Here is a 144,179-nt window from a genome sequence, read left to right as displayed (position 1 = left end):
CACCTTCCAGGAGTCAGCAATAATCCAACACATATTTTAAGCAGATGATCTATCTTCAGCCACAAATGGTCACTGTGGTGGTCCATCACAGATCTGATATTCCAATGAAGGGCATTTGTTTTCCCCGAAGGACACTAAGAAACATCCAGCATTTTGTTTCAGGGGAAGCACGAGCCCAGTCTCGCTACAAGATGCCTTTTTCATACTGTGGATCCCCAGACTCATGCACACCCTCGCACTGATTCCCCTGTTTCCCAGAATAACATACAAGTCTAGGCAGGACAAAGCCAAGATAATCTTTATGGCTAGAACAGGTTGGAAAATTTTAATTGAAATATTTAGCAGAGATATATTGGTTTTCACAGAACTTTCATTTGGAAGGTTTGGGGGAATTGTGGGGAGAAAAAGATGTACTAGAGTTAGGTGGTAAGGATACTGGCCTGGGCTATGGGAGACCCAAGTTAAAAACCCCAGGTTCAAATCCCTGCTCTGCTTGATTTAGAGTGATCTGGGATGAAACACTGTGCTCTGAATCAGGCAGAGCTGTCACTTCAGCCTATGGCTCCAAGTACCCCAAGCCAATAGTTTTGTTTTTGTTCCAGTGTGGAATGAAAATAAATTTAGAAACCTGAAAATTTCTGTGAAACAGAATTGTCATCCTCTGGTCAATTTTGTTAATAGATCTGTATTATCAGAGACAATTCTGGCTGTTGGACCTTCTCCAGATGTCCATAAAGCTTCCTGTTTCCCTTTTCCAGACTGTCCAGACATAAAATCAAAAAACTGAGATCAGATACTTCATTCAGACCTAAGTCACTATATCTGAAAGCCTGAATATTGGCTATTTGAGTGCTACCAGCAAAGACTGCTCACATCAGATGTGAGAAATTCTCCTATAATGCAGGATGCTTTCCACAAGGAAGATTTATTCCTCCAAGTGCAAAAAGATTTTCAATATGGGCGAATCCAATGCAGTCGACCCAGTGGAGATCCTGAAATAATCCCTACATTTAATACAGTCTGGACTGTCATTCAATTCCATCAAATTTCATCTGGCATTTATTTCATGAGCATGTCACCCCCCTCTCCAATCCTGCTCAATTTTTCACATCCTAGGCTATATTGATTTCTGAAGGGTGCTTCATGCTTACCTACCAGTTAAGGAACCCTGTGTGGGTTCTAACCATTGTCCTGGTGAACCTCATGGAGTTCTGATTCAAGCCTCTTGCAGCGTTCTGCTTACACCACCTTACTTTTAATACAGTTTTAGTTGCCATTGCATCGGCCAGGAGGCTTAGCAAGCTTCAAGCTTGTATGGCTGATCCCTCTTACACAACATTTCACAGGGACAAGAGTTTATTCCTAAGAAGATTTTGGAATTCCACTTAAATTGGTCTATTAGCTGTGTTGGTTCCCGCCCCAAAACCTCATTCTGCACATGGAGAGGCTTTCAAAGTGTCAAACCTCCAAGAATACCTGAACGGATCACACAGCACATTCGGCTTTGCTGCCAGATGGCTGATGCACCACTTCCCCAAAATGAGAAAGCTCACTTCACAAGAGTGCAAGCTGTGTCTTCTGTCTGTTTCAATAACGTTTCTATTTTAAAGCTATGCCAGGCAACCATACTGGAGTACACCAGTGACTTTCATTAAACACGATGCTTGTAGTCTAGCTGCGAGGTGAGATGCTAGCTTCAGGACAGTGGTATTGCAATCACTGTTCAATTAAGACAATCAGGACCGCTCAGTCCCACCTTCCAGATAGAACACTGATTGTCTATCACCTAGAGTGTGGCTCCCACAACCTGCCCTGCATTCCCACCTCCCAGAGTCCTTTACATCTGGGGTTCAGCATTAGCAAGGGAACTGGAGGGCAGTTGCGGCTGTCCTGCCTTTAGACCCACAGAGCAGAGGCACAAGGACAAGCTCTGCATTGGTGTGTTCCCAAAGGACACGGCTAGTCACAATATTCTGAGCTCCTGCATGAGGCATATGTACACTTGGAGCGGGGTCCACATGGATCTCAAAGAACCACAGTGACTAGAAGGTACATAATGGTTTTTTTTTTCAGAAAAACACCAAATATTGCAAGATTGACAATAAAAGCCACAAGAGTTAGCAACACTGAATAAGTGAAATCCCTGAACAAATATGCAGGAACTGTCAGGATCTATGGATAAAAAACACTAAGCAAGTGCTAAGTATTATTATTTATACAACACACTAAGTGCTTCATGATATGCTCAGACACTACATTGATGAGGGCAGTACAGAACCTATGTAGAATAGCATAAGAATGTATCTGGGTAGAATAAGTACCTCCTCACAATAAATAAATAAAACAAAAGAACAGATATACAGGCAAAGGAAAGCGGGAAGCGATACCACGTAGTTTGGATTGTTTAGCTTGGCACATTTCTTGTTGATTCCATGGTTTTTGTTTTATTATTTATTAATATTTTTAAAATATAGTGGTAATGTTGTGGCCCTTGAGATATTTAAAATAAACACTAGAGCCAGCTCAGATCTCCCACTGGGCTTGAGGACAGCCTTGATGTTATTTTACACCATAACTTGGTTGCTGTTTTCAGCTCCCTGTATTCCATTTGTAATTATTTTGACATTTCAATTATGTGTTTGAGGTGCAGGAGAGCCTGAAGACCTTTTTCTACACACTAGCGTTATTAGAGGTTTTTAAACAAAGCAACAGCAGCTGAGCCTCTGGACCATTATGTCAGCTGAGGGGCTGGCCCAACATTCTTCGAAACTTTGTGCCAGGTTAGAAGGGTGAAAAAAACCCAAACAGTTACTTTCTAAAGAGAAGCCATAAATTCCAGTCAAAGGTCCAAACATAATAATGTCTGCAAGAGCAGCCTGGAACTGATCACATAGGAGAGAGAGTAATTTTTGTGTTTTCTGGTTTCAGAAAAATAAATCTCTTGATCCATCCAGAGAACAGATCCAGGACAAGGTTGCACTGATTATATACTGGCTGGCTAGTTTAAAAATATGCAGTGTTGTAGTAAACATGTAGTTTCCCAGACCTGAAGAACAGCTCTGTGTAAACTCGAAAGCTTGTCTCTCTCACCAACAGAAATTGGTTCAGTAAAAGATATGACCTCACCCACCCTGTCTCTCTAGTTTTAAAATGTCATTGCAGCCAGAGGAGAACAAAAATTGACACCAGCAGCTCTCAGAAACAATAACAAAAGAAAGTCTTATCATGAGCGGGTGTGTGTGTGGACCATTTAGTGTTTTCTCCAACAGCCAAAGCCCCAGCAAGTTAATTTGTTACTTACAAATTTGAATTGAAGGGCCCACCTGCATACAACCTGCTCTTTTATAACTTCTGATAGGGGATGAAAGGTAAATGTGAGTCATTGTCATTGTCTTTGTGGCCATAAGATACAAGAAAGGGTGCTTTAATGAACCATTGATTCCAAGGCAAAGGCAAGTGAGATCAACCAGCTGAGACATGCATTAGCGGCTTAACTTTGCCGGCTCTGGAGAGCCTTATTACAAGAGGAATCCTTTGGTATTTTAGAAAAACATATTTTTCAATATTAGTTCGATGTAAGTGTTTGTGTGTGTTTTTCTGGTGTGAAAATCAGTTCATAATAAAGGGCAGGAAAATGTAGTGAGAAAAGGTGATGGCTAAACCTTTCCTCTCCTATTTTTATTGCCTTCTCTACCCCTACCACCCGCCTTCATTTTAATGTTTAGTTGTATCAGGGTGTGCTGGCTCTTTAAAGGACGTGCCTAGGTCTAGCAAGTGTGTTACTAATTATTCAGTCCAGAACATCCCCTGCTTAGGCTGACATCAGTAGCAGGAGAGTGATGGGCCTGTGGCCTACCCTTAGTAGTATTTATTCTCCCAATTCTTTAGGCTTTTTGGATTGTCCACTGTTTTCTGGAAGCAGCAGAGTTTTTAATAGTGATTCATGTGTCACTTTGAATTCTTGCTTTTTATAAGGAAACACATTTAAATGGAAACTTCAAACAGCTGCTGATTTAGGTGGTTTAATTTTAATTAAAAAGTGAATGCAGAAGCACTGAAGTGTGAGAAGATTGGAGAAGTTTCCAGAGCAAGAGGAGAAGAGTTAGAAAATCTGAAAATGAATGAAAAAGCCCTGTTGGATTTAGGCTCCAAGAAGATACAAGAACATGCAATATCTGTGCTACACATTAAAATGCTTGAGGGAAAAAATAAATCAAACTGAGTTGGAAATGAGACTTTTCATTAGTAATTTTATTTCACTATTTCTAGTGGTGGTAGACAGCTAGTCACATCTACGTCATGTACTTCACTATTTCTACTTATATATGAATACTTATGTCTATCACATTGTGACGGGGTAGAACTCACCATTCTGGCGCCTCCTGCCAGTTGTCATAGGAAGTAGCGCTTCTCTCCAGTGCGCCCTCTTCTTGTGGTACCTCGCCACCATCACTTCTGCTCTGGGACCCACGTCACTCCCAGGATCACGGCGTCCTCTTCAGTGACACAACACCGTGGCTGTGCCCCACTCTGTGCTCCCCCTATTCCAGGGGAATGTCACAGTCCCTTAGTCCAGGCACTTCCCCAGTGGTGAGAGGGAATGGGGGTGGGGGGACCCAGGATCGCTCACTACTCAGGGTCCCAGCCCAGGGACCCTGTAAGATGGCTGCTGCTTGCGGCGCCCCCTCCAACTCCCCGGTAGATTTCCCTGGGCCACTTCCCCATGGTCCCAGCACCCTCTTTGCCCTTACCTCCGGGCCTCAACCTGCAGATCCCTGCAGCCTGCAAGGTGCTACCTTTAGCTCCCTGGGTCTCTGCCTGCAGCTCTGTCCAGGGTGCTTGCTACCTTCTGCCTGAAAGACAGCCAGTCTACCTCCCTCCTCAAGCTCCAGGGACAAAGAGTCCTGTGGCACCTTATAGACTAACAGACGTACTGGAGCATGAGCTTTCATGGCTGAATACCCACTTCGTCGGATGCATCTGTCGAAGTGGGTATTCACCCATGGAAACTTATGCTCCAATACGTCTGTTAGTTTACAAGGTGCCACAGGACTTTTTGCCGCTTTTACAGATCCAGACGAACACGGCTACCCCTCTGATATTAAGCTCCAGGGTGTGACAAACTCTGCTGCTCTGCAGCTCTTCTTACATGGGCCAGCCCAGCCCTGACTGGCTGCTCCTCACAGCCCCTCTCTGGCTGCCTCCTGTGCAGCCTCCCAAGGTCTCTATTAACCTCTTAGAGCCCAATCTGGGGCAGGCGCCCCATCACACACATATCTAATGGGGAAGCTAATATGCAGACATTACTTCCCCCAAAAGACAGTCAAGATCCATGCCTTTCCACAGTGACTGAACACAATCATCATCATCAATTGTTTAAACCAACCATAGGCAAGAATCAGATAATCAAGTCTACAGGAATAAATAACTATTAAGGCATAATTTACCAATCTATTCTGGAACGTGCAGATGAAGATGTACCATCAACATAAATACTGGCCCTGTTACAATCTCACTGCTAGAGCTGGATGGGAAACAGGTTTCCCATCCCATGAGTATTAGAGGTTTTGAAACTTTTTCTTGTCCCAAATTGGGCCAAGACGACAAACTTTCAAAAAATGTCACCAACTAATAATTCAAAACAAAAAAAAATTCAGATTAGGTCAATTAAAACATTTTATTTTGATAATTGCAAAATGTTTCATTTTGATTTTGACCATTTTTTTAACCTTTTTAAATGTAAGTGAACTAAAATTTCTAAATATATTGTTATTTAAATTAGGAGATTTGTCAAAATTGCAACAGTTCTGTTTTTGACAAATCATGATTTTTATTTTTATTTTTTTTGGTAAAAAATAGTTTGGTTAGAAAATTCCTGACCAGTGCTACTCACTGCCTAAATTATTTTATAACAACTTTTATAGCACCCAAAAAAATCGGTTTAGTTTCCCTGGAGAGAAAACAGTTTAGTCTTTCCCTACCACCTTTCTCTTGCCACTAGAAATTAAAACAAAAACAAACAAAAAACTCACCTTTTTTCTGTGGTAAAAATACTGAGCACTTTTGTAAAACTTTATACCTTTGAAGCACTGTACAACGGTACATAAGCAGATTTAAAAATACCATAACTGGATGGTCTCTGAATGGTGAGTAAACCAGATCCCTTTGATTTTTAAGATTGTACTGCAGCTCAAGATTCTTATGAGGTTTTATACTGTACTGCTTATAAAGGGTTACTGGAGTGTTATAGTTTATCTAACAATCTGCCAAAGGAAGTTGATCTTTCTGGAAATAAGTTAGACTCTGTATCATAGGGTATGAGTTCACGTTCATGAATTGAAGCTTACCTTTAACTCAGTTATTGGTGTGTAAAGGAAAGTAATCTCTTCCCCCCCCACTCCCCATTTTATAGTTAATTTTCAGGGTAAGAAGTAAATTTTCATCGTAGAACTGTATTCTGGAAAACAGTGTCCCTGAAAAGGATTTAAGGGTAATGGGAGATGACCAACTAAACACATGCTCCCAGTGTGATACTTTGGAGAAGGGGACTAGCACAATCCTGGGATATATCAACAGGGGAATACTGAACAGAAGTAAAGAGGTATACATGACACTGGAGACCCACTATTAAAATACTATGTCCAGTTCAGATGGTCACATTTTTAAAAGGATGTTGAAAACAGGAGATGGTTCTGTGAAGAGTTACAAGAATAATTCAAGTTGTGACAAACTCCTTACAATGGGAGATTGAAGGAGCTCAACTGGGTTATGAAACAACTGGATCATGGTTTAGAAGTAACTACACAGAGAGAAGATATCTGATACTAGAGAGAGGTCCTTAATCTGGCAGACAAGGGCTTAACAAGATCATATGGCTGGAAGATGATGATAGAAAAATTCAAGCTTAAACTAAGGGACACATTTTTAGCAGTGGGAGTTAGTTACTATTGTAACAGGTTGCCAAGTGCCATGAGTTAAAATCCAAGTGTAGACAAGGGAAATTGTGGTTTTAACATGTTAAACTGGCTGAGAAAAGCCCTGGGCTTTTATAGATAGATACAAACTCTACTTAACTGTTGTCCAATTAATTATTACTGTTCTTTGTTTATATTACAGGAATCCCCAGAGGTATCAGCCAGGAGCAGGGCCCCATTGTTCTGTACAAACATAAAGTAAAATTCCCAGACAAGCAAAAGTATACAAATTGTGATTTAACACCACGGGATCATAGCCAAAGTAAAGTAGTCAGAGGCTAAGAAGCTTCTCATATCACTGAATGAATTATTTATACTGGTATTTAGTCATGCTAATCATGCAAGTCTAAAAAGTCAGACAGAATTGTGATCCAAGAATGCATTAATGCCCGCTGGCGCAAGGGTTAACCAAAGAATGTCATGTGAGGTCTTAAATGAAAGCCAAAGGTCACACTGGTCATTAATAGCATCGTGACAGCTACGTACAGATGCTATGTAAGGAGTTATGTATATATACCAAAAAATACATGTTAAAGTCTGTGTCCAGGCAGAGTGAAAAACAAGTTTTCTTCTAGACAAGAGGCAAGAAATGTAGATCTCATTGTCAGGATGTAACTCAACGGAGTCCCCTTGACATATAAAATCAGAAGCTAGCAAGGAGATATGAAGTCAACAGGGAAACAGCACACAGGAACAAGTCATGGGTGGTTGTCCTGGCTGTGTGCAAAAGTAAATGAAGAAAGTAAATGGGCAATGTATTTACATTCATGAAAATGGGATCTCAACCAGCCTTGGTTGAAGGCACTGCAGAAACCTTTGGGTGAGATAAGTTTCTTTAGACAAGAGAGGAACTTGTTTGTTAAGTTTAATCGATAGAAAAAATGTTCTGATTTTTGTTTTAGATGTAACCGTTTGTTTCCATTATCCTTATTCACTATTTCCTGTATCTTTAGTCTTTGATAATAAACTTATTTTTGTTCTCTCTATAAATATGTCTAAGTACTGTGATATTAAGCAAAGTGCTAACCCTGAATTAGATCATACAGGTTGGTACGTTCACTGTACCCTTGGGAACAGCAGACCTGATCATTCTGCGAGTAGCCAGTGACAGGGGCTGGATACCACAGTGGAAAGCTTCAACGGGACTCAAGTGCACCTGCTGTTAACCTGGAAGGCAAAGTAAGGGCTGGCATTGCCCAGAGGACAGGATTTGAGCAGCCAACAGGCTGGTGGTGGCAGGGAGCTGACACACAGCCAAGAACAAGCAAGACTCCTTCACAGTGGTGGCAGGGGTAACAAGGTGACTCTCCGTCCTTGGTACTCCAGGAACCATCACACAAGTGTCATTGAGTTGTTTCAAGTTTTCATTCATTTGCAGTGCTGTGTGTTCTAGTTTAGCAACTATTTAGGTCACTCAAACCACTATGCCAGCAGTTCTCAAACATTGGGTTGGGACCCCAAAGTGGGTCACAACCCCCTTTGAATGGGGTTGCCAGGGCTGGCTTAGACTTGCTGTGGCCTGGGGCTGAAGTGCAAGCCTGATTGCCTAGGGCCGAAGCCAAAACCAAAGCCTGAGAGCTTCAGTCCTGGGTGGTGGGGCTCAGGTTGCAGGCCCCCTGCCTGGGGCTGAAGCCCTCCTGCCCAAAGCTGTGGGGCTCAGGCTTTGGTCCCGCCACCCGGGGCAGTGGGGCTCGGGCTTTGGCCCCCCCCAACCCGGGGCAGTGGGCCTCGGGCAGGCTTAGGCTTTGGTCCCCCCTCCAGGGGTCATGAAGTAATTTTTGTTGTCAGAAGGGGTTCACGGTGCAATGAAGTTTGAGAAGCCCTGCACTATACCATTTTAGAATGCTGATATCCCGCTATCTCTGCTCATCTGGAGTAGGAGCATTTTGTCCACCAGTCTGACTGTCACTGTACATTTCACTGTGTGATGCATCTGTATACAATAACAATCTCCTAAAATAAATATAAACGTGCTGGGCTCTTTAGGTTTGTTAGTTTTCCCTATTTAGCCTACAAAACTCAGACACACTGTTAACCCACTAAATGGGAAAGCTCCTTTCCTCTCTGACAGTTACAGCCAGTGGTCAGTTAAAGTAGTCAGATCCCAGCAGCCAGCTTCCACGAGAGCCTAGGCAGGGCAACTTATGTCATAGCCAATTAGGAAATGCCAAAGAGGTGAGCATTCCACCTTGCTCTAAATGTGGAAATACACTTGGACTCAGCACAGGGTGACCAGATAGCAAGTGTGAAAAATCGGGATGGGGGTAGGGTGTGTGTGGGGGTAATAGGAGCCCATATAAAAAAAAAAAGCCCCAAATATCAGGACTGTCCCTATAAAATTGCGACATCTGGTCACCCTAACTCAGCATGATCTCAAGCTGTAGTGAGTTCCATAGCTGTGGTCCCTCCACCAAAAATGCCCTATAAGCTTTGAAGATCATCCTCACGGTCTCTTGACTATTACGGTGCAACGAATCCATTTACATTCCTACCACATTACTGTATGGTCTAGCACCCCATACACCAGTCCCAATAAACTACCTGTGATAGGAACATTGATTTGAGGGCAGGAAAGATGGATGTAGCATATTGTTCTTCCGGTTTTCATCTTCCTTATTGCTGCCATCTGCTCTCTAGTTGTCTCAGAAGAACAATAGGTGGCGTCTTCTAAAGCTGTTGCTGATGCTCTGATTTTATCAATTGAATAGCACAGGATAACATGGATCAGAAAAGGAGGAGAATGCATGTGGTGCTTAGCTTCTGGCCATGCCTAGGCTGGAAGCCTGCAGTGCATATTTCTTTCCAATTCAGGGCACTTCTTTTGGAACACTGAGTCACAAACAGAAAATAGCAAAATGGTCTCATAGATCAGTTGCTAAAAATATTGTGAAGGGTTTAGTTACAAAAACACTCTGGCCTGCTGGTTTATAAGATGAGATTCCTAGTTTCTGCCAGTTGTGAAATTAATTTTCCCTTCGTTAAGTCAGTGGTGGTGACATAGTTTGTATTCAGTCCTGTATCGCTTATTGTCAATCTATGAGAAAAACTGTAATAAAAGAAAATAAATCTTTGTTAGAAGTGTGTGTAATTGAAGTATGCAGGAATTCAACACATTTAACATGGGCAATTTATCTGACAGTACATACCCAGCACCCCAAGTGGTGAAGCACAGCAGAATCTATTCAGAAACATAGAAGTAAGAGGTAAAAAGGACCCAGCTCCATTAATATCTACTGCTGCATTGGCAGAACACTGATCAAGTTTGGTAACAAGTGATCTCTGTGAAAGGGTAACAGGAGTATAATACTTCTGGAGTGGAATCCTAATGCTACCTTGCATGCTTGATTTACTTTTACCTCTGTCAGGGCTTAGCTGAAGGATTCTGTCTATTCAGGGCAGGGACTGTCTCTTCCCATGTGTTTGTACATCCCCTACCATAACCTGCTCAGTAGTTACATGTCCTGAACACCTTCTCCCTGCCTATCCAGCATCGTATGCTACTTTCTACCCAGCCAGGATGTCCCTACCTTTATCTGACATCCTCATGAGCCACCAGAACAAGGATACAGGAGGGAGTGTGTGGGGGATGCAAGGTGGGTAGATGGGTGAAGATTTGACCCACAGTGAAGATAATAGCTGGTGAAGTTCAAGATAGACAGCACTGTAGCGACTGAGGGTGCAGTGGGTTCTGAAGGTGTTAATAGGCACCCAATGGGTGAGAGGAAAATAAAAGGCCTAAATCGGTAGTGATTATTATTCAGAAGGTCTATCTCAGCTTGCTCTTCCACTTGGCTTCATATAATGTATTAGCACAATCTGGGTGCAGAAGGAGTATTGAGCCTGGAACTCGGTCACAAACAACCAAGAGGTCACTGGACCGGATTCTCATTTACACTAAGAGCTCTTTACCCCACTCCGACAGCATAAGGGACCATACTGTGTGTGCGTGCGCGTTATTGCAGTGTTGCCAACACTCATGATTTTGTCATGCATCTCATGATAATTATTGTTTTCCTTAAAGCCCCAGCTCCTGGAGTCAAGTGGAGGTGTGATGATTTCAGCCTTCATTCTTAAAGAAAAAGTAAGTCTCTCTCCCTTGTGGCTGTGGAGAAAGCTTCAAAACGTGACGCCAGCACACCTTAGATGCTCAAAAAGCAGAAGGCAAATAAAAACAACTCCAAACTCTATTAATTACTTTTACATAATCTCATGATTTTAAAGCCAATCATGATTTTGGGTGAGCCTGACGCATGATTTTTGAACATTTGGGGTTGGCAACACTGATTATATTTACATCCAGTTTAAGGCCCTATAAACATTGCCAGAGCATTGTAAAGACTGCTCAGTGGAAATGAGAAGTAGACTCACAGTAGCCATCGTCTACCTTCCTCCTGCTTTCCCTCACCAACTATACATTTGATTCATTCAGATGAGGGATCCCCAGGCTCTTAGGACCTGGGCAAACCAATGAGGCCTCCTCATTACTATGGCACTGCATAGATTCTTGCTGCCATCTTCCCTCTGACTGAACAGTCACAAACTAGGGCAGAAAAGGACGTTAGGCCAGAGCAGCAGTCCTCCCTATAGACCATTCTTGCTGGAGTTGTCCACTGCAGCTTTACATTTCCTAGCTGCCAGGTAGCTTCCAGCACCCTCTAGGAGATTATGCCACAGTCGAATGGCTCTCGCTCCCAGGTACTCAGCCTAAACATATTCCTTGTCTTAAATGGGGAATTGGGAAGAGGCTGGGATATGGACTGCAGTCCTCCTTGCTCCAAGCTGAATGCAGAGGGTGGCTGTCCATGTCAATAAAGTTCAGACTTTTTTTATTGACAAGTGTTACCAAAGTAAAATAAATAGCAGGACATGGCTCCATACAGAATGTGTGCCCCAGTTTCTGCTGAGCACATTTTGTATGGGGCCAGGTAGCCCGCATTATTCTTTAGGAGGATACCAAATAGCCACTCTCTGACACAGAACAGGCTGTTTTTTTGGTAGGTCTGTGGCCAACACAACTTGGTCAGGGGGTAGGGGAGAGCAAATAACAAACTACCTGGATGGATGGGGAGGTTAAGGGATGGGGTTAAGGATACGCAAACAGAAGCAGCCCAACTGTAACAGTACACCTGATGGGGGGAAAAGGGGCTCCATGAAAAAGGTTTTCACAACCTGTCACATGTTGGCCCTGTTTCATTCTCAGACACCACTCTGTTGCGTGTGGGCCTAACTGCTGGATTCCCACGTGCTTCTAGGCCTGGGTCTGGGATAGGTAGTGACAGGTCACTGTTGCTAGCACCGGGTGTCTCAAGCACCCTCACACGTGCAGTGAGTGTGTGGAGCTAGCGTGGGCAGTTGCACACAACCAGGGAGTGCTGCTAGGTGTGCTCATCAAGGCAATCAGGAAAAGGCATTTCAAAAATATGCAGGGTGTTTTAAGGCAGAGGAGATGGCTTCCAGTGTCTGTGCACCTGGGCTGTGGAGTTCACAATTGTGGCCAGAGAAATCACAGTTGTAGGGAATGAGGCATTGTGGGACAGCTGCTGAAGGGATGTTAGGGTCAACATAGATCATGCAGTGTCTACACTCACACTGCATCAATCTCAGTAGGTCAGCATAGTTCAATGGCATTTGGGGAGGTGGTTTTATTGCCTCACCATAATGGTGTGCATACTTTGGTGGGAGACAAATTTGAGCGTAGCCACATGTACAAATAAATCAACACAGGCTGACTTACATCACTCTAACTTTGTAGCGTGGTCCAAAGCCTTAGATTATTCAAAAAGAAAAGGAGTACTAGGGGCACCTTAGAGACTAACCAATTTATTTGAGCATAAGCATATGCATCCGATGAAGTGAGCTGTAGCTCACGAAAGCTTATGCTCAAATAAATTGGTTAGTCTCTAAGGTGCCACTAGTACTCCCTTTCTTTTTGCAAAGACAGACTAACACGGCTGCTACTCTGAAACCTTAGATTATTCAGGGACTTGAAAGATGGCTGCTTGGAATATATTCTGCTTTTCAAGTGCGTTATTGGGGTGATGACGTAATGCTATCAATTTTTTCCTTTAAGTTTTCCCACAGTTTCTGTTTATGAAATGGATGTCTCAACTTTGCTATGGTCAGTTTTGGTTTACACTGTTCAGCATTGTTTTGCTGAGGGGTATCAACATGTAAACTGAAAATGGCTCTGATCATCCTGTAGTCAGTCCAACAGTTTGCTCCTCACATTACTCTCTTTGTCGTATAATGATATAGTCAATCAGGTGGCAAAGCGACGATGTTGGGTTCATCCATGAAGTTTTGTATTTGTTGGCTTGCCTGTAGAGTGTGTTAGTAATAATGAGCTCATGTTCATCACATTTGCTGATTAGAAGACCAGTGTTGGATCATATTAAAGAAGTTCTGTATTAAAATCACAAATGAGTTTGATTCCCCAGAGTTTAAATTCCAGGGTATTACTAATTAAGAGGTCTCTTGGGTTTTGGTACTGTTTCTCTCCCTCTATGTGTGAAACTTGCACGCTGCTAATTGTGTTAGTACATTCTAAGACAGAGTCTGTTCTCAAAGCAATTCACAGAGAGAGAGACTCAAAGCAATACTCTAACAACAGAAACAGCACCCAGAGACTCCCTGCCCTTTTGTTGTATTAACAATTGTGATTAAAATAGAGATAGAGGATGTATGTGGATGGATGCTTGGTGTGGATAATAACTGAATGATCAGGGAGGTGCCAGCCTAAGAATCCAGTGTCCATCAGCTGAAGAAGGCGTCAAGTGGAAATAACCAGAGGACCCCCCGGAGGGCAGACTGGAATCCACCCAACAGCCTCAAGGATGGGAGAACCAAAGAACAAGATAACATCTTGGAGCCGTCAGGAATGTGCTATCTGCTGATTGATTCAGCAACAGCATGATGAAGCAATTCCCATAGACTGGCATAGGAAGAAATTCCTATAAAAATAGACTCTAAAAAGTGAGAACTTTGGGGGTCTGATTCTGCAAACCAACTTCCAGGAGCATCAGATGAGCATCTGACAAGGCCCTGCTCCCTCCTCATGTCCAGGCCACCTGGCCAGTGACTTGGCATGAGCAACTCTAAGGCTGGTAACTATGATAACAACCTTGCAGAACCTGTGTGTGTGGGTATGTGTATGTGTGTGTTTGTATGAATGAATGTGAGAATAAATATGAGATTGAATGGAATGTTATAGCTATAACTAACTGCTTACTATGATTCTTTCTGTATTCACAATAAATGTGGTATTTTGCCTTTTTCCCTTTAATAAGATCCTGCTGGTTTTTATTTTATTGGTACAACACCAGTGCTGTTCACTTTTCTGACTTCATTGTTCTTTCTCACACCACTCCAAGCCTCACTGTCTTTTCCAACTCCGGCATTCCAGGCCAGGCCGACACTAGGCGCTTACATTGATATACCTGTGTCTCTCAGGGCTGAGAAAAATCTACAGCTCTGCGAGACGTATGTATACCTACCTAACCCCAGTGTAGACTGTGCTAGGTCAACAGAAGAATTCTTCAGTCAACCCAGCTACTGCCTGAGAGAGAGTGATTACCTAGGCTGATGGGAGAAGCCCTCCCATTGGCATACGTAGTGTCTACACTGAAGTGCTACGGCAGTGCCACCATAGTGTTTTAACTGTAAACATACCCAAAGTCTCCCAGAAGCATGAGTTTGTCTTCATTGGATGGTGTAGCCAAGGATAAAATATATTAGGTATATTTAGAATATAGAGATGAAATATAAGTATTAATTCATGGTGTAACAAGGCCTACAGGCTTGTAAAATATTTAACTTAGCCAAATTAGTCCTATGAGCTTAGAAGAAGTTAGCTGTATTACAAAGATAAGTAAGTTAATAAACCTGCTAAGCTTGTGTCTATGTTTGTGATATGCTGATGTTTTGAAAATAGCTGCTGAGTTTGCATAATAATGTCTGCAAAAGATCAGCAGACACCAGAAGATGACAGTTGGTAGCTGGGGTGAAACGTCAGAGACTTCCTGTTACTATGTTGATTAGGTGACAAAGATGAATGAGTATAAGGGGAACTAACAAATTGGCCTATGAAAAATAGAGCACTCCAAAAGTAGTGGGGTATGGAAGTTCAGTTAAAGAAAAGGGGTTAAAACTTTCATAAATATGTACGAAGCCCAGGGGCTGTCAGCGTAACACATTACAAAAGCTGTATCCCAAACTGCATGCCTGTGTGGGAGGGCAGGGAGAGACGCCAGGATAGATAGATAATTTGATAGTCTGTGTGTGTATTGGTTGGCTGGCTAATAAAAGTAATGATTCTAGAAAGAGCACCACATAGCCCCTGTTGTGCACCATGGGGTTCCCCTTCTATTGATAAACTTCTCTACTGTAGTCAAGTTGGGGGGCTGAACTATCACAGATTAACATAGGTGTAAACCCTCACCATGGGGTGGGTAACTGGTTAAAGTAACCCCTAACTATAGATAAGGCTACAATGTAGATTTCATTATGTCATCCAAATCAGAACAAAACAGTTCTTTTATTTCTTCTGTACTGTTCATGGTTGGTGCATAAGTCCGGATGAGAGTCTCAAAGTGTGAATTTCCAAGGGGAAGTCTTATAATCATTAGGTGTTCATTTTTGCCCACAGGTAAGTCCTTCAGTGATTTTAGGAAACTGTTTTAATGGCAAACCAATGCCATAAATTCTGTCTTCCTCGGCTGATTTCCTTTTCCAAAAGTAGGTGTTCCTTTACAGAGCCTTCATTTGCAAGTCTGGTTTTACTGAGGGCAGCTATATCAATGCTGTATCTAGCACAGGCCCTTGCAGTTAACTATGTATATTTTTCAGGTTGATGGGTTGCTCTGTCCGTTAGGATCCATATGTTCCATGACCCAACATGAGGGCTTTTGCTTTTTTAGAGAATGACCTCTGTGTGGATGATCCACTAGTTGCAGTGAACTGGCCCGATTAAATGTGGGAGGCAACGTTTAGGGCACTTTCTCTAACCACTTCCCTTACTTGGGTGAGCAGTGCTGGTCTGAACAAGGGCTGCTCAGTCACCTGGGGGTTGCCAAACATCCTTGCTGGCCAGGATTCAAGTCTGAGCAATCGGAGTCCCAGGGCCCCTGCCTGGAGGTTTATGACTATGACCCCCGGTATTCAGCTATACTTGTCACTTCAGCACTTGCCTATTGCCACAGAACTGTCTGTCTTAGTGATGCCTGAATGCCAGTAAGCAAGGTGGTGGGTTTTTTTTTTGTTTTTTTGGTTTTTTTTAAGTGAGGCAACCATTGTGCAGGGGCACTCTTACTCTCTTGGCTGCTGAAGTTGAAGACCAGTGGCATGAAAGGTCACGGGGCCTGGGAACATCATTAGATGCAGTGGATAACCATGGACATTTTTTAAACATAGCATTGACAAAGGATGTTGCAACACAACATGACATTCACACCCCCAATTGAAGATTATAATACAAAGTAGAGCCCCTGAAACATAATGGAGTTCACAAATGTTTACATAGCCCTACTGCAAATGCAAAGAAAGACAAGATTCTGAGCGTGGATTGGCAGCATATTGAGTTGTGCAATATTTTAAATGAGACATTTTATAAGATTCCCTCCTCCAACTCCCAAAATTCAGTGCCAATCACGCTGCAACAACATCTGCCATTCAAAGCACTAAAAGATGATGGCAAGATCAGACGGTCAACATCATCCAGTGTTTTCTTGATTTAAAGAAAGATTTCTAAAATCTTTGTGAGGGCAAATCAAACTTGGCTGCGAGGAGATCATAAGGACTTTAGGATATTGTAAGAGGCTAGTGACCAAAGGAAAAGTCAGGTACAAGAAAATACCAGATTCCAGCAGAGGTGTTGATAATCTTAGGTCAATACACACCTTGACCTTGACCAGGGCCGGCTCCAGCTTTTTTGCCACCCCAAGTGGCGAAGGGAAAAAAAAACAAAAACAAAAAACCGATTGAGCTGCCGCTGAAGAGGGAGAGAGGGAATGGAGCACTTGTCCCCGAACTGCAGCCGAAGACCCGGACGTACCACCCCAATAACACATGGAGTGCTACCACTTTCTATTGGCCGCCCCAGGCACCCGCTTCCTTTGCGGGTGCCTGGAGCCGGCCCTGACCTTGACAGGCTTTCCTCTACTGCAGTCATACAGAATGCTCCGCATCACCACGATTATCTTTTAACAGAAGCATTGTGATTATGGGCAATGGAAGCAGAATAACAGCATTACAAACTGTGCAGTCACCTTCTGTATTCATTGGAAAATAGATTTCCATTGGCTTACTGCAGGGTGTTGTCTTAACCTGTTTGTAATCAGGAACCCATTGTAACAAAGGAAAACTCCTGGAATTAATGCCAGTACGTGAGATAATTAAATATTGTGACGGGGCAAGGCCAGATGGCTATAGAAAAGTAGTGGGAGATAGATATATTAGCTCCAGGCTAAACAAATCCCTGGTACCAGGTTAAGTGAAATGGCAGCTGCTCCAGGTCAGTTAAGACATTTGGGGCCAATTAAGAACTTTCCAGAAGGCAGGGAGAATGTTAGGTTGATTGGGACACCTGAAGCCAATCAGGGGCTGGCTGAAACTAGTCAAAAGCCTCCCAGTTAGGCAGGTGGGTGTGCATGTCAGGAGCTGTGGGAGGAAGTTGCGCTGTTGGAGAGACTGAGTAGTACACACCATATCAGGCACAAGGAAGGAGGCCCTGAGGTAAGGGTGAAGTGGAGCTTGAGGAAATGAGGGCTGCTGTGGGGGAAGTAGCCTAGGGAACTGTACATGTCATGTTTCTAAAAGGTCAGCTACCATAGCTGATACTATTAGGGTCCCTGGTCTGGAGCCTAAATAGAGTGTGGGCCTGGGCTTCCCCCCCCGCATCTTTGGCCCCTGATTAATCACTGAGACTGGGAGACAGAGCCTGTGCAAGGAAGGATAACTTCTCCTCACCTCCCCCGCTGGCTTATGATGAAAATGGCTCAGTAGACTAACCCTTGTCTCTAGAGAGAGAGAAGAGTTACGTGGAGGGTTACAGTGAGCCTCTGAGGCTAGTGAAATCCACCAGAAAACGCGGGACCCACAGAGGCAAGGACAGAGCTTTGTCACAATATTTACTGTAAAGAATGGGTCAAAAGCTGAATACGCATAACTTGTCTTAAGATACAACTTTCACAATTGTAGTCTCCATCACTGTGAATAGAGTTGGTATCATTGTGGGCTCAATGAGCACCAAATGAAGACAAGGCAAGTTTTAACATTGGCTTCAGTGAGAACAGCTATTTAACATACAGTGCCCAGCAGACATTTTAATACTTTCTCTCTTCACAGAAGGCCCAATCCTGCAGCCTTTACGTATTTACTCACACAAGCATCCCTCAGTCTAATGGGATTGTGTGTCTGTGTAAGGTTTGCAGGATCAGGCTCAGATCTTGTAACTTGGGAAGTGCCCACTTAGGAAACGAATGCAGGAGTCTTCAGGGAAGTTTTGTCATATACTAGAATGGCTGTAAATTTAACATTGTTTTAAAAGTTATTTTACACAGAGGATGAATGAGTTTATATAAAGACAGCAAACTCCTCTTGGTATCTCCAGCCTCTCACACTCACCTGCCCCTTAGCAGGGCAAGGGGTCAGCTCTCTCTTTCATTTTAACTTATTTAAATATTTGCTTTTGTCTGCAGAAGAAAAGACTGTAGAATCTTATACATATATGTGCAACTTTCCTCTTTGCCCTGTGGAGAATTATTACTGCCATAAAGACAGATGATTGTCCTGAAGTAACATTGTTCAGAAGGCTAATCAGTGAGAGAGGTTAACTAATTCAGGGGCAACTAAAATATTTGGGAAGAATGGTATTATTGATGCAGTTTAGCACTGTGTGGTTTTTTTTTTTGTTTTTTTTTTTTTAAACAAATGAGTACCCACAGAGGGCTTGAAAAAAATGGGTCAAGTTTAGATCAGGGTGCGTTAACCAGTTAACACCTTTTTTCTAGTGTGGGAACATTAAAACACCTTTGACATCAGTTGAGCAGGTCCAAACATATTCTAGGGGAAAGTTTAGGGTGGACTTCAACCAGCTCAATTGAGGTAAAAGGCATAGGAATACATCCAATGTTAGGGAAAAGGCCCCGACTAGTTCAAGGTTAGTTAAACACCCTGACCTCCTCTCAGCCCTCTTTTCTAGCGTAGAGGCACATGTACTCACAAGGTTTTTCAGACCAGCAATTTAACCTCCTGGAAAATTTGGAAATTAACAATTTTTCTGACACATTTTACACTAAGCAACAATATCTTATGCTTAAACTAAGGTGGCATCTTCTGCAGACTGGAGAACTTCCCCGTTGGAGAAAAGAACACTTCAGCACTATTCTTTCCAAGGGGCAAACCTAGAAAACTGTAACCTGGAATTCCCTGACACACACACATCCTTGTTTAAGGAAAATACTTGCTTCTTAAAAGAAAATTTAATGTTGGTGGGGGGGGAGGAGGGAGAGAAAATGAAAATGTGAGAGACTGATATTCTTCATCAGCAAGAGAGATGGTGTTAGCAGCAGCAGAAGTTTCCTCACATCACCCAGCCGAAATGGTTTATCCATGTTCTGGAAGGACCACCTCCAGATATGACAGTAGCTTATTTTCCAAGTTTTGCTAACTGTGGTATGAGTTTGCATGAACACTCATCCATGATGAAATGGACCAAGACCACATCCCCTTTCATACAGGCAACCAAACAGCTGGCCCATGAAAACTTCTAATAATTACCTTAACATTCTAGATTTAAATTGGTGACCCACTAGGTGAAAATTTTCATATTTCATCAGTCCATCCTCTGAGACATCAAATCCCTCCCATAATCTTTCCTCTTGTATTACTCAAGTGCCACCAGTTGTGGAAGACTGAAAATATTTTCATAGCTTGTCAAATATCTGGCAAAATCCAATTTTTAACTTTGCTAACTATTAAAAGCACCATGCCCATAGCAACTTCTTTTAGCATACACTCTGCTTCACAATTAAAATCCCGGTAATAGTCCAAACACTTGGGATTTTAAAAACATACTCCAGTGCTAATAAGCCTTGTGGGTGTTCATTTCTGGGGCACTGGTGCACACAAAGATGCTTCTGTTACTGGGACAGCAACTCCTGAAAAAGGACTTCATTTTCTTGCTCTAAATTTAAAAATTGCTTTCATTGTTTGTTTAGCATTCTTACCTGCTAATTTAACAGAAGAGCTTTTCCACCTGAGGTATCCATATAGGGGCCAATTGCTCAAGTGCTATAAAATGTGTTGTATACATTTCACTAGGGTGCACCAAACTACAGCAACAAGTCTTCAAGGAGGGCATCCACTACGTTTCACTGAGGCTGCTCTCACTTACAGCAAAGGGTCAGGCAGGACCTAGGGAATGTTTGCTTTCTCCATTCCACGTTTGACCCGAGCACAGGAACAGAGTAACTTCAGATTTAATGGGCCAAAACCAATGATACTTAAGGGAATGCAATTAATTACACATTAGTAAATGGGTGTGAATAAATTAGAATAAATACATCTCTCCCACACAAATTGTAGGGGCTAGAAAGTGCAAATTACACCCACTCATACATTTCTCAGTTTGACCCAAAGAGAGACCAGCAACAGATCCAATTCTTCTTTTAGGGGCAAGGGGGATGGGGAAGGGAGGATAACATTAAAATACTTCTGGAGGAGAGAGAGGAGATGCTGCTTTCCCCACTGATCAGAGACTGGATTCATAAACTCCACACTCCAGACAAATGGGAGACCAGCACTTTTGACACTATGATCTGAGACAATAAAAAGTATATTTAAAAACCAGCTATTGAATATTTAAATGAAAGATCAACACTGTAGATTAAATCTAACAAGCCCTTCTGCTCAAAAGAAGCCTCCCTAACTGCATTCCTAGTTATTTTAAGCTGCTCAGGACTCATATGCTACACCACCCAGGGTGCCCTTCAACAGAAGACTGTCGCAGATTGAAATACTCTTCCCTTACAAATAAGGCAGAGAAAAGCATATATTATAAAAAGAACAGACAGTGTCTGAGAACCTCAGACACCAGGGCTGATGGTCCATTAAAAAACTACTAACAGAGGTTAACGGTGCTATCAGTAAGGGAAGAAAAACTGACTGAACAGAATGCTTAGAGCCCACAACTGCTATTACAGTAAATCTGATTCATATTCCTTTGTAAGGAGGAATGAGGCTAAAGAGGTCATGAGTTTGTCATTATGTGCCTTGGGAGACAGTGGAGATGGATAACTAAGTGCAAAGTCTCCCTCATAGGGATTCTATCCATTCTCTGTGCAAGGCCATGGTCTTTCAGGAGACAATCTTCAGGCAGGAGAGTTGGGTCTATAGGACTCTGTGGTGGTTCTTCAGGACTGAAGAATGCATTGTACCTACCTGGAGATGAAACCTTCACAACTTGAATACAGCTTTTCTAGCCCCCAAGAAACGTCACAGGGAAACCAAGAGTAGCCCACACACGCTAACTGGAGCAACAGTTACAGTGTAACGGAGTCAGCAACCCTTCCCCCCCCCCCCAGCAGGCAGTTCACCCTGAATAAGTTTAAATAAACAAGAGGCAAAAAACTGAAAATAGGAAGGGAAGGGGGGGAAGCTGGTTAAATAACCCCATTGCAATGACACTAATATAAAACCCCACAATCCACACACATCTCTCTGACCCCCAAACACCTCCATGGAATGGAGCCTCCTTGCACAGAGAATAATTCCAATACCTATTTGTTAGCTAGCATTACAATGGACTCAATTCTGAGTCTAAAAATGCTAACAGACTTGTAAACGGTAGAGCCTGTTGCTACAGATGTGGGACTCAAGCAAGGGGACATGAAACAGGAATAGGGTGGAGATCTTTCAGGAAATATGTGCTAAGAAGGCCATACAGCTTTAGACAGTCATAAGCTGTTACCCAGATCCACTTATTTCCTTCTTCTTGGCTAAAGTGACAAGCCAGGTGCTTCCCAGAGGTAAAAGGTCACGCAGGTTCTTATGTTCTGATCTCCCCTTTTGGGTATCACAGGTGGTCTCTGGCCTGGTGTTTTCCTCAAAGTCTTCCCAGGCAACAGAGGCTCTTTGTTTGCTTTTGTTAACAGCACAGCCTGGGGCTTGCAATGGATAAGCTGAGAACAGCAGCTGAGCCATCTCATTTCCGCAGGAGCTTCCACAGCTGCCTTCGCATCAGCCTTGCTCCTCTTGAAAAAAATACACCCGGCTTGACTCATACCCTGAAGAGGTGAGCTCTTGTTGCTATAGCACTGAAGCCACAAAGTGCTCCAATTTGAAGGCTTTGGTGGTCTAAGTTTTGGTTCTTAACTCACTGTTGCATCTGTACATACATTTACATGAGCCTTTCTGGTTCTGGAGGACTCAAACACGGGCTAGAAACAAACCAGCCAACCACCTCCATTCTTAAACTGTGCATTCATTATGCTCTTTATAGCTTCACTTTAAAATTGGTTTAATGCCCCTATATTTCAATTGACCCACTCCCTTATTACCTCATCCCAAAAAAGGTAGGGTATAAATCAGAAATAGACCATTTATACCCCAGGCATGTATGACACTATTATTCTTAACCATTAATATAGTATGTAATGGACACTGACAAATAGGCAAGGTTCCTACCTTAAGCAGCTCAATCCAGGTAGTATTTTATGTCAGAGCTGGGGGACAGGGGAAGCAGGGAAAAAGCACATCTATTTTTAGGGCTATTTTAGGTTGGAAGTTTTCCGAGAGCCTCCTTCATACAGATACAAGCTCTCCTGCTGGTAATAGCTCACCTTACCTGATTACTCTCGTTACAGTGTGTACGGAAACACCCATTGTTTCATGTTCTCTATGTATATAACATCTCCCCACTGTATTTTCCACTGCATGCATGTGATGAAGTGAGCTGTAGCTCACGAAAATTTATGCTCAAATAAATTTGTTAGTCTCTAAGGTGCCACAAGTCCTCCTTTTCTTTTTGTGGATACAGACTAACACGGCTGCTACTCTGAAACTTGTCTATGAAAACACAAAGAACACTTTACATACCTGAGAACAAGTAATAACTTAACTCACAAAAAGTGGGACTATGATGGAATAAGAAGCCTGGAGCATTGTAATGGGATGGTTTAACTAACTTACCAAGACAGTCGGCTGTACAGTCAGCTGTGTGGTCCTAGCTACAGTATATAGTACATATACTCTTGAGAAACCATGCTCAGAAGACTGAAATGTCTAATCATAAGCAGCCTGTTATTGTAGGCCAGAGAAGTCACTAAGATCAGGGCTGCCCTGTTTCAAAATTCTGTACAGCCTCATTGAGAGAGCTTGTATTTTGTATTGACAGGGCATGCTCATCAGTTCTTTAAGCTTCTGCAGCTAGTGCACAGGGGATTTCAAAGTGAAATTTTCTTTCATTGTTATGCTTAACTCATTTAATTTTTGGGTCTGGCAATAAGCATTTTGCCCCATAAGCGTTTACATTACATCTTTAATGGGGCTGGTTAATGGGCTTCTGAACAAGTTTTCAGCAGCTTTATCCTGAAACTGTCAAGTCTGAGGACATTCACTTGACTTAGAATTGTGTGAAATATAAAGGGCGATAAGCCCTTGGGGTTTTCATACCTAAGTGTTCTGGCGACTGTATATCAAGATCATAGAAGAGTGGTCCACCTTCAAGTACATATAAAACCTGTAAGTGGAATAAGGTGTTAGAGTAGGGATTTGCTCAAGTCCTGTAACAAACATGGGATACGTGTAACCTGCTCCACCTCCTTCCAGAATGTGTTTTAAGTCTAAATAAATAAACGTAAACCAGTGATACTCAGACTTCAGTGGTTCACGAGCCAAATTAGTAATAAACATTACCCAAAAGAGCCAGAGTACTGCAAATTCATGGTTTCATATATATATATACTCTCTCTCTCTCTATATATATATATATATTATATATATATTATATATATATTATATATATATATACACATACAATTCTCACAGCAAAATGACTGACCAAGTATTTTATCAATTACAATTGGTTAACATAGTAAAAGCATCCTGATTGGTTAATAATTAAAATCACAGTGTTTTAATATTGTGTGCTGCAAAGAGCTGAAGGAGACGCATTGAAGAGCCATTTGTGGCTTGTTAGCCTCAGTTTGAGTATCACTTATGTAAACTGTTCACTTTGTATGGTTATCCTATATAGAAGATCATGGCACTTCAATTTCACTCTGTCCAAACTGCTGGCAATGGGTGCATTGGAAGAACTCTGACGTCCAACAGCACAGGTTTAAAACAAAGTCAAATGGATATTAGTGTTTCACTACCAGAACTAAACTTTATTTCCATTTTATTACATATTTGTATTTGATGTTGAGTACATTTAACACAAGATTTAAGTGAAGAATATTTACTCTCCACTAAACGAGTTAAGGAGGAATGTAAAACTAGAAAAAACAGTTTAAACTTTACGTTTTGAATTTTGGCAAATAAAACAAATACTTTTCTATTTTCTCCTCAGATCTTCTAAGATAGATCTTGTTACAAAAAGATTTAGCATCAGTTTCATAGCCATGCATCTCAGGAAAAAAAGAAGTCCTATAAAATCAATTTCTTATGCGAAGTACTAAATAAATTATTTAGAGTATTAACACAAAACGTCCAACTCCGATTTTTAAATACAAGCACTGTACTATAATTAAATGGGGATACTTAAAATGTCTCAATAGCTACAAATCTAATTATTTAAAGCAAACCCAAACATGCTGTTTGCTTCAGTATGGAAGAATTATGATATTGTAAGGTTCAAGCACTGTAGTAGGTTATATTTCACATCACTATCAACCCTTTGGTGTCCGACATGTCAAACTGCCAAACGCGTGGTGGCAAGAGTTGAGGATTGACTAGCACCAGGTGGTTAAAGTACTAACATTATTTTAAAATGAAAGACACGACTTTCTGAAAGTGACATGCACAGCTTAGGAAATAAACTGAAATCTAGATATAATATCAAACCGTCACTTGTGTACTTCATGGTAGACAAAAAGAAAACAGTGCTTTCATAGCATATCCCCAGCTCTTAATTACAAAAATATCAGTTATGGGTAGTCAATAGTTATCAAAATCTTTATTGGTACAGGATGAAAACAGTTATATTTTTTTTTTTAAACCATACATCATAAAATTCTCTAATACGTATCATATGGAGGAGTGAAAGTCTCTATTCTATTGAACTGTTACTAATCCTATCTCTGGAGTTAAAGTCTTTACTGACCAAATATGAACAATATGGGTAACAGCAATAGAATGCAGATCCAGGGTGTGAAAAGGTCAGTGTTTATCATCTTACTAAAACTCTACATCACTGAAGTGTATAATCACATACAGTAAGAGTGAAAACATTTTTTTAAACAAATAAAACAAACTATTGCAACTGGGCTTAAGTGTTTTAACTTCAAATCCCGGAAACATCCTAGAAATATGACAAGTTCTTTGTGGCCCTTTTTGGTGTGACAATAAGAACAATAAAGTATGGCTTTTTAACCTTCCTTCAAATAAAACTATATTTTGTATTATCTCAATTGGTCTAAATTGTTTGATCTCTTCTAAACCATTTGTCCTGTAACATCGCTTGCTAATACATTAGAGCCAGAACCAAATGCAACACCTGTTCAATGATCAGTGACTTAGTTGCTCTTTAGCATGGATAACGTTACAGAAACCATTGCTTTTCTAAAAAAGGAGAGATTCATTTTCTCATAAGAGCCACTCTACAGTAGAGTCAAACATCTGAAAACTTGCTATGGTTTGTCTAAAAATCATTGACAGTTTTGTTCTCCAGCAGGTGTTCAAACAAGCATATGCAGAGAGTGAATAAAATCAAGCGCAGTGGACTAAAAAGTACCTTTCATATCTTTTGTTTTCATAATTATCCCTCTGTATCATGTCCCCCCTGGGGGGTTCATGTAAAAGGAGTTTGTCTAGCGTAATATTTTATTAAAGTTGTTTAACAAAAAATAGTTAAACATATTTATACAATTTAACATCCAGTCTGCTAAAAGGTAAATTAATGAAAAAAATACAAAAAGTAAAAAAAGTGCACTACCCAGTCCAGTATTTCACTTTAAAGTCATGTCACTTACAATATATGAAAAATAAACCCAGAAGTATAATTACTTTAAAATACACCGCTTCCATATTTATCAGTATTTTACACGTATATTCTGTAGTGGAAGAGGATATCTCTTAAAAACTTTACTCTTAAAATATTGAGGTGCATATGCCAAGTGGACTATACTTGACAAGAGACAAGTTGCAGTAGAGAATTCTTTCAAATTTGGCATTCCATTTACATACCATACACTGCTAGCAAGGCCTATACGTTTATAGTACCTAAAGATTCCAGCAAGAACAGTAATTTTCTTTAATGTAGAATGACTACTACAGATAACTACAAGGAACAGTGAGGTCAGCAATTCTATGGGTCTTAAGTACATACAAGTCCTGATTTAACCTTCAAATGGTACAATGTCACAAGAAACTTTAAGGCCATTCTTATTTGCTGATTAATGGACAAAAGGCAATGATTTTTCCTCCAAAATATTTTCTTGAAAGTCTGTGCTCATAAAAATCATGAAAAGTTGGAAAGACTTAATTATTGAAACTTTAAATATATTTTACACAATCTTGTTTGTACAAAAATACAAGTTAAATATAAACAAAGTAATCATGATAATTTCATGTAAATCCATTTTGTGATATTCTGTTCCATATAAAAATGTTTCTCTGCTCTGTCTCATTTGTGAAAAGATCAATACCAGATTGAATCACTACTGGCAAAGGGCCCTAAAAAGCACACTTCAGCATTAAACAGACTTTACATTGTAAGAACCATTTCCTAATTTCCTCTTTTCTAAAGACTGGTGCCAAAAAGGAAAGAAAAAAGGCAGTATGTCCATAAACCAACAAATAATTTGGCTATAATGCATCATAACACACAAACACAGAGATCTGTACAACAAACTCGTTAGCTATGCAGTACATACTCATTACACAGAGAGACATGGAATTAAACTTAATGAGGTGCCACTTCTAGTTCACTGTCCCTCAGGCTGGCATTTTTCCTTACTTCGTCAAACGAGTAAGACTTCATTACCTTTCCGTTCTTGAAGACCGTATGAAGGAGATCCTGTAACAGACACCACTTTGTTTCAGTGAACGTGAAATAAGATCTCTTTCAAGAAGAGGTGCTGAACACACATGTATACTAGTTACACTGTCAGATATAAACTTTTATATGATCCTGCAAAACACTTATGCACTGCTCAACTTTACATATGAGTAGCCCTGTAGACATCAGTGGGACTTACTGATACGTAAAAATGAGCACCCACATAAAGTGTTTGTGAGATTGGGGCCTTAGTTGCTAAGAGACTAGCTTTTGTGTTTCTATTTGCAACTCTAACATTCTTAAAATCTTATAAATATTTTAGCCATATTATGCATGTGTAGTGTTTATAGTACAAAGAATTAGTATACACAATCTCAAAATAAATTAAGACATCAACCTCTTGTGCCAGGCCACTGCTGAAAGCACAAACTAAGAGTGGGGAAGATATTTCATACACTCTGCTAGAGCTATTAATAGGAAAGGTGAAGCTCACTTGACCAACACCTGACGAAAATTCTGATATTAGAACTAAGAGTGCGATCCAACATTCACTTCCCTCAGTGCATAGAAGGACCAACACACTTTTCCCCTCTGGAATAGCTACTGGAAAAGCTGTTTGTAGCACCTGGCAGAAATCTCCTTTGCATATATCCTTGTATTAAACAGATCACCACCAAAGAGACAAGCTGTGAGTTAGAAGTGTAACAAAAGCCAACTCTGTATAGTGTTAATGTGGACAAGTGTAGCTGCCATCACACAGACCTGCAATTTTAGTCAACCAGGCCTGGGGAGCAGTGAGTATTTTGTATTCCGCTTCCATTTAGTGACATTAATGAATAAGCCACTTCAACGCAGTAGGCAGCAAATCTTTCTTCCTTACCCGTTGTACTTGCTAGAGATGGAGGACCATATTTTGCCTGATTTTGAACAGACTCAAAGCTTTGCGGGTCCTGAATTGTGTTGTGATAAGGCCTACCTCCTATGATTGAAAGCTAGATACCTCCAGGATGGACAAGCGTGTTACTCAAAGCGTTACCAAAATATACCACCTCCTACAAAAGTGCCATGCAAATGCCTTTTCTCACTTTCTGGTGGCACTGTAAATAAGAAGAGGGCAGCATTATCTCCCATAAACGTAAAACTTGTTTATCTTAAGGATTGGCTAAACAAGAAGTAGGACTGAGCGAACTTGTAGGCTCTGAAGTTTTACATGGTTTTGTTTTTGAGTGCAGTTATAACCAAAAAAAAAAAGTCTGCATTTGTAAGTTGCACTTTCACAACAAAAAGATTGCACTACAGTACTTGTATGAGGTGAATTGAAAAATACTATCATTTGTCAAAAAATATACACTTTGATTTCAATTACAACACAGAATATATAGGAAAATGTAGAAAAACATCCAAAATATTTAATAATTTTCAATTGGTATTCTATTAACATTGCTATTAATTGCGATTAATTTTTAATCAATTTTTTTTAGTTAATTGCATGAGTTAACTGAGATTATTCGACAGCCCTAGCAATTATAGATCTGTTTGAGAAATCTAAAGGCAAAAGTGATATATATTTACTAGAAGCCAATAAATACCTAGAGTGGCAGAAATTGCCCGCAATACAACAATATTCAAACTTCTGCGTAGGTTTCCAAATATTGCTACTGCCTATTGTTTTGCTTTATTGATAAAGACTCTTGTTGTCTGTGCCTTCCTTGCTTGTGAACAGGCAAGTCTATATGACTGCACCTTTCTCTTCTTCTTCAATATACATCAGGTGGCTTCTATGACCAACTGTTCTGCAGTGAAGAGGTGTTATATAGCTGCCTCTGCCCTCACTTGTATGTTAGTTTAACCTGGAGAACAAAGATTCTAAAAATCTGTGCATAAATACTACTTAGGAAATTTCCTGTATACAGCCACTTCTTTACCTGGAGACAGTTAGTTGATCCAAAAAGACCAAAGGATTGCATGACTTCTCCAATCTCTCCCTGACACTCTCCCCAAAAACTGCCCTGCCATTGTACTGTCCTGCCATATGCGGCTGACAATTCACACATTTGATCCCTTTATAAGGGCCCCTACTATTTGCACACAACTGCCTGTAAGGGGTTTCTTTAGAACACGCTAGTAACTGTTGTGATCACCTGCACCAAGCGTAACACGTCTGGTAACTCATGTCTTAACTGCTTCCTCAAAGAAGTAGGGTTAACATTCAGAAGAAAGTGGCTACTGGGCGAAGTGGCTGCAAAAGATAGGAATGGTCACTCCCCCTCCAAGAAAAAGTCCTTTCCTCAGTAAGAAATCAAAATCCAGTAATCTGATGTTTCTTTGCCAATCAAGCACTGTGGCTATTCAGAAAGCCTGGGCAACAGCTGACAGCATACACATTTCTCACCACCTCGCTCTTCAATTTAAAAGACTGCAACCAAATGTTTCCTCTTCCTGTCTTAGCATGCATATCACAGCCCCTGCATACATCCCTTCTATACCAAATTCAAGAGCCCATTTTAAATGTCAAGCCAATGCAGAGCTCTCAGTAGTTGTTTTGTCCTGCATTCAACTCATATCCTATCACCCACTTTTGACTTTGTATCTCCCCTCTTTGCTGAGCTCTACATTTGAAATTGCTTCTCTTGGCCTATGCAGTAAGTCACCTCCTTCCTCTCCTTCAAATCTACTGAGCCTGGCACTACTGATCAACTACAGCTTGCCTGTTCTCACTCTTGCACCCAAATGTTTAGTGTCTATCTGAACATGACTCAGCATTCCAAAAGGCAGTGAACTTTTAAATCCTCACCAGGTATTATGAATACATGCCATGCAATGAAATGGCTAGAAGCCAGGAGGGCTGGATTTACTCTCCAATTTGCCTCAGATTTAGCTCAACACTTTGGGGCAAGTCATTTAATTTCTGCTTTTTTCCATCTGAAAAGTGGAGAAATATCAACTGGCAGAAGCACTGCAAGGCTAGTTTGTAAATCCTTGTCTGGAAGTCTCTAATGGTGGCATTTTCTTAAGTGCTCACAACTGGCCTAACTCTCTTCCCTTTGAAGTTAAAGGAAGTTTTATCTCAGATCTCAACATGAACAGAATTAGGCCTACGCCAATTGCTTTTAAAAATTCCACACAAAACCACAATTTGCATAATCATCCAAAATGTAATATTTAACCTGTAGCAAGTTAGGCAGTTATCAGATGTCACTTGATATCTGGCCAATTTCCTTGGTTATTTTGGGGCTACTAGGTGTGTGATGTGGCTGTATGAGGCCTTCCAATGTACCCCACTTCTCCCTACAGCTGGATCTTGCCTCCTCCCCTCAAATTAGATAAGAAGCAGGAAGGGTAAAGCATATACTGGGGTGCTGAAGTAGAAAGATAAGAAAGAGTGGGCAGGTGTAAGTCAGTGCAGGTGTACAACACCCTACTGGGGATGGGATCATTTTGAAAACGGGAAGATGAGAAGAGTCCTTCTGTTGAGAGAGGTTGAAAACATCCTGCCCGAGCCCCTTTTGCCTCCAAAATATCTAGTAGGAGTGTGCTAATGCTCAGTGATTCAGATCAATTCACTGAGGAGGCCTGCAGTCATCCTAATGGTAACACTGGTCACTGACGTCCCAGGTACATCTTGGAGAACACACTGGATTTATATTGTAAAGGGGGCGGGGGGAAATTGGTGAAATAAGATGCATTTACTGAGATATTCTGTGGCCTCCAGAGTACAGTGTCAAGGGATTAATCGAAGTTTATGGCACAATTAAAGTCTTGAGTTTAAATTTTTAGATGACTTTAATGCAGTTTTGAAGGCTATGCTCAGCGATACAGTATATAATGCCACACAGCAGATATGGCATCGTAGACTGAATGGAGCTAAAAAGGGCTTGAGAACAGGACAAGAACAGCAGCTTGGCTTTTATGAACATACCAGAAAGCCTTAATTTTTTAAAAAGGAAATTAATGAGGACATGTTCTCTAGAGGGTTCTTTTTTAAATGGATTTTTAAAAATCCAGTTTCTGGTAGACTCCAGCTGACAAAAGCCATTTAAATATTGAGGGAGTATTACAGAGGTTGCACTGTAAGAGCATTCTACATTTCATCAACAGACTGTTCAGATCTGGAAAAAGGAAGGCAATTTTCCCCATTCCTTTCCTATAATCCCAACTGAAAATACTAGAGAGTAAAACTAAGTGATATCTACAGTGCAGGTTATACTGATTTTGCTATAGATGGAGCTTCTGGGATTATTTGGTAGAGGTTATTGGTTGAATATGAAGAAGACTGAAAACAAATCTCAAAATCAAGCTTAACTATCTAAGCTACTTTCTCTCAGTTTGGGTTAGCATTGGGAACAAAGTCATCTACTTCTGAGGAAGTCATAAGTCAGAATACATACATGACCATATTCTTCAAGATCCCCCTTGCCTTCCTCTAATGTAACAAAATCTCCATTGGGTGTCCTATGTAAAGAGAGTCGACCTTTCTTTGACCTTTTGTTAGGGTCTGCTACTGGATCCTTAAAGACATTCACCTGGAAATCACAGTGAGAAGAAGTTAGTATAAGAGGAGATATTCAAATGAGTGCTCATGCACATCATGCAGATGGTGCCAATATGTGATTGAAATGTGAAGCAATACAAATATAGTAAAACCTCAAAGATGTGAAAACCAGAATTACGGACTGACTGGTCAACCAGACACCATGTGAAACTGGAAGTAACCAACCAGGCGGAAGCAAAAGAAAATACTGTAGTGTGTCTGTATTGCATGTTAAAGGTGGGCACATGTGGGCTCCCTGTCCCCACCACCATGTGCGAGGCACCCACTTACAGCTAGGAGTTGAAGATGCTGTGATTCACAGGCAAAGCTGCGAGCCCCCACTGCCAGCCAAAGCAGGAGCAGCACTGGGGTCTGCACTGCTTTCCTATAAGCCCTGGGTGTTGTTTTCACTTCCCCTCCATTGGCCAATCGGGAGGGGGACAAGCTTTCCCAGAAAGAAGCTGCCTGCAAGAAAGCTGCGTAGCTGCATCTGGAACCTGGCCCGGAGTGTGAACTGCTGGAGCCAGAGCTGCGTTCGGAGTTACGAACCTTTCAGAGTTATGGACAATCTCCATTCCCGAGATGTCCATAACTCGGGGTTTCCACTGTAGTTTATATGTGATAAAATGAGTGAAAAAATTAGAGGTCATACCCCAAGGCCATTGGTCACCACATAACTGCATTTGAAGGAACAATTCAAGAGATCCCTAGTTAATTTCTGCAGCAAAGCGCCACCAGATCCAAAGGAAACATTTTCAATACTCCATTTATTCTTCTTCATTCCCTCCACAATCTGATAAGAAAAAGAAACAGTGATAAAGGAATGTACTTTAAGAGCTGGGTTGATAAATGTCATTTTTCATAATATTTTATTGCACATTTTGAGAAGATGCTCTTTTACAGACAATTAAGCCAGCTAGCATTCATATATCAAGAAGATATATGTAAAATATTGTCAATACCTGGCATGCTGTTCAAATTTTTAATACTTTAGTCTGAGATCATTATAAAATGTTACTGCTGGAGAACTGTTATCTGCACTGTAACATGCAACATAAAACACCACCCCCTCCCTTCCCAAGACAAGAATAGTACAGTAATGCAACACCCAGCCATAGAGCCCTAAAGCATATTATTTCTTTGCTCAAATTAATCCTTCATGGTGGCATTCAAGAGCCTTCTGATGGTTGTCAAAATTGTGGGCCAACTCTAGATTCCAAAGAAGCTCAAGTTATAGGATGTGTTCTGAAACAAAGTGATCATTTCACCCACCAACACCAAGAGAGGGGCTTTGCTTGCCTCTACCCGGAACTGCAATAGAGCAATTCTTCCTAAGGATATGCAGCCTAGAATTAGTTGTATTAGAGATTTCTAGGATGGTATTCACGTGGTAGAGCATTTGGTTTACCCTCTTCTTCAACCAAAGTTCTCGAGCGATTCTTGTTTGGCATATTCAGCTGTTTTGCCATCTTTTCTGAGAGTTATCAGAAAAAAAGTTAAATGCAATCCCATCAGACAATTTAAAAACTTACCATAAATATGTCTTCTCATAACACAAGAATCCTCTAGTCTAGAGTCATGATTGCTGTATTAGCCCTACCCACAATGGCCAGAGAAGCTGATTGGTCAAAGTTCTGTTTTCCTGAACTGCTCCCCTATATGAGCTTGGAAAGCATGTCACAACCCAGGTCAAGAAACTTTCAGTGTTTGGAACCACCTATAAACATACTACTAACCAGAGTCTGAAAGTCCCAGATGAGAGGATTCTTCTGTTATGAAGGGACAGTTTACACTTAAATTACACTACATTAAAATTATTTTACTCTCTCACACAGACAATCCCTAGCCTGTAGTCATGACTGATGAGAAGTGACAACCAGGCCATCCAGAGAAAGAGAAGGGGAAGAGCGAAATGAAAAAAGAGACTGGGGGAGAATATGCGGTGTTCTTGTAGCCATGTTGGTCCCAGGATATTAGAGACACAAGGCAGGTGAGTTAATAGCTTTTATTGGACCAATTTTTGTTGGTGAGACAAGCTTTCCAGCTTACACTGAGCTCTTCTTTAGGTTTGGGAAACATGCTCCAAGTGTCATAGCTAATTACCAGGTGGAACAGGTTGTTTAGCATTAATTAACACATACAGTATTTCAATGGGCCATTCAAGGTGAAGTGGCCAGTTAACACCCCTCCAGTCACAGGGGGAGAAATGAAGGAGGGAAGTAACTGGGGGTGGGGGGGGAGGGTGTTTAGTGGGTTATAGAGTGTTGAATGGTCCTTGAAATGTGTGTGTTAACAACTTATGCTCAACAACTTTGTATTTAAGGGTGACACTTTGAGCATGTTTCCCAGACCTGAAGAAGAGCTCAGTGTAAGCTTGTCTCTCACCAACAGATTTTGGTCCAATAAAAAGGTATTACCTTAGCCACTTTGTCTCTCTAATTAGGGGAGAATGGCTAACTAAAAGATCTAGCAGTCCAAAGCAGCAAGATCTTCAGCAGCCTTTCCAGGATATTTAACATGCCAAACTTTCCCCTTGCATGATTTGTTCAGGGCCTTAACCTATGACAGGGAAGCTTGAAGGTAGTGACACTGAACATGACTGTTTGCAGAGTTGCAGAGGCTCCTTTAAAACGAGAGGGTCTAGCAGGATGAAGGGTCATTACACAAAGTAAAAATTATTTCCCCATGCTATTCCCCCCCCCCACACACACACTGTTATTCACACCTTCTTGTCAACTGTTTGAAATGGGCCATCCTGATTATCACTACAAAAGTTAGCCCACCTTAATTGATTAGTCTTGTTATAGTTAGTATGGCAACACCCATTTTTTCATGTTCTGTGTGTATATATCTTCCTACTGTATTTTCCACTGAATGCATCCGACGAAGGTGGTTTTAGCCCACGAAAGCTTATGCCCAAATAAATTTGTTAGTCTCTAAGGTGCCACAAGTACTCCTCGCTTTTTTTGCTGATACAGACTAACACGGCTACCACTCTGAAACCTACAAAAAAGGGACACCCTGTCCACGGGATAACATTCAGACTATGGTAGACTTTGCCAGCCAGTCTCAGGCCTGGTCTACACTACAAAGTTAGGTCGATGCAAGGCAGAGTACTTTGACCTAGCTGTGCATGCGTCCTCTCTTAAATTGGGCTACTGCCGACACAACTGCCCTGTTACACCAACTTAATACCCCCACCTCCCCGAGAGGCCCAGAGCCAAGGGTGATGTACTTAGGTTGACGCAGTGCGAGGGTAGACACTGCGTTACTTACATCAACCATTACTTGCCTCCAGCTGCTGGAACAGGCGGGAAGAACTGGGCCTCCTGGGCCTGCGGGGAGAGGAGGCAGTGCAGGCGCAGCTGAACCAGTCATAGAAACGTGGACATCTCTGAGTAGACTGCTCTAGGGAGCGGGAGAAGGGCTACAGCAAGGAGCAGCAGCGCCACATGAGAGCCAAGGAGCCATAGCATGCATACCAGAAGGCCAACAACTGATCTGGTGCCGAGCTGCAGACCTACCACTTTCACAAGGAGTTGCATTATATCCTCCACGGAGACCCCCCCCCCCACCAGCACTGTGGCTGCCTCAGAGGAGTCCCAGTCAGAGGCCCCTGCTGTGAACTGCAAGGAGGCAGAGGTAGAAGAGGAAGAGTATGGGGGACAGGAGATTGGGAGGATCCAGGTGCACAGCAAGCCAGGATCTGTTTTTGACTCCACCGCAGTCCAGCCAGTCCCACCAGTTGAGCACAGGCAAGCCCAATGCAGGGGAAGGAACTTTGAGCAAACGTGTAGTTTGATTTTAAAATTACAGGAATGCTTCCCCCCCTCCAAAGTAGCAGAACACATCTTTTGACATCTCATTAAATTTACTCATGCTAGAAGAGAGAGTGGTACAACCAAGAAAGGAAGAGTTGCTATCTGCTTTTCATTCTCCTCTAGATTTAGGCAGGGTGGTCCATGCGGAGCAGTATATGCACAGGGATGTCCCATAAATCCTCCGGAAAGATCTCAGTGAAACTTTCATGGAGGTACTCTGCAATCCTCTGACAAATGTTTCTAGTGAGGGCTGCCTTATTTCTTCCATTGCGGTAGGACATTTTCCCACAGCACCCAGCAATAAATTCAGCTGGCACAAGCTAGCAGGATATGGGCCTGGGCAGCATCAGGTCACCAGCAGCAGCTGCACGGTCTCTGCCTCCGTTACCCTCAGGACTGAGGTATCAGCTAAAATCACCACTGCCTGTGGAAAACAGTGCCAGTATTCAGTGTCATTGCCCTATACTACCAGAATCATGCAACCGAGCTATTACTACCTCATTTCCCCTTCCCCGGTGGGCCATACTCACCCTGGCTGGTGCCGAGCAAAAGCACAAACAATCGCAAGCAGAAGTGAGAATGGAGTGCTTACAACTTTTTGGGAGTAAAGGGAGTGTTCAGCATTTTAAGTTTTGCTTTCCCTAATGAACACACTAACAATAGTACCTTTTTGTTTTATCTACAGCTGCTGCCATTGTGGCCTTCAGGTTCTCCCCCTCCACACCTGCAGAATGCCTGAGTCAGACAAGCAGGAGAAAGAAGAGGTCTCAGGGTGACACATTCCAGGAGATCCTGCAAGCCAGGGGGGAACTGAACACTGAGCTCAGGGCCTGGAGGATCACCATTGCCGATAGCCTGGGGAAGGATGGAGTAGAGAGGAGAAAGATGCAGGAAAAGGAGAGGGACATGCAACAGGACATACTGGGACTTCTCAGGAAACAAAGATGCTGCAGACTCTAGTGGACCAGCGGGTTCAACAATTCTATGCTCGCCTCCCTCTGCAGCCCATGGCAAACTCAATATTGAGACCTCCCTATACCCCACTCAACATTTCACATGGTATCACAGCTCGCTAAAGTACTCCTACCACTCCACCCTGGGACACTGAAGACAATCAGATATACATCATCTGTGGCTTTCACAGATCCGTGTGTGTAGCTGAAACGGACATGAATGTCCTTCCTCTTCATACGTTCTGTTCTCTTAATTACTTAAGTTTTAAATGTTTAATTGCCTGTTTGTTTTTTTCACAGATTTTGGTCAGAATTAAATTCTGTTTTTTGTAACATAATTCAATTTATCATTAGGGCTACGATTTTTCCATGGAGATGGCGGAGGTCACAGAATCTGTAACTTCCAGAGACCTCTGACTTCAGCCCACAGCAACTGGGAGTTGCAGGGTCCCCCTGCCTCTCCCGGATGACAGCAACTGTGGTGGGGCCCCCCACAGCTCCCGGCCACTGTGGGGACCTTGGAGCTCTGAGCCCCCAGAGGCAGCGCTTCCAGCAGACCCCCTGCTGTGGGCGGTGTGGGGACCCTGCAGCTGAGCTCCCCATTTTGTCATGGATATTTTTAGTAAAAGTCGCAGACAGGTCACAGTCTTCTGTGAATTTTTCTTTATTGCTCGTGACCTGTCTGTGACTTTTACTAAAAATATCCATGACAAACTCTTAGCCTTATTTGTCGTTTTTAGTTCACAACATACACTGGCTGGTGCTGAGAAGTTCTGAAAGCGACCAGTTACCTGTTACTGCGCAGTGTCTCAACTCAAAAAGATCATTCACAAGCAATATTAATAAGTGCATTGACAATGCACTGTTCCTACATATAAAGCTGTTGCCACACAATTCATACCAGTCTGCAAACAGGAGGGCCAGCTAGAGCACAGTACACCAACACACTGCTCTGGTTCAGTATTAAAATGCTATTTCAATGCCCCCCTTAGCTGTATAGCTCTGCACTGAGCTCCTCTAATAGCCCTCATACCTGGCTGTTCAAATTCAGCAGACAGCCACTCCACCTGCTGCTTGGTGAAAACTTTTTCCCCTTTGCTTCACAGATATTACACAGCAGGCAGCTAACCATTGGGATATTTTTCTCACCAAGGTCCAATCGTCTGAGTAACCACCACCAGCAACTCTTCAAATGACCAAAGACACATTCAACTGTTATTCTACACCTGCTGAGCTGGTAACCAAAGTGTTTCGTGGTGCTGTTGAGTTGTCTCGCTTCATGAGCCATGGGAGCAAAAGGAAGGCTGAGTTCCCAAGGATCATTACTGGCATTTCAACATTGCCAATGGTAATCTGTGTTCTTAAAGATGTGAGCATCATGCACCCTCCTTGACCAGCCCATAATGATATTGGTAAAGCATCCTCAGTGATCCACCAGTGCTTGCATTACCATAGAAAAGTAGCCCTTTCTTTGACATACTCTGTGGCAAGGTGGTCTGAAGCCAAAATAGGGACCTGCATGCCATCTACCCGACTGTAGTTCTGGATCCCCACGGCTGCAAATCCATTACTACGTCCTGCATATTGCAGAGAGTCAGAGTCCTGCACAGCAGGAGGCACTTGAGGGTCCTGCACATTTCTGTGACAGTAGCCCCCATGGTGGATTTCCTGACTCCAAATTGATTACTGACTGACTGGTAGCAACCTGGCACTGCAAGTTTCCACAGTGCAATTGCCACTCACTCCTCCACTGTCCCTGCAGCTCTCATTTTGGTGTTCCTGTACTGGAGGGCTAAGGCAAGCTTACGTGTAGCTCACGAAAGCTCATGCTCAAATAAACTGGTTAGTCTCTAAGGTGCCACAAGTACTCCTTTTCTTTTTGCGAATACAGACTAACACGGCTGTTACTCTGAGATCCAGGTACGTGGCCTTGCGCTTCTAAAAGTTCTAAAGCCATAGCTCATCGTCCCAATCTGCATGATGAGGAGATCCCACCAGTCACTGCTTGTTTCTCTTGCCCAGAACCAGTGCTCCAGCATCTGCAGCTGCTCCATGACCACCACCAACCACCTTGAATTGTTTCGCACTGGTCCCACAGCAATATGCTCTCCAAGGAATCGTCATGTTCCCTGTGTTTCTTCTTGTAACTCTGCAAATACTGCAGGATGATGTCCCCCATGCTTGCAACATTCATGACAACAGTGCAGAGCTGTACAGGCTCCATGTTTCTATCAGAGATGGCCAAAACCAAGGATGCCCATGAGGGTTTGTGGGATTTTGAAAAGACGGTGCAAAAATTATGGGACAGATGAAATTATGGGATGAGAATAATGCATTATGGGAAGTTGACCCATGTTCCTAGTCACCCCTGCCCAACTTGTTTCGGCTTCATCATGCATTGCCAAAATTCCCAAAAGACAGTGCACTGGAAGATGGGATACCTACCCATGATACACCACATTCTGCATCGATACAAGGGCTCCTGGTGAGTATGCACACCACTGACACAAGGAGCCATCTACGCATGTGCATAAGCAACGTACTAACTGTGGCAGCTGTATGCTGACTTAACTTGAGTCAACGTAAGTAGGTAGTATAGACATGGCCTCAATTTACAAGTGGACCATCCACATAGAGGAGCACTAAAGTTCTAGACTTACCCTTACAGGATATGGTTTAAAGCCTAAAGCCATGACAGGGAAGCCAACAGGTAGTGGTATAGGAAAAGGCAACACACACAGCACAGCGGCTGAGACATAACGTCTCAAGGTCATGCTCCAGACTTCCTCCCACCAGGTCTTTAGGGGCAACATCTCCCTCTAACACACACCTCTTTAGAGAATTTCCCCTGCCTCAGTTCCAGCATATACAGATTCCTCAACCTGACAAGGAGACAGGAACGTCAGACCTCCCTGTAGTACTTCCTTTTAATGGAATCTTCTTGAGGCATCCTGAAAATTTCTCTTCTAAATCTCTAAAAATCGTATTGGTTTTAACAATGAACTTCACTCCTCTGGTGCCAATGACTAGGGGACTCTGATTTGGACACTACTTCCTAGAGAGGAGCATGAGCAGGAAGGGACTCTCCTTCCTTGGAGGATTAGAGGCTTTCCTAGAAGCCATTTGCAGAAGGGGAACCAGAGGACGGCAAATGACTCAGAGTTGTTAATTAGGTCTGAATGAGGGAGATTCTCCAAGAGCCTCTGGAATAACTGAAGGAGATAAGGAAGGGGTAGGAAGAAGAACTGTTTGTGCAGACTCCTTTCAAGCACAACCTCCAAAAAATTGTTAGAAGATGGCCATGAGCAACATCTCATTCAGGAACATGAAGCTGCTTGGGAGGACCAGTCATTCTGGGGGGACACTCCCAGGTTAACAGGCATTACCAGTGCAGAGTGTGGCATAACTGGGCTCTGTTTGACTGGTGTAGTAGAGTGGGGCAAGAAATCACAACTACAGGGTTGGTCCCCTTCAGCCAGCATCCAGCCACATGCTTCACCCCGTTCTGTCCATGGCATCCCTGGACAGTTGGCCGCCTTATGCTGTGGACACATTCTCGATTACCTCAGCTGATGAGCAAACACATTTGGATGAAAAGTTGGCTTCAGCCCATCCACACTCCCATCATGAGGGATCTTCATTAGTCAGAATGATCTGGGGTGGGGGGGAGGGAGGGGAGGAATAGTATGACCCTGGCTAACGCTATGGCAAAAAGTTCTGATTCTACCACTGACCCTTCTGCTGAGATCCACATTTGGTGCTTCCAGAGGAGGAGCAGAAGGAGAAGCAAATAGAAGAGGAAGGAATTACACCAAAAACCTCAAAGGTCTGCAGCCTTTCCTCAGAACAACGCCACACAGAAGAGTTTCTCATTGTGGTGAAGGCAGCAAGACAGAGGGCACGTTGTACTTTTCAGCTCATACAGAGGGAGCAATTCAGGTGTCTAGATTTTGACCAGCTAACCCAGGGGTTCTCAAAACTTCATTCTAACATGACCCGCTTCTGACAATAAAAAATTACTACCTGGCCCCCGGGGGGGGTGGGGGGAAGGAACAACACACGGACACCAAAGCCTGAGCTCCCCCAAGCCCTGCCACCCTGGGTGGGGAAACCCAAAGTCCAAGCCCCAGGCAAGGGGCCAAAGCCAAAGCTCAAGGGCTTCAGCCCCAGTTGCAGGGCCTGAACCTGAGCCCCATCACCCAGAGTTGAAGGCTTTGGCTCCAAGTAGTGGGGCTTGGGCTTTGGCTTCAGCACTGGGCCCCAGCAAGGCTAATGGAAGCCCTGGCAACCCCATTAAAATGGGGTCGCAACCCACTTTGGGTCCTGACTCTCTGAGAGCTGCTGAGCTAACCATTTCCATTGTAGGCATTGTTAGTCTATCAGTCATGATCCCAAACTAGAGGATTCTCTAGTATGAGAATTTAAATATGTCTGGAAATCGAATGCTCAAAAGATAATCTCTTGAAGATCTAGTATATTTTGCAGTTAGCAGATTGGAATGACTTAAAAGTGAAAACATCAAAATAAGAAGTCAAACAGAAGGTTCCTTACCTGTGCTACCAGTACCCCCTATTAAAACAAAGAATTTTAAAAATCCAGTTTACATTCTTCCTGCTGTTTTTGTTCGCTTCAACTAGTTTGGACAGTGAACTAGACTGATCAGTTAATTTCTCATTCTAGGTTTTCATAGCATGCCCATCACCACAGTACTGTACCTGGTACATGACACTGTAGTTACATTTGAGATTCCAACACTGATGTGGAATGTTTAAAGTTAAAACAAACTTTCAAGAAGTTTAAAAGAAAAGAAAAGTAATCACTATGAATATGTATATACAGATAAAATCCTGTAAAACTATTTAAAAATGTTTTATTCTACATGAAACCTACAGTGCTATATGTAAAATAATTGAAAGTGCCTCTTTAAAGCAATCCCAGCATTGATATCCTATACATCAGCATGGGAGATGCGGTGTTATTTAAAACAGGAGTAAGAATGCCTTTGCAGTTTAAATAAGTATAAACTTGGTTCTCTTATACCAAGCGTTATGACTGTTTTTATTCTCGCAGGTAATGCTATGCTGCTAAAAGGCTTGGGGGAGGAGGGGAGAATTAATATATATATTTTTATATCCTACATTTTTGGGATCTGAATAGGAAAGTAATTTAAATACAGACTTATCCCTTGTGTCCATTTCCTCTCACATTAGGTATCAGTTTTTCCCTGTCCTATTTACACCTTGCAGAACAGCACTGAATCTCCATATCCTGAAGAACAAGGTTCCACCTCCTTTCCCGCATAAATATATATTTTAAAAGACTAGTTATGATTTTGTGATAGACTAGTATGACACTAATTGTTGCCTCCTAGAATTTTGTCAGGTTAAGGAAAAAAAGTCTTACCAGAAGCTCACTGGCTTTCTTCTGGAAAGACTGAATTTAGTGGGCCAAATTCATCACTGGTGTAGCACCATCAGAGTTCAGTGGAGTCAAACCAGCAATGAATATGGCCCAATATATTCTAACTCACAACTGAATTCTGTTTAACAGTTGTTAAATGTAGTTTATGGTCTCCAAGAACAGATGCTGGAAAAGTTTAACAATCAATCAGACATAATTATGTATTAAAGAGAAGAACACGCCTAGGGGAATTCTGCGCCACTGCGCATGCACAGAATTCATGTCCCCCCCAGATTTTTTTGCTTCCCCACCGAAAAATAGCTTTCTGATAGGAAAGCAAAGGGAAGCCACAAGAGCAGTCATGCGACCCTCCCCAGCAGTATGTTTTGGGTGTCCAGGGCAGCCAGTACAGAGGTAAATCACTGTGGGGTAAGGGGTGGGACTGGGGAAGACCCGGCTGGTGGCTCCTATCCTGCGCCGGGTTCGGCCGCTAGCCCTGGCTGGGGAGAATGGGACTTCCTCTTCCCCTGCACAGGATCCAGAGCCAGGTCAGACCCATCCCCAGATTTCTCCAAAGGCTGCAGGAAGTTCTGCAAACGCCTCACCCATCATTCCTTAGCTGCAGAGGGAGGGATCACTGTATTGGGAGATGCTCCCCCATCCGCCCAACCCCCATGCATCCAGACCCCCCCAGATCCCCCACCGAGCCCCACTCCCCCTGCATCTGGACCACCCCAACAAGCCACCCACACCCAGATCCCCACTCTACTAAGCCCCAACCAGCTGCACCTGGATCCCCACACCCCATAGAGCCTCCCTCCCCCACATCTGGACCCCTCACTGAACCCCCACACCTAAACCCCCTTCTGAGCCCCAACCACCTTCGCCTGGACCCCCTTGCAGAATCCCATTACCATTGCACCCAGAACTCCCCAACAAGCCCATGTGCATCCAGATTACCCCACACAGAACCCTCTCAACCCACACCTGGATCCCCCCACACTAAGCCGCTCCATACTTGGATCCTGCTGGGCTGAGCCTGCCTTCCTACACCTGATGCACTTGGCACACAAGGGCAGGGCCCTGGGGTGTTTCTGGGACAGGCTCGGTCCTTGCGCTGTGTCAGGGTTAAGTGCAGCCTCACTGCTGAGCCATGTCCCTGGTTGAGAGCTGCAGAGTGATATCCTACCTCTGTGCACCAGTGGCCTGTATTCCCCAATGCGACGCTGGAGCGTCCACATGTATTTGACAAATAAAACCTGCAGAATTTTGAAATACTGTGTGCAGAATTTCTATTTTTTTGGCGCAGAAAGCCATCAGGAGTAGAATATCCAGATTCAGTTATTTCATGCTTGCTGTTATCACAGTTGTGCATGATACAGCAAGACTATTCTCGTCAAATCACTGTTTCTGTCAAACAAACCAAGAAAATCAGATTTGCTTTTCAGGGTTGTCATAGCATGAATTTGTTAGCTGTTTTCCATTACAAGGCAATCTTCCCACCAATGACTCTGTTACTTAATATCCCAACTAGCATGCTCTCTGAGGATTTGTCAGTGACATGTAAATACCTTTGTAGCTTTGTTGTTTGGGCTCATGTTCGTGGATCTCAGATTATACATGGTTTATCAAACTGAACAGATGCATGACTCCCACCAGTGTGCCACTGCTTTACTGCCACTTCTGTGGTCTAGTTTCTCTAGTCCTTAATTCAAAAGAATGCAAAGCTGCTCAGACCTGGTGAACTGGAGTTCCTGTGGGTTCTTTCCAATATCTAAGAGGTTTCACTGAACTGAGTATTTCCTAATTTATTTTGCAGCACTGCAGCAGTATTTACTCAGGTGAAAACGATGAATGCCCTATGCAATGCTGCTATTCATTTTCAAAGCAAAAGGCATTAATCTTGTGATGGCCTGACTCTTAATATCAAGTAACTGATGAAGTGCAGAAATAAGATTAACCAATCCTGTTCTGCACTTCCTTTCATCAGATACTTGCAAGTTTGTCACTAGAGTTTCCAGGAGGTAATAAAAACTTCGGCTTCTATTTCGCTGAAATTGTACTTTTTAATTTTAACAGTAAGAAATGATGTGCCCATCTCTCAGACTATCAGGCACCAGCAGTTTAATGTGGTATAATTTTGCATAAAACATGGATTGTTCAATTATTCTTATTGGCTGGGATTTTAAAGATGCCACCCCCACCACATTTAATACTAACAATGGTTTGTAGACACTTTTGCATTTGCTTTCAAAAGTATCTCCTTCAAAAAGCACAAGTACACCTTGAAAGTTTGAATGCAGACATTTAAATTTACAACCTAACAATCCAAACTAGTTAATTACTACTGTTGTCACAGCACAAGTCATGACTGGCACACTAGACACAAATAAAAGGATAGATCTTTGCTCTGAGTTTAATCCTAATTAGTTTCAACATGGGAGGGATAAAGGAAACAATGAGGCGACGGAGGAGAATAAAAATTACAACCATGAGATTAGAAAATGTATTTTAGGTTATGCTTTTTTTAAAAAATTCCTTGTGGTTTTAATAAAATTAATTTATGCGTTCGGGTTTGTAAGCAGTGCCCAGAATGAAAGCTAGGAATGGGTCAGTAAAGAACCATTAACATCTGACTAATTGTAATAGACTCCAGATTAAAGGAGGACACTGCCAATTTCACCTGATATATTAAGAAACTTCATACCTCTTGCAGCGTGTTGATATCCACACCATCTCCCTGAATAACTCTGATATAAGGGGGCAACACCTTGTAGCCTTTTGCATTTTCTACAACAGGGAACTTCTTTCCTAAGATCTCCAAAACCTGTAGAAAACAAAATGGAAGCAATTCTGTTTCTACATCTCTCACTCTAGCAAAGTTAAACACCAAATCCATTAAACTTAATAGAATTAATTTTTGTTAGCATTTTGAGTACATGGCTCAGAGCAAAGCCATGCTGTACTTTAAATACTCCAGTCATTGTGCAGAGGGTGGTTTAGAAGAAAATGGCTTAGGAGACAATAGGGTCTGTATAGTCACATGACTAAAGAGAACTAATCACACCCAATCCCCACTTCTTGCTGCATAACCACAAACTGGCAGCTAGACTCTCCTTAGTAGGTCGACCCAGCATATTATTTTCTCTCTCTCTCTCTTTTTTTTTTTTTTTTTAAAACATTTCTTTACTTTACACAATGCAAACAGTGGATGTGCCCTTCACGTTGCTCAGCTCTGTTAGCACCATACGCCTCATGGAGTAAGGATTGCTGTCCGAGGTCTCAGTTTAAACTAGCAATACTCAAAATTTAGATCCTGATCCACACTGACTTTTTCATGGTTCTGAGAAAGAGAAAGTAAGCAAAGTTCCTATGGTGATCTAGCACTTGCCCTAGAAAAAAAAGTACCCAGACAGGTTAAATCTGTATTTGTCCTAGTAGACAGCCAACATATAATAGCACTGAGAGTTACTCTAATGGAATGGTATTGTTAGCTTTTATGATATGATTTTTACATTCAAGAGTGTGTGTTCTAAATAGCTTTACACTTCTTGTGTGGCATAATGCGACGACCTGGAAAACCGCATGGTGACTTGCCTGCCTGGGGAAAAAGTTACACATCTCTCGAGGCATCTAGATAGACTTATGTGTAGCACTGGGGAGGAGCCAGTGGTCATGGTATGACATAGGGAAGGATAGGAGAGAGGTCCTGGAGGACGAATTTAGGCTGCTAGGTAAGAGATTGAAGTCCAGGACCTCCCTGGTAGCGTTCTCTGAAGTGCTTCCGGTTCCACGTGTAGGGCCAGTTAGACAGGCAGAACTTCAGGGTCTAAATGCATGAATGAGACGATGGCGTAGGGAGGAGGGAACTGGGAAAACTTTTGGGAAAGGGGGAGCCTATACAGGAAGGATAGCTAAACCAGATTGGAACCAGACTGCTGACACTTAAAATTAAGAAGGTCGTAGAGCAGTTTCTGAACTAAGGGCTGGGGAAAAGCCGACAGGTGCAGAGGAGCATGTGGTTCGGACAGAGATATCCTTTAGGGGAGGATCTATTAATGGAGATTCGTTATGTCCTAGTAAGGAGGAGAGGATGGAAGAAGAAAAAATACAGGTAGGATCTGATGAGAAACAGTTAAATGAAAAAAAAGTACCATTCAATCACATCATGTAATGGCAGACAGCTAAAAAGTGACAAGTTTTTAAAGTGCTTATATACAAATGCTAGAGTCTAAATAATAAGATGGGTGAACTATAGTGCCGTGTATTAAATGAAGGTATTGATATAACAGGCATCACAGAAACTTGGTGGAATGAGGATAATCAATGGGACACAGTAATACCAGGGTACGAAATATGTCAGAAGGACAGAACAGGTCATGCTGGTGGGGGAGTGGCACTAAATGTGAAAGAAAGCGTAGAATCAAATGAAGTAAAAATCTTAAATGAACCAAACCGTACCATAGAATCTCTATGGATAGTAATTCCATGCTCTAATAATAAGAGCATAGCAGTAGGGATATATTACTGACCACCTGACCAGGATGGCTATAGTGACTGAAATGCTCAGGGAGATGAGAGAGGCTATTAAAATTAAAAACTCAACAATAATGGGGGATTTCAACTATCCCCATATTGATTGGGTACATGTCACCTCAGGACGGGAGATAGTTTGACACTTTAAATGACTGATTCTTGGAGCAGCTAGTCCTGTAATCCACAAGAGGAGAGGCAATTCTTGATTTAGTCCTAAGTGGAGCAAAGTATCTGGTCCAAGAAGTGAATATAGCTGGACCCCTTGGTAATAGGGACCATAATATAATTAAATTTAACATCCCTGTCGTGGGGAAAACACCACAGCATCCAACATTGTAGCATTTAATTTCAGAAAGGGGAACTACACAAAAAAATGAGGTTAGTTAAACAGAAACTACAAGGTACAGCACCAAAAGTAAAATCCCTGCAAGCAGCATGAAAACTTTTTAAAAGACACCATAAGAGAGGTTCAACTTAAATGTACACCCCAAATTAAAAACATAGTAAGAGAAACAAAAAAGTGCCACTGTGGCTAAGCAACGAAGTAAAAGAAGCAGTGAGGTAAAAAGGCATCCTTTAAAAAGTGGAAGTTAAATCCTAGTGACGAAAATAAAAAGGAGCATAAACTCTGGCAAATGAAGTGTAAAAATATAATTAGGAAGGCCAAAAACGAATGTGAAGAACAGCTAGCTAAAAGACAAAGCAACAGCAAAAAATTTAAGCACATCAGAAGCAGAAAGCCTGCTAAACAACTAGTGGGGCTACTGGATGACTGAGATGCTAAAGGAGCACTCAAGGATGATAAGGCCATTGCTGAGAAACTAAATGAGCTCTTTGCATCGGTCTTCATAGCTGAGGATATGAGCGGGATTCCCAAATCTGAGACCTTCTTTTTAGGTGACAAATCTGAGGAACAGTCCCAGATTGAGGTGTCATTAGAGGAGGTTTTGGAACAAACTGATAAAACTAAACAGTAATAAGTCACCAGGACCAGATGGTATCACCCAAGAGTTCTGAAGGAACTCAAATGTGAAATTGAAGAACTGTAGTCTGTAACCTATCATTTAAATCAGCTTCTGTACCAAATGACTGGAGGATAGCTAATGTGATGCCAATTTTTATACAGGGCTCCAGAGGTGATCCAGGCAATTACAGATTCTGGTAACCCTGACTTCACTACCAGGCAAACTGATTGAAACTATAGTCAAGAACAAAATTGACAGACACATAGATGAACATAATTTGTTGGGGAAGAGTCAACATGGTTTTTGTAAAGGGAAAGCATGCCTCACCAATCTGCTAGAATTCTTTCAGGGGTCAACAAGCATGTGGAGAGGGGGATTCAGTGGATATAGTGTATTTAGATTTTCAGAACACCATTAACAAGGTCCCTCACCAAAGGGTCTTAAGCAAAGTAAGCGGTCATGGGATAAGAGGGAAGGTCCTCTCATGGATTGGTAACTGGTTAAAAGGTAGGAAACAAAGGGTAGGAATAAACGGACAGTTTTCAGATTAGAGAGAGGTAAATAGCGATGTCCCCCAGGGGTCGATACTGGGACCAGTCCTATTCAACATATTAATTAATGATCTGAAAAAAGGGGTAAACAGTGAGGTGACAAAATTTGCAGATGATACAAAACTACTCAAGATAATTAAGTTCCAGGGGCAGACTTCGAAGAGCTACAAAATGCTCTCAAAACTGGGTGACCGGGCAACAAAATGGCAAATGAAATTCAATGTTGATAAATGCAAAGTAATACACATTGGAAAACATTATCCCAATTATACATATAAAATGATGGGGATTAAATTAGCTGTTACCACTCAAGAAACATCTTGGAGTCATTGTGGATAGTTCTTTGAAAACATCCACTCAATGTAAAGCAGCAGTCAAAAAAGCTAACACAATGTTGGGAATCATTAGGAAAGGGACAGATAATTAGACAGAAAATATCATATTGCCTCTATATAAATCTATGGTATGCCCACATTTTGAATACTGCGTGCGGATGTGACTGCCCGAATCTCAAAAAAAAGAAAAAAGATGAATTGGAAAAGGTTTAGGAAAGGGCAAACAAACATGATTAGGAGATGAAACAGCTTCCGTATGAGGAGAGACTAATAAGACTGGAACTTTTCAGCTTGGAAAAGAGACTACTAAGGGGGGGGGGGGATATGATTGAGGTCTATAAAATCATGACTGGCATGGAGAAAGTAAATAAGGAAGTGTTATTTACTCCTTCTCATAACACAAGAACTAGGGGTCACCAAATGAAATTAATAGGCAGCAAGTTTAAAAACAAACAAAAAGGTAGTATTTCTTCACACAATGCCCAGTCAACCTGTGGAACTCAATGCCAGAAGATGTTGTGAAGGCCATAACAGGGTTCAAAAAAAGAACTAGATAAATTCATGAAGGATAGGTCCATCAATGGCTATTAGCCAGGATGAGCAGGGATGGTGTCCCTAGCTTCTGTTTGCCAGAAGCTGGGAATGAAAGACAGGGAATGAATCATTTGATGATTACCTGTTCTGTTCATTCCCTCTGGGGCACCTGGCATTGGCCACTGTCGGAAGACAGGATACTGGGCTAGGTGGACCTTTGGTCTGACCCAGCATGGCATTCTTATTCTACAGTTCTGTATGATGAAGTGGTTCTTTGGTTGTTCAAGAGCAAGTGTCTCTGGTTTAAATGCAAGTCTGACAGGGTTTGGAGCTTTTCTTGTACGTGCAGCACGTGTAATTTATTGCTTCAATGTTAAGTGACTCTGGATTTTCAGGCTTTTCTTAAGTGGTGAGAAATGTCACTTTAGCTTGGCATTTGATTAATGTTTAGTCAGCCTCCTATTTCACTCCTTATTGGAAAGTGCTGAGACAATAATATATGTTGTATTATCCCCGAATCTTTCTGCATCACAACTGAGAATTTCATTACATACACTGACTAATCTTGCAGAGTTCTAAAAGGGACCCAAAAATGGCTTTAAGAACTATAATCAGTTGAGTAACTGGCTTGGTAAAAACCAAGCTATTTGGAATGTGGAACAGAGTTTCCTCAGATAAGGTTAACTAGGGACATTTTTTGATTTATCACACATGAAATACCCTAGTGCAGCAATAGTTTTAGATCATCAGTAATAAAATTTCCCAAATGTGTTAGACAGCCATTTCAAAATTCTACATACGAAGCATTATTTTAAAAGTATTACCTTTAACACTGTGTCAAGAGGATTTCCAGAATCTGGTCTAATAATCAGTGGTGCCTTTGGACTTCTGGATACAATTAAATGCCTTAAGTCCTCACCCCATATTTTCTCACACGCATTGTAGATGTCATAGCTGTCACTGACCACAGATACAGGCACTGAAGAAAATTGTGTCACTATGTGTTCAAAAGCATCTTTCTCATGGTCTTTCCCCCAAGCGGTTATGGTACTGGAAAATCAGTTGAAGATCTGCATTAGACTGAAGTTCATGAGTCAGCCAAATCACATATTTTGTATTTTTCTGTACGTAAAAGGTACCCTATAACTAAAGCCAACTATAATGCAAACTGACGCAGTCCTTGAAATATCTTCAAGTAGTTTATATGAACTATAAAAGAGGCTGAATCAATGTATTGCTGCTAATAGTTTTAGAAGGAAATCTCTCAAAAATGTTCTGCCTTGGCATCTTACTATCTTCTCAGGCAGTGACCCAACAAACTTCACCCATCCCCTTCAATCTGAGGTCTATCGTACTTTGTAGAGGGCTCCTGTCTGCATTTCCCAACTTGGAGACCAAGCCTAACTGGTGGCTGGTTAATCACTCTGTAGATTAAAGTAGGGTAGAATAAATAAAATCTCCCTCTACTTGGCTGCAAGCAAGCTGATTTCCCAAAACTGGGTACAGGATATGATGGAAGAGATCCCTCTTGCTGGCGGTGGTGCTTGAGGTTCTATGTCCCGTCCCCCCTTTTGCAGATAGTGGTGGAGTGAGTGAAGGAAGAGCCCTTGTGGAGGCAGCAGAGTGGGGAGCAGGCATCCATAAAACTATGGAACGAGGTTGAATAGGGAGCAGCACTCTGGCCTGTGTGTGTGGTGGTGGGGGGAAGAGGGGAAAAAGAGGAGGAGTAAGGAGAGAGTCCTCTAATCCTGGGGAGTGAATGAGATAGTAAGTACTTTGCTAGCAGGGGGGCGTGCACCTGGCTTCCTCTCAGGACCAGCTCCTTCAACCTCCAACCTGACAGATTCGCAGTTCAGCAGCAGCTCAGCTCCATCTCCTCCTCCTGCAGGAGCACCCTAGCTGGGGGGTGTGGGTGGGTGTAATGCATGCCAGGGTGAAGGGATTTACCTATAAATGCGGGGTTGTTTTTCTTAAAAATGCTGATACAGGATGGGAATCTTATTTTTTACCTGTGCAGTTTTGTAAAACTCCGCAGCATCAAGGCCTTAAATACTTCTAACACTAAACCAGGTACAGAACTACTTACATCAGTAGTCCTATTGACTACAATGAAGCTACTCGTGCTTGAAGTTAAGCAATGTGCTTATATGTTTGCAGCACTTGGCACTAAAATTATATATCAGTAAAAACTTCTCTTGGTAGCACAAAATCTGTCACTTCAGAACAAAACTGCTTTAGTGTTAGCAATGCATCACTATGTCGGCCCTGATTGTGCAGTTACAAATGAATTGAGATGATTCATGATAGTTAAATTAAGCAGATGTGTAAGTATTTGCAGGATCAGGGTGTTAGATTTTCCACAGCATTAACAAAATCATTGTTAACTTGCATACAAACAGGCCAAAATTTTCAAAAATAAAAGCCTATGGTTAAAGCTCCTTGACCCATATTTAGATCCTTTAAGGGTCAGGATTTTCAAAAGCAATCAAGTGACCTAGGAGCAATAATCCTATTGACTTCAAACTGTGAAACTAATGTAGGAGTATAGCCAGGTCAAAGCATTTCTGCTTTCACGACTTTTGGAAGCTCAATATTTAGAAGATGGTGTTGACTACAAAGACAGCACGAGCTATTTGTTTTGTAAATTTGTGTTTCTGTTATCATATAAAGGATGTTAATGAGGCCTTGGACTTGCCTTTTTCAGCAACAGATGAGCACGTTAATTGTGAAATTTCACAATAGAAAAGAGCATGTAAAATCTGAAATTCTACTAACAATTAGGAAGCTAAAACAAGTATGAAACATCCCATTTAGTGATTTAAAGACTATAACATGGTACGAACTAGCACCACAAACAGTCCTGATTAAAATTTAAAATAGATTTTTTTAAAAAACTAAAAGCATTTATCCACTCTGGTGGCTCTCTCCCCCCACAGGCACCCTCAGCAATGTTGGCAAATAGATGCAAAAAGGAAGTTCCTTTTCCAAGAGGAGCTGTGGCAATAATGGGAACATGCACGGCAAGGTGCCAGCTACAAGCACAGCGCTGACAGCACTCCAATCCCGGAGAATTGGGAACAATTTGAGAAGTGGCTTGCATGAGCCTCTCACACTCATTAGTGGCTTGGAGACAATGGCTGCAATATGCATGTACCAAACAATCTCAACTGGGACTAAAACTGTTCACTTTAATGTCACCATGCCACTGAACTGCACAGAACATTTATTACAGCTGTTCAGCATATTTTCTTAAGTTACGCTTTAAATTTACAGTTATTTCTGCCAAGCCTAAAAAAAAGGTCAAAAGCACTGGGCAACCTGTTGAACTTCCACTAACTTATACAATAGTTCTCTAGATTTCCAATTAGTCATTAAATCCCATACTTAGATTGCTCCAGAAACACTGACCTGGACAGACATTTACTGCTCAGAGATGACCACTATACGAAGTAAATCCAGTGTTCAAATTGGAATCATGTACCCCAGTTTACCAGATTAGAATATTTATTAAACTAAACACTAGACTTTTATCCACTAAGAATAATAAGGAGTGGTGCAAAGCTTTTATCCATTTAAGAAGGTAGACTGGATAGCACAAGGTAATGAGATTCAGAGACTTTCATCTCTATCAAAATCCAGTACAGGTCAGGAGTGGCTGAAAGTTACCAGCTAACGACTGTGATACAATGTTTGAAATGAATGAGTGTCAATCTCATAGGAGTGTTCAGAATATAACAACCACTGTCACAATTCTCATCCTTCTTGGCAGGGTCAGTAGAGATCAAGGATTGATCACACAGATAGGACTAATTCTTCAGCCAGGGTCCTGACATGATGGGAAGCTTATTATACCATAACTACCTCTTCTTGGGAAAGAAGTCTTGAGTTGGGAGTGCTGACACTGGCAACTTTCATGACTTCTCATGTATTTTTAAATACCTGTACTAAAGAATTGGGCCCCAGTATCAAATTGTTGCCCATTAAGAATACAAATGTTCAAGATGTTTTAGCTATGACTTTACAACTTGACTCAAATAACCCCCCAAGTTAGTCTCATTTTGAACCTAAATAAGTTTCTTAAAAAACAGATCAGTACATTAGCTGGCAAGCTTCATCATGCATCAGCTGGCAAGGTTCACTTCTGCCTTAACAGCTGGACTAGCATCTACTCATACAGTGTGCCACACAAAAAGACTGAAGAGGTTTTATCTGCCTCGTTATGTGGAGTGAAGCAAGCATTTCCACATGCAAAGAAAGGACATGGAAAAATAGTTGTGTTAACACTAGAAATAACGAAATTCAGCAAAGGTTTCAAACAACTGGGGGTGGGGGGGATTTTACCTGTGTTCAGCAGCTGGAATAGAATATCCTGGAACAGGGTCTTTCGTTCCATAGTACTTTTTAATTAAAGCAATTCCTGCTACTGTGTCAGTTCCTTTAAAGTTTACCAAGTGAGCAGATGCTCCTATTCCTGCTGTCTGAGAAAAAGAGACATGACTTTAAAGTACAGTGCCAAATCATGAAGCCTAATCATCAAGTATTGTACAGGGTTAGTTCTGTTACAGCAAAGCTCTTGTTTAATTCTAGTTTCTCCTGTATTTAGTTTAAACACAGTCTCATACTATCCAGAAGATAATTTCCATAAAGAGAAAAGTTCTCCAGGTCTTGATATTTCTTTAATTTTGTACCTGAAGGTACAAAGAGAAGGAAAGAGTTCTCAATAAAGTACTCCCAACTCACACTGCTCCAATAATCCAGACTTTCATAACATTACAAGACACCAAAGTGTCAGAAATAGTCAAAAGATATTTGTGCCAAAATGCTATAAATTCCTGGCTGTACTATATTTCTTTAAATAGAATTAAACTTCAAGCTATTGGGCAAATTAGTGTTACCTCTTGTGAAGAAACTCCTCTGTAGCCAAAGTCATGCAGTTTGTACTCCAGTCCTTCTAAGCTGCCAGATGTCTCTAGCAAATACTTTGCCAAAATTTTCTTCTGCTCCCTGGAATTTGTGGCTACTGTGATTGGATACCATGACTGAACAAGAATAGTCTACAACAACAAAAAAACCCATTGTTATCAGGTGCACATAAATGAAATATGTTTGATCAAGACTCAAAAATCCCCACTTGGCAATGAGCCATGCACAACTGAGGCTACTGGCAATAAACCAAGGGGAAATCTATATGGGCAGTGCAAAGACTTAGCAAAATTAGGTACGGCAAATGGTGTCAACATATGCACAAGTAACTTATTGGGAAGTACCATCACATCACTCCCCAATTCTACTGTCTGTTAACTTACAACTACACTCGTCCAAGAGGTGTTCCTCATTTTTAGAAGTGATGCAAGAAATATTGGCTGTGTCCAAAATAGTTTGCCTAAGAGTCATATTTAATTTAATAACTCCTTTTTATTGTGAGGTGGGCCAAGCAGCTACTCACTGCAGGAGTCAAACTTCCTGAGCTGCAGACCAATGCACACAAAAGTCAATTCCCACAACATGTCTGAGTACTGTTGTGAATTTCCCCTATTTATTAAATAAGCTTATTACACAACACTTCTGCAGCAGGCTTCAAGAAAGAGACAGATCTTTTGAAAGCAGAAACCAGCTGGTTCCAGAGATCTCACCCTAAACCCAAGTAGAATGATTGTGAACCCATTCTTCATTTTTAATGAAAGCTTCATTTTTGAAGACTGACCTCAATCCAGTTGGTGAGCCAATAGCACTCTGGATCCGTGTTTTCTACTGTGAATAGTACATTTCCTCTGGGAATGACTGAGCCTTCAGGAACAGCCTTTACTTCTATCGGAAGATGCCCTTCATACTTCTGTAAGAGAAATTAATAGCAGCATTAGATAGTAGGAACAGCTGAGCCAGCCCTGCTTCCATTGACTTCAGTGGAGCGAAGTCAGGCTTTATATTTGCTAAAAAGAAAGCCTTTACAGTGAAAAACTAAATATTTTAAAAAAAAAAACACACAAACCACCCACTCAAATATGCCAAAACCTATACATTTAAAAAGGCACCAATTCCACAAAATGAATAACCATGGTTCACCAAAGGATATTTAACAAGGTTATTCTTTGAACACACTCATTTAAGGAGACCCTGCTGTTTAAAAAAAAAAAAGAACAAAAAAAAAGGTTTGATCCACAGAAATGTTTATGTAACAGATCTTTGCCGTTCAGTTTTCTGTGGTGTTTTACCTTGACGGTTGCGCCATCTGGCATCTATTTTTTTAAATGGTCTCATTATGTTTTGGTGCTGACATTTGTTTTAAGAGAACTAATATCTTTAAATGGGATTCAGTGTACATCCTTTCTAAAAAGTTTTATCTACTCTATCCACTGACCATGGAATCCAGCCTCCCAAATTTTTGTTCTTTCAATTTCAAAAAACAATTGTCAACATTAACATTCATGTTCGAAATATTCAACACTCTGGAATATGAGATGTAGCAGCCTGTTTGCAATGAATAAATTATGAGACAGCAACTGTAAAATAACTATTATAAGCTACTGAAATAGCACGACGAACTAAACTGATAAGTAGCAGCTTGCGTAGACCCAAAGGAACGTGCCTTAGGAGTTTTTCCATAAAGTGTACAAAAAGTGTTAAAATGAACATATGTACCAAAATGGTGCTACTTTAGAAAAATGGTGCAGTTTTATAGCTAGTATCAAAACATATTCGCCAGCGATATCCCAATGCATGTCAAAACGCTGCTTCAACAGCTCCAGTTGTCAAAGATTAATCAGTATAACTTTTTTTAAATTAAAACACTTCCATTCAGAATTTCAGAAGCACTTTCTCATGGAGATGCATCCAAGAAATCCAAGTATTTCCAAGAAATCACTAGAGTTTCATCTCAGTCCTTTCCTGTTTAAGAGTCTTATCACATTTATATACTGCAAGGAACCAGTTAACCAGACTGACCAAAGATGGCCATGCCTATTAAAACCTCCCAAGACAGAAGCCTAGTAAAGACTGTCTGACAATAAGGCTTTAAATTATTTATTGGTGAGATAATGGTGTTAAAAAGGGACAACCTAAAGAGGAAAAAAGAAACCAAGTGATTAAACAGTAAAATAAGTCTGGTTCTCTTCAGGAGAAGTAATATGCAAAAATCTTAGTAATGTACTCAAAGGATCTATGAACAGAAGTAGACACACACACACACACACCCATACCCATACCCCTTTAGCTTTCTTGAGTTAATGGTAGAATAGAGAAAAATAGTTTGATTCATCTGGTCACTAGTGTTACACTTTGTGAAAGTGGAGAATTTCCATTCTTATTGTCCATTTTGGTTGCTAAAGGACAACCAGACACGCCAATATGTTCATATCCACATGCCATCAATTACCTCAGTCATGATCACTAATGCAATATGCAATGCTTTCGAAGAAATAGTTTAGTCTATCATAAAAATTGGAAATGCAGCAAGCTTCAGGGAGTGGAAAGACCGGAACAAATCTGCCCACACTTAAAGGGGAAATGCCCTCATTTCTTTGAAAAAAAATTATACGCTACGAAAGTAACGTTTTCGAATATAGTTATTTTGGAGATTTTGTCTCAGAAAAATTTCTAACTGTTCTCTATATCTCATAACAAAAAACTTATTTGAAGTAGCACTACAAAATTTAGACACATTTTAGATATAAAATTTTAGATATAAAATTTATATTTTCATATACCAATTAAAATGTATTTTCTCCATTTACTATTTACTCATGCAAAAAGTTGCAGTGCTTTCTGCATTAGAAGAAAAGCTACTATGATTAGAGAAAGTGATTTAAATGACATAACCAGACACTAAATATTGTATTACATATTGAAATTTGCTAACAAGCCCCAACTCATACTAGCAGGTGACAGCAGCAATAAATCCCTACTACCCAGAAAGCCATATTTGGCATTTGTAAGGATGAAAACTACTTTGCTTCATGCATTTACAATTATTTGATTATTCTGTGACAGCTGCTAGTCCTTGCAGACTACAGCAGTGATCCTAAAGATGGAAGTAACTAATCCCTGATTCACAAATCCTACCTAGAATTACCTTGAATTAAAATATACCTCAAGAATATTTTTTACCTCAAGAATATAGCTCCATCCCTTTTCATTGAAGACATCATCTTGAAAATGCTCCCTATACACCTCTTTGGCTTCCTGGATTTTCTCTTTGGTTATCACTTTGCCTGCAATGAAAAATAGTTTAAAAGTAAGTTCAGACAATGCGATAATTTTTTAACGCCAAGCATTATTAAGCAACTCTTGATGAATAAATAAAAGATGAGGCTTTCATTATCAAAGTCTCCTCCCAGACATGAAAAAGTTACTTTGTGTCCAAAGAGCTTTCGGAGGGCAAATATGTAATAGCGAATGCTATGCTTACAAGCATCATTTTTGGCTTTAAAGTTGTATTGTAAGAGAGACAGGATGGCTAAGAAAATTGGTATTGGAATAGAAGACCTTTCACTTATAGATCAGTCGTTCAAATTCAGCTCAGGTTGGTAATAATTTGAGGACATTATCAACTGATGGCTGGTCAGCATCTACATGAAATGATTTGATGCCCTCAACACTGTTCCCAGAGAAGGAGTCACAACACTCAAAGCACGCAAAGTCTAAATTAGCGTGGATAAGAAGCTACGTTCCTCCACACTGATGATCCCTTCAAAACAGGATTGAGGCACCTTAGCAGGACACTCTGAGGAAGCTTGCAATGCTATTGCCTCGGTCATACTCTTTTTGTGGCTAAATAGGGGACTTCAATCTACAGGACTACTAACCTGGCACATTCCATAAATGCTAAAATGAATTAAGTTTAATATTGTCCTGTAATCCTTTAGATCTCTATAGAAGCTGTTATAGTAATGTCAACTAGACTGACAGCCCACCCCAGAATGAGATTTTGGAGACTAAGTATACTGATCATGCTGTGATTATTTTGGGACAGTTTTCCTAATTCAAGGAGGTAAAAAAAGAGAAAGTTCAGGTCCTACGCTTTTCACAGTGTAGGATATGGGATTGCCACCAAATGATTTTTTTACTGGAGTGCCAACATTTGGCAAGAACTGAGATTGGCATTGGTGGAGTCTTGGTTAGGATTTGCACACAGTCTGAGACCAATGATGTAGGAAAAGTATTTTTTGGTATAACCGGAAACGAAATGAGAGGAAGAAGCACAACACATGGTATTTACTTGAAGTGCAAAAAACAAATAATTGTACCTCCAAAATGAGTTTATAATGCAATGTGAAGTTTTAAGATGTACACTTTTAAATGGGCTGGGGGAAAAATGCACACTTAGCTACCACACTCAATTAAAATTGTTATAGATCATTACTAGATTTAAAGGAAAATACACTTAAACACAAGTTACTAATACATGCATATAACTGATTAGCAAATACAGATTGTACATTTTTCAAGTTTTGAACATAAAACTTATTTTCCTCCAAATCTTAATTGACTCTCAAAGAGAGTGGTGTTGCTACCTTTTTTAATGATTCCAAGTAACTTATCTTTGGTTCTGATCTTTAAGTTTTGATGTTTCAGATGACCATTTATCTAAAACATTGTAACAGCTCCACAGATAAAAATACTTGTTATTCTTTTTTGTAGTTTTTAGTTTGCTGAATATCTCATTGATTGATACCTAACAAAAATAGAAGGCACTGAATGTAGAAGACCATTTTACGAAAGATGACATCTCATTTTTGAGAGTCATGAGAATAAAATGAGACTTCAAATTTAAAAAACAAACACTGAGCTAAAATAATCCAAAAACTGCTTCAACTATCAGAATTCAAGAAGTTTGGAGAAAAACATGGAGATTTATGTTTTTGCTGAAATTATGAGACAAATACCTTTTAAGTACTTATTTAGAATGTACTGCAACCCGTAAAAAACTGTTTCCTCATATTTCACCTTCTTTAATCTGGAGTTCTCAGTCTTCTTTTCACGACATTCAAAGTAGGAATAAACTTTGCTTGTATTAGGTGGATATTGCTTATAATGTGTAACCTACATTAAGAAAAACCTCAGTAAGAGCTCAAAATGTATATCACTACAGAACAGACAACAAGAGATCACAAATAAACAAGACTTGTTAGAGTTTTCAGCAGAGTTCCATCTCTACATGTGACTTTGGAATGACCCCAACGCTTTCAGGCTAGAAATGAGGAACATTCTCTCATTTCCCCACTACATCCATACTAGTAGCTGGGAGGATGATTGTGGGATCTCTCTATCGGTTTACCCCTCCCTCGGATTTCTGATTGCTCAACCCAATTTCTCCTATTTTACTCCTTCCCCCATCTGTTTTACAATCTGTCTGTCTAGTAAATAGCTTTAGTGCCCACCTCTGCTTCTACTCATACAGTAGGTTTCCCTATATCAGCAGAGTGAAACTGACCTGGGTTTTGAATAGCAGCAATGAAAAGTGACAAGACTGGTCAGTTTTCGTTCTGCTGTGCCTTTGCAAACCTGGTAGCAGCAGTGGAACGGAAGATGTTTGCCTGTTGAGAAGTTAGCACTGCTTCGGTTTATGCTCAATTCACATTTGCAGGTTATCATAGTCATAAGGCTAGAAACAGTTCTTTAAGCAGTTCAGATTCTGAAGAAGCTGATGGCACTTACCCAAAAAAGCTTCCCATCTATCCTGGGTGAACAGAGGAGTAGATTTTTCTAGCTCTGATTATGTCCATGCCAGCTCTCTAGCCACAGTTATTGCTGCTAGTTGTGTTAAATAAGTGGGTTGATTTTCTTCTTCAATGGAAGAGTTGTATTTTCCCACTGGAATTACTAAAGGGATTTTGCTCAAACTTTTCATAAAAGCTTATCTTCCACTCCAACAGTGAATGTTTAGTGAGAGCTGAGCATGTGAACACAAAAGGTTATAAACGTACCTAGCAGTCGATCAGATACTGATGGGAACTATCTTAGCATGTACATTATACAGATCTATTATACTCCAAGTGTAACTACATCTTCCTTTCCCATAGACGGGCCATTTTAGCCTTTAACTTGCAAAGCTGGTATTCCTCTTAAAGTGTTAAAATTACACATACAACCCACAGCTGCATGTGAGATAAGAAGGGTATATGATGGTGTAAATTGGAAAGTTTGGGCTGGTTTACAAATTCTACCATCTAAATGTCATAAGAAGTCAGCTAATTTTCACAATTTTTTGCTCTGTCAGAATATATACGTATACACCATACACTAATATACACCTACACGTTTTACAGCAGAAAAAAAATATATAAGAAAGGAGAGGTGTCATCACCGCTCAGGACAGAAAATTGGAGGAAAAGTGCAAGATGTGTTTGGATATCTCTTTGAAGACTGAGATATTTCTAGGTTTGAACAAGGTATTAAAAATAATTTTTCCCTGCTACTACTTCCAAATTAAGAGGATTTTAAGACACTGAAGTGATAATTCCTAAGTATTTTTCTGTTTTGTTATTTTTTTTATAAAAGTGTTTCCCATCTTATTTTACAATAAGTATCTGACACTTTCAAGATTAAATATTTAATTTTTCCCTTACCTGTATTACTAAAACTGTAGATTAAAAGATTTTAAAAATCCTATTTTCCTTTTCATCACTTATGCTGTTCTATTTTTTGCATTTCACTTAGCTTGGACAGTGAACTAGACTAGCCAGTTTCACTTTCTGGTTTTCATATACCAGCACAATGCTGTTGTGTTTGGGTATCCAATGCTGTAAGGGAATGTTTAATAAATCATAAAGGGCGTAAAAAATGAAAGTTTTTATTCATCTTTGGCCATGGAAAATTCAAACCCCAAGTTTTAAGCATGGACAGTGTGGCAGAGTATTTTTAAGTGTCTGGATTTACTTCAAATAATGAAAGTACTGCAGAACCAATACAGCTAAAGGATCATAAACTGGCTCAAACATCAAACACAATTGCTCCAAATGCAAAATGTGTATTATCTGAGATGTCAGAACAAGAAACAACTAGATTTTTAGATTCAGCCAAGGAAAATGATATGTTTTAATCTGGGAAGTCAGAAAATTCTATATAGAATTTAAAGACATTGCCACTTTTACCGAGCAATTCTTCCAGCATAATTATATCTGTATGGAAGAAAAAGTGCTACAATTGGACGGATTTGATAAAATTAAGGTATATTGAACACTTACTTCCACTTAATGTTTATATACAAGTATGTTTGATCACTAAAATTATATTACTTGATCTTTAAGAAAAGAGGATGCATGGAACCAACAACAGGTTTGGGCTATTACAAGATATTGGATGTTTGATATTCTGTGCCAGATAGTTTCACACTGAAGTGAACTGGACTAATCATGTGATTAACTTTCTAGTGTGTGTAAATTTGCAGGATTAGATCCTTCATTAGGCATTTTTCTAGTTTTGTTGATTTACATCACCGTAATGTGACGGTTATTAAGTTTGTCTGCATACTAAAATTTAGTATTTGCATCTACTATTTTAACTATAGTTATTCTGGGCTCTGATCCAGTACCTACTGGTACCTAGATTTTGTACAGCAACCTGAAAAATCCCAAGCTGCTTCTATATCTACACTACACTTTCGTCTGTAAAACTTTTGTTGCTCCAGGGTGTGAAAAAAAACAAACACCCAGACTGACAAAAGTTTTACCGATGACAAGCGCCGGTATGGACAGCGCTTTGTCAATAGGAGACGCTCTCCCGCCGACAACGCTACTCCCCCTCATTGGGGATGGTTTTCTTTTGTCGGCAGGAGAGCTCTCTTTGGATGAGAGAGAGTGGCTACAACATGTGCCTTACAGCGGTAAGGCTTTAGCAGCACAGCTGTGCCACTGTAAGCTGCGCAGTATATACACAGCCTTAGTGAGAACAGGGTCATAATGATTCGGCAACACTACTTCCTGCTCCATCTACAGAAAGTGTTCTTTGGAGGTTTCCCAAAGAAATACTAAACTGGCACAATGCTGCTTAGCTTGAAATATGCAATGTGATCACAGTATAAGGTGCGAGAAGTGTAAACTACAGTTTGCAGGCTGAAGTCAGACAGGATTACTAATAACCAGATTAGTTCTTTATTCAAAAATATCAATCAAATTTAATAGATTTTTCCCTCTCAAGTTTCTTTGGGAAAAATATTCCCTTACCTGAAGATATATACCAAACTGCTTCCCAAAGAAAACCTTTTCATTTAGTTTTAAAACCTTGGAGAGTTACAGTCAGAGAAATGCTGTGTAATATAATAGTCAATTACATTACCTCATATTTAAAAAGTCATTGACAGATTTCAAGTTCAAGATAAGAATTTTAGCCTTAGAAATGTAATTGATCACTGGGTACTGAGAAATAATTTAAATGGATTGAACAAGGTATATATGTCTTTCTAATTTTAAGACACATTATTCTTCAATAAAAACAGGAGTACATGTGGCACCTTAGAGGCTAACAAATTTATTTGAGCATTAAGCTTTCATGGGCTACAGCCCACTCCATCGGATCCACAGAATGGAACATATAGTAAGAAGATATTTATACATACAGGGAACATGAAAAGGTGGAAGTACCCATACCAGCTCTAAAAGGCTAATTAATTAAGAGGAGCTATTATCAGCAGGGGAAAAAAAAAGCCCTTTGAAGTAATAATCAAGATGGCCCATTTCGGACAGTTGACACGAAGGTGTGAGGATACTTAACATGGGGAAATAGATTCAATTAGTGTATAAATATCTTCTTACTAGATGTTCCATTCTATGCATCTGATGAAGTGGGCTATAGCCCAAGAAAGCTTATGCTCAAATAAATTTGTTCGTCTCTAAGGTGCCACAAGTACGCCTCTTCTTTTTGTGGATACAGACGAACACAGCTGCTACTCTGAAACCTGTCAGTATACTTAAGTAATCTTTGCATTATATTTGTAGCACAACTTACTCAATGTATGCTCCCTCCCACATATTAAAACTCACGTTGTTCATTGTTCTCACTTGCTTTGTCTTATTTGAAGATTGAAAGATCTTCAGAGTATAGAATGTGTCCTTGTAAGGCGCCTAGCACACTTCACTGTTCAGAAAAATGGAAAGTATAGAACTGCATAGCCTTGAAGTGCTAACTGTTTATTACAGTCAAACTATATTAACATGTTAGAAGCTAAGCAGAGGGAAAGGCTGGTCTTGTGGTTAAGATGTGGAACTGGATCTCAGGAGATCTGGTTCAGTTTTAAGCTCTGCCTGTGTGAAATTGGGCAAATCTCTAAATCATTTTGTTCCTCATCTGTAAAATGAGGACATTAGTACTTCCTTTATCGCACCCTTTCAGCCTCATATATTCCACGGTGAGCTTCTTGGGATAGGGACTGTATCCTACTAAGGGCTTGTCTACACGACAGCCTTATCGCTAAAAGTCAGCGTGTGTAAACACTCTGTCGGCACTTTTGCTGACAAAATACTTCCAGCTTTGCGAATGGTCTTAGCTTTGTCAGCAGGAGAGCGCTCCTGCCAGCAAAGCCGCGTTCATGCTGCCACTTGTGATGGCAAAACTTGTGTCTTTTGCGGGGGGGAGGAGGGGCTTTTTCTAAGTACCCATGAAAGATAAAAGTTTTGTCGACAACTTCACAGTGTAGACATACCCTAAGTGTCTGTACAATACCCAACATAACAGAGCCTCAATCTCGTTAGGACCTGTAGACTTTACCATGATACAAGTATATACAAACCACCATTGTGACAATCAGCAAGCATGATACAGGGGTTGTGTTTAGTAGAAAAAACAGCTTTGAGAAGGACAAAACATTAGTGAATAAACACACTGCAGAAAGGATACAGACAACAAAGAAAGCGATAAAAATCAGCATCATAAGGCACTTATGACTATAAAAATGTCAAAAGAATGTTACAATCACTTTTTTCCATGTCCAGGTAGACAAGAGAAAATGCAAGACACTGAAAAAAACCTACAATCAGAACAACTGAGTGAGATGTGAAGAACATCTCACCTGAGTTTCCATGTGCTACAGACCAGTTTAGGAAAAAATTACTGTTGACTATTCTGTCTTCCAGGAGTAACTTGATACATTTTGACAGGTTTCAGAGTAACAGCCGTGTTAGTCTGTATTCGCAAAAAGAAAAGGAGTACTTGTGGCACCTTAGAGACTAACCAATTTATTTGAGCATAAGCTTTCGTGAGCTACAGCTCACTGCAAATGGTAGAGACTTTGCAGGTGACTGATTAGGGATGAAGATGTGTTGATACAAAGGGACAGAGCACTCAAATTTAAAATGACCTAAGACAACAGACTTTTGATAACAAAAGTAACTATGCAGTTCAATAGAAAAACGCAAGGTAATGAGGGCAAGGACCTTCAAAAGAAAAATATATCTCAATGATCTCACACTATTAAATCAGACTGGTGGTGTGTGACGGGGTGTACCAGCCCATACTAGATGAGAAAAGGTTAACCCCCTATTGTAGGTAGAGGTAGACACGCCGCCTCACCACTGCTGGGCATGCTCCAACTGGAGCCTCAGTATAAAAGGGAGCAGCCTAGCTCAGTCTCCCCTGATCACTGAAGGAGTTTGCACATTGCAGGCTCCTTCTCGGGTGCTGCTGGAGCCCCAGATGTCAAACAAACAAACAGATCCAGGAGCATGCCCAGCTGCCCACAGAAGCCCAAGAGTAGACAGAACCATTGGGAGCTTCGCCGGCCGATGATCCCAGAGACCCAGGAGACCTGTGGATAGCAGTGCTGGAAAATAGGGTTGGAAGTAGCCATGGGGAACTAGATATTGGTCCAGTGGTTAAACTGGGACAAAGGCAGCATGTTTTGGACGGATCCCTGATGACCAAGCGAAGAATCAGTTTGCCGCTATCAGGGCCATGGGTGGAACAGGGAGGGCCCAGGTCCCCCTACCCTGGCCACCACCCACTCCTGCGTGGCGGCCCATTTCCCCCTCAACCCCACAGAGGGCTGCCATATTAGCCCTGGCCAATAGGCTCCGCAGAGGTGGGCTGCCATAGTGACGCCAGCCACTAGGCCATGCAGCCCTGAGGCTTAGGGTGGTCATTAGGACTCAGCCGCAGGGCTACAAAACCCTTCCTTGCCTACCCTAAGGGTATACCCACCCTGTGACATGGTGATAGTTTAGATTTTGTCTGCATGCCACTTGAGCAAAGACTGATGCAATACCCAATTTAACTAAACTAGATTGTTAAATTGAAGCTCAAATTGTGGGCAAACCAGCTCCGAGAAGCAGCTAAATACAACTTTGAGATGAAATACACAGACAGATGTTCACCATAAATCAAAGCGAACGATACTGAAGTAAATACTACAGTCACACAGACTAAGGACTAGTCTACACCTGAAGTGCTAAATTGGTGCAGCTGCGCTGCTGTAATGTGTCTAGTGAGCTCTCCTGTCAACATAATAAATCCACCTCCGCAAAAGGCAATAGTACGTCGGCAGGAGAAACTCTCCCATCAACATAGTACTGTCCACACCAGCGCTTAGGTCTGTGTAACTTATGTTGCTCAGGGGCTGACTTATTCAGACCTGAGTGACATAAGTTATAGCGAAGTAAGTGGTAGTGTAGACCTGGCCTTAGAAAGAAAGCAATGTTTTCTTTGAAAAAGAAAAAACCCCAAAAAACTAATGCTATCTACCCGCTAATGCTACTCTAGCATCATCTAGAGGAACCCAACAGACTTTAAGCCTGTTAATGAAACTGCTTTCAAAACTATATAGCCCATCCACTTTAACCATTCCAGAATTGTTTTAACACATCCTCAAGAGGAGAGACACCCAGGCAGAACTAGATTCAGGATCATTCCTGGTGCCTAGCAAGGTTCAAACATGTTAACAGAAGGTGAGTCAGATGATAAAAATGGTTGCCTCTGTGTACACTAAAGATATATCTGGTCAGCAGAAATTTGTTTACAATGGAACTCCCAAAAGTTCAACTAAACTCGCATCAGACCCTGTTGTAGTTAATTGAAAATTTCTCCAGCACCAACAAGGCCTATGAATTTGACGTCTGGCATAAGCTAGCACGATAGGTACCTTATTTCAATGGATGCTAGAATATACCGTCTTACTGATGTGACCAGTTTCAACAGCAGTTGGGGCAGGGAGGAGGAGAAGAAAGCGTAGCCACATTTGGCAGGATTTTCAGCTATAGACCTAGCCAGTTTGAAACAATGTTTAAAAATGATTTGGCTAACAATCACTTTCTCTGGGAACACAAGAGGTCAGTTTGGTTTGGCCTAACAGCTTTATCGAAAGTTTTAGAACAGGATTTTTTTTTTTAACCTTAATTATAACGTTGTAAATTGGTTTGCTAAACAATTAGGCCTGAGTCCAGTAGCCAGGGAGATTAATTATCCTTATAGTTAGAAAGTTTTTCCTAGCATCTAACCAAAATCTCCTATGCTGCAGATTAAGGTAATTATTTCTTGTCCTGCCTTCAGTGGACATGAAGACCAACTGATCACCACCCTCTTTATAACACTTAACATATCTGAAGATTTATCAGATCCCTCCTTCATAGTCTTTTCTCAAGACTAATGACGACTAGCTTTTTAAGCCTTTCCTCATAAGTCACATTTGCTAAACCTCCTATCATTTTTGTTGCTCTCCTCTGGACATCTTTCTTAAAGTGGCACCCAGAAATGGATAGTATTCCAGATGAGGCCTCACCAGCACCAAGAAGAGGATGACAATTACATTCTGCATCTAACATGATGTTCCTGTTAATGTACCCCAGATTACTAAAGCCATTTTCACAATTGTAACTGTTGACTCATTCAATTTGTGATCCATTATAACCTCCATATCCTTTCCAGCAGTACCCACCTAGCCAGTGTTTCCTCATTTTGTACTTGAGGATTTGATTTTTCCATCCTAAGTATAGCACTTTGCACTTGTTTTTACTGAATTATGTCTTGTTGATTTCTGACCAATTCTCCAATTTGTCAAGGTCCTTTTGAATTGTAATCTTACTCTTCAAAGTGCTAGCAATCTCTCCCAGCTTGGTGTAGCCACATATTTCATAAGCATAGTCTCCATTCCATTAACTATGTCACTAATGTAAATTTTGACTGGTACCAGACCCCACTAGATACATCCTCCCAGTTTGACAGTAAGCCATTGATAACTACTTACAGTGTTTCAACCAGTTTATTTCCCTAGTTGGTTTATGACATCATGTGGAACTGTGTCAAAAGCCTTACTAAAATCAAGGAACCACATCCACAGCTTCCCCCCATCCACTAACCCTCTTAAAGACAGAAATTAGGTTGACTTGGCATGATTTATTGACTATTCCCTATGATCCTCTAGATGCTTATAAATGCATAGTTTAATAAATTTGTTCCATTATCTTTTCAGCTATTGAAATTAAGTTGACTGAAATTAGGCTGACTGGAATCTATGATATTTTAGAGTGCAATCAGTGAGGCTGTGTCACCCCAGCCCTGCAGCCTGGGGTCTGTTTACCTTACCATGAGGCTTTTTAACATATGTATCTTCATTCACCTCTCCTGATACCTCAAAAGATCGTTCCTAAGAATTTTGTATTTTTTCCACAGGGCTTAAGACTAACACCAAATCTCCTATTTCAAAAGAGCATTTACATGTAAGTTAATCATACCACACCTTTCGTTTGGCCTGTCACTGAGGTTTGTTTGAACAATACCCACCATGTCTTAACTCTTTTCTGAATCTTTGTACATATTCTAGTACTGCTCTTCTTTTGCCTCAGTGTCCAATTCCCAGGAGTCTGAAATCTAAAGGTCCTCTAACATTCCTTCCATGAAGATCAAATGGGGGAGAACCTCGTTGATTTTTGGGGTACCTCTCTGTAAGAGAATAGCAAATAATGCAACAATTCGTCCCAGTCTTGAACTCTCTTCTTTGCCTACATTCCCAGCACAGATTGAAGAGTTCCATTGAATCTCTTCACAAGACCATTTGCCTCTGGATGATATGGGGATGCCTTCAGTTGTTTCACCCCACATAACTTCCATAGCTCACTGAATAGCCGAGACATGAAATAGGACTCACGGTCAGATAAAATCCCTTTAAGGAAACCCACTCTGCTAAAAATAGTAAACCGGACTTGAGTCACAGAATCAGCTTCTATGTTAGTCAGAGCAACTGCTTCAGGATATCTAGTGACAAAGTCCACTACCAACAGGATATAGTTCTTTCCCTTTTGGATAGGCACAGGACCCACAAGGTCCACTGATACCCTATAAAATGCCTCTTCTTTTACAGGCCAGCAGCATATGGGAACTTTCTGTTGTCTGAAAGGTCCTTCCCTTTTTTTGTCATAATTCACAAGACCTGCAATAATTCTTCATTCTGTATCCCTGGCCAGTAGAGAGAAAAAAAAAATTTTAAACCTCTCAGAGATTCTCTTGCCCCCAAATGATTGGCAAAAGGAAAAATCACAGGCTAGAAACATTAATTCCCCACAGTCCTGGCCAGGCACAATTACTTGCTTGTAGTGTTTTCAAGGGGTTTTCTCCCATAGGAGCTTCCCTGTTGTGTCTCCCTTCTTCAAAAAAACCTTTCCTATTTCCCCCTTTCTGGGGCTCTCTAGGAGACATCCTCTTATGCTCTCTGGAGTGGGGTCTCCCCTTTGTTCATCTTCAAAATGCTGGCAACTGACAACTGGGACAGCTTCTTCTGTAACACAGGTCAATTTCTTTCCCCCATAGGGCATACTACTTTTCTCCGCCATGCAGGAGCAGGTCTCAACCCCTCCCGCATCTGGGAATATGTTGACTTTTTTTTCCCTTCTTCTGTGACAGTGGACTAGGAAGCACCTTCATCTCCTCGCAGCAGTTTCTGGGACTTTACCATTTTCCTCTGGAATCGAAGCACAATATTCCCTTTTCCTACAAGTTACAACATTAAAAGCAAAGGAGTACTTGTGGCATCTTAAAGACTAACAAATTTATTAGAGCAAAGTTTTCGAAAGCTTATGTTCTAATAAATTTGTTAGTCTCCAAGGTGCCACAAGTACTCCTGTTCTTTTTACAGATACAGACTAACACGGCTAGTACTCTGAAACCTAACATTAAAAGCCTTAGTCATATGCAAAATCATTCCCACAAGTATTTCCACAGGCATACTATTCAGCATACCCACAGTGAAGTCATCCTTTAAACCTTCCCATTCCAAATGAACCTTAGCCAAAGGCACAGGAATTTTAGGTTTCCCTCAGAAGCTCTACCTTCTGTCCAGGTAACATGTCAGTCTTTTGGACCACACTCTCCCTGACTAGAGAGATCTGTGCACCAGAGTATCTCCACCCTATGCATTTTTTACCATTAATTGGCGACTTCAATAAATTCCATATCTACCTTCATAGGGTCAAACCTCACAAAAACTACAGAGGACCTACAGATACCTCTTAAGGACCTGTGTTCTCCCAACCACCCTTCTCCTTCCCAGAGGTAAAATGAGGTTCCCCCTTTACACCAGGTTTGCATCCCTCCTTCTTTGTCTTGCACTCATTACATATTTTGGCTCACACAAAAGGAATCTGTCAGAATGGCCACTCCTGTACAAAATATAAAGACTCATCCCATAATACTAGGGCTGTCAATTAATCGGTTAACTCACGTGATTAACTAAAAAAATTGCAGTCTTAATCACACTGTTAACAATAGAATACCAACTGAAATTTATTAAATATTTTGGATGTTTTTCTACATTTTCATATATATTGTATTGTGTTGTAACTGAAACCAAAGTGTGTATTTTTGATGAATATTTGCACTGTAAAATTGAGACAAAATTCAGCTCATACAAGTACTGTAGCGCAGTCGCTTTGTCGTGAAAGTGCAACTTACAAATGTAGAATTTTTTTGGTTACAGTACTGCACTAAAAAAAAATGTAAAAAACTTTAGAGCCTACAAGTCCACTCAGTCCTACTTCTTGTTCAGCCAATCGCTAAGACAAACAACTTTGTTTACATTACATTATTTACAGGAGATAATGCTGCCCTCTTCTTATTTACAGTGTCACCAGAAAATGAGAACAGGCATTTACATGATACATTGGTAGCCAGCATTGTAAGGTATTGACATGCCAGATATGCTAAACATTTGTATGCCCTTTCATGCTTTGGCCACCATTCCAGAGGACAAGTTTCCATCTGATGAGGTTTTTTTGTTTTTATTATTTTATTATGTTTTTGTTAAATTTGTGACTGAACTCCTTGGGGGAGAACTGTATGCCCCCTGCTGTTTTACCAGCATTCTGCCATATATTTCATGTTCACAGCAGTCTTGGATGTTGATCCAGCACATGTTCGTTTTAAGAATATTTTCAATGCAGATTTCTCAAAACACAAAGAAAGTACCAATGTGAGATTTCTAAAGATAGCTATAGCACTCCACCCAAGGCCTAAGAATCTGAAATGCATTCCAAAATCTGAGAGGGATGAGGTGTAGAGCATGCTTTCAGAAGACTTAAAAGAGCAATGCTCCAACGCAGAAACTACAGAACCTGAACTACCAAAAAATCAACCTTCTGCTGGTGGCATCTGATTCAGATAATGAAAATGAACATGCATCGGCCCGTACTGCTTTGGACTGTTATTGTGCAGAACCCATCATCAGCATGGACACACGTCTCCTGGCACAGTGGCTGAAGCATGAAGGGACATATGAATCTTTAGCGCAGCTGGCATGTAAATATCTTGCAATGCCAGCTAAAACAGTGCTGTGTGAACACCCGTTCTCACTTTCCGGTGACCCTGCAAACAAGAAGCGGGCAGCATTATTGCCTGCAAAAGTAAACAAACTTGTTTGTCTGAGCAATTGGCTGAACAAGAAGGAGGACTGAGTGGACTTGCAGACTCTAAAAATCTTACTTTGTTTTATTTTTAATGCCGTTTTTTGTACATAATTCTACATTTGTAAGTTCAACTTTCATGATAAAGAGATTGCACTACAGTACTTGTATTAGGAGAATTAAAAATACTATTTCTTTTGTTTTATTACAGTGCAAATATTTATTTTTGATGAGTACTGTACACTTTGTATTCTGTGTTCTAATTGAAAACGTAGAAAACATCAAAATATTTAAATAAATGGTATTCTATTATTAAAGAGTGCTATTAATTTTTTTAATCACTTGACAGCCCTACATATTACATTTTCTGACCTCCTCAGTACATATCCTTCAGAAATGTTCTTGCACAAAGAGCTCAAACAATTGGTCATATTCCTCAGCCCTCTTCCCCTTTTTACCCATTTTCTCATTAGGTCAAATATTTTATAGGCATGTTCACAATGACTCATACCTAAATTTCAACCTATACACTTCAGGGGCGATTTGAATCTTTGCAAAAGAGCTTGTAAAAAGTCAGGATATTTCAAAGCTCCATCAATTGGCATTTCTTTTAATACATTTAAAGCTTCACCAGAGTGTTTTGCAATCAGTGTGTGGACTTTCTTGTCCTCTGGAACATTATGAACCTCACATAGCCTTTCAAAAGTAGTAAGGTATTCTTCAATCCAGTGCAATTCCTTGTATGCAGGGCACAACTTGTCCCAGCTGAGCGTTCCTTGGATGAAAGGAGTGATTGGAGACAGTGGGATCTGTCCATGCCTTGCCATCATGTCCAGATTATACCATCTCTCCCTCTTCTTTAGCTTTGTTGATGGGCTTCATGGCTTGTGGGTCAGTCGGTCCGTCCGTCCGTCCCCCAGTTTGATTTATTTTGTACATCTGTTTTATGTTGATAGGCAGCTGCTTCTAGCTCCTCTCTCTGAGGGTGTGCTTCTTCCTGTTGCTGCCCTTCTGCCTCCCTCTCCTTAGCGCTCATCTCTGCTTGCCACTTTTGATGCTCACGCGCTTTGTCTCTGTTCCTTTTCATTCTCTTCCCATTCACATTGGATTTGGAAGGTTTCCTGCTGCAGTTTCTCTCCCCCTCCCTCCCCTTCTCTCCAACCACATGCATTCTAGGCTTCCTTGTTAGCTGGGGGATCTGTTTCCTTCCAATGCTGTAGACCCTGCAGCCTCAGATAAGTCCTGGTAAACTGCCTGCCCTCTGTTGGCTTTGTTATAATACATGAAGAGGTTTTCTCAATTCCTGTCTTTTTTCCACCATGGAATATGCAGTGATTAGCGCACAATTCTTCTGTTTTTTGTTGTTTTGGGGCATGTGTTTCTTTACTTATCTGGCCCCTGCTTCTGTTCTCCATCTCTCACCCCAAATAAGCAAACAGAAAACTGTAACCTTTCTTGGACTGTTCCTGAGCCATCATACTTGAGACTCACCTAAAACTAATACCAGTGCTTACACCACTATGACATTTTAGGGTGCAATCCAGACCACTGTGGGAGTATTGTAAGACACCCAAAGTTGCAGGGTGTCTTACAATACCTTGCTGCTGTAACTCCTACCTGGGCCACTCATAAGCAGCCTGCCAGCATGAAGGTCACACCCTGAGTGTCTGCATATGGCCACAACTCTGGTTTAGCAACTCTTATTCCTGGTGGAATTCTGTGCCTAAAAATTCTGCAACAAAATTAAAAATTCTGTGCACTATTTAAAAATACTGCATATTTTGTAAAAACAACAATATAATCATACCAGTTTCAATTCTTTTTGGTCATTTCAAAATACCTGTCAGCAAGTATGTCTGCAACAAGACAGACGACAAAGAAGATTCAGGAAATCTTTTTTGACAAATAGATTCCTTATTAGGCATATTAATACAGAACTCGGAGTAATAATTCCCCCCACCCCTCAGAAGCAGTGCAAAGGCTTGGGGGAGTCAGGGGTAACGGAGGAGCTGAGGGAAAGGGAAGTAAATTGCTGGGAAGGAGCCTGGGTGTGAACTTTGGAGGGCTGTTGGGTGTGGGTGGGACAAGTATGGAACAGGGTTTGGTTGTGGTTTCTTTTTTTGGGGGGGGGGGGATTGTTCGGGAACTTCCCCCATGCAGACCCTGGCTGACCCCTAGCCTCTCCCATTCAGTCTGGCACATCTGCCCCATCCATGTGTCTGTGCCCTCACCCAGCCACTGCCCTGTCCCTATGTAGCTCTGCCCCACTTCCTCCTGTGTCTGTGTCCCCTCCCAGCCATTCCCCGGTCCCTAGGTCTCCCTGTACTCCCTCCCCTTGCCCCCATGTGTCTGTGCCCTCACCTAGACACTGCCCTGTTGCTGTGTAACTCTGCCCCACCTCCCCATGTGTCTCTGCATCTCCCTCCCACTGTGCCTCCACTCCAATTCAGCCCCTGCCCCAGTCTGTCCTCCCCCACTAGCCCTTATGAGCCCATGTGACACCCCCCCCAGAACCTCACAGTCTATCTCCTGACCTGGCCTGACAAGCGCTGCGAAGGAAGCTCTCTTCCCCTTGCTGGCAGGGAGCTGCAACTTTGCTCTATTGCCACAGCACCCTCTGGTGGGCAAAAGGCAGAACTGCAGCAACATTTGGCAGACGCTTTTTTTTGTGCAAAAAATTAGAAGTATGTGGAGCTCATTAAATATGCGTGTGCACAGTGATGCAGAATTCCCCCAGTAGTAAATGCTGAACCCAGCAGCTTGTCAGCAAAACCAGTCTCAGTCTCCCATTAGCTTTAATTACTTGCAGGGCGACGCCAACACATTCCCAGTCCTGAATTCCCGCCCTCCCCCAAAAGTGTATTCTGGACAAAGTGTATTCTAGCCCTCTCCTGGACTGTTCAGATATTTCAGGTCTGTTGTCCTTGTAAGGGAAAAATATACAACTTGCCACCTTAAATAGAGTTACCCACACAAGTCACAACATTTAATTAAATTTAATTAAAGAACAAAAAAAGTTTAACTACAAAGAGAGAAGTAATAAGGTATTAAGTCACAAATGGTTACAAGATAGCTAAAACAATTTCCTTGCTAGCATGGCTGGTGCCTATGATGTTTGTAGTGTAATTTATAGATTGCGGTTTGTATCACACTGAGCTTTGTCAACAGTGAAAGGGATATAATCCTCTCAAACTTGTCTAAAAATTGACTTAATACCACTACTCGGAACAAACTGGTCAAACATTATCAAGGGGAAAGGTTTACAGAGGCAGTTTCTTCAGATGTCTTCTTGAACCAGCAAATTCTAGAACACACAGAGGAGGCTCTTCTCTACTTTGTCTTGAGTAACAGCTCTTGAATTAGCCCTTGTACAACTCTAAAATTACAATAGATCCTGTCTACACTAGAAATATCATGTAGAATTCTCCCCACTGTTACCAATACTATTTCAGCACCAAAGTAAACATTGGGAGGCCCTGTATGAAAAAGCTGTCGCCATTTTGAGCACTGTATTATCTAACCCTGCAGGTTAACAGATCTAATCAACAAGGCATTTTAAAATGATGAGGCCTGTCTACACTAGGTCTCCTAACCATGATTTAGCAATGTTAGCAACAGCGGGAAATCTTTGCAAAATGACCCGTGTGCAGTGGAAATATAAGTAACAGTAATAACTAGGGAAAGAGTGTGTGCCAAAAACAAGCAGTTAGATTCAGCATGGAGGCTACTTAAGCTGCTGAACACAGATTCATAGATTCTAAGGCCAGAAAGGACCATTATGGTCAACTAGTCTGTATATCGCAGGCTACAGAACTTCCCCAAAATAATTCTTAGAAAATAAATCCTATCTTGATTTAAAAATTGTCAGTGATAGAAAATCCACCACAACCCTTGGCAGGCCCGCCATCAGCAATTTCGGGCCCCAGGGCAGAACAGTCAATGGCCCCCCCTAAAAATGGATGGCTGAGGTTTATGACTACTTTTTATCCTATTGATAACACATTAGAACCCATTATGCGTAAGTCATGGTGTTGCTTGCTCTAGTTAACCTTCCCTTTCCCCCCTGCCAGTTACAGCACCAGTGTTAAACAAATTGTGAGCCTAACTATAAGATGTAGAATTTGTTGTTTTGAATTATACATTTATATTAAATACATACATTATGGAATGAAATTTATATAAAAAAACATTTAAAGAAGCACAAAGTAAGAAAAACCTAAAGTATCAAGTAGGCTAATTAAACGCCTAATTGTGATTCATGTGTAATCTAAAGACAAGGAAAAAACTGATATACAAGATGTAACTGAACAGGACCAAAGTTAAAATATACAATACTTGTGCTGCGGGACATCAACACCTAGAGCAATGAGGAGACAGCAAGCATGGTGTGCCAAATCTACCCAGAGATCTTAGAGGCGGCGATCTGAGGCAAAGGCCGAGGGAAAACCTGCACCTCGTTCCCTGGCTGAGCTGCAGAGGTGGTCCATCATCCTGGGTTCATGATAGCAGCTCGTGAGCCAGTGCTAGCGGCAGTGAAGGGGAAACTAGCCCCGGCTGCCTCTTGGTAAACTTAGGACAGCTGGATTGGGTGGCTGAACTTGCTGGCTTGTGCTTGGTCAGGAGCTGCAGCCCTGGGGGAGAAAATCTGGTACCGCAGAGGGACCTTGTTCCTCTTCAACATCTCCCTGTCATCAGCCCTGCAGCCTGAGAGCCAGCACAGCAGGCACAGCGGCTCCCAAGCAGCCAGAGGGGGCAGCAAGCTCCGCAGTTCCCAGGTTGCTGTTGCTGATGCTCTGCCAGGCAAGCAGGGTGCAGCAGCGTTCTGGCAAACTGTTACTGTCACAATGAGGGATGGCGCTCTGTACAGAGCAGCAGGAAACTGGGTTTTTTTTTAATTTTTAAAAGTATCTAGCCCATCCTGGGCCCTTTTAAATCACCAGGCCCCTGGGCAATTAACCCCTTTGTGCCATCCCCCCACCTCCGGGCGGCAGGCCCGGCCCTTGGTGAATTGTTCCAATGGTTAATAACTCATCGTTAAATGGAAACAGGAAGTTAAGGGGGAAAAAGCCAATAAGGTTAAGTGACAAGGTTTTAAGAAGTTATTTGAGCCAAACAGGAATCCTTCAGAAAAGGGGATCCAATTCTTGTGAAGTCAATAGACAACAGCATCAAACTACAACAGGTAACACAGGTGCTGGAACTACGGGTGCGGGGGGGGAGGAGGAGGTGCTGTAGCACCCCATGGCTTGAAAAGGTTTCCATTATTTATGGGGTTTACAGTTTGGTTCAATGGCTCTAAACACACCCGCTATAAAAACTGTTCCAGCACCTCTGGCAGATAGAGTGTAAGATGAAAATTAGGAAGCCTAATAGGGTTTACAGAGTTTGAAGATCAAGTAGCCAAGGACACAGAAGTAAACAGAAATCTCCAAGTACATAAGAAAACAGGTAGCCTGAAAAAGAGTCAGCAGGACTGGTAGACTAACAGCATAAAGTGTACAGTTAAGGAAGATTGAGGATAAGGACATTGCATAGACACTAAGTAAAGATGCCGGAAGTAGATCTGAGCTAATAATGGATTTTATCATTCAGGGACCAAATGGAAAAATCCAGAAAAAAATCTGGCTTGGATTCTGGATTCTAAACAAAACCAATTTTTTTCCTTAAATGTTTTGTTTAGATGAAAAACTTAAGATTTCAAACAAGACATTTTCAGGTTCTCCCTCTCTCTCATTTTTAATTGGTCAATTTTGAACTAAAACATCATTTAGAAAAGAAACATTTTGACTGAAGTTTTCCCTCCAGCTTTTTTGTTGGGTGAAACTATTTGTCAAATTTGACACATAGTTTTGGTGCATCAAAAATAAATAATTGTGTGAAAAAAATCTATTTCTTGAGAAAATTTCACCCAGCTCTAGTTGGGAGACACCTAACTCTTTCTATATAATGAAGACGAGATACTGGCAGAAATTGAGGTGTAAAAAAGGTGCTAGAACAAAGTAACACATTAAAAGCCAAGTCACCAGAACCACCATTCCAAAAGGACTTAAAAATGATGTGGCTAAACTGCTAAAGAAAAATATTCAGAGAGAAATCCTGGCCACACTGAAGTCAGTAAGAATTTTATCACTGATTTCAACAGAGCCCGGACTTCTCGCTCAATTTCCCAATCAAAACCTTTTACTACACTGGAGGACAAGTGAGGCAAATGTGAATCTTTAATTCCCAGGATCACTCCTCATGTTTTTTTGTTTATTGTTTGAGATCAGGCTTTTCTGAGTAGTTACAGTTAATTTAGTGAGTTTTACTTCAGTATCATGTAAATTGGTTGGAATAATCATTAAGAATTAAATTTTAGTATTTAATGTGATGATAGGGACAAACCAAGCTTCTGTAACAATGATTTTTTTCTTCTCTTTCAATGGATTAGAATTCTTTTAAAAATTGTCAAAATAATGGCTAAATAAAAGAACAGATAATTTTTTTTGAAATTCCAGATAAGCTTTCACAGTGATTCTCACAAGAGGCTATTAAGGAAACTAGAGTAGCCATCGGGTGGGAAGTTATACACCATCATGAATCAGAAACTGGTTAAGAGATTAAAAACAATAGGAATAAATGGCTGATCTTTATTATGGTAAAGAAATTAACATATGGGTCCCTCACTGGCCTGGTCTAAACTACAAAGGGAGACCAACAGATCTGCTCCCGAGCCGCAGGCCTACTGCTTTTACAAGAGCTAAATGCCATAGTTGACAGACTCCACCAACGCTCTGCAGAGCACTATGGATACCTTGGAGGAGCCAGAGCCAAAAGACCCCTTCTGTGAACAGCAAAGAGGAGAAAGATGGGGCACATGCAACTGGTGGGGTCCACCTATGCTACGAGCTAGGACCATTTGAGACTCCACTGCACTCTAATCAGTCCCACCGGCTGAGCTTGATGCAGGGGAAGGAATCTTGGGTAAGCGTGAGAATCTGTTTTTCATTACTATATTTAAATGTACAGATGCTACCCCGCCCAACTTAGCAGGACACAGGTATCGATTTTTCATGATTTTATTTGTACGAGAAGAGGTCGTAAAACAAATAGGTAGAGTTAGCATCCGCTATTCATACCCTTGTTGGGCGAGACTGGACTGGGGGGTTGGGGGATGGGACAGGACTTGCAGAACAACTTATGTGCATATTGAGGTACCTTGTATCTGCCTGAGAGATCTCAATGAAACTTTCACAGAAAGTCCTCTCCCAGTTTCTAGGAATGGCAGCCTTATTTCTTCCTCCATGATAGGGCACTTTTCCATGCCAGTCTGTGCTGACTTCAGCAGGCACCACTGCAGTAAACAAGCTAGCAGCATACAGGCCCAGGTGGCTCCAGAACACCAGCAGCAGCTATGCATTTTCTGCCTGTGATACCCTTGGGAGCAAGAGATCAGAAAAATTACCAATGCACGTGGAAAACAGTGCCAGTACTCCGTGACATGTCCATGTACTCAACCCAATGGAAACAGGCAGAAATTGTACTGCTTCATGTGACTGAACAATTCCTTCCTCAGCCATACTGAGACTGGGCATGGGACTGGACCGGGACATGGGACTGGACAGCAGTGCAGTGTTGAGGTGCTCCAAAGCGGAAATCTCATAAGCATGTCTTATTTAAAATTTTAGGGGAGCAAGGGAAGGAGTTCTGACCCTTAACTTTTGCTTTCTGTTGTTACTATAAATGATAACTCTGTTTTATCTGTAGCTGCTCCTGTTGCTGCTTTGAACACTTGACCATGATAAGGAAGAGAACGAACAGGACTCAGGAGGATATGTTTACCGAGACCTTGCAAGTCAGCGTTACACCAAATCACGAACAGAGGGAGCTAGATGGTGAATATTTCAGACAATATGGAGAAGGAAAAAGCGTACAGGAGAAAGGCCCAAGAGTCACAGCAGGAAACAGAGAGGGAGCTGTACCAGGACATAATGGGGCTTATCCAGCAGCAAACACAAATGCTACAGACTCTCCCTGTAAAAGCCCTGGCTGGGATGATTTAATTGGGGATTGGTCCTGCTTTGAGCAGGGGGTTGGACTAGATGACCTCCTGAGGTCCCTTCCAACCCTGATATTCTATGATTCTCGTTGACCTACAAGTTCAACAAACACAGGTTCCCCTCCTGTTGCAGTCAATGGAGAAATCCATTTCAACAGCTTCCTACACCCCTCAAAATTCCACGTGCCATGATGGGCCACATCTCTATACTTCCCATTTCACACCGAGGTTAGTAAGGACACCACAGCTTCAGATGAACCAACAGTGGCTTTCACAGATCAGTGTATGGTAGCCAAAGTGGGGTAAAATAGACAAATGTTCTTTCCCCTTGTTAAGTTCTGTTCCATTAATTTTTTTCAGAGGTTTTTATTGTATTTTTCAGTTTTGGTATGAACAAATTTTTTTTGGAAGTTAATGTGTTATTTCAGGAGATGTGTTGTAGAATGCCTAGCACTACTCAAAACACCCACAACTTGTTTATTGTACAGGGTGACAGCACTCATAGGATCAGTGACAAACACTGTAATAATTGTAAGTGTACACCAAGTACTACACAATCCCTTACAGACCCTGAAACTTCAGGGCCAGGTAGAGCACCAACACACCACATTACTGTGGTTGACTGTTAAAGTGCTCTTTCAATGCATTCCTCAGCCACACAGCTCCGCCTTGAGCTCTTCTAATAGCCCTTGTGTCTGGCTGTTCAAATTCAGATGACTGCCACTTCTCTCTCCATCACAGCAGCCATTTTCCCCCATTGTTTCACAGATATTATGCAGGACACAACAAGCTAAAGCCATTGGGATATTTTTCCCCACTGAGATCCAATCCTGTAAGTAAACACTGCCACCAGCATCTCTTCAATCTACCAAAAGCACATTCAACTGTCATTCTACACCTGCTGAGCTGGTAGCTGAATTTCTCCTTGGTGCTGTCAGCAGGACAGTGGGGTGGGAGGAGGTATTGTTTCATATTCTCTGTGTATATATAAAGTCTGCTGCAGTTTCCACGATATGCATCTGAGGAAGTGAGCTGTAGCTCACGAAAGCTTATGCTCTAATAAATTGGTTAGTCTCTAAGGTGCCACAAGTACTCCTTTTCTTTTTGCGAATACAGACTAACACAGCTGTTACTCTGAAAGGTGGCCAGTGTACAGCTTCATTAGCTAGGGGAGCAAGGGGTATGCAGGATTCCCCAGCATCATTATTGGCATTTCGACCTCACCAGTGGTAATCCACTGCTGGTGGGGGGGGGGGGGGGGGGAGAAGAGAGTACCTGCTTCAGCTTTCTGAGCAATCCTGTGTTCTTAAAGATGCATGTCATGCACCTTCACTGACAACCCATAACGTTACTGGCGAAGAGTCCCTAGTGATCCACCAACATTTTTATAATCACAGAAAACTAGCCTCTTCCGTTGATGTACTATGTGGCAAAATAAGCTGGGGCCAAAATAGGAATACGCATGCCATCTATCCCCCGCTGCAGTCCAGGAACTCCACTACTGCAAAGCTATCTACTACATCCTGCTTGTTACCAAGTCACAGGCCTACAAAGCAGATGACAACTAATAGCTCTGCATGACAACAGCCCCCATTGTGGATTTTCCATGACTGCCCACTGACTGGCAGCAAGCCGGCACTGCAAGCTTCCACAATACGATCACCATTCGTTTCTCAACTGTCAGCGAAACTCTCATTCTGGCGTCTGAGCTGGCGGGCTGGTGTGAGCTCAGCACACAGATGCAGGAATGTGGCCTTTTGCATCTGAAAGTTTGGCACCTACTATAATGTAGGTTTGGGACAATGAGTAATGTGATCCAACCAATCAGTGCTTGTTTCTTAGACCCAAAAGCATCACTCCACCATCTTCTGCTGCTCAATGAATGCCACCAAAAGCCTTGAATTGGTTTTCACGATGTGTCCCACAGGAAATGGTCCTCCACAAAATTATCATGTCCCCCAATGCTGTTCTTCCTAAGGCTCTACACATACTGAAGGAGTGTGCGTCCTGTGTTTCCAACACTTATGACCACAGTGCATATATCTACATGGGCTCCATGCTTCTGTCAGAGATAGCAGATACTGAAAAATGCTGCAGGGTGTGTGGGATTTTAAAGATGAAAAAATATGGGATATGGATGGCATTATGGGGATTTGATCCCCTTGCTCCCAATCACGATTTGTTCTGCTGCTCCCTCCATTGTCAAAATGTCCCAAAAGCCAATGACCCAAAGAAGGTGATTGGTACACTAGGATACCTACTCACGCTGTATCACACTGTGCATTGACACAAGCAATCCTGGTGAGCATGTGCAGCACTGACACAAGAAGCCAAGTATGCACACGCATGAGTGATACACTAACTGCAGTGGCTTTATGCCAACATACTTTATGTTTGTCTAAGTTTGTAGTGTATACATGGCCATAGTTGTGTACAAGAATTAGTAGTGTTAATATATTAACAATCTGGAAAAGGAGATAAGCAGCAAGGTAGAAAAATTTACTGATGACAAAAGTTATTTTGAATAATTAAGAACAGATAAGACAAACTTCAGATGGTCTAACAAAGCCAGGTGAGCAGGCAACAATGCCTAGCAGTGCAATTCACTGTTACCAAATGCAAGGCAATACACCTTTGAAGTAACATGTTAAACTAGGGGTCTCCATTCCATGTCCTCATCCTACCCCCACCTCTATGCTAGGGGTTCTGACACACCCATGTCAGGAGTTCGGTCTTCCCCCATTAATCTGCCCACTAAGGAGTTCCCAGAGTGCAACCTGGACGTAGGACTGCTGAGCTAACTGTCCCACCAACCTGGGGGGTCTCCCTCTCACACTGTGATGCTGTTGGCAAGCTACAAATCACTGGCAGGTACTGCCCTTACACAGACATCCACAGGCAGGGACACATCCAACTGAGTTACATGAATGCTTCTCCCAGCCACTAATGAACAATGGAGAGGCTCCGGCCAATTCCCCCCATCTCCCCAGCCTTGCACCCTAGTATACCGTCTTGCCCTGGTTAGAAGCCTGGCCAGTGTAAGTTCATTACCCAGTCCACCCCCACCTCGATGTGACGAGGACACGCACTAGCCTTTGTAAACTGACCTGAGATTTCCCAAGCACTTTAATCAAAACACGTTAGTTTAGGTAAAATATAAAACAGATTTATTAACTACAGAAAAATAGACTTTAAGTGATTATAGGTAGTAAGCATAACGGTCAAAGTAGGTTACCTAAAAAATAAAACTAAATTTGCAGTCTGAGTTCTATAAATTAAACAGGATTTGAATCAATCAGTATCTCACCCTGATAGATGGTGCAAACAGACTACAGATCTTCAAGGCACAGACTGGAACTGCCTTCCAGCCCAGGACCACCCTCCCAGTTCAAAATCTTTGTCCTTCAGACATGTTTCCAGGCGTTGAGTTGTGAGGGGAGTGAGAGCAAGTCATGAGGTCACTTCCCCTTCTTTTACAGTTTCTTCCAACTTGCTGAAAAAATCTTTTGATATGAGGTGAGTCAAGCTGTCTCTATTGTATACATGCTCTAAGATGGTTGTTGGGAGAGTGGATTCCCTTCAATGGGCCATCAGTGGGTCTTGCTACTCCACTTTTGTACCTGAAAGGCTAGTTGTGGGTGTTCCCAGCCTCACAACATATTTCAGTAACACACAACAAAATTTCATAACTTCACATACAAAGACAGTACATACAACCCAACAGGAGGATATTAGTGTTCAACAGATCAAGACTTTTAAAATAATACCTCACAAGGCATACTTTGTATGAAACATATCAATTATATGACAGTGGTGAATATGCAGGTTCCAGAGTGCCACACAAGGGTTCTGTGGGCCCCCCAACAATAGTCCCTGATATATTACAATTACGGTCACACAGAGCCTCTGCCACGGTGAGCATGGGGAAAACAAAGGGGCACAGAGCCCCAGGCACAGATTAGAGGGAGCTGCAGGGAGTCCTTGAAATAAAAAGGGGAAGGAGGGAGGCACAGAGAGTTTGTGAGGTAGAATGGAGGAATGGACACACACCAGCGGCTCCATACATTGTGGTCAGCCTAGAGAAAGCAACAGGGTATGTGACCCTCTAGTTAAAAACTGCTAGCATTTTAAATCAGAAGAACTTTTCCCTTTTTCAGCTATGTTGTTTCCTAGTAAAACCATAGCAATGTATCTTCACCTTTAAGATATTACAAAATGCTTTAGCACATCCATGAGAACACTAGCTAACTAAAAAGTTTAGTTTTCAGAAACTGCTTTTGGCTTTCCCAGATATGAATTTGTTTATTCAGTTTGTCAAATTAAGATTTCTTCCCTACACCAAAGATTCGTTTAGAGATGTTTAAAAAATAATACCACCTTAATAACTATTGAAAGCTTTATTTAACAATGATAAACCAAGGACTAAAAGGGCATATTTTCACTCTGCAAGACACATATGCCCCAACATTAACTAAACATCTCATTTAGTGAAATAGCAATTACTGACAGGAACCAAACGTGATACCTTATACAAAAATAAATAAATAAATAAAAATAAAACCCACTTTCCTATAAGCCTGCATGTGCTACCTTCTTGATCTTGGTCCCTGTACACAGTGCATGTCTCCACAGTTCATCTAACAGGTTGCCCAATACTGAGAATGACGCAGGCAGAGCTGGACTATACACTAGACTAACTGCAAGAAGGCAAAACACATATAGGTGTGCAAGGAAACAATTTGTAAAAGTAAAATTTAATTTATTTCTGATAATTGTTTTTAGTGTCATACAGTGTAAAGTGTTATAAAAATATTTACCTTAGTATTGGTCCAGAAAAAGGACAGTATAACTTAGTTTCCTGCTTCAAAAAACTAGAAGCACTTGCTGCATAATTCTGGGGGGTCCAATTTATAATGCTAAATTGACCTTGCAACTCAGCACTGCAGAAAACTGTGCCTAGCCTGCAGCAAAGCTCTGAAATCCATCCATCAAATATTAACTCTTATCTAGAAAAAGAATGCCAAAACAAGCTTTTTAATACCCTGCCACCCCTAGTTTTTGATAGATTGGCCCAGTGACCCAACAGGACTTTCTTGCCATACTGTATGAGATAGGGAGATGTTTTTCGAGGAAATGGTGACAACATGCTGATTGTTCACATGGTATTCCTTAACCAAAAGATCAGAGTCCAGTTCACAGTACTTATTTTTAAAGTCCTACATGGGCAGAGGGCCAGCTACTAAGTCCCTCTCCCTCCCTCCCCAACCCCTTCACATTACATTCGGCAATGACACTAAAGCTAATGAAACTCAGATTCAAATTCATGGGTGGGTAGAGCGGAGGGCTGTCAGGAGTAGCAGCCGTGTTAGTCTGTATCTGCAAAAACAACAGGAGTACTTGTGGAGGGCTGATAGTTGCCAAGTCTGCTCTCCACTAGAAAGGAGTTCAGTAACAGTCTTGCCCCACTTAGGACAGATTATAAATTCTGTTCATGCTGGATTTTGCTAAATAATCATGTGTCACTGACAATGGTTGCTTGGAAGTCATCCACTGGGACTGGAACACTAAGTAAGCAGCTTAAACCAGAGGTGGCTTCTTCCTCAGAGGCTGAATTATGCATCTGTTTTTATAAGGTGTCCATACGGTAAAGGACGTTATATATGTGTGCAACAGCTCTTACAGGATTTTTTATTATTAGAGATAGGCATATAACGAGAAGTAAAACTTACATCACATTAAAAAAAAAGTAGAGGTTTCCAATTGTATCTAGCATACACTGAAGGAAACTAACCGTAGCATTAACTCAGTTTAAAGCTGGTAGTTTGGACAATCTTAAGGAGTATCAGGCCTACTCTAGCCTTTTCTGAGAGTTTGCAGTGGAATCCCTAGGCAGTCGGCAGCGTTTTAAACGCAGCAGCAGTTAAACACTGGCAAACTGATCTATTATACTGGCACTCCTACTATTGCTACCACCAGTGGAGCTACACTAGTGGAAATCTAAGAAAAAACATTTAGTATAGATTGAGTTTAAGAACATGCAGCACAATTTACATCCATACCACGAAGATTCTGAACAGTATTTTAAATTTATTACAGAGCAGTATTTGAGACCTGCTGGTGGTTAACCTTAAACATGGTTCCAACTTGGAAGGTTCACTTACACTTAGGATGTCCAGACAGCAAGTATGAAAAATTGGGACAGGGTGTGAGGGGTAATAGGCACCTATATAAGAAAAAGCTCCGAATATTGGGACTGTCCCTATAAAATCGGGACATCTGGACACCCTACTTACACCCCCTCCTCTCCCCAAAAGAGCCATGGTAAATTCATTGACATAGTTCCTAAAAGGGTAATGTACATGGGTTAAACCAGTTTTGAAAGCAGTTTCACTAAGGACTGGTCTACATTATAAAATTAGGTAGGTTTAACTACATCCATCAAAGATGAGAAAAATCCATACCCGAGTGGAGTAATTAAACCGACCTAAGTCCCCATGTAGACAGCACTCGGTTGACTGAAGAATTCTCCCGTCGACCTGACTACCGCCTCTCGGGGAAGTGGATTACCTATGCTGACGAAAGAACCCCTTCTGTTGGTGTAGATGTCTATACTGAAGCACTCCAGCAGCACTTTAAGGGTAGACCAGCCCTAACCCCTGACTGACTTGGTTAAACTGATCTAATTTTCTAGTGGAGACCAGGCCTAAACATAGTTTAACCATTAAAAATACTTTTTTTCTTCACTACCCTAGAATGAGACCCTTCCCTCCAGATCCTAAGCAATACATTTCTCAAACAACTTCTACAGTGAGACTGAACAAAGCTTTAGAAAAAATAATATGGTAAGTATATTATAAATTACAAACATATTAGCAAGAATAGTAAAATTTAAGGGCACTGTTAAACTAACTTACACTCCCAATTTGGATTTGGGAGGGAAAATACACAAAGGTTGGAATATTCAAAGCCAATTAGGGGATTTAGTCATAACTCCGATTCATTTCCGTGGAAGGTGAGCAGCTAAGGAGCGGATCTGGAAGTTTTACCTGGAGGATCTGACACCCAATATTAGCATTGATTGTTCCCTTTACAGCACTGTGAAGTCACAACTAAAACGAAACAAACGTGACGCCAACCAGCACAGCTTCACTGTCCAAAGTTGAGTGGGGGGGTGGGGGGGCGGGGGAGCCCTCATTGAGGAACGCTAGACATGGAACATATTAACAGCTTCTTAAAAACAACTGAAAGAAACAGGGACAAGGGGTTTTCAACAACATTCACTTTACAATTTTCTCAACACAACCCGCCCCACCCTTCTTTGGGATCCCTCAAAACACCATCGTTATAGGTGGCAAGAGGATTTTTTTTAAGAGCAAGGCGAGCCAGGCAGCAGCATCTCCCCTTTGCTGCCACACCACCCGGGGAGTCGCTCTCCAAACGCGAGGTTTTTTCTCAGTACGCCCCAAGTGAGACTCTGCCGCTGAGCGCTTGGCAACTGCCCGTGCGCAGCCAGCGGGCCCCGCGGTACCACTGACCCTCTCGGGCCTCAGGCCCCCACAAACCTGCCGCGGGCGCCGCCAACGCCCGCCAGCGCTGAGCGTCCCCCGGCGCCGGTTTCACTTTCCAGCTCGCTTCCACTCTCCGGTTCCCGGCAGCCCCCCCCCCCCGCTTAAAGAGGTCACCACCCCCGCACCCGGGATACCCTGCCAGGCCCGGCCCGGCCCGGCGCAGCCCCCAGCCCGCTCGCCCAGCCCCTCCACCGGGCACCCCGCTCTCATGCCACCGGGACCACAGGGCAGCCTCCCAGCCCTCCCTGCAGCTCGGGGGAGCCCCGGGGGAAACCCAACCCCCTCCACTGGGTATCCCGGCCTCATGCCACCAGCGGGACCCTCCGCCAGCCTCCCCCCGGGGCAGCTCCCCTCCAGTCCCGGCCCCGTGCCGCTCTGCGGCCCCTGCCCAGCCCGACAGGCAGCGGCCGCAGGTCCCGCCAGTGCCGTGCGCGGCGCCCCCCGTGCCCCGCTAGCCCCTGGCCGGGCGTCGTCGGGAGCCCGGTGCCCTGGCGCGCCATGCGCCGGCCGAGCCCACGCACGCAGAGGTGACCCCGGCCCGGCCCGCCGCCCCCCTACCTTGTAGGAGTCGGTGGCGAGCAGGATGTTGAACTCTGCGCCTGCCGCTGCACGTTCCATCTTGCCGAGCACGAGCCGCCGCCGCCGCGAGCAGGGACAATCACCAACGGGCTGTACCGCCGCCGCCGCCGCCGCCTCCCCTCGCTGCCAAGAGCCTCCCTGAGGGGTGGAGCTACTGCTCCACCTCCCCCCATTAGATTTCGACCTGCGACGGGAGGAGGCGGGGCTATGACGTCACGCAGAGGAGGGCGGGGCCTGCGCGTCCACGCATTCTCGAAGTGAGCGGGGCGGAGTCAGCACTTCACGTTCTCTGTCGTAGGACTCGATCGCCCGGCTGCAGGAAGGAGGCGGAGCCGAGGCGGTGACGCCACAAGGGTAGCCGCTCTACTCTCTCTTTCTATTGGCTGGAGTCGGTCCCCTGAGCTGGGCGGCCGGAGAGGGAAAGATGCTCAGTCAGGAGAGCCGGTGACCTAGCGGGGAGAGGAGAAGGAGTGTTTGCGCATGCGCGCTGGCGCAGAGCTCGCTGCTTTCGATTCTCCGGAGCTGCGGTGGGTGCGGGGAAGTGGCTCAGGCCTGGCCCTGGCCGGTTTCTGCTAAGCCCGCCCCGCCCTTGGCTGCGGGGCCGCGGAAGCCCCGTGCGCTGGGCCGCTCCGGGGTTCCCGCCCACGGCGGGAGGCCGGCCCCGAGGACAGCTGTTTCGCAGCGGAGGAGTGTCCGGAGCAGGGGTGGGTCCGGATCGTCTGTGGGGCCAGCGCGGCCGAGAGCCCCGCTCTGTAGAGCAGCAGCACCAGCTCCCCTCAGCGCTGCTGGGAGCCCCGCGGTAGCTGCCGGGCTGGCTGGGGCTTGCCGAAGGGGAGCAGGGCGCGCAGGCCGGCCCGGAATCCCGTCTGAACCCCGCATGAAGAGGGCTCAGGGCTGCCGCAGAAGTTACTGGTCCTTTACGACGGCCTGCAGGAGAAAGTTGTTTGGAGACACTTCGGCTCATCCCTCGTCAAGAACGCCACGGCTCCTGCACCGCCGCGGGACAGAGCCTACGTGCCCCGGCCCGCCCCCCAGCTACGCCTGGGACACTGCTCCTACTCCGGAGCGGTCCCTGCAGGGTGGTCTCTCTTCCCCAGGGGAGGCAGCTGCTGCCACATCTCTCCTGAGCGGTGGGGCTGAGTTCTGCACACACAAGCCTAGCACGACCAACTCCTCTGCGCCCCCCTCGCTGGTTTACCTCCTGAGGGGCAAATGCTCTGTAGAGCTCCTTCGTCATGGCAGCCAGGCCAAATTTGCGTGATTGGCCTGCCTGGCATGTGGCGTTCAGAGTTAGCCCAGCTGCCCCTTCTCCAGGAGATAAATCAGGAGCTTTTGGGATGTAAACAGGAGCCTCTTTGACAGAGTGGGAGATGGTCAGTACAGACACCACAGCCAGCACACACACACTAACCCCAAGCTTCACTCTGAAGTCTGGAAAGTCTGAGTCAGTGTGAAGCAATAGGAACACCTACAGGCATGGGTGAGAGGTCGTTTTGTATTGAATATCACCAGATTCAATCTTCACTGGTATTCACTGTCTACTGTTTAGCTTTTAATTTTTTTTTCCACACACACAACTGTACAAATTACGTCTGTTACTCCTGTGGGAATTCTGTGCCACTGTGTAATGCAGAATTTTGCAGAAATTAATGTGGGTTCAGAATTTACTTTCCCCTACAGAAATGGGCTGCAGTGGTGCTAGTTACCACTAGGGGCCACTGGACCCAGCAGAGCCCAGTTTGCACATAAGACACTGCTGGGGGGAGTGGAAGGGAGCTAGAGCAGGGGTGGGCAAACTTTTTGGCCCCTGGGCCACATCATAGTGTGAAACTGTATGGAGGGCCGGGTAGGGAAGACTGTGCCCCCCAAACAGCCTGGCCCCCACCCCCTATCTGCCCCCACCCACTTCCTGCCCCCTGACTGCCCCCCTCAGAACCCCCAACCCATCTAACCCCCCTGTCCCCGACTGCCTCCCCACCCCTATCCACCCCCTGACAGGCCCCCCGGGACCCTACCCCCATCTAACCCACCCTGTTCCCCGACCACCCCCAGAACCTCTGCCCCATCCGACCGCTCCCTGTCCCCTGACTGCCCCTGGAACCCCCTACCCTGCTGCTGCCCCCTTACCATGCCGCTCAGAGCAGCAGGAGCTTGCAGCCCTGCTACCCACGTGGCAGCATCACTGCAGGGAAGAGGGAACAGCAGGGGAGGGGCCGGGGACTAGCCTCCCCAGCTAGGAGCTCAGGGGCCAGGCAGGACGTTCCTGCGGGCCAGATGTGGGCCATAGATTGCCCAGCTCTGAGCTAGAGGGTACCTGGCAGCTGCAGTTCCCAACATGCCCTGAGGGAAGGAGAAGGTGCGGTGCAGGAAACTCTGCAAGCCTGGGACCAAGCATCAGGCTGTTTCTCCCTCTGGATCTCTGAGGGAGGAGGGGGCGGGTGGCTGGGCAAGGGGGAGGGAGGCTCTGTGGCTGGGCTGGGGGGGGTGCAGGTGTCTGGCCCCCAGCTGGGATCTGGGGGTGGGGAAAGGGGGCAGAAAAACAGGAACTGGGTTGTCATAGGAGTTTCTTTAACTCTCTACTCCTGGAGGAATTTTTGTGTGTGTCTGTATTGTTACAGACATACTTGCTGACAGGTATTTTGAAATAAATTACAAAAATAATTGAAACTGTTGTGATTATGTATTGTTATTTTGACAAAATTTGCAGATTTTTTTTTTTTTTTTTTGGTGCAGAATGCCCCCAGGAGTAATCTGTGTGAGAGCATGGGCTTTTAGCCACTAGCTTTTAATATGCAGGAGGCAATGGCCTCCACTTGGGAAGATTCCTCCTCTGCCTTGAACATTAAAATACTAAATGTTACTCTGTTCTGTATAGGTTTCCAGTTATATAGGCTTGTCACTCTCAATCCTAGGATGGCTTTAGTCAGTGTAAAGAGGGAGAAACAGCTACAAGCATAGTAGGGAGCCTTTTTTCACTAAAATATCACCACGTTCAGTCACTGTGATTCAGACTATTATTGTCGAATTTTTGGGATCTCTGCCATTTTGACTTTACAAATTACACCCTTACAATGAAACTGTTGTATGCATATTAGTGTAGAGTATGAGGGAGATTACACAGATGGTAGAACTTGGCTGAACTGCTACATCTATACAACAACACAGGCTTTCAGGTACTAGTTATTGAATAATACACAAGAACAAAATCCTCCAGAAATACCACCAGCCAAAGCTGACAGTGCTCATCAGAGTACCTGTGGGCCAGCATGCCCAGGGACTATCCAGCAAGGCTGTAGGGGAAAATGGTGATCCTTCACCATTGCAGCTGAGTACATAAAGTAAAGTTATAGCCCCACCAATTCATGGTATATAGGCAAATCCTCACACATGGGAGAACAAATCCTCCATTGAAACAAATGTGAACCAGTGCAAAGATATAGTGTGCACCATACATAGTATGACTCTGCTCCAGTGAGTGGGGCGGGGGACAATATGCCTGGAATTAGGTGACAGGTGTAGCAATGTTTGCAGGGAGTGCTGTGTGGGGATGTGGTGCACCATGTATACAGAACGACTAATTTTGCTTCAGTTCACCAGTGCAAGTTTCAAGTATGCAGTTCTCTAGTGTACACAATGAATCATGCTGGTCAAAATACCGTTTTGTGGAACCATATGCACCTTGAAGCAGGAGACAGATATGGCTGTGAGAAGTCCTTTTTGATCCCTGGGGTAAACTGCAACTGAGAAATCCTTGATTTCATTTACACAAACATAAGTTAGGGTAAACCATAGGATGTGCAGAAAGGAGTCCATCATTTAACTATTGACCAGCCTACCAATGAATAGTACAGGAAAAAACGGTTACTCTCTATATAAACAAGTGATAAAAAAAACAAGCCTTTTCATAAAACAAGGACCTTGTATGAACTAATACCTGGTATAAGTGTTCACCGTCCAATATACGTATCTAAAAGAAAGTTTCACAAATGGTTACTGCTTAAGAAAATGAGCCATAGCAGCTGGAATCTTGGTTTCCACACTTTACTAATACTATTAAATATGTGAAAAGACTGAGTAAATTACACAAAGTAATCAACTGAGGTAATCAATACATAGATCCTTTTTCTTGTAACATCATGAATTAAATATTTAGGGCCTAATCCTATAGAACTCATGCAAGTACAGTAGTCCTGTTAATTCCGTAATCACACAATAGGCCTGATTAGCTGAGCATACAACAGCCATTCTTGGCAGTACGTTAAAGGATCTAGTGAACAAATCTGCTATACTTTCTTGGAAGCAAGCTCTGTAGCCAGTTCATATCTTGCAGAAAAGCCTGACCTACTTGTAGCAATCCTGCAACCTATTGTATACAAGGTATCCATGACACCTCCTATACTAGGGAATCCTTTGTCTTCTCACGAAATGGTTTCATATAACTTGATTATTCTTCGTGAGTGTCAATGTTTTGCTTCTGTTTAGAATTAATGAGTGAAAGACATTACTAAACTTAGGGCCTGATTGTCCTCTTGCTTAAATTGGTGTAAATCAGGAATAACTGCACTGAAGTCAATAAAGGTACACTGGAGTAAGTGAGAGAAGGTATGTTACATATGGCAGTATCTAGTGATAGGACAGCATAATACAGCTTAGCATTCCATAACAGGAGGAAGCTCTTTGACAGAGTGGTAGCAGCTGGATAGGGTTAAAATAAATTGTAGAGCAGAGATTCCTACACATTTCTTTTTTTTTTTAGGCAGTATATGTGCCACTTAGCAAACAGAACACCTGGCAGCAGCAGTTATGAGAACCAACCAAACTCAAGTGGCTGCTGCCATTTGAGGATCAAGGAGCTGAATGTAGGATTAATTTGCCATGACCTCTGACATCCTCCTCCCCTGTGACTGACATTGAAGTTTCCCACCCGCTTTCCTCCAGTCCATATCACTGTTGATAAAGTCACCTTTCTCGCTGCCTTGAATGCTTTCACTGGCTCGCCCTCTTCCACAACATGAAGTTCAATGATCTTGCCCTTATTTTCAAGCCAGTACTGCATAACTCTGCCGCCTTCCTAGTGTTCCCTCTTAATTTTTCCCACCTATGTGTGGAAGAAATTTTGTTATGTGCACCAATATGGAGGTGATGTGTGGTGGGGCCAAAGGTTTTGGAGTGTGGAGGGGCTGGGGGTGCAGGTTCTGGGGTGGGGCAAGGGGTGAGGGGTTTGGGGTGCAGGAGGGTACTCAGGGGCTACAGCGGGGAGAGAGGACTCCCCCCAGCTCTCTCCCCACAGCAGCACCTGGGCTGGGAGGGAGAGGCACCCCTCCCCCAGCCCAAGCAGGTCCAGGCCAGAGGAGGACCGCGCATGGGGCCGGCCCAGACTGCACTGCAGCGGAGTTGGGACCGGGGTAGGGGCATCCGCGGCTGCAGCAGTTTGGGGCCGGGCTAGGTGAGGACCAGGGGAGGGGCGTCCTGGCCACGGCAGGTCCCCGGGCGGGTTCTCTGAGCGCCTGCATGGCACTAAATAGGCTGCTGCGTGGCCGTGCAGCTTACAGGGAACCTAGCTTCCTGCTTATCTGTCCTTGTTGTGCCTCCCCCACCCACCCACTCTGCTCCTCCAACAATGCCAGTTTCCAAATACCATTTGCCTACTTTTCCAGTGAACTTTTCTGCACCTTCTGCCCATCACCCCCAAGCATGGAATGGCTTTCCTGAGCTGGTCTGGACTGTAACCTCAACCCCCTTCTGAAGATCTACTTCTACTGTGATGCATTCAGTAACTATAACAGTATAGTTGTAGGGTAAATTGGGATAATTTTTACTTGATATATCATCATTTTAAAGTAGTATGTCCTTCAAACTTTGTATTATCAGGATGGGGCCCAATCACTGTCTGGCTTGTTTGCAGTTCTTCTTTCCCCTGTCCTGCTCCTCTATTTTCTTTTAGAATGCCAGCTCTTTGAGGCAGGGTCTGTATCTGTTTTTGTGTTTGGAAAATGCACATTATAGTGCAGCCATTATCAGAAACAAGAGTTACTAATAGTTAAATGACTGAATGATGAAAAATCCTTTGCCTGAAACCACAGTTGCAGAAAATTTGCAAACTAGCTATTTAATTAGTGAAGACGGGGGAGCAGAAATCCTTCAGTGTCCAGTTTTTTAAAAAGTCATGACATTTCTCTGTATAAGGCTCTGCTGATGTATTTTCAAGCTTTCAGTAGTATGATTAATGCTGATTTGTTCACACAAGATCTTTAATCCTCAGCATCTTTCCCCCTCTTAGCTCTTCAGTCGTATCTGACAACATGTCAGAGCTTGAATAATGGCTTAATTTAGTTTAGGTGAAAGAATCAAACTGTATCAGTAATGAAATATTGGAATGTTAGCATACTGTGGAGCGTTAATAGAAAATGGGACCAGGGTAAATGAAATTATGCTAAATTACAGTTTGCTGGGGAAAAGGACAAAAGGCAAAGATTAAACAGTGGCAAAGATTAAATACTAGTCACTGGTGCAGAAGTAACTGGAGGGAGCATGTTTACAAGGGGGAAGAGGGGTGAATCCAGGAACACAGAACTCTACTCAGGTATAGAAATGCACTCAGATAGTCTATTATTACCTGTCATTGCCTCCATTGTGGGTATAAGTAGACTTCAGTCTACACTACAAACTGGAATCAGGATTGTAACTTGGTTAGGGGACAACTATGATGTAATCAAGTTGCATCTGTAGCACAGACAAGGCCTGAATCTCTGTCTAAAGTAGGCAGGGAACCAAGTTAAGGTTTATTTATTTATAGTCAGTTTAAACATGATTGCAGATACATTATTTCTAACATTATTTGGCATGGTCAGGGCTGGTCAGTGATCATCTTTTAGCATTTTACTCTTGCAAGTAAGAGATTTTAAAATTTGTTCATTATAGGTATCTTTAACTCTCTCTCTCTCTGACAGTAATGAATGGATTCAAATTAGGCTAGGAACCACCTTGCTTTCCAGGGACTTCTGCTAACAAGTGATTTTCTATTTAGCAGAAGTGTCCTATCAGCATTTTGCATGTAGAATTTAACAATTTACTGTAGAAAGTGAATCCCACAAAAATATTTTCAGTCTAATGCCTTGTGAGCTGTCCAGGGACAGTCAAACTAAGATAGACAATGAAACCATCTCTCCACTATACAGGTCACTAATCCAGATATATCAGAGCTCCAAACTTACTTTACATAGTCACAGGAATGACATTGCAGGAGCACAGGAAACTCATCTGAGTGAAATTTCAGCACAGACCATGCAGAATTTAAGTTTCATCTGGAAAGTTTCACATTGTTCTGGTTGTACGTCTGTCTACGGACAAACAGATACAACTGTCAGCCTGAAACAATCACTCAGATGTGTCCTGCCCTGTTCATCTCTGTGTTGACTCTGAAGCCTATTGTTAAGTCAATATTAATGCTGATCATCAAGTGTATGCGAGTTCAATTATCCCCATCCCAGTGGGTGCTGTGGGGTCTATTTTACTAGTGGGCCAGCACCTAAACCTCCAGTCAAGGCCTCCTGGCTGTTTCTTCCCCTCTTGAGGTCCCAAGTGAAACAACAAGACAGCTCACAGTCAGTAAACAAGGTTATAAAAAGGCCTAAAGGAAAAGAAAAAGCTGTAGGCAGCTCCCTCCAACATCTAGGCCTCTCTTACTTCAGAGGACCCTGCGTTCACTGGGTCTCTAGTGCAAGTCTCAGTCTTTTCCCCCTTTTTAGCCCAGGGGATACACACCCTCCTTCTATGATGGCAGAGACTTCTCTGGTTGTCAGCCCCCTCTTTGTGCTGGAGAAGCTCAAACAGCCTGTTCCCTTCGCAGGGTTTCCCCCCTCTGAGTGGAGTTCTCTCCTTTAATGACCTCCAGTCTTTGCATGATTTGCAGGTGTGGAGGCGCAGAGCCTCTCCAACCCAAAGCAGCCCCCTGACTCCTTCCATGCTAGTGCAGGGTTTATAGAGCCCATTACATGGTATCCTCCTAAGTACTGTCCATACTACACCCGTATGTGACACCAAAAGGGGATGTGCAGATTCGCATTAGATTATGTCAGCCTCCATAATACGATTATCCCTCTATTTTGTGTGCTTTGATCAGCAGTGAAATAGTTAGTGATGCTATAATTTAAATGATCATTATTAGACCTCAGAGTCAATACCTTGTGGAAATAAATAGGAACCATACATCCCTGGTATGAGCTGTGTGCAGACCCAAGCAGATATTGTTACATTGGTATACAATATTTCAGGCAGAAGTTTCCCTTTGGAACCACAAAGGGTAGAGACAATTATTCTACTTATGTAAAGAAAACTTATATTTTTGAGCACAAGATGGCAGCCACTAAGAAAAAGTGTCATTCCAAATTAACCTCTGTATACTCCATAGGACAGGGCCCACAACTGCTCAAGGTTTCCTGTACTCCCCAAATTTCAAAACTCGCCTGCCCTGCACCATCCTACAGCACCTGTTCTAGCCCCATTTCAATGCTGCAGTGGCCTTCCTTGTGGTAGGACAGCTAGATGAGTCTCTGGAGCTCATCAATTCTGCTGCAGGGTATGTAAGGACTATGGGATGTACTTATTATTTTAGGACCTCAGTATTACCTAAATGTACATTTTGGTGAACTTGAGAACTAGGGGCCCAGATTCTCAACAGTACTTAAAGGGTGCTCTGCTCAGTATTGCAAAACCTTTCCTCATGGCAGCCTGCTGCCAAGGCTCTCTATACAATGCATGGGAAGAATTAGGTGCTGGAGGAAGGGATCCATGGAAGTCAGCAAGTTGGGTCGGGAGAGGCCTAAGCTAGCCAGGCATGAAATGCTGAAAGGGGAAGTGGGGAGGAGAGGGGCTTTGGCTCCTAAGTGGCTGACTTGCTGTGCCTGGCTAATGGGCCATCTCCCTTGGCTTGGGATCCTCAGCCACAAACCCTCTCCTAGAGTTAAGTGACTGACCTGGCTTAGGTGCTTAGGTAGCCCAACCCTAGCAGTTGAAAACACCTCACTCTCCTGCTCATGCTCCATTCCTCTCTCAAGCTCACCCCACATTTCTCTGTGCCCTTGTTATCTTTTGTGCAGAGGCTGTGCTGTCTCCACCCCAATATCAGTGGTCTGCATCCAGTTCTTCTGCTGTAGGGTCTGACCGGTCTCAAGAGTGCTCAGAGCATGCCTACAGGATCAGGCCCCGCTGGCAAGATTGGCATCCCCCTGCCTAATTTGAGAATCCTGCTTTGGAGCCCCTGGGACTTTGGCTTGAGCTAGGGCTCTGAGCTGCTCATTAGCTGAGAGGTGGCAAATAGGAACTAGGCAGCTTTGTGAATGCCAACCTGCAGAAACATAGGCAATTCAGAGGACCTATAGGGTTAGCTGGCCACATGCATAGTGGTGGTTTTGAAAATGTCAGTGGTGCCTCAATGGTGGCTTTAAGTGCCTAAAGAGACAGATAAATGCCTTTGGGGATTTGGGTCTACATTCTCATCAACTAAGGTACTTCTGAGGTATTCATGAGCATGACCTCCTCAGTCAGACTTCCTGCTGAACAGCATCCCAAACACTTGCATGAACTCAGCGAGAAGGAGGAGATCATCTTACATGGAAATGAACAAGAAATCCCTGACATGTCATTTTAAGTCATCTTCAATGAACAAAGGAGTGTTGTTTTTTTAATTGAACAGTGTGCTCTCTCGTTTAGTTCCTCTAAAAGTAATGTGTAGATGGCTGTTTAAACCATAACTCAAAAAGTTGTTTAAAAGTGATGTTATGTCAGTTGTAAAAAGAAACTGAATACACTATATAATGAAGATGAAACATCAAGACCTAGTTCATACAATAGCCAGGGAAAGGCCAAGCCCAGCACAAGATTTTATTTCTAAAAGACTAGATACCAGATACTAATGGTATTGTTAAAATATATGCAGTTAATAATTGAGATATTTCAGTTTATATTTTACCAACATATAGTGTCATGTTTGCTTGTCCACTGAGCCTTCTGCTCTATACATCATTCAGTATTACTTTCAATATCCCTGGCTATCTATTTATGTTGTGTATGTAGGATCCAAACCAGCAGGAATCAGATTTCATTACTGCTAGCCCATGGATATTCAGCAGGGCTCCAGAGCTCTAGAGCCTGAGCCATCATCAGAACTCACTTAGACTGTCTACCTCCTAGGGACAGTGTCTGAAAGCCAGCCTCTGTCTTTAGATGTAAATGTATATATTCATGCCAGACTGTGGATTTGTTAATCTTCTGGACACACTACAAAACTGTCCTTTCTTCACTGGCTTTTTATGTTAGGGGGCTTATTCCTTCACCCACTTACTTCCCTGGTCCTTCTCACATGAACAGAGAGCAACAATACCCGAAGTCCAAAGGTGCAAACAATTCGATGTTTATTGGGGTGAACTTCCAGCAAGCATGATTCCAGTTTCCTTCCTTAGTATCCTCCTTCCCAGCTCTGACACCACAAAGCCTTACACCTGTGTCCCTGTTCCCATTCCTGCCCTTAGCCAAACATGATTCCAACTTCCTTACTCCCATTCCCTGTTCCCATTTCCCCCTTTAGCAAAACATGATTCCAATTTTCTTACCCCCATTCCCTGTTCCCATCTCACACACCCACATGCCCACCCACACCCACACCCCCACCCCAGTCACTTCCTCATTGACTACAGATTATATAGTAAAACTTGAGTTCTGCTTAGCTATACCTTAACCAATCATTTTCCTGAAATTTAACTAACCAATCCTAACATATTGTAACATGATTATGTAACCAATTATATCCCACCACCTTAATTAGTTTACAGCCAGCAAAATTAATTATACAGCAGACAGGAACAATCACAGAACCAGACAGAGATTATACAGACAAACAGCAGCAAAGTGGGAACTATAATGACAAAACAATACAGAAGTGAGGATTTCACATCCCAGCTATTGATAAGTGAGTTCTTGCCAGACAGGATGCTATCAAACTAAGTTTCCTTTTACATTTTCTAGGCACTTCCCTTTCTCTGGAGGTGATAGGAATACAATCCTGTCCTGATAGTGCCTAACAGCCCAATAGCACCTTATTTCAATGTGACTAGTTTGGAATGTGAGGATGTGACCGTTCGCTTCCCAGCTTATGGCTGCCTCTGCTGCTTAGCCAAAGGCCTTAGCCTAAGAACAGGGCCTCAGACTGTCACAGTAAGAGAAGGCCCTTACACCAGCAGACAGTGATTTTGATTCTTTCTTTTATACCTCTATCACTAGCCAAGTGATAAGAATACACCTAAATTCTTAGAGTACAGGCCTTTGCAGACAGGCCTGAATATCTATATCCTAACACTCCACCCCTTTTTTTTCTTTTGGGATCCTCCTGCCCAGGTATCCCTGGAAAAGCATAGGACATATGGCGACACATTTCCTGATAGGGCCAGGCATCAAGGTGGAAGGTGTGGATATTCCATTTGTCCCACTGCCCCTTGTGTAGTATCGTGCCCTGCACCTTCTCTCATACGGGCATACCACACCTATTCCAATTAGTGTTCCAGACTTCCCATTAGAGTGGGCCTGAGAAGGTTGGGTCCGGGTTGTCTAGTACACTGCAGGGTTTGGAGGGCTTATTACATTCCTAATAGGTTATCTCCCTATGCAACGTAACACAAGTACAGTTAACAATACAAAATCCACAGCAACACTGAGTCCTGACCACTGCAGTATGGTCCAACATCCGAGACACCCCCAAAATACTGCCTCTCCTCCTTCGATGGGGTCACGATCTTGTGTCCAGTTGCTGGCAGTTGCAACAAGCTGCTCCTTCAAGTTTTGTATGCTTTTGTCCATATCACAAGTCCATTGAATGTTCACAGAGAAATGGGATATTGTCCAAACCAGCTTGACCACTTGGTATGGAATCAGGCAGTAAGCCCTGGCTTATTCACAGCAATAAGATTCACAGATCCATTTGTGCACCAAAGTCCATATAGCAGCATGTAGATGGGTGTAGTTTGGTTATGGGCTGGTGTAATTGTGCCCCCAGTAATATGTACATTCCCAGCAAAACACCTTATACACAGTACACCCAATTGTCCACCCCTTGCATAGGCCATTGATCCCGCTCCTCTATAGTCATAGGAGAGGGGCACATCCAAACATCTTCTATTAATTTACACTATTTTACACACACCCCATTAACTCCCAGTGAGCTCCTCCCCTTTTCATTATTTCCGTAGGGCTTGTGGGGGCCACCTTAGTTGCCATTCCATTTCCAGGTACCATGGTAGCTATTACACAGGTGCTGGCCTCCTAGTTGAGAATTTGCATTCCCATACACATCTTCCCCCCCAAGGCCAGCCTTTGGAAGCCATCCCCCACCCACATCATGAGGTTTTCTGTTCATTAAAACACAACAATGCTAGCAACAAGACAAACACCACAGACAAACAACACAAAACATAGATCCATCGTATTCTGGGTTATTTTTCCACTGGCGCCAGCTTGTTTGTAGAGTATCTGAAAAACAAAAGAAACAATTTCCACCCCCCTGGTGGGGACAGATTATTGCTTAATAATAATACCACTTTCTTTTACAAATGTCCTTGCTACTTGCAGGAAAAAACAGAAGAATTACCTCCAGACTGTCCTTATTTTGTTCTATAGTCAGGCTAGTGAATTACCTCACTCACTGGTCATTTATGAAATTCATGAGATGGTGTACCTCAGTTTCCCCTCTTGTACAACAGACCAAGTTTGCAATAGTTTCTCTGCTGTACCAAGCTTTAAGTTTATTCTCAGGTAATAGCTGAGACACAGCTTCAGATTTTAGCACTGTACACACACACACACACACACACACACACACCCCTTAAGGTTAACCTGTCCCCCTTATTTTCAGGCTTGACTTGTTTTTTTCACCTCCCTTTCCTGAAGGGCCATAATCGGAGTCTTCTAGTAGCTTGTTTGCTGACCAGATGTATTCAGTTATTTGCAGCTCCTTTGTGCCCATCAGCTAGGTAATTTGCATTTACACACAGAGGCTTACTAGCTTGCTTTTGGATCCAAAGCTGTTAGCAGCTCAGACACTGTCTTAAAAGGGAAGCATTTTACTTCCACCAGAGTTCTGATCACTTTCCACTTTCATCTCCTGCTCCAAAACACAGCGATCTGAAAAAGAAAGCACAACCTATTGTGGCTCCTTTTGGAGCCCTATTAGGATTTTAATGAAGTACCATGTTTTATTTGCATTTCTTTTACTCCTTTTCCAATATACACTGCACATGTCCTGGGAAAATGCAAATTCCTTCCATATAGTTTAACCTCCATAACATCATATTAGCAAAATTAATTTTACACAAGGTATAACTGCCTCCCCCATGCCTACAGAGTTTTCATGCAGAACCCACCAAAGCAACAATCTGATCCCCCAGAGCCATCTGAAGGCTCAGTGTTCCCATCATTCCTCCCCTTTTCCTTTTCTTTTACCTGTGCGCACACACACAAAATTCTGTTTTGCCTAACATCCCTTGCACTGTGATTACTCTTTTTTACACAACTGTACCCCGATTACACTTCCATCTTGTACAACTAGACACAACTAGGGGCAGCCAAGTTAAGTTCCAAAAGAAACCTCTTCCATCCTTTAGTGATTTTGATTACATTACCCAATAGTCAAATAATTTTGCTCAGATTCTCTCTCTGCCTGCTGCCTGCAGCAGTCCCTATAGACCATTTCTGTGGGAAAAGGGCCCATTTTCCCTCAGAATAGCTATAAAGGCTTCTGTGGACAGAAGCATAATGGTGATAGTAGCCACTCTACCTGACCCCCTTGGATAATTTAATTACCAAGCTTCCATCCAATGTGACTGCACAGAGTTGCACATACAGTTACATGTATATAACTGGGTTTTATCATTAAACAAAAACTTCCTTCTTGACATCTCACATAAGTATCCAAAGTACCCTCCATTAAAACTTCAGAAAAACAAAAGAGTGTGGAAAGGCAGGTTGCACTTTGAAACTTTTATTTTATTTTATTTTTTTCCTCCACTCCCCCAGGACCAAGTCTCAGATCCAGTCTCTAAAGGTGGTCTGTTAACTCTGCTTTTGACCTTAAACCCTTTTGTGCCAAATCATCTTTCACTACCCCTAACTAATTTACAACCCTTCAGCAGCCCTTGCTGAAGCAGCACCAAACTTGAAAGATTTCTGGCAGCTTCCCATAATGCTGCCCTTACTTCAAACCTCTCAAGCAGACTGAAGTGCCTCTTTTCCCTGGGAGGCATTCAGTCCCCATGGGCAGGGACCTTCTTCCCCTACCCATATACCAAGGAGGGTGGGCTCCTCAGCCACCCCCCATACCTCTGGGTCCCCTAACACTTCCTCCATTTCCTTTTTAATCTTATCCCAGGTTGACCCCTGTACCTGGTATGGGCCCTGGTCCTCCCTTATCCATTTATCCAAAAAATCCTTTACCCTGGCTTGCCAGAACCCGCAACTACCATCACGAGAGTTCGCGATACCCCCTCCAAGCAGCTGCGCGGACTGTTGGGGAGGGGGACTTACAGGCTGCCACTCACCTATCCAATGCGATGCATCCGAGTCACCGGCACCAAGATGTTAGGGGGCTTATTCCTTCACCCACTTACTTCCCTGGTCCTTCTCACATGAACAGAGAGCAACAATACCCGAAGTCCAAAGGTGCAAACAATTCGATGTTTATTGGGGTGAACTTCCAGCAAGCATGATTCCAGTTTCCTTCCTTAGTATCCTCCTTCCCAGCTCTGACACCACAAAGCCTTACACCTGTGTCCCTGTTCCCATTCCTGCCCTTAGCCAAACATGATTCCAACTTCCTTACTCCCATTCCCTGTTCCCATTTCCCCCTTTAGCAAAACATGATTCCAATTTTCTTACCCCCATTCCCTGTTCCCATCTCACACACCCACATGCCCACCCACACCCCCACCCCCACCCCAGTCACTTCCTCATTGACTACAGATTATATAGTAAAACTTGAGTTCTGCTTAGCTATACCTTAACCAATCATTTTCCTGAAATTTAACTAACCAATCCTAACATATTGTAACATGATTATGTAACCAATTATATCCCACCACCTTAATTAGTTTACAGCCAGCAAAATTAATTATACAGCAGACAGGAACAATCACAGAACCAGACAGAGATTATACAGACAAACAGCAGCAAAGTGGGAACTATAATGACAAAACAATACAGAAGTGAGGATTTCACATCCCAGCTATTGATAAGTGAGTTCTTGCCAGACAGGATGCTATCAAACTAAGTTTCCTTTTACATTTTCTAGGCACTTCCCTTTCTCTGGAGGTGATAGGAATACAATCCTGTCCTGATAGTGCCTAACAGCCCAATAGCACCTTATTTCAATGTGACTAGTTTGGAATGTGAGGATGTGACCGTTCGCTTCCCAGCTTATGGCTGCCTCTGCTGCTTAGCCAAAGGCCTTAGCCTAAGAACAGGGCCTCAGACTGTCACAGTAAGAGAAGGCCCTTACACCAGCAGACAGTGATTTTGATTCTTTCTTTTATACCTCTATCACTAGCCAAGTGATAAGAATACACCTAAATTCTTAGAGTACAGGCCTTTGCAGACAGGCCTGAATATCTACAGAGCTCTAGAGCCTGAGCCATCATCAGAACTCACTTTGACTGTCTACCTCCTAGGGACAGTGTCTGAAAGCCAGCCTCTGTCTTTAGATGTAAATATATATATTCATGCCAGACTGTGGATTTGTTAATCTTCTGGACACACTACAAAACTGTCCTTTCTTCACTGGCTTTTTAGAACAGAACAGGAGGAGGGTGGAAATGGGGGGTTGGTTGGTGAGTTTCGATATAATGGCTTTGCACCACACTACATCAACATATATTCCCTAATATGTGTCTTGCATACAAACCCTGTTTGGGGCATCTAGATTGTACCATAATACAATAATTAATAATAATGAGGTAGAAGATGTGATCATCTGCAGCCAATATGAGCCTTTGTTTGCCTCACCTGCACTTTGCCCCCTAATCCATCTCCCATCAGCAATTAAAATTCCCAAGTTTATAAACAGCTTCACACAGCTGGCATTTTCTCTTTGAAATAAAGCAGAAATATTTGTCTCTTTCCTTGCCTCAAATGAACCCCTCCACCCCCCAAAATTAAAAATACACCAGCCTGAGGCTCAGCATAGGCAACATATAGTAGGACTCATGGTAAGTCAGAGGCACTTTCCAGTGAAAGCTAGGCAATTTGTCATGTTCTCTTCAATGAAACTCCTCCAAAGCAAACATAAATTTCACTAGCAGGCTGGGGACTGCTAGACAATCATCAGATTTCTGACGGAAACTTTGTTTTAACATCCTGGTAATATGGAAGGCGTTCATTATTTTGTGATGGATCAGACCTATAACATCCACCAATGTTACCCAGGAAAAGGTTTTAAAGGAAAAATAAAACACTACATCAGCATATTGAAAAAACAGTACATGGCCTTGACTCTCAGCATTTTGCTTGTACCTGCCAATTTTCTGAGTTGCAGTCTCATAGTTTATGAAATCAGCAGAGCCCCTCAGATGAACCGCAGCCTTGAACTGTATTTACTCTGCAGCTATGGTAGCCAAAAGTGCTGGAGCATGTTATGTCCTGCAAGGTCCTGAGTCTCTCCACATACATGCTCAGCAGCCGGAGCTACTATTGACTTCAGGATGCTTAGTACCTTGCAGGATTGTACCTCACAAAGGCAAAGTCTGAACTATTTCATCTGTTTTCTCAGGAACAGTACTGAGGTGAAGTATTTAGAACAGATTGTATTCGGGTTAGCTGTTATTGGGCTGTAACATTTCTCTCCATGTAAGTTTAAAGAAATGTCTGATTTTCAATTGTGCCAGATTTAAAAGTGAGCCAAGAGGTGTATCAGACAATGCTCACATTGAAGATTATGAAATTTTTTCCACTACCTTCACAGGAAGCAGGATAAGACTTTACATGGGGTTGCCAACCCTCCAGGACTGTTCCGGAGTCTCTAGGAATAAAGATTATGTCGTGATGAAACCTCCATGAATATGTCCAACCAAAACTGGCAACCTTAGCTTTATGTGTAGTGCTGCATCATGCCCATTGCCATGTAGTAAAATCATAACCTGCAAAGCCAAACTCCTTTAGTCACTCAGCAAGCGGCCTTTGTAACAGTGTGACAAGAGCTACAATCCTTCACAGGGATTGAGGGTGGTACTGCAGAGTCATCCTGTTTTCAGTTGCTAGAACTCTGACTAGGGACTCAGAAATGGGTGGGTTATGTTAAACCCCCACCGGATATGAGAGGATTCGTAGGCCCTCTCTAGAGGGGTGGAAAATAGGGCCCAGCAGGGAGAGGAGACTAGCAACACAGCAAACTCAGGAGGAGATTCAGGCCAAGGTTATGTTTTGTTGTTATCGACATTCATAATAAAGGTAAAGAGGATGCGTTTTGGATGCTAACGTAGGCCCTGATCCAGCAAACATTTACTCATATGCTTAAACTTAACCATGGGAGGAGTCCTGTTAACTTCAGAGGGGCTACTAACATGATTAAAGTTAAGCATACATGTAAATTATTGCAGAATGGGGACCTAGCATGTGTATGCTCTTTTGGAAAGTGGGATGGCTAGGCCAAACTTGAGCAGTGCAGAGCTGCATGAATATGGGGCAGTGTAACAGATCGAGCACTCACTGCCATGGTGCCTCCTGCTGGTCTTCTGGGAATTAGCTCTTTTCAGCCTCAGAGCACCCTTTGCTGGCCAGTTTCTCACCTGCCTCAGGCCCCCATGTCCCTCCTGGACCTGGTGCCCCTTTCCTCGGGGTTCTGCCCCCAGCAGTACCCACACACTCTGGGTCTCCCCTCCCAAGGGAACCCCAAACCCTCTACACCCACCTTGCCTCAGTGGCTAGTGCCAGTCATCATCTAGCCTCCTCTCACTGGGGCAAACTGCAGTCGGTAATGGCCACTCATCATCAGCAAGGGGATTGGACCAGTCATCTCTGCCTAACCCCGGCCTGCACCTCCCAGCCCCAGTACCTGCACAGGCCTTTATAAAGGCCTCAGCCTGGGGAGTTGCCAGGCTGGAGCTCCCCCACTCTTCTTGCCTTTCCCCAACCCTACTCTGCTTCAAGTACCCTATTCCCAGGCAGCTAAGTCTTTCTCCCTCCAAGGCTGGAGAGAGACCGTGACCCAGCTTAGGCCTTCTTATACTCCCAGTCCGGTGCTGATTGGCTCCCTGGGGCCGCCCTTTCCCAGGACTGTTTTTTACCCCTTCCATACCAGAGCGGGGTGACTGCCCCACTACAGGCAGGCAAGGGGTACAAATGGAGCTAGGTATCCAGGATTGGGATGAGTTGCGCTACTCCAGGATAGGAGCAGAGTGCTAGGCTGGGGGTGTGTGAGTGGTCAGGAAGGTTTCAGGGGCAATGGGTGAGGGACTGTGGATGAGCTGTTGGGGGTTTATGGGGTGAGCGTGGGAGGTTGGTTTGGGGGTTAGGATATGTCAGGGCTGCTGGTATGTGTGTGCTGGCTACCAGGAGAAGTAGGGGCTGGTGGAAGGTTGTTGGGGTATATGTGGGGTGGAAGAGGCATTTAGGGGTCATTGTGTGGGGTGCAGAAAGGAACATTCTGGGATCTGTGTGGGATGGGGTAAGTATGGGGCAGGGCTGCTTTAAAGTGAAGGTCCCTATTTCCATAGTGCATAGGGCTCCAAAATTCTTTAATCTTGGTCTGTGTTATCAACTTCTCATGCTTTCCAAGGCTTCATTTTCATACCACCACACACCACTTTCTCTCACAGGATTGATGGCTCTGCCTCCATACTCTCCTTTCTGTCTTCCTGTATTGTGAGCAGCACTTATGAGGCATACAGATTCCTGTGTCAATCTCTCCCAGGGTGTTGATATCATCACCTTCAGGGAGGACTCTGCCATCGTGATATTATGTTCAATCATGAGGGAAACTTCTGGTAAGAAGTCTGACTACTGTGATATACCTTTTGTATTATTACAATCCTTGTGATTCTCAAGTTCTGTTAATACTTCTGGAAAAAACCCTGACTCACATTAACTTTTCAGATTAAAAAGATGCCCTCTCTAGTCAGCACAGTTTATTTTGAATGGATGCTGACTCAGGGCTTGATTATTTAACATAACAAATGAGTTTTCATATTTAAGAATGGGAAATTTGACATTAACAGTAACTCTTGTGGCAAGATTTCTGAAATAGTCCGAGTTTGATCAATTAATCCAATGACAGCGAGACAATCATGGGAATGTAGGGTTGGCAGAGATCTTGAGAGGTAATCTGGTGCAGCTGCCTGTGCACCTCCCTAAGAGATGCTTGTCTAAACTGTCCTTAAAACCCTCCAGTGACAGGGATTCTACAGCCTCCCTTGGAAGCCTATTCCAGTTCTCAGCTATGAAGATAGTTAAGCAAGTTCCCCCACCCCAACATCAAACCTAAATCTCCCTTGCTTGTAGCCACTAACTTCTTGTATTACCTTCAGTGGACATGGAGAACAATTGATCTGTCCTCTTTATAACAAACCAGAGGGCTAGTGTTACTCTGAAAAATGGATTTTGGGACACTACTATAATAGTCTGCCTACTCCGCCCTAGTCTATTCTTCCCGAGGTATAAGTTTCCAGGGTTGTTAAAGAAACATTAAAGGACACAGCTATAACCTTCCAAAAAAGTAACTGGCACAGGCAGTATTATTTTCCAAAACAAAGTATCTTATGACTGTAACTAATAATCCTTACTAATCCTAAAATCCTAAACAAAACACAACATTCCCGTCAAAAATCCCTATTGCAAGTTAAAGAGCATTCAAACTACTATGGCATATATTTTAAATGATTCTAAGCGAAATGATTTGTTACAAATGGCCAGTTTGCAATAAATCACTGACAGCAGATCTTAAATTTTCATTTAAGTTTTACATAAGTAAGATACAATTAAAACACACATGCACACTTCAAGCATATATAGAATACTTAAGCTAAACTATACTGTGACGGGTTGGATCACAGAAACCCCCTTGGGGCTGCCAACTGATGTGCCAAGACTACTTCTGCCCCTGGTTTCCCTGCCAGTTTGGGACTCCAGAGCCCCGCCTGGCTGTGCCAGACACGCTTACTCGCCACAAACACAGATCCAGGTCTGAACCACATCCCACAAACTGCAAGCTTAATTGAAAGCAGCTTAAGAAGTGTTCCTGTCTTTAACACTCAGATGCCCAACTCCCAATGGGGTCCAAACCCCAAATAAATCCGTTTTACCCTGTATAAAGCTTATACAGGGTAAATTCATAAATTGTTCACCCTCTATAACACTGATAGAGAGATGTACACAGCTGCTCCCCCCCTGCCCCCGTATTAATACATACTCCTGGTTAATTAATAAGTAAAAAGTGATTTTATTAAATACAGAAAATAGGATTTAAGTGGTTCCAAGGAGTAACAGACAGAACAAAGTAAATTACCAAACTAAATAAAATAAAACATGCAGGTCTATGCCTAATACAGTAAGAAAACTGAATACAGATAAAACCTCACCCTCAGAGGTGTTCCAGTAAGCTTCCTTTTACAAACTAGTCTCCTTCTAGTCTGGATCCAGCAGTCACTCACACCCCCTGTGGTTACTGTCTTTTGTTCCAGTTTCTTTCAGGTATCCTTTGGGGTGGAGAGGCTATCTCTTGAACCAGCTGAAGACAAAATGGAGGGGTCTCCCACATGCTTAAATATACTTTCTCTTGTGAGTGGAGACCCCCTCCTCTCTCCTATGCAAAGTCCAGCTCCAAGATGGAGTTTTGGAGTCACATGTCCATGCATGACTCAGTTTTTACAGGCAGCAGCCATCGCCCACATGCTATCTTGAATGTCTCCAGGAAGACTTCTTCTGTGGACTGGAGCCTTGCAAGATCCATTGTTTGTTAAAAGAAAAGGAGGACTTGGGGCACCTTAGAGACTAACAAATTTATGTGAGCATAAGCTTTCGTGAGCTACAGAAAGCTTATGCTCAAATAAATTTATTAGTCGCTAAGGTGCCACAAGTCCTCCTTTTCTTTTTGCGGATACAGACTAACACGGCTGCTACTCTGAAACCATTGTTTGTTAAGTTTTTCTTGATTGGGCACTTAATTTGCACATTCCTTTCTCAAGAAGCTGACCAAATGCTTTACTAAGGCTACTTAAAAATCAAGCAAGTACACAGCCAATATCCATAACTTCAAATACAAAAATGATACATGCATACAAATAGGAGGAATAGATTCAGTAGATCATAACCTTTACAGACATATGTTACATGGCATATGTAGCATAAAACATACTCCAGTTATGTCATATATATATATTCATAAGTATATTTCCATAAAGCTTTATGGGGTGCACCTTTACATTAAAAACTGGCAGGCTTACTTTATAAATTCATCGGTATCTCTTTAAAATTACTGTTGCTGTTTAGCTCCTGGTCAGTCACCTTTGCTCTGCTCCAGTTTTTTTCTCTCTCTCTGCGGCAGCTTTTCTGATTTCTTTCCAGCAGCTTTTCTTTGGCTTTCAATTCCTCCGTCTGTTCCCGATTGACTCTTACAGGTGTGCTGGGCTGAGGCTGATTGTGCCTTGAGCACCCTCCCGCACCCCAAACCCCCGCCCCAGCCTGGAGGCCCCTCCTGCACTCCAAACCCCTCATCCACGGTCCCACCCCAGAACCCACACCCCCAGGTGGAGCCCTCACCCCCCGACACACACCCCAGAGCCCTCCCCAGCCCAGAACCCTCTCCCGCACCCTTAATCCCTCTTTTCTGGTTCCGGAGCCCACACCACCAGCCCAACGCTCATACCTCCCCCCGCACTTCAACCCCCTGCCCCGGCCTGGTGAAAGTGAGTGAGGGTGGGTGAGAGCGAGCAATGGGGGAGGGATGGAGTGAGCGGAGGGTCGGGCCTTGGAGAAGGGGTGGGGGAGGGGCAGGGCCTCATGGAAGGGGAGGGGCAGGGGTGTTCGGTTTTGTGAGATTAGAAAGCTGGCAACCCTCGTATGATTCCCAGTGAGTGTCAGGTGACCTAAGACAAACTTGAATAGTAGTAGATTAAAGTACAGTAGAACCCCTATTTTATGAATTAATTGGGAATTCAGGAGTTCATAACACTGAACATTTCAAAATTACAGTAGATATGGTGCATAAGTGAATTTATTAATCATTCGATGATAGTGTACAGAACTAATGGTAACTCATATTTCCTATGTGCCTGATTTTCCTTTGTTTGAGAGGACTTTGTCACCAAATCTCTGTCTTTTCAAACCTGGACAGACCCTTGAATGCTGGCTGAAGGACTGAAGTCACTTTTGGAAGCAGAAAGATGACTTCAGCAGCAGAAAAATCATGCATATAACTGGTGGTTCACAAGACTGATGTTCATAAAATTGGGGATCTACTGTACTTCACACTAACGGCATCTGCACTAACTTCTAAGTACTACTCAGCAAATCATAGAATATCAGGGTTGAAAGGGACCCCAGAAGGTCATCTAGTCCAACCCCCTGCTCGAAGCAGGACCAATTCCCAGTTAAATCATCCCAGCCAGGGCTTTGTCAAGCCTGACCTTAAAAACCTCTAAGGAAGGAGATTCTACCACCTCCCTAGGTAACACATTCCAGTGTTTCACCACCCTCATAGTGAAAAAGTTTTTCCTAATATCCAATCTAAACCTCCCCCACTGCAACTTGAGACCATTACTCCTCGTTCTGTCATCTGCTACCATTGAGAACAGTCTAGAGCCATCCTCTTTGGAACCCCCTTTCAGGTAGTTGAAAGCAGCTATCAAATCCCCCCTCATTCTTCTCTTCTGCAGGCTAAACAATCCCAGCTCCCTCAGCCTCTCCTCATAAGTCATGTGTTCTAGACCCCTAATCATTTTTGTTGCCCTTCGCTGGACTCTCTCCAATTTATCCACATCCTTCTTGTAGTGTGGGGCCCAAAACTGGACACAGTACTCCAGATGAGGCCTCACCAATGTCGAATAGAGGGGAACGATCACGTCCCTCGATCTGCTCGCTATGCCCTACTTATACATCCCAAAATGCCATTGGCCTTCTTGGCAACAAGGGCACACTGCTGACTCATATCCAGCTTCTCATCCACTGTCACCCCTAGGTCCTTTTCCGCAGAACTGCTGCCTAGCCATTCGGCCCCTAGTCTGTAGCGGTGCATTGGATTCTTCCATCCTAAGTGCAGGATTCTGCACTTATCCTTATTGAACCTCATCAGATTTCTTTTGGCCCAATCCTCCAATTTGTCTAGGTCCTTCTGTATCCTATCCCTCCCCTCCAGCATATCTACCACTCCTCCCAGTTTAGTATCATCTGCAAATTTGCTGAGAGTGCAATCCACACCATCCTCCAGATCATTTATGAAGATATTGAACAAAACCGGCCCCAGGACCGACCCCTGGGGCACTCCACTTGACACCGGCTGCCAACTAGACATGGAGCCATTGATCACTACCCGTTGAGCCCGACAATCTAGCCAGCTTTCTACCCACCTTATAGTGCATTCATCCAGCCCATACTTCCTTAACTTGCTGACAAGAATACTGTGGGAGACCGTGTCAAAAGCTTTGCTAAAGTCAAGAAACAATACATCCACTGCTTTCCCTTCATCCACAGAACCAGTAATCTCATCATAAAAGGCGATTAGATTAGTCAGGCATGACCTTCCCTTGGTGAATCCATGCTGGCTGTTCCTGATCACTTTCCTCTCATGCAAGTGCTTCAGGATTGATTCTTTGAGGACCTGCTCCATGATTTTTCCAGGGACTGAGGTGAGGCTGACTGGCCTGTAGTTCCCAGGATCCTCCTTCTTCCCTTTTTTAAAGATTGGCACTACATTAGCCTTTTTCCAGTCATCCGGGACTTCCCCCGTTCGCCACGAGTTTTCAAAGATAATGGCCAATGGCTCTGCAATCACAGCCGCAAATTCCTTCAGCACTCTCGGATGCAACTCGTTCGGCCCCATGGACTTGTGCACGTCCAGCTTTTCTAAATAGTCCCTAACCACCTCTATCTCCACAGAGGGCTGGAGTGTTATGTTAACTGAATGTTAACTGAAATGTTAACTGAAGCCCAGGTTTACCACAAACAATTATATCCAAGTCTTAGAAAATATGTTGAGTAGTTCATTGTGGTTTTCCAGTAGCTTGTTTGTATATAATCATCACTTTTCTGAAAGATAAAATGGGAAAATATGATGTGGTCTCTTGTTCATTAATAGTTGTTCACAACAATATCAAGAGACTTAAAAAGATCTAGGATCCCAGTTCTCAATCTATAGACCTTCAACTATCTATCTAAAGTACTTACATGAGCCCCATTCCCATAGTACCTAAGCAACCCTGAACTTTGATAACTAGTATAAACTATTGACTTTCAAAATTAAATGGCATTAGCATAGTCATTTAACATAACCATGGATTTGACTTTTATGTTAGAGTACTTTATCATGTACTTTTATTGATTTTGAAACAGATCCATTTTTTCGAAAACATTTTTCATAATCAGGTATTAGTCACTTTGGTAAACAGCAGTTCATGGACACTAGAATGCAAAAGACTGAAAGGGAGGCTTGGGAAAGGCATCTGTCTGCACTGGGATATTCTGGAATATATTTTATATATTTGACTAGAAAATTAATGGGGGGAATGTGTAAATGTTTTTGCTTTTGACAGTATTTTAAATATTTATTTTGCTTTTGTCTCTACACTGAGGAGATGCTGTTTGCAGAGAACAAAGGACAACACTCCCTTTGTTTCTGCTACCAAGGAGCAGAGAGAAGCTGCCTCTAAGGGCAAGAGAACACCAGCCTGTGGACTGGAATCCTGGGGTGAAGTCCTGGACCCACTGAAGTCAATGGCAAAACTCTCATTGATTTCTACAGTGTCAAGATTTCCCTATTGGAGCCTTTGTGGGTTTCATCTGATCAGCTGATGGTGGTTTTTTTTATTTTAGTGTGTTCTGTGTCACTGACAGGCCTACAGTGGGGACTTGTGATGTGGGGCAGTGTTGGGGGATCAGAGTCCTCGGGGCCAAGTTCCTAGTCTGAAAGAAAGAGGGGGAATGGGACAAGAATAAAACTAAAAAGGAAAACACATGGAAGAGGCTGATTTAACTCAGAAAAATTAACAGGGGTTAAGGATAGTTGCCACTTTAACCTGGCACTATGTAATTGTATAGGGTAATTACTGACCTTACCAAATACACTAGAAACTATTTACCAGGAGGCTCCTGAAGTGTGGATTGCTTGCTTGCTACCTGAACTCGGGGCAGGGGCAGCACACAGAGCCTCCCTGGCCGCCCATGCGCCTAGGAGCCACAGGGACCTGGTGGCCACTTCCAGGAGTCGTGCAGAGCCTGGGCAGGCAGGGAGCCTGCCTTAGCCTCAGGCCTCTGCTGCGCTACCGACCAGACTTTTAATGGGCCGGTCGGCAGTGCCGTTTGGAGCCACCAGGGTCCCCTTTTGACCAGGCGTTCCAGTCAAAAAACAGACGCCTGGCAACCCTAAATCATACAAGCGCAGGCTTTTCAATTTATGACGGCCCTTCTGAAGCATAAACTCTTACTCCTCTCAGGGCCGGCTCCAGGTTTTTTGCCACCCCAAGCAAAAAATTGCCGCCCCAAGCTCCAAGAGCACAACTGCCCAAGCAAAAAAAAACCAAAAAAACGTGTGGCCAGAATGCCACCCCTGGAACTGTGCCGCTACAAGAACGTGCTTGCTTTGCTGGTGCCTAGAGCCGGTCCTGACTCCTCTCATCCATAATTACATGCATTTTTGTTGAGTGAACTAGTGGGAGTTAAGAAAAGTCCAGTAAAACTCACTGGGCTTTATTCCAGTCTCACTTACACTAATGCAGTAGTGCCAACTCTTGCAGTTTTATAGTGACTTGAGTGATTTTGGGGTGGAGTTTTTTTGCCTGTCCCATGAAAACATTATGAAAGGTGCCAACTCATGAATTTTCCCATATTCAAAATGGCCACCATCTCCTATTACTGTCAATGGGGCTGAAGCCAGCAAGCTGGCCACCATTTCCCTACAGTTTAACTACATGTGGCAATGAGGTTGCCCTTAATAAAGTTGGCTGCCACTACCCATTGTTTTCAATTAGATTGAAGCCATGCCCACAGGCAAAATGGCTTCCTCTCATGGTTCAGGGAGCTGGAGGAGCAGCAGAGACGCTCAAAAGTTGATGGGGAGTTGAGGGAGAGCCGGGGGCAGATTTAGGAGTTCCAAAGGGATGGGGGGCAAGAGGGAGACAGAGGAGGGTGAAGAAGATAGGCGATGGAAGGGATAGGATAGCAGCTCCCCCAGCCTAAGGGTAGTGGTGTGGAAGGGGAGTGACCTCTGAGCATCCAAGGGAACGCTAACAAATTGCTCCTGAGTCACAGGATTTTGGCAGCTGCAGGAGGAGCTATTGCGATTATGCCAGAAGCTCCTCTGATCATGTGATCAACTTCACACAGGAGGTGGTGAAATCACAATCTACTGTCGCAAAGATCAATACAGAACCGTACCATTATCACAGCACTAGTATTAATTTTTTTGTTTATACATTTGAATGATAAAAATTGTCTTCTGTTAAATGTGAGCAATTAATTAAGCTGCAGTACATTATGTCAATGTGTAACCTCTAATGTTGCATTGTAATTGTTTGAGTATAACTATGTTCTTGTAACAAGCCCAACTTGGGATGGGACCTTCAGTATTAAAAGCATGAGTCTTGACTGCTTGAACTCAGGAGTAACTCCTTTAGAATGCAGCTGTTGTAGACTTTTATCCTCTTCTGTGGGCTAGTCACTATAGGGGCACAAACATGCATTCTCTTATTAGAATAGACTATATTTTTACTTTACATAACAGACTGCCAATCACTGGCATTATTTATGTCATTATAAACAGGGCTCCAATGTAGAATACAATCAAGTGTTTTTATTACCAAATAGGATGGTGTAATAACATTTCACCAAATTGTAATTCTATGTAAATTTTAGTGATTCTGCCTCTGTTATGTTACTCCTCAGCTCAAGCAGTCAAGACTCATGCTTTTAATATTGAAGGTCTCAGCCCAAGTGGGACTTGTTACAAGAACACAGTTATAATTAAACTTTCTTAAAGCCTGAGAACCTGGTGTCATGTGAACACACCAGCATGCCAGCTTTCTTTTATTTTTTTAAGTAGGTTTCTAGCCCTGATGGTTTCCAAGAAAAGCTTGAGAACATGGACCCTAAAGGTTTCAAAGCCCAAAGACACATTTAAAAAAAAACACTGCAAATGTACTATTTTAAAATCTCAAGGATTTTTAAGCCATTCTCATGATATTTTGGAGCCTGACACAATTTTGGGGTTGGCAGTATTGTATCATTGGATAAACATTGGAATGGATAAACATTTGACTACTGTTGTTTACCACTTGTATTATGGTAGGGCTCAGAAACCCTGATTGGCAGTAAGTCCCCACTATGCTAGGCGCTATACAGACAAACAGATACAGTCCATGTTTTGGTATATAAGAGCATGACCCCTATTTCTGAAAATGACTGATTTTTCTCAGTGTGTATCCTCTGAAACCACTTGCTGCACATTTTATGTAGTTTGACTTGAGTTTTTAAATTCTCTTATGTTACAGGTTCTAATCAAGATTAAAGGGGAAATGTTTGAGATTTATGTTGGTGTTTGCACAGTGGCATCATATGCACCATTGCAAACAGTCTTTTCTATTTACTTAATTTGATCTAGTTGCAGGCACAAAATCAGAAAGCAAAAAGGTAGAAATAGTTGGAAGGTTTTAATGTTAAAGAACACTATCAGCACATTTAGGACTTGAAAATATACCCTCCTTTAATAGAAAGCAGAACACATGCCCAGTCTCTGAAGAATGCCTTTTTTAATATATTCAACATAGATTTTTTTAAAAATAGTTTGTGTCCTCAGTGACCCACATGTAACTGTTTATATCTCTATCGCTGTTGCTGCCTCAAAGTCAGAGAGAGAGTTTAGATAAGACAAAGCTAGGGTACTTATTATCTGTGTTCAACAAAGATACCATGAAGAAAAGGAGTACTTGTGGCACCTTAGAGACTAACCAATTTATTTGAGTATGAGCTTTCGTGAGCTACAGCTCACTTCATCGGATGCATGGAATTTTTACAGGAGTAGGAGTTGCATAGAATATCAGGGGTGGAAGGGACCTCAGGAGGTCATCTAGTCCAACCCCCTGCTCAAAGCAGGACCAATCCCCAATTTTTGCCCCAGATCTCTAAATGCCCCCCTCAAGGATTGAACTCACAACCCTGGGTTTAGCAGGCCAATGCTCAAACCACTGAGCATTCAGTCACAGTGTTCTGGACAAATGCCCAAGATATTTACCTTCTGCCAACCTAATTTTCCTCCTCCAATGTCAAATGGATGACTTTTTCTTCACTTGTGCTAAACTGTTGTGTAATGTTTCAGAGGGACTGTAATTCACTTGGGGACAAAGTATTCTGTACGTACATGGGAATTAGTATTAATTATCATCTTCTTGTTTAATATATTTTTGCACTTCTCTAGTACCGCCCCTCAGATCTCAAGGCACTTTACAAATATCAATACACTACACCTGTAAAATCAGTGAATGAGGTAGTTAAGTTAGTCTCATTTAAAACTGAGAAACTAAGGCACAGAGAATTTAAGGTCAGAAGTTTACAAAATTGTCCTTTGATTTTGAGAACCCAACTTGAGACCCTGTGAGCCCGATTTTCATTATTCCTAAATAGTCTCGACACAACATCCTATGTTTCTCAACAGGATGACAGTGCAGGGTCAACATTTAGAGATAATTTCCACCAAAGACCTTGTGTTGTATACCATACCTGAAGTCTTAATGCCATTGAAGTCAATGGCAATACTCCCATTAATTTCATGCCATGTCCTCGATCCAGGTATTTACAGCATTTAACTTTGCTTACTCCTAACCTCCATTCCAGATGGACAGCTAGAAGAATAACTCAGAGAGAGACAGCTGTATTTGGAATAGTATTTGTTCTCCACAACTTGGAGATATCTGAAAATGTCTAAGAGGCCTGCTTTGAACTACATCTCTCTCTGTGATGGTTAAATTATGCAGTCAGCAAAAATTTAACTAGATGACATGATGCAAATATCTGTCTAATAGGTATACGACCAATCTGTATACTGTAGTTTATATCTATCAGGTACCGAATACTGACCATCAGTATCTGAATGATCCTGGATATGGCTAGATATGGATTCCTGTGAAACTGACAGGAATTCTGTGAAATTTGCAATGAAGTAGAGAGATGGAAGCCAGACTGCACTGTGTTACATACTGCAGCATGACAAGACACCTGCTTAGATAGCCTTAATAGAATGCTCAACTTTTATTTAAAACCTAGAAGATCCCAAGTAGCTGGAGGTCAATAATAGAACATTGTAACTAGGTAAGAAGCCAACACTCTCCACTTTCTTGCATTTTCTCAGCACAACTGTCTCCAGACTAATCCAAACTCAGAATAATTAAATAGACAGCTGCAGCCTTACACAAGTTGCAAGTGTGTCACCTTTTGGTGTCCCCAGGCACGTCTTATCAACAGGTACACAGTAGCTCACATGGACTTCCGTGTTGTCCATGTGCATGCATTTAAACTAGTTAACACATTAGTTTCTGGATTAAGTCTGTAACACTGTGCAGAGAACATGTGATAGGGACTATATAAAGTCAAAGGCAGAATAAAGGAGGAAGACATCAACACAGTGTTGGGGAGGTGCGAGAAAGCCAGACCATATTTAAAATGACCTCATACCATTTTAAGTATCAGTACTTGTATAGAGTTTCTGAATCAAATTTGTTCAAAGTCAAATCCAAATTCAGAACAGTTGCTGGATTTGTTCCTAGTGCCTAGTAGTGCTAGGATTTCCCATGACCTCTACAAAATCCTGCAGCTAGGGATCTGTGCTCAGAGAGTACCTTAATGTATCCTCAGGGAAAATCCACCCTCTTGAACCTGTGACGGCAGATACAGCAATAGGTTGAAGTTTTGCTGAATATTGCTTTTGTTTAGTATCTGAGAAGAATAGTTACTGGCGAAGCTTCTTAGAGGAAATGTAAAAAGCATAAACCCTTCAGCTGGCAGAATATTTCCTAATGCATCATACCCAATGGATAAAAGGCGCACTCGGGGAACAGAAATTACCCAGATAAAGGGATACAATATCTATTTCAATGGTTTGTGGTTCAGTGTGAGAAACCTTTAGGGAGAGATCACAACTGCAGAAGCCTGTGATTGTCCCTAGCTAGTAAGATCTATATATGAAACTGTATTTGTCCACCTGCCAAACTGCCAGTACTGAAACAGTTTAGATGTAGACCCAGGGATTCAACAGAGTTCTAATTGCCATAATAGTCAACAGATGCACAATGCTGTAGCGTGGATTGACCTTTAAGTGGTATTTCTTCCTGGCAGCGGTTATCTTCTTGCAGATGAATTGTCACATTCACATTCTGTAACATCTAAAGTTATCATATATGTATTTAACACTCAAATCCTCTTCCATGCCACCCAATAACTGCCAAAAGGTACATTTTATGTGATGGGTATGCCAATATTTGTGTGCATATTTGTGTTTTGTATTCTTGTCCTTGAGCATGTTGCTGAGACATTGTGTGTCTATGATTAAATGGACCGTTAGCCACATCTGCTGAAAACAGAATTAACTGTCTTCACAATTATGTACTAGTGTAACTTTATTTCTAATTTTGATTTACTGTAAGTAGGATTAGGGGATGATCATTAAAAATTAAGTCCCTACTCCCTCCGAACAGCATTCTGTGAGAGGCTGCCACAGATCTCTCTTTGTAAAAGCAGCTTCTGAATCAAGCCCATACTTTACACAATGAGCTAGCTAAGGATAATAGCTATATACTGTAACAACTCGGTATATTTTGTGGCTTTTAAGCAGTGTAAGGTTTGACATTGTTCCTTATATATTTAGATAAGTACAAATGCAGCTGTGTCATGGGGGCTCGGTCTGTCCAGCAGGGGTCAACCCCATTGGCCCAGTGCGGGGTTGATACACCCAGTCACACAGTCATCAAGATTCCCTGCAGAGTCAAGTTATCACAATCAGAAACTCTGGACCCCTGGGTAGAGCAGAGCAAACGATCAATCTATAGCCCCTCAGCCTCCTGGTGGGGGCAAGCAATAGCCATTTGGGGGGCTCTAACCCTCTGGGTAGGGCAGAGCAAACAAGCTGTCTATAGTCACTGGGCCTCCTGGCTGGGGCAAACAATAGCAGTTTGGGGGCTCTGACCCCCTTGGGTGGGGCGGAGTAAACCACCAGTCTACAGCAAGAGTCCCTGACAGCCATGCCTAGGGGCAAGTGCTGGGCTGGGATAGGCTCACCCTACTCCCCCAGGTTCCAACTCAGAGCCCTGTGAAGCCAGTAAACTTCCTACTAAGGGTTCAAGCATTGGCTCCTAACACATTCCCTAGTGGTTCTCAACCAGGGTCCCCTGGGGGGCTGCAAGCAGGTTTCAGGGGGGCCGCCAAGCAGGGCCAGCATTAGACTCACTGGGGCCCAGGGCAGAAAGCTGAAGCTCCACTGCATGGGGCTGAAGCCCAGGGCCCTGAGCCCTGCCACCCAGAGCTGAAGCCAAAGCCTGAGCAATGTAGCTTCATGAGGGCCCTAGGCAATTGCCCGTCTTGCCACCCCCTAAGGTCGGCCCTGACTTTTATATGCAGAAAGCCAGTTGTTGTGGCACAGGTGGGCCATGGAGTTTTTATAGCATGTTGAGGGGGGCTCTGAAAAAAAGGTAGAGAACCCCTGCACGAGCTCACTTCCTACCATAAAGCCCATCTTGGGCATCTCGCTGGCAATGGCTCAGTGTCCCTGTCAGGGCTGGTCTACATTAACGCTGTACATCGATCTAAGTTACACTAGGTCAGTTACATAAGTTATGTAACTGAAGTCAATGTAACTTAGGTTGACTTAGAGCAGGGTCTACACTGCGCTATATCAATGGGAGATGCTCTCCCATTGACATAACTTCTGCCTCTTGGGGAAGCGGAGTGCACACATCAATGAGAGAGCACTTGCCCATCAACTTAGCGTTTCTTTACTAGACCTGCTAAATCGATATCCACAGTGATTGGTCAGCCCCCGTTGGCCCAATGTGGGGTTGATACACCCCATCATAGGCTGTCATTTTGTGGGTGGTAGACTGAGGTCTTTAGGGCATAACTGTTCAACAGTCTGCACAACTTGGGATGAAAAGTTGGTTCCCCATTCCATTAGTATCTCCTTCGGTATCCCAACTTGTGTAAGTATTTTCAGGAGTTCCATTGTTATGGCAGGTGCGGTAGACAAATGCAGCAGAACGACTTCGGGATAGAGGATCACATAGTCTACCCCTACCAGTATGTGATGGAACCTGACCTGCTTTTCTCTAAGGGACCCACCAGGTCCATACTGATCCTCTCAAAAGGCATTCCCACCACTGGGAGGGAGATCGCGGAGCCTTGGATCTTCCTTTAGGGCTGGCATGTTGACATTCTGGACATGGGGCACAAAAATCACTCACTTCCTTGTGAATGCTGGGCCATAAGAATCTAAGTGCCACTAAGTCTTCTCTCATCCCAGGTATCCACCTCAGGGCACTGAGTGAGCTAGATAGAGCAGATCCCGTCAGATCCCCCATGGCACCAGCAGTTGTTGAAGTACCTCTTGGGTTTGCGGATCCATGGTTACCCAGTATAAATGGGCAAAGCAGGTCCCCTAAGGTACCCATTGGTTGGCGCCCCCCTCCTCCTCAGTGTTGGTCACTTATTCCAATGACTGACTCAATGCTGGGTCTTCTCTCTTCTCTCTCGTGAAATCTCCATTGACTGTTAGCCACTCGTGCCTGGCTTTGGCTGGTGCCTCTGTCTCTACAGAGTGTGATTCAGGGTCTTCTGAGTGGTCAGGAGCTTTTTCCTCTGGCCCTTCATCCTCCTTTTGACTTAGGAGCTGACTCAAACATGGTCTCAGATTTGTTTCCATCGTCAGTTGGTCTCCCCACTCATGCATGACCTCCCCAAACCATTGCCAGTCAAGTCCCAGGATCATGGGGTATACTAGTGTCTTGGCCAAACTGACTCAGCACGTTTCCTTGTGACAGCCTACCTCCAGCTTTACTGTGGCAACTGGGTATGGCTGTAGATCCCCATGGATGCACTGGACATATGTAGGTGCCTCTGTCCCATTTGGTGACTTCATAAGGGTGACCTGGACAAGTGTCTGGCTGCACCCCAAGTCAACCAGAGTAGTCACTTGGATGCCATTTGTAACAATCTTGGGGTTCATTAAATAACAAACCAGTGAATAAGAAAGGAATAAAACTTTAATAAAACAAACTGGAGCGCTTCTGTAGTGAGTTGCTGCACACAGCCATGCAGTGTTCCCAACCCTCACCTCCAGGGCACATCTCCAAATTCCCACACAACACTGTCCCTTATGAGGGAGCATCACCAAATTACAATCTTTCATAAACATATCTCTATACTGTTGACCTGTAAAGTGATCAGGAGTTTTGGCAGGCTCCTTTTCCAAGCCTGTAGGCCTGTCACCCACACTTGGCTATAGTTACAATCCATAAAAGGGCAATATCATCTGAAGTACCCCTCTTGGCCACACTCATAACATCTGCCCCATGGAGTCTATGTTGCAGGGCTGCTGGGTGGAGTTTCTTGACCTGCTGCTCACAAACCGGGAAGAATTAGTAGGGGAAGCAAAAGTGGATGGGAATCTGGGAGGCAGGGATCATGAGTTGGTTAAGTCCAGGATCCGGACACAGGGAAGAAAGGTAAGCAGCAGGATACGGACCCTGGACTTCAGGAAAGCAGACTTCGACTCCCTCAGGGAACGGATGGGTAGGATCCCCTGGGGGACTAACATGAAGGGGAAAGGAGTCCAGGAGAGCTGGCTGTATTTCAAGGAATCCCTGTTGAGGTTACAGGGACAAACCATCCCGATGTGTCGAAAGAATAGTAAATATGGCAGGCGACCAGCTTGGCTTAACGGTGAAATCCTAGCGGATCTTAAGCATAAAAAAGAAGCTTACAAGAAGTGGAAGGTTGGACATATGACCAGGGAAGAGTATAAAAATATTGCTCGGGCATGTAAGAATGAAATTAGGAGGGCCAAATCGCACCTGGAGCTGCAGCTAGCGAGAGATGTTAAGAGTAACAAGAAGGATTTCTTCAGGTATGTTGGCAACAAGAAGAAAGCCAAGGAAAGTGTGGGCCCCTTAATGAATGAGGGAGGCAACCTAGTGACAGAGGATGTGGAAAAAGCTAATGTACTCAATGCTTTTTTTGCCTCTGTCTTCACGAACAAGGTCAGCTCCCAGACTGCTGTGCTGGGCATCACAACATGGGGACTAGATGGCCAGCCCTCTGTGGAGAAAGAGGTGGTTAGGGACTATTTAGAAAAGCTGGACGTGCACAAGTCCATGGGGCCGGACGAGTTGCATCCGAGAGTGCTAAAGGAACTGGCGGCTGTGATTGCAGAGCCATTGGACATTATCTTTGAAAACTCGTGGCGAACGGTGGAAGTCCCGGATGACTGGAAAAAGGCTAATGTAGTGCCAATCTTTAAAAAAGGGAAGAAGGAGGATCCTGGGAACTACAGGCCAGTCAGCCTCACCTCAGTCCCCGGAAAAATCATGGAGCAGGTCCTCAAAGAATCAATCCTGAAGCACTTACATGAGAGGAAAGTGATCAGGAACAGTCAGCATAGATTCACCAAGGGAAGGTCATGCCTGACTAATCTAATCGCCTTCTATGATTAGATTACTGGTACTGTGGATGAAGGGAAAGCAGTGGATGTATTGTATCTTGACTTTAGCAAAGCTTTTGACACGGTCTCCCACAGTATTCTTGTCAGCAAGTTAAGGAAGTATGGGCTGGATGAATGCACTATAAGGTGGGTAGAAAGTTGGCTAGATTGTTGGGCTCAACGGGTATTGATCAATGGCTCCATGTCTAGTTGGCAGCCGATGTCAAGTGGAGTGCCCCAGGGGTTGGTCCTGCAGCCGGTTTTCTTCAATATCTTCATAAATGATCTGGAGGATGGTGTGGATTGCACTCTCAGCAAATTTGCGGATGATACTAAATTGGGAGGAGTGGTAGATACGCTGGAGGGCAGGGATAGGATACAGAGGGACCTAGACAAATTGGAGGATTGGGCCAAAAGAAATCTGATGAGGTTCAATAAGGATAAGTGCAGGGTCCTGCACTTAGGACGGAAGAACCCAATGCACAGCTACAGACTAGGGACCGAATTGCTAGGCAGCAGTTCTGCGGAAAAGGACCTAGGGGTGACAGTGGACGAGAAGCTGGATATGAGTCAGCAGTGTGCCCTTGTTGCCAAGAAGGCAAATGGCATTTTGGGATGTATAAGTAGGGGCATAGTGAGCAGATCGAGGGACGTGATCGTTCCCCTCTATTCGACATTGGTGAGGCCTCATCTGGAGTACTGTGTCCAGTTTTGGGCCCCACACTACAAGAAGGATGTGGATAAATTGGAGAGAGTCCAGCGAAGGGCAACAAAAATGATTAGGGGTCTGGAACACATGACTTATGAGGAGAGGCTGAGGGAACTGGGATTGTTTAGTCTGCAGAAGAGAAGAATGAGGGGGGATTTGATAGCTGCTTTCAACTACCTAAGAGGTGGTTCCAGAGAGGATGGTTCTAGACTATTCTCAGTGGTGGAAGAGGACAGGACAAGGAGTAATGGTCTCAGGTTGCAGTGGGGGAGGTTTAGGTTGGATATTAGGAAAAACTTTTTCACTAGGAGGGTGGTGAAACACTGGAATGCGTTGCCTAGGGAGGTGGTGGAATCTCCTTCCTTAGAAGCTTTTAAGATCAGGCTTGACAAAGCCCTGGCTGGGATGATTTAATTGGGGATGGGTCCTGCTTTTGAGCAGGGGGTTGGACTAGATGACCTACTGAGGTCCCTTCCAACCCTGATATTCTATTCTATGATTCTATGGTTTCCCCCACCCAGGATCTCATGCTGGAGTTCCAGCAGCTTTCGGTACTGGGGCTACTATACATGGTATGGATCTAATCTGGGGTCCCCCTTCTTTGAATTTGTACTGTCTCCTGGGTGAGTCCTGCCTATGGCTACTGGGACTCCCAGGTTTAGGTGTCTGTAGTTTGGGACCCTCTGTGGCTAAGTAATCTTCCATCAGAGATACCTCCTCCATGAGAGTCATTGGATGGTGTTGATGCACCCACTTCTTCCTCTCTGGGGAAAGGATTTGCATAAACTGCTCTAATATAACAGCCTCCGCCACATATATTCCTGTCAGTTTCTCAGGGTCCAATCATGGCAAGCAGTAGTCCTGGAGTCGCTGAGCCACTGTTCAGGGTTGGACTCCATGGGTCTCTCTGTCATTGAAATCACTGATGGAATATCTAAGGATTAAAAGATGGCTGCCTTCACTTTGGCATAATCTAGTGTCCTAGTGGGGTCTAAGTTCCAGTAGGTAGTCTGTCCAGGCACAGTCACGTATGGGGCCACTATGGTAGCCCAATGCTCTGGAGGCCAGTGGGCCGCAGTGGCGGCCTGCTCAAATATGACCAAGAAGGCCTCTGAGTCATCCCTGGGAGCCATCTTGGCAAGCCTCACTGGTGACCCCATCGAGGTGTTGTTCTCTGTTCCCCAGCCCATCATAACGGTGCCAGGTCATCCAGATGGTTGTAGGAATGCTGCCATATGCTGAACCACGCGCTCTTGTTGGACTTGATGTTGTGCTGCTAACTCCCTGATCAGCTGCTGTTGCTGTTCTTGGTGCTGGCACATCTGTTGCTATTGTTGCATGGGCATTTGCTGCAGCAACTGGTCCTGTTGTTGTTGTTGAGCTGCCTGCTGCTGCTGGCTTTCCAGCATCCATTTTAGTACCCTTTTGGTATCCATGCCAATCGTAAAGCTTTATCGTCTGTACCTTCCCCTTTTGGCTCTCTTATCAGGATCTGACTGTTGCCTGCATTTCCACCACATGTCAGAGGGCTCAGTCAGTCCAGCAGGGGTCGCCTCCATTGGCCCAGTGCAGCATTGATAGATTCCCTGCTCAGCCTCCTGGCTGGAGCAAGCAATAGCTGTTGGGTCGGGGGGGTCTAGCCCTCTGGGCGAGGCAGAGCAAACAAGCGGTCTATAGCCCCTGAGCCTCCTGGTTGGGGCAAACAATAGCAGTTTGGGGGGGCTCTGACCCCCTTGGGTGGGATGGAGTTAACCACCAGTCAATAGTAAGAGGCACACTTCCTGGACACAGGTTCTCTATCTGTTATCCCTTCACAGAAATTAGACCTTGTGGCCCAGCTGCCCTAAGCCCCAGGACCAGTGCTGACCCTCTCCTCCTCCTCCAGTCTCCACACTAGTTTAAGCAACACCCTTTCCCAGAAATCCAGCCTTCTGGGCACTCTAGGTTTACAGTTTACCTCTTCAGAGACATAGGACAGTGAAAGCAAACAGATGCACAGGCTATGTAAGGGTTCCAAAATCCAGCCACCACTCTTTAGCTAGCACAAGAAAGACAGATCTAGACAAAACAATAAAAGCACCTGTGGACCTCTCCCTGCCTCAGTGTCCTCACCACCCTGGAGCATTCTTTGGGCTTAGGTCATAATCCACTAAGGAGACCAGGATCTCCACATCACTGCACATGGCTTCTCCAAATCAGGAAGTGTGTCTCACTGTCTGTGCAGAGGGTTACCATATGTCCAGTTTTTCTGGGCACAGCTTCTTTTTTGAGCCTCTTTTCTCTATCCAGGTGAAGTTTTCAAATAACAGCAAATGTCCCGGGTTTTTGCAGAGCAGACGTTGCGGCTCAGAAAGAGCCCTGATTGGTCCACTTCCTTATTGGTTCCTCCCATGCATTTGCAGCTCATTGGTCAATTCTCCTGCAAGCCACAGGATCCTACCCACCCAGAGTCTGGCTCTCAGCCTTGGGGAAGGTGTCCCGCAGGGAGACACAGACTGACAGCTGTCACTGTGACAGGGAGCAACACTGCTCTGCACCACTAGTGAGTACTCCTGCTGCAGGTACCCTCTCCAGCACCCCCAAATGTCCCCCCTCCAGCTCTCCCTCCCCACTCCAGATCCCCCCATCCAGTAGAGTCCTCTTTTGGGGAACCTGAAGTATGGTAACCCTACCTGGCAGCCAATTTCCTTCTTCTTTGGCTGGTCCAGCAGCTAAACAGGATTAACCCCCTGCTATGAAAGCATGCTCCTCTCTTCCGCTCTCTGAGTCCTGCTGCGCCCAAGCTTTCTGTGTATCTTTGAGTCTCCCGGGCTCTGTGGATTTTAAGACCCATTGTGAACACCAGATCTCTTTGTTCTGCTTCTGGGAAATTCCACTGCTCTAAACCCCAATCCTGCTGACAAACTGGATCAACTGGTTTCCCTAGACCTCAGCCATTCGACTGTCTTAAATTGGTGCCACTTGAATGGGAGCCATCAAAGTTTAACAACCCCCCATTGTTCCTGGTCTGAGAGATATTGATATAATCTGGGGAGCATGAGATTGACTCCACATGCCGTGAGGCATTCCGTGATACAGCTGTTTCATACAATCAACCATTCATAAATTGTACATAGACCGATTTCCCAAACTGTCACACTTAAAATTACATTTATGTTAATTAGCCAAACCTTTGATTTACTCAGATATAATCCGTAGTGGCATAGTTATGCCACTAATCTCTAACTGCAGCATTTCAGAGTAGCAGCCGTGTTAGTCTGTATTCGCAAAAAGAAAAGGAGGACTTGTGGCACCTTAGAGACTAACCAATTTATTTGAGCATAAGCTTTCGTGAGCTACAGCTCACTTCATTGGATGCATTCAGTGGAAAATACAGTGAGGAGATTTATATACACACAGAACATGAAAAAATGGGTGTTTATCATGCACACTGTAAGGAGAGTTATCACTTAAGATGAGCTATGACCAGCAGGAGAGTGGGGTGGGGGGAAGAAAACCTTTTGTAGTGATAATCAAGGTGGGCCATTTCCAGCAATTAACAAGAATGTCTGAGGAACAGTGTGTGGGGGGGAATAAACAAGGGGAAATAGTTTTATTTTGTGTAATGACTCAACCACTCCCAGTCTCTATTCAAGCCCAAGTTAATTGTATCCAATTTGATAATTAATTCCAATTCAGAATGCATCCGATGAAGTGAGCTGCAGCTCACGAAAGCTTATGCTCAAATAAATTGGTTAGTCTGTAACTGCAGCATGTATCACAGTGTTGGTGACACTGGACACTACTCTAGGTAACTCGGTGAGGTGGAAGACCACGAGTGTCGATGAAGCCCTCTTGCTCTAGGCCCAGACAAAGCCTCTCTGCTCCTTGAACTTTCTGTGACTCTGCACGACTATTGGGAAGCTAGCACACAAACAGACAGGTTTGCACAGGGCTCGCCAGCCAAGGCCAGCTTCGGCCTGGGAAACGTATAGATAAGGCAGAAATGTTTAGCAAAAACCAGTAACAAATAGACCCAAATAAGGCAAGGCTCGGGCAATGCTACTGAGGAAAAACACAACCGGCTGCTTTAGCTGATTGGCTACGGTATTGTACGGGGCAACAGGTAATTGGTTGCATAAGCTTGTGTAGTGAAGTAGGCAAAGGTATAAAATGTATACTGGAATCTGCATGCGGGGCTGCAGGATTTGAGACAGCTCAGTCTCCCTGTACCCTATCTGAAGCTTCAAATAAATCTCTTTGCTTCTCCACCGTGTTGTGGTCATTGGCACGACGCATACCGGGCAACAAACCCAATTGTTGCTTGCCTCGGGCACTCTGTGCCGGCAACAACAGGACCAATTTATAATCAAATGTTTGTCTTTAAGTTATTCTGACATTACTAACGTTAGCTTTAGGCTTCTTTTGATGTTGACAGTTGGCAATCCAAATGAATCAATGTATTTAAATCAGGTATGTTGGTACTTTGTTGGAATGCAGCTGGTGTCTCCACTACACCAGTTAGTTACAGTAAACAGAGGAAGCATTTTTGACCTCACAAAACTCTTGATGAATCATGCAGGGCTTATTTCTTTTTCAGAAGTAAGGTAGGGTGAAATTTTGGCTCCCTCCTTGTCAGCTCGAGTTCCACAGGAAAGTGCAGGAGAGACTTCCTGAAGATCTTTTGAGCGCTGCAGGAGTGAGGCTCCCTTCCATCCCAGGACAGAAAAGTCCCTGCCTGGTTTACAAGCACTGTAGCAGTTAAACCTCAGCTCCTGAGGTGTTTCTAAGCATCGCTCTGCCACAGCATTTGCCATCCACTATTTTTAACTCACCAAATTCAAGCAGATGAGCAGATCTGTTGAGGATTGCCTCAGAGGAACACTTTTGTTAACAAATATTGCATTCTATAGTCCCTCCACAGTTCTGTATGGAGAGGGAAACTATCTCAGAGCCAATTCATTCAGGAGAGCGCCCAAAGGCACACGTGGGAAGAGGGTTTCTGCTGAGTATTGTTTTGAGTAGAGAGGTGTGTGAGTGAGAGAGTGAAACCCCTCAAAACAGATACAGAGAAGCATCAGAAAGCCAGACCCAGCCTGAAAAAGCACTGAGAAAAGCCTAGAGAGTGTTCTTTTGGGCTGAGTGCTGGGCAAAAGCGATTTGGAGCTGCAAGTGAAGAGACTGCCTCCTGTGGTTTGATTCCTGATCTGTTTAGAGAAACAGGACTTCGTACATTCTCTATAAATAAACAGGATTACACCAAAGACACCTGATCCCATCATCAACTTCTCCTGCTATTAGGAACAACCCACTGGGCACTGAACTTTAGCTCATTGCTCAAGTCAAGAGAGGTAACGCTAACATATGACGATAATTACAAGCTGCAGTGTTATTTGCCTTTGTTCAACTTTGTTCAACTGTTTAGTAACATTGGGTCTGAGCTAAGAGCTTTCTTTATTTGCATAAAAACAGAGAGTCTGACCCAAAAGTTTCAGTAAATAACAGTAACTCTAAAAAAAATAGTGCTCCATCATATTTCAATCTTTCTTTCCAGTAATGCCCCTAAGATCTGGTCTATTATTATACATAGAACTGAGGCTAGATCATTCTAAGTCCTGACAATCTCTCATCCATATTCTTTGGGTTCTGGCAGTAACAGAAAAAGAATTTTGTCCAACTATTAAATTATGTTCATTCTTGCTAACCTCGTATAATGAATGGCTATCCCTGAACAGGTCATTTAGCATTGCTACCATTTTAGGCCATGTCTATACTACTGTGCTGCTCTACCACTGTAGTGTAGACACTTCCATTACTGACGTAAGGGGGATTTCCACTGATATAGGTAATCCACCTCTTCGAGAGGCAGTAGCTAGATCAATTGAAGAATTTTTCTGACCTATTTGTGTCCATAGTGAGGATTAGGTTGACCTAACTATATCGCACAAGACATGAAAATTTTCATAGTCCTAAGCAGTGTAATGAGGTCAACCTAATTTTGAGGTGTAGACCAGGCCTTAGAATCAAGATGAAATATAATATGTATAAGCCCTGCCAGGGGAAAAGCTACAGGTTTTGTACACAGAATGACTCCCTGAGCAAGTGGGGCTAGATGGAACAAGCTCTAAACATACTTCAGGAACATTCACTGGAGACAGTATATTGGGGGAACAATGTCAGATGGGGCTCAGAGAAAAGAAGCAGAGAGATGGGCAACTTCTATATACAGTGTAAGGCTATACCAGCTGAGGGAGACTGACTTCTGGTGAACTGGGCATTGCCCTTACATAACCAGGGGAGGGACTAGAGCCACTGGGTATGAGCACTGCCCCTACAACTACTGCTAGGCAAAGTTCTCCAGCTTCACTGCTCTGGATGCATGCAGACTTGTGGAATACATGTCTGAAACCACACACAGAATAACTTTTCTTCATGTCCCCACTAGGAAAGGAACAGGGAATGTGTGAGCGACAATTTACTTTTTAGTGCTTTTCAGACACCGCAGGCTATGCTGAGATGGGAAGATATCAGCATAAACTGCTAAAAATAGAGGGTTTTTTCTATCTAGGTTTCAGTATTATTCTTTTTCCAGTATCCACACATAATCAGATAGCTTTAAGAGGGAGTGAAGATTTGTCTGCAGGTGGTGTATGAGAGAAAGATACTTAAATACTTATCTCCTTTAACTTAGTGTAATCCCATCTCCTTGTCATGGTTCCCTTCCATATGGTTTAGCCTTAGCTGGTTTTACACTATCTGGAGCACTCCTCTGCCCCCCCCCCCTCCCGGGTGAGAAATCCCTATCAACAAAAATATTGCTGGATCTCATTTCATGTCTTGATGGGATGCCCTTTCAAAATCCACAAATGTTTGCTGAACTTTTGATTCAGCATTTTACTGTCTTAGAGACTAAAATTAGACTTCCTCTTCCTGGCATGCACAGAATCACAGTTTGATCCTTGGGATGTCATCCAAGCCTGAAGGGTAGCAGAGACTGAGGTGGCAGCAGCAGCAGCTTCTGATGAACTAGCTTCAGGAAGGGAAGGAACCATTTGTCTGTGGATTAGAAGGAGCTGCTGAGTTCTTGTCCTTGGGCCCTCTCAGAGGGTCGTTTCCCCAAAGTGCTAAATCACTGGCTATGAAATGTGAGTGTAATTATTATCCAAGTGCTGGGCATGTGTTCAGCCCAACCTACCTCAGTCCCTGCCTCAAGGTACTTAAAAATTATTACAAATAATTTACAGTCACCCCAGATATACTGCACTTTACAAACCAATTATAACACCTTTCTTGTCCACAAAGAGCTTGCAGTCTAAAAACACATCACAAGACAAGACACAGGGCTACAATTGACAGGTGGGGCAGGAAGGGGAGATTACTGGGAAGGAGAAGGAAGGATGGATTGCTAGCAGCTGGGGTTTCAGAATGAGGGGAAGGGCTTAGCAGATGGAAGTGGAGATTGTTCCAAGTACTAAGGTCAGCATGACAAAGTGTGTAGCAGAGAGTGTGAAAAGAAAAACAATGGGACTGTAGCGAGGCGGTGTGGTGTCCCACCACCTCGCAGAGGGAAGAACCTCCCCAGACACCAAAGTGGGCAGAGCCAGTGGATCCTGCGCCCGCTCCCCAGAGGTCAAGGCGCAGGACAGGAAGTATAAAAGCTCGACCCCAGAGCTCACTTGGGCCGCAGCCGCCAGACGCCTCTGGCCTAGCTCTGGCTTGAGAGACCCCGGCAATCCGCAGCCGACCCGAGGACTGGCTGAACCGACCAGCCAACGCCTAATGCCGACCAGTGCATGGAGGAACAGCCAAGTTTACGCATCGCCAGCTACCCAGAGGAGCTGCCAAGCCTACCTGTCGCCAGCTACCCAGAGGAGCTGCCAAGCCTACCCCTTGCCAGCTACCCGGAGGAACCCATGGTGCTGGAACCCTCCGAGGACACCACCCTGACCCAGGAACCCTACAAGGGGGAGTCTGGAAGTAGCCTGGGAGCAGCTGACCCTAGTCTGGCTGATCATTGCCAGAGTCAATGTCAGTGTGTTGCGGCCAGGATCCTCACTGACACAGTAGTGGGTCTTCTGCCGCTGCTTGCTGCCCACCCTGACCCAGGGCCTGGGCTTATATTGGCAGCAACATTTTGGGATACCTTTTAAACCAGCCCCAGGACAAGTAGAAACAGGGCACCTTGGGTTCCATGAGCTCTGTCACAGCCCCACATCACCCCCTGCACTCTATGCTATGCACACTCACCACTGTACTATGTCAGCATGTTCCACTAGTGCATTAAGTGATATGACTAATGTCTGTCATGTGTTTGTTTGCTCATCTTCACCACAGGGACAAGCATGGGCAGTGGACTTGTATTGTTTGGGTTGTTTTTTTCAATCCCACCCCCATGCCTCCAGAGGGCCCATCCTCTCACTTTGTCATTGCCCCTCCCTTTTTCCTCCTTCCACTTCAGACCTGTTTTCTTCCTCTTCCCCATCCCTTCCCAGTGCTTTACCTCCAACCCTTTACCAGGTGTGTCAGGAAGACTAAGAAGCTGCTTAGAGTCCCTCAAGCTGAGTCCAGGTGCATGTGTGGCATGGGGATGATATTATGCTGCCCCTCCACCAGCACCCACCCACCACTGCCTCCCCTCAGCAGCAGCAGCTAGGAGCATCCACCAGACCTGCTGCATTGAGATACTTCACTGTGCTGTTTTGCACATGTGCAGAGACCTGCCAACAGCACTGTCCCCCCTACTGCAGCTCAACATTTCATAGATAAGAAAGTTTTCAATTTTGTAGTATGTATGCAGTGCCCAGAAGCCCCACTAAGCACTGGAAGAGGTCAGAGGTTGAGAGGAAGATAGATTGTAGTGGAGAGGGATGGATTAATTGCCAATATCTTGATTTTGGTGCTAAAACTTTGCAAGATTTTTGAACCAAACTAATCACAGCACACAAACTCCACAATGCTTTTTATACATAGATTCATGGTAGAAAGCATTTCCGCTTGGCCATATGGGATTTTGTGCCTCAGAGTGGAGCTGGCTAATCCTCACCATTGTGCCATCTGTTGGATTCATCCCGTTGTCCCGTTATAGCTGCATAATACGTATTCCCTTTTTTCATCCACAACAAATGGCAGAGCACCTGTACATTTATAATCTTAGACAGCATTGTCAAGTAGTTTTGGCCCAAAATGTAAGATTTGTTTCAGAAAATTTTAGCAGTTCTCAGTTCTTGTAGTGTAGATACAGGCTTAAAATTATTATTATTTTGGGACTCCATGTGTGTCGCTCAAATTTATTTGAGCATAAGCTTTCATGAGCTATAGCTGTAGCTCACGAAAGCTTATTCTTTCCCTACAACCTCAGCCGTGCAAAACACAATGCCATCCACAGCCTCAGAAACAACTCTGACATCATAATCAAAAAGGCTGACAAAGGAGGTGCTGTTGTCATCATGAATAGGTCGGAATATGAACAAGAGGCTGCTAGGCAGCTCTCCAACACCACTTTCTACAAGCCATTACCCTATGATCCCACTGAGAGTTACCAAAAGAAACTACAGCATTTGCTCAAGAGTCTCCCTGAAAAAGCACAAGATCAAATCTGCACAGACACACCCCTGGAACCTTGACCTGGGATATTCTATCTACTACCCAAGATCCATATACCTGGAAATCCTGGGCGCCCTATCATCTCAGGCATTGGCACCCTGACAGCAGGATTGTCTGGCTATGTACACTACCAGCACTCCCAGCTACCTTCGAGACACCACTGACCTCCTGAGGAAACTACAATCCATCGGTGATCTTGGATACAATTAACTTAGGCTTGAATAGAGACTGGGAGTGGCTAAGTCATTATGCAAAGTAACCTATTTCCCCTTGTTTTCCTAACATTCTCCTCCCCTCCCCCCCCCCAGACGTTCTTGTTAAACCCTGGATTTGTGCTGGAAATGGCCCACCTTGATTATCATACACATTGTAGGGAGAGTGGTCACTTTGGATAAGCTATTACCAGCAGGAGATTGAGTTTGTGTGTGCGGTTTTTGGAGGGGGGTGAGGGGGTGAGAGAACCTGGGTTTGTGCAGGAAATGGCCCAACTTGATTATCATGCACATTGTGAAGAGGGTGGTCACTTTGGATGGGCTATTACCAGCAGGAGAGTGAGTTTGGGGGGGGGCGCGGCGGAGGGTGAGAAAACCTGGATTTGTGCTGGAAATGGCCCAACTTGATGATCACTTTAGATAAGCTATTACCAGCAGGACAGTGGGGTGGGAGGGGGTATTGTTTCATGGTCTCTGTGTGTATAATGTCTACTGCAGTTTCCACGGTATGCATCCGATGAAGTGAGCTGTAGCTCATGAAAGCTCATGCTCAAATGAATTGGTTAGTCTCTAAGGTGCCACAAGTACTCCTTTTCTTTTTGCAAAGACAGACTAACACAGCTGTTACTCTGAAACTTGTTTATGAACAGAGGCAGGGTGATTAAGATAACAAAAGGCTTCTCATTAAATTAAATTAAGGATTGTTAGATGATCCTGAAAGCATTCCCAGGCACTCCAGTTAAGAGAGGAAACAAAGAGTAGGAATAAATGGCCCATTTTCAGAATGGAGAGAAGTAAATAGAGGTGTCCCCCGCGGGGCTTGTAGTGGTCTGGGATCAGAGCAGTTCAACATATTCATAAATGATCTGCAAAATGGGGTAAACGGTGAGGTGGCAAATTCTGCAGATGATACAAAATTATTCAAGACAGTTAAGTCCAGTACAGACTGCAAAGAGTTACAAAGGGATCTCACAAAACTGGGTGACTTGGCAACCAAATGGGAGATGAAATTCAATGTTAAATGCAAAGTAATGCACATGGCAAAATATAATCCCAACTATACATACAAAATGATGGTGCCTAAATCAAGAAAGAGATCTTGGAGTCATTTGCAGTACTCTGGAAGCACTACGTTTCCACAGCACTGCAAATTCATAAGATTCCTTCTCTCTGTGCTTGTATCATCCTGAACTGTGGTATGCTCATTCTCCTGCTTCAGAAGACTTAAAACTTATCTCCAATCATCAATGGGACAGACACAACTGAATAATGTAGCTGTCCTTAACCTGCATCAAAACAATACCAGGGAACATAGATGTAAATAAGATTACTGACAGTTTCATCCAGAAAGCTACAGTCAGACATAATGTCTTTAAACTGCAAAAAGAAAAGGAGGACTTGTGGCACCTTTGAGACTAACAGATTTATTTGAGCATAAGATTTCGTGGGCTACAGCTCACTTCATCGGATGCATTCAGTGGAAAATACAGTGGGGAGATTTATACACACAGAGAACATGAAACAATGGGTGTTACCATAGACACTGTAAGGAGAGGTTTCAGAGTAGCAGCCGTGTTACTCTGTATTCGCAAAAAGAAAAGGAGTACTTGTGGCACCTTAGAGACTAACCAATTTATTTGAGCATAAGCTACAGCTCACGAAAGCTTATGCTCAAATCAATTAGTTAGTCTCTAAGGTGCCACAAGTCCTCCTTTTCTTTTTGCGAATGCAGACTAACATGGCTGCTACTCTGAAACCTGTTATTTGAGCATAAGCTTTCATGAGCTACAGCATCCGATGAAGTGAGCTGTAGCTCATGAAAGCTTATGCTCCAATAAAATTTGTTAGTCTCTAAGGTGCCACAAGTACTCCTTTTCTTACCGTAAAATCAAGGTGGGCCATTTCCAGCAGTTGACAAGAACGTCTGAGGAACCGGGGAAGGGGCAGGGAGGGCCGGAGGGGAAGGAATAAACATGGGGAAATAGTTTTACTTTGTGTTAATGACCCATCCACTTCCAGGTCTTTACTCAAGCCTAAGTTAATTGTACCCAGTTTGCAAATTTTTTCCATGGGTCCAGATGATGAAGATGTCGTCAATGTAGCGCAAGTAGAGTAGGGGCATTAGGGGATGAGAGCTGAGGAAGCGTTGTTCTAAGTCAGCCATAAAAATGTTGGCATACTGTGGGGCCATGCGGGTACCCATAGCAGTGCCGCTGACTTGAAGGTATACATTGTCCCCAAACGTGAAACAGTTGTGGGTGAGGACAAAGTTCAGCCACCAGGTTTGCCGTGACATTATCAGGGATAGTGTTCCTGACGGCTTGTAGTCCATCTTTGTGTGGAATGTTGGTGCAGAGGGCTTCTACGTCCATAGTGGCTAGGATGGTGTTTTCAGGAAGATCACCAATGGATTGTAGTTTCCTCAGGAGGTCAGTGGTGTCTCAAATATAGCTGGGAGTGCTAGTAGTGTACATAGCCAGACAATCCTGCTGTCAGGGTGCCAATGCCTGAAATGTTGGGGCATCCAGGATTTCCAGGTTTATGGATCTTGGGTAGCAGATAGAATATCCCTGGTCGGGGTTCCAGGGGTGTGTCTGTGCAGATTTGATCTTGTGCTTTTTCAGGGAGTTTCTTGAGCAAATGCTGTAGTTCCTTTTGGTAACCCTCAGTGGGATCAGAGGGTAATGGCTTGTAGAAAGTGGTGTTGGAGAGCTGCCTAGCAGCCTCTTGTTCATATTCCGACCTATTCATGATGATGACAGCACCTCCTTTGTCAGCCTTTCATTATGATGTCAGAGTTGTTCCATAAACCTGGAAATCCTGGACGCCCCCATCATCTCAGGCATTGGCACCCTTACAGGAGGATTGTCTGGCTATGTAGACTCCCTCCTCAGGTCCTATGCTACCAGCACTCCCAGCTATCTTCGAGACACCACTGACTTCCTTCTGGAAACTACAGTCCATCGGTGATCTTCCTGAAAACACCATCCTGGCCACTATGGATGTAGAAGCCCTCTACACCAACATTCCACACAAAGATGGACTACAAGCCGTCAGGAACACTATCCCTGATAATGTCACGGCAAACATGGTGGCTGAACTTTGTCCTCACCCACAACTGTTTCACGTTTGGGGACAATGTATACCTTCAAATCAGCAGCACTGCTATGGGTACCCGCATGGCCCCACAGTATGCCAACATTTTTATGGCTGACTTAGAACAATGCTTTCTCAGCTCTCGTCCCCTAATGCCCCTACTCTACTTGCGCTACATTGATGACATCTTCATCATCTGGACCCATGAAAAAGAAGCCCTTGAGGTATTCCACCATGATTTCAACAATTTCCATCCCACCATCAACCTCAGCCTGGTCCAGTCCACACAAGAGATCCACTTCCTGGACACTATGGTGCTAATAAGCGATGGTCACAAACACCATCCTACACCGGAAACATACTGACCACTATGCCTACCTTCATGCCTCCAGCTTTCATCCAGACCATACCACACGATCCGTTTTCTACGGCCAAGTTCTACGATACAACCGCATTTGCTCCAACCCCTCAGACAGAGACAAACACCTACAAGATCTCTATCAAGCGTTCTTACAACTACAGTATCCACCTGCTGAAGTGAAGAAACAGATTGACAAAGCCCGAAGAGTTCCCAGAAGTCATCTACTACAGGACAAGCACAACAAAGAAAATAAAGAACACCACTAGCCATCACCTTCAGCCCCCAACTAAAACCTCTCCAACGCATCATCAAGGATCTACAACCTATCCTGAAGGACGACCCATCACTCTCACAGATCTTGGGAGACAGGCCAGTCCTTGCTTACAGATAGCCCCCCAACCTGAAGCAAATACTCACCAGCAACCACACACCACACAACAGAACCACTAACCCAGGAACCTATCCTTGCAACAAAGCACGTTGCCAACTGTGTCCACATATCTATTCAGGGGACACCATCATAGGGCCTAATCACATCAGCCACACTATCAGGCTTGTTCACCTGCAGATCTACCAATGTGATATACGCCATCATGTGCCAGCAATGCCCCTCTGCCATGTACAGTGGCCAAACTGAACAATCTCTACGTAAAAGGATAAATGGACACAAATCAGACGTCAAGAATTATAACATTCAAAAATCAGTTGGAGAACACTTCAATTTCTTTGGTTACTCGATTACAGACCTAAAAGTGGCAATTCTTCAACAAAAGAACTTCAAAACAGGCTCCAATGAGAGACTGCTTAATTGGAATTAATTTGCAAACTGGATACAATTAACTTAGGCTTGAATAGAGACTGGGAGTAGATGGGTCATTACACAAAGTAAAACTATTTCCCCATGTTTATTCCTCCTCCCCCCCCTCCCCGGCGCTTCCTCAGAGGTTCTTGTCAACTGCTGGAAATGGCCCACCTTGATTATCACTACAAAAGGTTTTTTTTTTCCCCCTCTCTCTCCTGCTGGTAATAGCTCACCTTACCTGATCACTCTCCTTACAGTGTGTATGGAGACACCCGTTGTTTCATGTTCTCTGTGTATATAAATCTCCCCATTGTATTTTCCACTGAATGTTTCCGATTAAGTTAGCTGTAGCTCACGAAAGCTTATGCTCAAATAAATTGGTTAGTCTCTAAGGTGCCACAAGTCCTCCTTTTCTTTTTGTGGATACAAACTAACACGGCTGCTATTCTGAAACCTGTCTTTAAACTGGTGCGTTAGTGAAGATAGCCTGTAGGTGATTGCAGTGATCTTAATATACTGTATTTCATGATAATGTAATTATGTAGTTCATAACAACTGAATCATTATTAAAATAGTAAAGATACCAATGATAGACACATTCAATAACTAGAATATGAAAGAAATGTATAAATATGCTGAAAATAGCCTCCCCCCAAAAGTGGCAGAGTGCCTCCCCTCCAAACACACACACTTCTTCAAAGCACCCACTGGCAAAACCAAAAGTCAGGGCTTAAGCTCTCAGCGCTCTCTTTATTGCTTTTATAGGCAGGCATGGCAGCAGGCATGGAGGCACCGCCAATTAAGGATGCCCGACACTTTCCTTTATAACAGGTGTCAGAGTCGGAGCCCTGTTAGTCTGTATTCGCAAAAAGAAAAGGAGGACTTGTGGCACCTTAGAGACTAACCAATTTATTTGAGCATAAGCTTTCGTGAGTTACAGCTCACTTCATCAGATGCATGCAGTGGAAAATACACAAGGTGCCACAAGTACTCCTTTCCATTATAAGCCATTGTTTACAGTCATTTGTAACTTCACCAAACTTTAACTATTTGGGCTGATGTTTTCCATTCTGGGTGTCTGCCTCTGGCTGAGGTTTGTGAGGTTTTTTTATTTCAGCCAAAATAGTCCAGCAATTTCAAAACACAAGGTTTGGGGAAAATATTTTGTATTGCCCTCATTAAAGGTCAGGTGACCTTTCTTTGAGACGCTCTAATGCTCCCATGGTTTGGAGCTTGGACTTGAAATCTGGCAAGGGGGTAACCTTTGTATCAGGGATGTGCCTTTTGCTATCCCTGTGAAAATCTGCCAAAATACGGCCAGGTTATAAGCCTTTGGAAAAAATTGCAATCGGCACATGCTCAGTAGAGAGTTACTGGAACTTTGCAGGCTCCAGCTAAATTCCCCAACGACTCCATCTGCACTGGGCATGTGCCAGCCCGGAGCTGAGCAGGACTTTCCCTACAATTGCAATTCAGGGCTGCTACTGGCAGTTCCAGACTAGGGTGGCGCATGCAAATTGAGAGCAAGAAGCCTGTCTCTCCTATACTCTGTGTCCTCCTTGGTTGGCCCAGACAAGTGCAAAGAGGACAAAAGCCAGACCTGGGAGCAGTAGACTGGGTGAATGAGCTCCCTGGATTGGGGTGAAACTGGGGACTGGCAGTTTGGGGAATGAAAGAAGAAAACTGGGAGTGAGAGTTGTGGTGGGGACAGAGACTGGACTGGGAGCCAGGGGTGGAGACAGAGATGGAGACTGGCTGGGCAATAATACTGAGACCAGGAACCAGTGGGACTGAGAGCTGGAGCAGGGGGACAACTGTGACTGGCTGGGAAAGAAGATTGACAAGAATCTGTGGGGCAGGGGGAAGGGGAGACAGCTCTGATGAGGAGCTGAAGTGCAGGAGAGGAACTGGGACTACCTGTGCAAGGAGACTGTGACTGGGATGAAAAATCTGAGGACTGGCTCAATGAGGAGAACAGGACTGGGACAATGGGCATGGGGTGGAGAAGAGACAGGACTGGGAAAGGGACAGGTTCCAGGGGTGGGGCAGAATAGGTCATATTTAGGGGTGGGAAATGGGCAAAAGAGTCTGTGCCCACCTGAGCACACTGCTCTCCAGAGCCTTGAATGGAGCCCAAGATTTCTGATTCTCAACATTCCTGTGCTCAGTGGGCTGTCAACAAATATCTGTGAAACCCACTGGCAAAATGTTCCATCCTCCTCTATTGCTGATCCTTCATAGAGGATAACAACTACTACTGCTATCAGTTGCTCCCTTTTCTCAAGTGGCAGAGGTTTGTGCAGAGTGTCTAAAACTTCCAATCCTGTTGATGAACCACGTGGGTGTCAATCATAGACTATCAGGATTGGAAGGCACCTCAGGAGGTCATCTAGTCCAACCCCCTGCTCAAAGCAGGACCAATCCCCAATTTTTGCTCCAGATCCCTAAATGGTCCCCTCAAGGATCGAACTCACAACCCTCGGATTGACAGGCCAAATGTTCAAACCACTGAGCTATGATGTGTAGCATGATGGAATTTCTGTTTTTTCATTTTAAAAAAACCCTATGAAATTACACACAAAACTACATTAAAAGAACGTTATTAAGGTGGCAAAGTCAAGCACTCAAGAGTTAGGAAATAGCAGAATTAAGGTTGTCTGTGCAACCTTAATGTGGCCCTCTTGTGCACATGCAAATCTTTATTTGGCCCCTTTGGTCATATGCATTATGATACAGTCTTTAATTACATGACCACCTGCTATTTAAATAATTATATCATCAATGGGTGCCCAGGGCAGAGACGAGTTAATTTCTCTAATCAACATTGGTCTCTACGGTATAACAAGCCATAGTTATTTCTTCAAAAATGACCACCATGTAGAAATTCTGCAGGAACCTTGGCTTATGAGTGGATCAATGCATTTTCTCCTATCAGCATTTCTGGCCCTCTTCCTAATTCTCTAAGATTGTACCTCCGTTTTGGACAAAATCTGAATAGCTGTTGACAGTGTGGTAGATGGTTTTCATATGCCTGGCTGCCACACATACTTCTGCTTCCTTGAAATTCCACCTCTTCCACATATTTATTGGAATTCACCCTGCAGGGCATGAAACCCTTACAAAACAGGTGGAATTTTATGGCTGAAGGATTGTTTGCCAGCTGCTCCTGCCAGTTATTTGGCTCCCCCCACTTTTTCTCCACATTGCTCTCTCACTTTTGGTGTGTCTTAGAGGCTTCACAAAAGAAATAAGGCCAACACCATAACTGGACTGATTATACACACGTGTGGTATTCATACCACAAAACTAACACACATCTAGTAGTTACGCTTTTGAGAAGTCCGAGGACTTAGATTGCTGCTGCTTGTGCAGGTACAACACATAATCATAATTCCAGGTTGCAGAGTAGCAGCCGTGTTAGTCTGGATTCGCAGAAAGAAAAGGAGTACTTGTGGCACCTTAGAGACTAACCAATTTATTGGAGCATGAGCTTTCGGGAGCTACAGCTCACTTCATCGGATGCATACTGTGGAAACTGCAGCAGACTTTATATACACACAGAGAATATGAAACAATACCTCCTCCCAACCCACTGTCCTGCTGGTAATAGCTTATCTAAAGTGATCATCAGGTGGGCCATTTCCAGCACAAATCCAGGTTTTCTCACCCTCCACCCCCCCACACAAACTCACTCTCCTGCTGGTGATAGCCCATCCAAAGTGACAACTCTTTACACAATGTGCATGATAATCAAGTTGGGCTATTTCCTGCACAAATCCAGGTTTTCTCACATCCCCCCCACCCCCATACACACACAAACTCACTCTCCTGCTGGTAATAGCTCATCCAAACTGACCACTCTTCAAGTTTAAATCCAAGTTAAACCAGAACATCCTGGGGGGGGGGGGTAGGAAAAAACAAGAGGAAACAGGCTACCTTGCATAATGACTTAGCCACTCCCAGTCTCTATTCAAGCCTAAGTTAATTGTATCCAATTTGCAAATGAATTCCAATTCAGCAGTTTCTCGCTGGAGTCTGGATTTGAAGTTTTTTTGTTGTAATATCACAACTTTCATGTCTGTAATTGCGTGACCAGAGAGATTGAAGTGTTCTCCGACTGGTTTATGAATGTTATAATTCTTGACATCTGATTTGTGTCCATTTATTCTTTTACGTAGAGACTGTCCAGTTTGACCAATGTACATGGCAGAGGGGCATTGCTGGCACAGGATGGCACATATCACATTGGTGGATGTGCAGGTGAACAAGCCTCTGATAGTGTGGCGGATGTTATTAGGCCCTGTGATGGTGTCCCCTGAATAGATATGTGGGCACAGTTGGCAACGGGCTTTGTTGCAAGGAGAGGTTCCTGGGTTAGTGGTTCTGTTGTGTGGTATGTGGTTGCTGGTGAGTATTTGCTTCAGGTTGGGGGGCTGTCTGTAGGCAAGGACTGGCCTGTCTCCCAAGATTTGTGAGAGTGTTGGGTCATCCTTCAGGATAGGTTGTAGATCCTTAATAATGCGCTGGAGGGGTTTTAGTTGCGGGCTGAAGGTGATGGCTAGTGGCGTTCTGTTATTTTCTTTGTTAGGCCTGTCCTGTAGTAGGAGACTTCTGGGAACTCTTCTGGCTCTATCAATCTGTTTCTTGACTTCCGCAGGTGGGTATTGTAGTTGTAAGAATGCTTGATAGAGATCTTGTAGGTGTTTGTTTCTGTCTGAGGGGTTGGAGCAAATGCAGTTGTATCACAGAGCTTGGCTGTAGACGTATGGTGTGGTCAGGGTGAAAGCTGGAGGCATGTAGTGAGGAAAAGTGGTCAGTAGGTTTCCGGTATAGGGTGGTGTTTATGTGACCATCGTTTATTAGCACTGTAGTGTCCAGGAAGTGGATCTCTTGTGTGGACTGGACCAGGCTGAGGTTGATGGTGGGATGGAAATTGTTGAAATCATGGTGGAATTCCTCAAGGGCTTCTTTTCCATGGGTCCAGATGATGAAGATGTCATCAATGTAGCGCAAGTAGAGTAGGGGCATTAGGGGACGAGAGCTGAGAAAGCGTTGTTCTAAGTCAGCCATAAAAATGTTGGCATACTGTGGGGCCATGCGGGTACCCATAGCAGTGCCGCTGATTTGAAGGTATACATTGTCCCCAAATGTAAAATAGTTATGGGTAAGGACAAAGTCACAAAGTTCAGCCACCAGGTTAGCCATGACATTATCGGGGATAGTGTTCTTGATGGCTTGTAGTCCATCTCTGTGTGGAATGTTGGTGTAGAGGGCTTCTACATCCCTAGTGGCCAGGATGGTGTTATCATGAAGATTACCAGTAGGAGAGTGGGGTGGGGGGAGGTATTTTTTCATGTTTTGTGTGTATAAAAAGATCTTCTACACTTTCCACAGTATGCATCCGCTGAAGTGAGCTGTAGCTCACGAAAGCTTATGCTCAAATAAATTGGTTAGTCTCTAAGGTGCCACAAGTACTCCTTTTCTTTCTGCGAATACAGACTAACATGGCTGTTACTCTGAAACTTGTTAAATTTAGAAGCCCTTTTAGAACTGGTTGTCCTGCGAGGGACAACCGGTTCTAAAAGGGCTTCTAAATTTAACAACTGGCCAAAAGTGGCACGTTAGGCGCTGACTCTGTGGATGCTCCGGAGCTGGAGCACCCAAAGGGAAAATTTGTTGGGTGCAGAGCACCTACTGGCAGCTCCCCGCCCTGCTCTGCGCTCAGTCCCAGCTCACCTCCGCTTCGCCTCCTCCCCTGAACGCGCCTCCCTGCTCTGCTTCTCCGCCCCACCCCCCGGCTTCCCGCAAATCAGCTGTTCACGCAGGAAGCTGGAGGGGGGCAGGGGGGCTGAGAAGCAAGCGGCGGCTTCGCACTCAGGCCCAGGGAGGTGGAGGTGAGCTAGGTCGGGGGGGGGGGGCACAAGGAGGGCTGCCCTCGCCGCAGCAGATAACCCGGGGGGTGCTCAGGGGAACTGCTCCCCGCCCCAGCTCACCGCTGCCTCCCTGGGCCTGAGCGCGAAGCCGCCACTTGCTTCTCAGCACCCCCCCCCGCCATGGCTTCCTGCACGAACAGCTGATTTGCGGGAAACCTGGGGGGTGGGGGGCGGAGAAGCAGAGCAGGGCGGCACGTTCAGGGGAGGAGACGGAGGCTAAGTGGAGGTGAGCTGGGGTGGGGAGCTGCTGGTGCACCCACCAAATTTTCCCTGTGGCCTAAGGCGCCACTTTTGATGTGATCCGTGGGGGGAGCGGCTGCTATGCTACCCCACCCCTAGGAGGCGGAGGGACCTGCCGGATGCTTCCTGGGAGCTGCCCCAGGTAAGCACCGCCGGGACTCCCCACCTCGCCCCCCAGCAGGTCCCTCTGGCTCTTAGGGGTGGGGTGGGCACCCATTATGGTGGCCCACAAGACCCTCCTGCCCAGTTCTGGGGGGCAGTCAGGGGAGGATGTCAAGGAACGCGGGGGGTTGGATGGGGCAGGAGTCCCGGGGGGTGGGGGTGAGCAACAGCCCCTCGTGGGGTGAGGAGGGAACCAGTTGTTAAGATTTTGGCAGCTCATCACTGGCTGGAAATGTATTTTCAAGAGACAAATGGCTGGATGTGTGACATTATGATTGTTAACTTACCAAAGGGAAATTGAATCAAAAGTAGTTTCGTCTTAAGAATACTGCTGGGCTGACTGCTGATGCTGCTTTCTGAGTGCCTCTTAGTTCTTCCAAAGCCAGAGTCCAAATTCACAGGCTGCTGAAGAGCTTCACAATCCTAGTTACGCTTGCTAAATCCCTCTGATGTTTCCAGCAAATGCTTAGATTTTATCATTAATGTAAGAAAAATTCACATCTCCTCTGGACTCAGTCCATCTTATCTTAACAGTAGGCGGTAATTGTAAGAGCCTAGCTGACAAGTAAAAAGAACCTTATTCCTTTCATTAGTACTGGGTCACTTTCCCTGTAAAAAGAAAAGGAGGAGGACTTGTGGCACCTTAGAGACTAACCAATTTATTTGAGCATAAGCTTTTGTGAGCTACAGCTCACTTCATTGGATGCATTCAGTGGAAGGTCTTCTCTGTGAGAGTATTTTCCACTGAATGCATCCGATGAAGTGAGCTGTAGCTCACGAAAGCTTATGTTCAAATAAACTGGTTAGTCTCTAAGGTGCCACAAGTACTCCTGTTCTTTTTGTGAATACAGACTGTCAAGGTTCCTCCCCCACTCTGAACTCTAGGGTACAGATGTGGGGACCTGCATGAAAAACCTCCTAAGCTTATCTTTACCAGCTTAGGTCAAAACTTCTCCAAGGTACAAAATATTCCACCCGTTGTCCTTGGATTGGCCGCTACCACCACCAAACTAATACTGGTTACTGGGGAAGAGCTGTTTGGACACGTCTTTCCCAGCAAAATACTTCCCAAAACCTTGCACCCCACTTCCTGGACAAGGTTTGGTAAAAAGCCTCACCAATTTGCCTAGGTGACTACAGACCCAGACCCTTGGATCTTAAGAACAATGAACAATCCTCCCAACACTTGCACCCCCCCTTTCCTGGGAAATGTTGGATAAAAAGCCTCACCAATTTGCCTAGGTGACTACAGACCCAGACCCTTGGATCTTAAGAACAATGAACAATCCTCCCAACACTTGCACCCCCCCTTTCCTGGGAAATGTTGGATAAAAAGCCTCACCAATTTGCATAGGTGA

At 43.4% G+C, this 144,179-nt stretch overlaps 1 protein-coding gene across 4 annotated transcripts; it reads right to left on the bottom strand.

The window, feature by feature from the left end:
• Positions 1-24,231: 24,231 nt before the first annotated feature.
• On the bottom strand, positions 24,232-87,000 carry NAMPT (nicotinamide phosphoribosyltransferase). Of its 4 annotated transcripts, none has more exons than XM_073328475.1 (12): positions 86,792-87,000; positions 59,245-59,347; positions 58,697-58,853; positions 56,919-57,022; positions 54,520-54,648; positions 53,711-53,869; positions 53,157-53,293; positions 49,640-49,865; positions 44,602-44,721; positions 32,373-32,513; positions 31,578-31,712; positions 24,232-27,207 (listed from the first exon to the last, which is right to left on the bottom strand). In XM_073328475.1, the coding sequence occupies exons 1-12, from the start codon at positions 86,983-86,985 to the stop codon at positions 27,094-27,096; spliced, it is 1,719 nt and encodes a 572-aa protein (XP_073184576.1). In that variant the 5' UTR covers positions 86,986-87,000; the 3' UTR covers positions 24,232-27,093. The 4 variants fall into 4 exon arrangements, with proteins under 4 accessions (XP_073184576.1, XP_073184577.1, XP_073184578.1 ...); XM_073328476.1 differs by lacking the exon at positions 86,792-87,000 and adding an exon at positions 59,469-59,691 and having other exon boundaries at positions 24,234-27,207; XM_073328477.1 differs by lacking the exons at positions 59,245-59,347; positions 86,792-87,000 and adding an exon at positions 67,518-67,676 and having other exon boundaries at positions 24,235-27,207.
• Positions 87,001-144,179: the final 57,179 nt, after the last annotated feature.

Source organism: Lepidochelys kempii, chromosome 1, assembly GCF_965140265.1.
Source record: "Lepidochelys kempii isolate rLepKem1 chromosome 1, rLepKem1.hap2, whole genome shotgun sequence".
Classification (NCBI taxonomy): domain Eukaryota; kingdom Metazoa; phylum Chordata; order Testudines; family Cheloniidae; genus Lepidochelys; species Lepidochelys kempii.
The sequence above is the reverse complement of the archived record's forward strand: the minus strand, read 5'-3'. Positions and strand labels throughout refer to the sequence as shown.

Coding starts and splice junctions, on each gene's coding strand:
- NAMPT (XM_073328475.1), bottom strand. CDS start 86,985: ATGGGGGGAGGTGGAGCAGTAGCTCCACCCCTCAGGGAGGCTCTTGGC. Junction 57,023..58,696: donor TCTAAATAAGTACTTAAAAG/GTATTTGTCTCA, acceptor TTTTCATTGCAG/GCAAAGTGATAACCAAAGAG. Junction 32,514..44,601: donor ATATCAACACGCTGCAAGAG/GTATGAAGTTTC, acceptor TTTTCTTATCAG/ATTGTGGAGGGAATGAAGAA.